Genomic DNA, 135,646 nt, shown 5'->3' with positions numbered 1-135,646 from the left:
TTTCCGTGCGCTGCTCTGGTTCGCCAGAAGCGGCTTTGTCATGCTGGCCACATGACCTGTAAGCTGTACGCCGGCTCCCTCGGCCAATAATGCGAGATGAGCGCACAACCCCAGAGTCGGTCACGACTAGACCTAATGGTCGGGGGTCCCTTTACCTTTACCTATATTCCTTCAAGATGATGTTATTTGGGGAGGAGGGAATTTTTGGGGGGGAGGAATTCCATAAATTAGCATTTTAGCTTTGGAATAGTTGTGCACCAATAACAGACTACAGCCCTATAGACACTTCGCATGACAGCAAACCCGTTTGTACTCAGTAGAACCTCTGAGTAGGCATGTGTAGGATTGCACTGTTAAATGTAGTATACTATAATAGCAAAATGAAATTTCAAAAGGAGTGCAGATGCTGCTTATTGCCTATTATTTTTAAAGGCAATCCTTTTATTAACAGTCTTACTGTATTCAGTATTTGACATGCACAGGCAATGAGTCATGCAAACCTCAGACTAGATAAAGTTCCTGCCCTGGAGAGCTTGCAACTGAAAACCAAGATTAATACATGAACAGGAGCAAATAGCACATGCAGTTTATATTTATTTTGTGCAGCACTATATAAACTAAATAGCAGCAGGTTAAGACAACAAAGGGCCTCCTAGCATTTTTAAGATTTAACCAATTTAATCTTCTGTGCACAAGAATTTACTTCAGCCAATTTGAACCTGTTTTCCTCCAGATGTTTTGAACTACAAACTCCCCTCAGCCTCAGACAGCACCTGGAACAGGGTTCATGGGAGTTGTTGTCCAAAACATCTGGAAAGTGCAAAGTTGTGGGAGGCTGCTCTACATCAGGTGCATGGTGTTATCCTCAGTTGTAAGGTGTATGCATTCAGGGGATGGGAGCTAAAAAGTGGTATTAAATAGCAATGACATGCACAAAAGTACCACCTGTAACAGTTAAATTAAAGCTTTAAAATGTATGCAAAATAACCATAGTGATCATCAGGCTGAACCAAGCAGCTTGGTTCTTTGGCAGTGTCTTGGCAAAGCAAAAACAGAAAAGAACGCTCCTCACTGTATGTGCTGTTCTTTCCTGCGTTTCCATATGTCATCGTTGGCTCTTAACATGGCTCTGGAGTGTGGTCTTAGGCTAAAAGCTCAAGAAGAACCCTTTCCCTGTCATGGTGAAGGTAACTCCACAAGTAAGAGGCGTGGGGAGCTAAATCACTGGATTATGGTCTAAATAGGTTGTGCAGGAAGAACCATTGTGGTATTCCTCCATGTGTTGTTGACCTACAACTCCCTCCATCCCTGATTGTTCACCATGCTGGCTGAGCCTGATGGGAGTTCAACAAATTATAGAGGGCACCAAATAGGCTACCCCAGGGGTTAGTGACATTATATCACATCTCGGATACAAAAGGAACTATGATGCAGGCTAAATACTTCCATGAATGTGCTTAGTCTAAAACAGAAACCCATTCTTGGAAGGGTGAACTTGCTATTGATTCCTTAATGCAGCTTTTTTTGTCTCTTCTTAAAAGATGTGTTCCTGCCCTCTGCTTGTCAGCTTATCTTACAGGGGCTGCTCTTTCAGATGCCAGTGTCTGCCTATTTTGACTGAATTGTTAACTGTGAGTCTTGTATACCAGGAGAATTTGTGGCTTTGTCATTCTTCTGATCAACAGATAATTTTTAAAAAAAACGTACTGTAATGTATCAACAGGTTTTCCTAACCTAAGGCAGCGCGCCAACTACTGCTCAAGCAACTGTAATCAATGTTAAAGTGTTAAATATTCATTCAATCCTGGACTTAGAGAATTGCCAACATTTACCTGGGCCAGAGGTGAGCAACTACCTGTGGCTCTCCAGATGATGTTGGGCATCAACCTCAGACAGCAAGTCCAGCGGTCAGGGATGATGGGGGTGTTTCTTGTTGTCCATCCTGACTGTGGCTATCCTGGCCAAACACTATTTATGGACTGCAAACCTATGTTCACAGAATGTAGAATTTCTGCATTTTCCTCGCTGCAAAGAAACTGCTTACACTGAAGCTAATGTTGTCTTCATTATTTCAGGACAAATGTAATGAACATGAGTATTCTGTTGCACAAATGCGTAATTGCCGTGTCTTGATTTTTAAGAATAGCAAATGCTGAGTTTGTTTGTTTTTTAGCTGACTGGCAGTAACTGGGATCCTGACACAAGTTAATTTCAGGAAATTCACATTGGGGCATGGGTGTTTTCTGCCTCCTCCCACCTTCAGCAGACCTTATGTTCCATGAAAACCTGTTTTCTGAAAGTGAGAAAGGCCTTCCTGAACATTTGGGATAGGGTTTGGGGGGATGGGAATCACTCAAAATTGGGCTTGGATTCTAAAGCAAGTTCAGGCAAAGAAAGTTACCCGTTCTTTTCTTTGCCCAGCAGCTCACCCTACACTCCATTATGAGAAGGGATAGCACTCTCTGAGGCAGTTCTCTGAGAGAGGCTTGGAGAGTGGCAACAAAGGAGAAGGCCTTTTTTGTTGTAGCCCCGCTGCCTAGGAATGATCTTCCCAGTGAGGCCTACCTGGCACCAACACATCCTTTTTGGTGCCAGGTTAAGATTCCCCTCTTCTCCCAGGCATTTGATGGGATATAATCCAACTGGGTTGAGGTTGCTGATAAGGTTCTCCCCACCCCTTGTGAAGATTGGTGTTTTTGCATTGATTTGTTAAGTTCTGATGACCATTTTTAACAATTTTGTATGTTTTTAAAACGATTGCACAAGTCACCTCGAGATTAGTCTGTGTTCGATGACTAACGAGTTAAATAAATAGCAAATAACCAATCTGCACTCCTCCCCCACAAGCTTTTTTCAAATGCTCCAGGCTTAAGAAGGGGAACACATCTTTTAACTTCTTGTCCTAAATGGCCTGCCACCGTTCTGTGCCTGAGTTTTGTCAATTACTCTTCAGGTAATTGAAAATGACAGGGCTCATTCACAGTGCTGAGGGAGAGGAAGGCGCCTGGGCTTATGGAGTATAGGCGGACATATACCAAATACACAAGCAGTTTATCAGATACCGATACATGAATAACCAGGCAGAGTTGTTTGTTCACAAGTTCCTCATATTGAGGAGCTGTCCAATGTCAAAAGTTTTATATGATGATAAATATAGGCCAATAGGTGGTGATGCTGAAGTACAGCAGAAACCAAGACTAGCAAGATCACTTTGACCGGGTTTTCCCCCCCTCCCCCAATCAAGGGGTATATAACTTGTATGAAATAGATGAAGTAAATAAATTCCTCCTTCTGGCAAGCCTGCACAGTAAAACTGAGAGCTGCTCCTGAGCTCTGATGCCAGGATTCCCAGTTTGAGACCCCTGCTGCTTTAAGCACAAAGCACCAGAATGAAAAATAAAGAAAATCACATTCACAAAAACCAGGCACTCTGCTGGATGTCTTACAGGAGTGTTTCCAGTATGGGCATTTGAAATTTGAATGGGAACATTTGCCTAGATAATGCAAGCATTTCTTTAAGAATTCAGTTTGAATATGCTTCCCACAACCAGGGGTGCAACAAAAATGAAATATGATTATGGACACCAGAATTCCATCACAAGATTCCTTGTGGAGCCCATTTTTACATTTCCTGTATCTTGCTAAACATTTGCACCAGAGTGCTACCATGACATCTCTGGATGTTGCTGGGAAATTCACCGTGTCTATTTAGTCAAGCTGCTCTTAGCATTGGACAATGAATCGCATAATACTTCCTTCTCTGTGTAGTCTTGCACTGAAGAAAATACAAAGAACAAAAATGTTTGGGTTGGTTTTTTTTTACACTCTTACTGCAATGCAGCAGTGAACTATTTTCTGTTTTCCTGAAAGGGTTTTTTGTTTGGAGTTGGATTCACCATTTCTTTTTTGCTTCAAAATGTACTTGGGGAAAGCAAGGAAGTAGGAAAGCTTTAAAATCGCAATTAGCAAATTGTGAAAACACAGAAGTCTCCCATCTCCAGTTTAGGTTTCTGTCACATTGACAAAACTAAACACAGGCAGTCTCTTTTCTCCTTAGAAAAGCATTGTAAGCTGTTTATTGTTTGCAATCTATGTGGTCACCATAGAAATCAGCACAAATGCCAAGGAAGTCTTCACCCATCTTATTTTGATCACCTCTGTTACACTGGATCTTTGAGAACAATGAATTGCCCAGAGCAGCTGAGAAGCATTTGTTTTCTAGGGTGTGAAAGGAGATGTTTTCACAGCAGCCAAGCTGTAATTTGGCACCAAAATCTTTCTGTAAATGAATCGTACAGCGTGTAATATATAAACAAGCTATGTGTGTGTGTGAGAGAGAGTGCTTAACATTTTTAATGCCCTCTTGAGAAATGATAGAAAGCGGTTCCTGGGAACAGTAAGAAAAGCTGTCAGGAAACAAAGATCATTGATTTCCTTCAAAGATGACTTACGATCAGAGAGATGTGCATTGAATAGGAAAGCAGCACCATGAAGGCTTTGCATTGCCTACTGTCTCTTGTGAGACTTGAGCCACACTCATTCATTGAAAGCATCTTTGTAAATTAGCGGGTCCTGCTGATCTCAAATCTACTCCTTACACATCAATCCAATTAAGAATCTGTTTCATCACAAACAGAGGCTGGTCTTCTTGTACAAGGACAGGAAGCATATGCTGCTGTGAAGGTTTGTGAAAGGGAGGGAAAGTTTATATTTTCAAAAGATGAGAAGGTCTGTGCTGGGGCAGGGGGGGTGGATAATGTGAAGCCCAAGACCAATTCATGTGGTAAGAAGTACTGGAAGACTGTGAGACCATGATCTAGCCAAAGGGAAGCATTTTGGAGTCCTCTTGATTTCAACAGCCATGTGAAAGAAAGTTAAGCTCCTACGTAACTCTCTCCCACTAAATCAATGTCCCATAGAAGGCATTTAACTTTTATCATGCCCTATGTGCAATGGGACTTAGGCTCACAGCCAGCAGCTGTCATGATAAATACAGCCTCCAGCCCTTCTTCAGGTGAGAGTTGTTAATACCCAGCACACATGTATATGGCCCAATGTACACATGGTGTTGTGCACACGGTGATAGCCACACACAAAGAATCCTGGGAATTGCAGTTGGTTCAGGGTACTAGCCTCAAATACCTACAATTCCCAGCACCCTTAACAACCAGCTACAGTTCACAGGAGTCTCCATGACTGTTAAAGTGGTGTAAGAGTGCTTTGAACATGTGTGGTGGCAGTCAACTATGTTTTATACAGAGCAGACCCAATGGAATTAATGGCCCTAACTTAGTCATGTCACTTAATTTCAATGGGTTTACTCTGAGCATAACTTAGTTGACTACCACCACATCTTCTGGGCTCAGAAACAGCTCTGATGCTGTGGCTCCAGCCTCCCCACAGGGTAATCTGTGCATGAGCATTGTTTTCAGGTTCTAGTTTCTTCTGATCCATCCAAATCACCAGTTGAATTGGAAGGTGTAGTATAACATTAAAATAATGATATTTCTACCCCCTGCAGCTTAGAAGCTCAAGCAGATTTACCTTCCCCGCAGATTTATGGTAACGGTGGAATTGTTATGTCTTGACATATCTGAGTGTTCAGAGGTATTAATACTATCCTCAGCAGAAGGTAAACCTGGTGCTTAGGTGGTCGTCCCCTTGGTCTTTTAATTTTCTCATACGTTCCTAAGGAATATTTCCTTTTCAGCCTTCAGGAGTTAACAAGCTGCTCTGCTGAACTAATCATTGTTGCATATCACTCCAATCTCCAAGCGGTATGGGGTTCCAAATACTCACCTACGGTTTGGTTTCCTTGGAATGAGGGACAGCGGAGACTGTGGTGTCTTTGTGGTATATGGTTTATTTACACAAATATGCAACCTGAGCCTAAGACAGAGGGGCTCACAGCATTAACACTAAAGAAGATCTTGCTTCTCCCATAGTCACAGCCATGGGTTCAAACAGAAATGAAGCATGACTCTCACTCTCTGGCTTCTTCCTGCAGCCTGCTTCCAGCCCTCACACACAAGTCCTTGGCTTTTGTCTTTCTCACTACTAGCCAGGTGAGGGAGGGGGCCCATCCATTTAGCTTCTGGCACAAAGCCACTTCCATTGTTATACTAACATCTATGCTTAAGCCTATTAACTCACCAAGAAGCTGGCCTGGCTACTTCAACAATTGAATTCTCCATTAGATTTTAACCCTTGCTGGATTCAGGACCCAAGAATTACAAGGGACTCAAGCAAATCACATCAATATACTTAAGAAGAGTACGAAAACATCAACACACAAACACACATGAGAGCAATTGTTTTTCATTATTATTCCCATGAATCTTTTTGCTTAAACAGCTGCATCACTTTTCGGATGGGTAAAAATGGTAAATCAAACACAGTCCTTCTATATAATATAGAGAGAGCCCTGTTGGGTAAGGTTTGTTGTTAACAGGGCCCTCTCTAAGGGGCAGAACCCTTGAATATTTAAATTATTTAAAGTATTTAAATTAACTGTAACTTTGTCTCAACTAAACACCATTACAAACGTGTTGAATAGAGCTGAGCTGAAGAAAAAGAAAAATCCCAGAAACTTTCTCTCACACACCCCTCCAGAAAAAGGCGGCCATTTTGCAGCTTTTTCTCTGAATACTAGCCAACTTTTAATTTTTTTGGCAGCAAACAGAATTTCTCCCCTTCCCCACAACAATGCCCTGGAATGATATTAGGTCAGGCTGCAAAATGGCTGCCAGGCTGGCCAATGGAGATTTCTTCCAGGTCACCTATTTATTGAGCCTTTGTTCTGATTAGTTTGTGGGGAAGTTGAACAGCTGGCACCGCATCAAGCATTAGCCCAGTTTCCAACACATTTTCCTTATCGCAAAAAGTCTGATCTTTGGGGTCTGATCTTCTGGTCCCACTCACAGTGGCAGCAAATACGAAACCCTGCAAAAGAGAGACACTGTACAATTGCTAATAGCAAGCCCTACGCTCTGAGAAATTGTTAGAGAATTTTTCTCCACCATCCCAGAGGAAGGCAGTGAAATGATCCCCTCAAATTCTCTGCCCATAAGTAGGATGGAGAATTTCAAGGTCATTCTGTACACAGCTCTGATTGTGAAACACTGCCAAAGACTTGCCCCAACATCTAGAAACCTGCCAGCAGTTTCTTCCACACATCAGGCAACCAGCTGTGCCTTGAGCTGCTGAAATATGCTGAAGGGCTTCCAATTATCACTGCCTCTAGGGGCAAGTGCTTCTGGCACCTGGAGAAATCCCCAAGCCTCCTCACCTCTTTCACAACATCCTGGCTTCAGTTCAATCCACAACAATGAATAATTACCCCAAGGTGGCACAAAAAGCCCTCTGCTGCAGCAGAATGTGTGCATAATAATTACAGGGATCAGCAAGGTTTGTTCCGGCAGTAAAGTCACTATCACATAGGTGAGTTTGCAATGGTATCTAGCCTCTTCCACAGCCCATGGAGGACTCAACAGAGTCAACAAGGGCAACAGAGCTGGAGAAGGCTAACTGGGGTCTGCAGCTTCATTTCTACAACTTTGTATGGGGAGAATAGTATACAGTGGTACCTTGGTTTATGAACTTAATCCATTCCAGAAGTCCGTTCTTAAACCAAAGCGTTCTTAAACCAAGGCACACTTTCCCATAGCAGCGGGGGACTCAATTTACAAATGGAACACGCTCAACAGGAAGTGAAACATGTTCTTATTCCAAGGCAAAGTTCACAAACCAAAACACCTACTTCTGGGTTTGCAGCGTTCTTAATCCAAGTTGTTCATAAACTAAGCTGTTCTTAAACCAAGGTGCCACTGTACATTGTTTTAAACCACCCCCAGATTAATGATGACCATATAAGAGGTGGAGGTCTTATCCCTTTGGTTTGTTAAAACTATATATATTAAACAAGCAATCTGTACTCAGTACTAAACTACTGAAATTAGTGTGCATGCAGCCTAACACCACTGTAAAATTAATTTCTTATACAGTGGAACCTCGGTTTATGAACACCTCGGTTTATGAATTTTCGGTTTATGAACACCGCGGACCCATCTGGAACGGATTAATTCATTTTCCATTACTTTCAGTGGGAAAGTTCGCTTCAGTTTATGAACGCTTCAGTTTATGAACAGACTTCCAGAACCAATTACACCCATGCTTCAGTTTATGAACGCTTCAGTTTAAGTACTATTTATTGTTTAGCAAATATGCTGCCTGCCGTTCTCTTGGTCGGGAACTAAACTGAGATAAATACGGGTCTATAAGATATTGCCTTAAATCATTATAAAAGGGACAACTCAGTAGAATGTGTTCTGTGGATTCTACCTCACCCAAGGCACAATGGCACATTCTCTGACCGTATGGGACTCCTCCAAATCTTCCCCTCAAAACCGCCGAATCAAGGACATTCAGTCTAGCCGCCGTAATTAGTCTGTGGTATTCCACATAGTGGATATCCGCCAGGTAACGGGCTGGTGCATGTAATAATAAAAAGGGTTGCAAACCGGGATACGCACTTCTGGGTTTGAAGTGTTTGTAATCCAAAACGTATGCAAACCAAGACATATGCAAACCAAGGTACCACTGTACTGGACATGGGATGAATAAGCAAACAAACACTGATAGTTTCCACTGGAATTCTTCAACAGCCCAACTCACCCCTACCTACCATAGACTGTGGTGTTGCATGTGTCACATATGGTTGCAAGACTGCAAACTAGCCCGTAAGTACTATACTTTAAAAACCCAGCTTCTCATCTCCACAGAAGTGTGTTCTGCCCCTTTCCTTTGGCACCACCAATCAGTAATCAAGGAGAAACTGAAGAAACGTCAGTCTGGTTCCTCCTCTTTGAATCCCAGGCCTCTACGGCAGGATCCAGGATTCTGCATAGGTGTAGAAAGCTATTAGTGTCCATGCACACCATTCGATCCCCACTGAATCGACTGAGAGTTTTTTCAGAACAAGCACACATCATAGTTTCAGGCTACTGGATGCAGAATGAAAGGAAAGACAGGTGTACATTTATTTTTCACCCAACCTGATGCTTGGTTAAAGGAAGCCAAAAGGATTACCATAGTACATTATGGTAGCCCCCTCCAACGCTTTATGATTTTTGTCTGTTGTTGATTAATGGTACCATTTGGCCAATTGAAAATTGTAGACACAGTTTAGATACACGTGTGTGGTTTTCTTGCTCAGCATTAAACTCTCCAAAACCTGCGACAGCTCCCTGGAAATTTAATGCTGTTGATTGTAATGAATGCAAACGATTTTCTTTGGGCTTCTGAATCTTGCCTGAACATGACCTCTCCTGTGTCTAATTATATACTCAAAGCCATCTGGTGAAGATTGGATGAACATGCATTTCCTTTATCCGGACATAATATCTTTTGACACCTGGGGTGCTTTCCATGTGATGACCTGGCCATGTGTCTGTCTCTTTCTTGCACCAGTGCTTCCTAAGCACAAAAAACAACACAAGCCTCCTGAATATATTCACAATGCCTGGATGTGGTAAAGGTGAGGGTGAAGGCCAATAAACTAACGCTCAATGTAAACAAGATGAAGGTACTGTTAGGGTTGCCATATTCCCAAAAGTGAAAATCTGGACAAAGTTGAGGCTCCCCCTTGAAGTTGTTGAGCTTTTTGGGGGGACATCTCCCACCAAAATCTAAGTTTTGGGCCATTATAGAATTTTTTAAAAAGATTGCCATACGCCCAGGTTTTTCCGGACATTTTTTCTGATTGGCCAAAAATCTACCTGGACGCCAGTTTCCTGACCAATTCCTAGACATGTCCAGGAAAACCCTGACATATGGCAGTGGGTGGTTCATCTGCCCAGGTGAGTGGTGTTCAACCTGTTCTAGAGGGGACTGTATTCTCAGCCTGGTGTCCTCCAGTTATTTTGGATGAGGCTCCCAGCAGAACCAGCTAGCATGGCGAATGGTCAGGTATTATGGAGTGTACCAGGTAGGGAAAGCTGCCCTAAAGGATCAGGTCATAGTGTAGCCCATTGACCCTTCACGTGCTCCTCATTGACGCTTCTCTAGCCCTGAACAACTTTTGCCAGCTTAGGTTGGCATGACAGCTGTCACTTTTCCTAGACTAAGAAAGATAGCCTTGCTTCAGTTATCCATGCCATTTGAATTAGCGTAATACCATCTCCGAAAATAAGCCATACCCCGAAAATAAGCCACACTCCGAAAATACGCCATACCCCAAAAATAAGCCATACCCCGAAAATAAGCCATAGTGATAGGCAGGTTAACGGTGTAGGTTAAACTGTACCATACTTAATTAAAAAATAAGACATCCCCTGAAAATAAGCCACTGTGTTTTTGTTTTTGTTTTGAGGAAAAATAAATATAAGACGGTGTCTTATTTTTGGAAAAACACGGTACATTGTACATGCTGTCACCTTTGAAAATGGTCAGGAAAATCTAGCTAATTGAGAACATGGCTGGGAAACCGCTCACGCAAACTGTGCAAGCCGTGCTTTGCCAGGCTCCAAGTCCATTTCCAGGCCCTATTCAAGCTGCTTGTTTTACCTTAAAGCCGTTCACAGGTTCAGACCAGATTATCTGAAGGACCACCCGTCTCCACAGAGAGCCTCTTCCACAACATTCATCCTCAGGGAAGCTTGCCTGACAACTACAGTGGTACCTCGGGTTAAGAACTTAATTCGTTCTGCAGGTCCATTCTTAACCTGAAACTGTTCTTAACCTGAGGTACCACTTTAGCTAATGGGGCCTCACGCTGCCACCGTGCAGCGATTTCTGTTCTCATCCTGAAGCAAAGTTCTTAACCCAAGGTACTATTTCTGGGTTAGCGGAGACTGTAACCTGAAGCATCTGTAACCTGAAGCGTCTGTCACCCGAGGTACCACTGTACTTTATTGTCATTTTGGCACTGTTTCTCTAGTCTAGACCTTTCCACCTGCCTTACCTTTCAGCTGTATTCAAGTCTCTGCGACTTGTGTTTCTTATGCTGCCATTTGCTTCTATTGTTTTATTGCTATTGGATTTTGAATTGTTTTATTTCTTGTTGCAAGCTGCCAACTCCCTATCCCACCCCCCTTTTCTGGTGCCACTATGTTGAGCTTTCATAACTCTGCTGTGGCAGCAACATGACCCGTGCTGCAATTGGATACTGCAGCATTAGATGAATAACTTCCGTACAACTCTTCCAAGTGCCATGTCTCCTCAAAGCAATCATGTACTCAATCAGTAAACCAGGAGTCGGCAAGGCTTACCGGGCATGGGCTGGATCACTCCTGCAGAGATCCTCCGTGGGCCGAGACAGCGCAGCACGACGCTGGAAATTGCGTCTTTGCATGCCTGCGGTGCCAGAAATTGCTTCTGCGCATGCCCAGACGCCAAAAATAGCACCTGCGCAGAAGTGATTTCTGGCATCTGGGCATGCACAGAAGCGATTTCCGGAGCCACAGAAGAGAGTCCCCGTGCCACGCCGCTTTAGCGTCATGTGCGGGGACTCGGCGAGCAGGCAGCTCGGTTCAGGGGCGGCTAATGGGCCGGCTAAGCGACGCTCATGGGCCACTTCTGGCCCATAGGCCTTAGGTTGCTGACCTCTGCAGTAAACGATAATAAAATGGCACTACACAATCATAGTCTGGTGCTAGTGCAAATGTCAAGTGAGAAGGATCTGTGGGGTATTAAGGCACTGAGACCAATAATAGCACCCACAATCCAAACTGGCCAGATTTTGGATTGACACTAAAAAGTATCAGTATCCCTGCAGAAATCCAAAGAAAGAGGACTGGTCTTACCTCATTGTGCTTTTGGCTTAACTAGATCTATGCCTAGCCATCATAGTCACTGGCAACCTACTAAGGAACCTCCCCGCACTTAGGTGGGGACCGTCAGCAAGAGGTGACTCATTTGTCATGCAAGACTGTTCATTCTACCAGGAAAGAGGATAAAACCTTTGTGAGCCAGATGAGCTGGGAAAGCCGTTACAAAAAAGATAGACAAGCAAGAGAATGCAGCAATAATTAGGGAATCAAAACAGGCAACGATGATTCATGCCAGGAAAGGGAATGAGGTAGTGTGTGTTCGGTTCTGCTCATCTCTGCACTGTGCAATGTCTATGGATTTGGAAGCAGCCTACCAAACATAACTAGGATGTCCTCATTAACTAAAACCCTGAGTGCTTGAAGATTCAGCTCTCAGGGACAGCCTACCTTTGTTCGAAGGTGATGCCAAACATGTGGACATGTGGTGTGGGTGTGTCTAGAGTGGGGCTGTCCTGCCGCCTATGATTTTATTATCAGGTGCTTTTAATGCTTAAGCAAAGTGGAGCTGAAGTGGATTTTATTTGGGGTCAGGGCCATGGGGATCGGCGTAGTGGGAGCAGAATAAGGATAGATTATTGATATTGAAGGAAGGATGGCAACGGTTGGTAATTTTGGTGTTTCTTTTTTACCATCTTACTCTGGGAACTGTACAGTGGTACCTCGGTTTATGAACACAATTGGTTCCGGAAGTCTGTTCATAAACTGAAGCGTTTATAAACTGAAGCGAACTTTCCCATTGAAAGTAATGGAAAGTGGATTAATCTGTTCCAGACGGTCCGCGGGGTACTTAAACTGAAGCGTTCATAAACTGAAGCGAACTTTCCCATTGAAAATAATGGAAAGTGAATTAATCCGTTCCAGATGGGTCCGCGGTGTTCGTAAACCGAAAATTTGTAAACCGAGGTGTTCATAAACCGAGGTTCCAGTGTAGGTCAAAGGTAGATTTGGATTGCCATGAGACTATACTGTAGGGCTAAAAATAAAATTAAACACTTCTTTTTAGTGTCTTCACTTGGCTGAAATTTGCTCTGATACCCATACAAGTGGTCTCAATGCAATCTCTACGTGGATGTTTTCCAAAAACTAAAACCACATTGCTATTTGGCAGGAATAGCTTTTTCCTAGAGATGTACTTCAGTTAGTGTGTGTGTGTGTGTAATGTCTTAAAATAAGAACGAGGAACCTGTGTTTCTCCAGATGGTGCTGAACTACAACTCCATACTGGTTGGGAATGATTTGGAATCCAACAAAATGGGGGGGGGCACTTATTTCTCAACCCTCTCTTCAAAGTTAGGGATAAAATGTTCCTCATGGATGCAAACTCCACACGATTCAAATATAGAGAAACAGTATTTAAGACATCTCCAGAGCCATTTTAGAATTGCAACATATGGTGGACTTTATATAGGCAACATGTCAAAAAGGTTAATTTGTAAGCAGACAGCTGCAGAACACTCCAGTGTCCTCTAGCAAAACCTTGCCCTCCTTAACTATACACTCCAAAGAATTTTTGTTCTTGCTCACCTGAATACCCAGAATGCATTTCTATCCTTCCTCGACAGGAAAATGTGCCTTCTTCTCAGAGGCAAAATAAGAGCATGTGTACAATTTAAACAATATTCATTTTACTGTATTCATTTTACTGTGTTTCCTCTGTACAAGGGAGGGAGGCCAATATGAGTTTAAGTAAGCAAGCAGGCACCAACAACAAACCCCAAGGAATGTAGTCACCCTGCCTGCAAAAGTTGTGACATCTCAAGTCACATATAATTGATCAGCCATGAACAGTAACCCAATGATGGCTCAATAAGCCTCCTGTTTCTGCTGCCTTTTCGATGCAGGAAAAGTGGGGATTATATGGTATTTACCACTCTTTACCATTCTCGGGATGAAGAAACAAACGACTTCTAAAGCCATCCCCTCCCCCAAGGTGGTTATATATAGCTGGTAAAATTATTTAAGTGGCACTATATCACTCGCTTCTCTCTTTTACCCCCCCCCCTTTACCCCCACAAAGGCTGCATATGTCATGTACTTACATAGCTGCCAAGTTATCCCTTTTTTACAGGGATTTTCCCTTATGCTGAATAGGCTTCCTCGCGAGAAAAGGGAAAACTTGGCAGCTATGCATGTACTTAATAGCTACACTCTCTAAGTGCCACAGAAGACCATAGCTGCCAAGTTTTCCCTTTTCTCGCGAGGAAGCCTATTCAGCATAAGGGAAAATCCCTTTAAAAAAGGGATAACTTGGCAGCTATGCAGAAGACTCTTGCTCTAATTGGAAGCAATGTTAAAAAGGAGACATGTAGGCAGCCGAGGTGATGCCAGGAAAGCATTGTTGTAAGATAAGTATTTTTATTTAAGTATATTTATACCGTTTTTTTGACTCCTCGAAATGGCAGGAAACCATTGCAGATAGGGACCTGCTCACAAGGAGAATCTCAAAAGGAGAACCTGCTCAAAAGTAGCACCACTTTCTGCCTAATACAAAGCTGCTGCTGATAGGCTTGGCAACAACAATGTTGTTGCTGCTGCCATCATTGTGGCAGCAGCGGCAGGAGGAAAGCACAGCACTTGGGCAGGCAGGCAGCCACTCCTGATGGGAACCAAGCTTGGTTCTTGTCCAAAAGTGGCACCGCTGTCTGCCCAATGCTAAAATGCTACTCAGGGGCCTGGCAAGGAAGGTGGGAATGTGGCATTGGCAGGGAGAAAGTGTGGTCTGATTGGCTGTGTGAATGGTGACACCCATTGGTGGCCCTGTGCCCAGGGCCTCCTGAAGTCTGGTGCCAGCCCTGGTGAGGCTAGTTTCACCTCTTTGGTACCAGAGAAAACACCCTATCTCCTAGTCCCACCATCTAACACTGCAGATGACAGACTAAAACAGGGATGCTAAGCGATTTCCCTCCAGAGGAGAGATTCTCCTGTCAAAACTTGGAGGGATGTACACAATGAGTTTTCCATAGAAGATATTTAAAGCAAATTGAAATGCTCTGCACCAAAATAGAGAAAGGTAACTAATGTAATTTTTTTACCAATATTTTTAAAGCCTCTAGAAATTGGTTCTACAACTTGGTGGTTCTTACAGTAATGCCTAAGAACAGCAGGCCAAATGCCAAGATGTTGCCAATAATATTGAATCTCTCATAGGAAGTTCTGCACGTCAAATATTCATGACCTCGTGCATTTTGTACGTCATTTACGGGAGAAAGAATAACATTTAAAAGACCTTGCATTTCTCGGATGAATCTGATCCTTTTCAGATTATCTTCCTGCAGTGTGAGTCAACTGAAAGCGTTATGGCTAAGAACAGAACACTCTAAATACATGGAAAAACATGATGCATTAAAGATGAGTCAACGTGGATTTTCAGGCTTCACAAAACCACTTAGATTTTGAGGGATATGATTGAACATATAACACAGGTTGGTGATCATTGGCCTTTGTGGTTGGGGCCTGTGCTTGGGGTTGGGTTGGATCAGTGTCAGTTGCTACCCAAGAAAACCTGACACTAGGAAGGTAGGATTCAGAACATGTTTTCTTATTGGTGGGTTACTGTGTGGGGCGCAATTTCTTTCCCAGTGCTCAAGGTCTTCTTCCTGGTCTGTTAAAGATGGTGCAATTTCTAATCTTCCTGGAATGGGCTTTCCAATACCTTCGCTGCATTCCATTTATTGGAGGGGTCCCAGGCAGTGATTTCTTCCATATATATATATATATATATATATATATATATATATATATATATATATCTGCTGATGCTCTCTGTGAAGTCAAATGGTAGCACTGTTAGGGCAGTGTGGCTCTCTCCTGGACTTGGGACACAGCAAATACCCAGCTTTGTCATCCTTTGGAGCCAACCAGTATTTATAGCTCAGTCTTTGCTAATTGTCAGCCTAGAGGTCTTGCTCAGCTCTCTAAATGTTCTTAAACTGGAAGGGGGGGGATCATACAAAATGATGAATTATAATTAATCTGAATTAACTAATCCCAAATTGCCAACGTTCAAAACTTACTCATAAGGGCTTTAAACGAGTTCTGTGGCTAATGTAAGAAGAGAATTGGCATGAATAATAAAGAGCCTGAATCTATCAATGTCCTTTGAATGGGATGCGAATAGATCAATAGGTGTCACAGACACTACGCATTATTAAGTGGAAATAGAGACTCTAATTTATTCCAAACAGGCCTCCGGTTTCAAACAGATGGTCCTGGCTTCTTTCCTTTCTGTTGTTATGAAGCTGCACTGCGAACTTCATAATGCAAAAGGTGGTACAATGCCCAGCTCAGCACTGTCTACTTTGTCTGGCACAGTCTCCCAGGGTTTGGGGCAAGAACTTCCTCCAACCCTGTCTGGAGACACCACTGAGCTGCAGTCCTTCCCCAAAACATTCTGGACTTCGATGTGAGGATGGGCTGCCCATGACACCGAAAGACTGACAGTTCTTTCACTTACTCTGACTTGTTTGTTCACCTAAGAACAACATAGGAGTATATTAAGTGGATGACACATAGGAGAAGGTGGGAATTATTAGCAGCAGCCAAATACCCTGAGGAAGAGCCATAGCACAGTGGCACAGCATCTCCCTTGCATGCAGAAGGTCCCAGGTTCAATCCCTGGCATCTCCAGGTAGGGCTGGGAATGTCCACTGTCTGAAACCCTGGAGAGTCACACAAACTGAGCTAGACTGGCCAATGGTCAGATTCTGTAGAAGGCAGTTTCCTGTCTCATATTGTGGTGGGGAGACTGTAAGACCATTAGGTTCAGAACCCCACAAGCTGCCCTGGCAACTCTACAGGTTAAGAGAATGTCCAGGTTGTCAGTCTAGCCTCCCAGCTTGTAAAACCTGTCTGATCACAGTGGTATGGAAGAAATAGGTGTGCACACAATGGGAAGCATTGCCTCTCTCAAGCCACTTTCAGTTCTCTTAGAAATGCCTTATTAAATTTATACACTGTCCTTCTTCAGAAGATCACTGGGCAGTTTACAACATAAAAACACAAAATGCATAACAATATAGAACAATAACCCCATCCCAAGTCAGAACTCCCTGCTGATAAGCAAGATGGAAAGGGAAAGGTTAATGCACTCCCATTCACCAAACAACAGACTTGGACTGCTGCCACTCTCAGCTGTGCTTACGCAACCATCAGACAACTAAATATACCATACCACATGTGCTATTGAGTTAGGACATCAAATCAGATCTGGCCCATCCCTTTAATGTGCATTGTTGATTCTCTTATTCTGGACAAGGTTATTGACTGGATGGATTTAGAGAGCAAAAGTGCACCCTAGATCTGTATAGTTAAGTGTTTTTATAAGGATTTGCTTTTATGACCTTTAGATCTTTTCAAGACCACTGATTATTTATAGCCCATCTGTCAATGGTTCAGACTTGCAAATTGCCAGCCACCTATAATGCCTTGCTAAAAGGATTCAGAGTGAAATCATATAGCCAGTTACCCGGGAGTAAGCCCCATTAAACTCAACAGGACTTATCTCTCAGAAGATAAAATGCTGTAACCCTATGCGTACTTGCTTTGGATTAAGATAAAAGCCTGTAATCCTATGCATACTTGCTTTGGATTAAGCTCCACTGAAGAGAGTGAGGTTTACTTCTGAGTAAATATGCATCGGCTTGTACCCAGAAGATTTAGTCATGGTTCTTTTGTACTATGTGTCAATGCCTTCTGTTACTGCTTATGCTGTTTTCCAGAATTTCTCCAAGGGATTAATTGTGGCTCTGAAAAATGAATAATTTAATTGCAAAGCAGCAGTTTCTTTTTAGAACAGGGTTTTTATAGCTTTGGTCCTCCAGATATTGTTGGACCCATCAATCAGAGCCAGCATGGCGAAAGGTCAGAGATAGTAGTTGTTGTAGTCCAACAATGCCTGGAGAACCACAGGTTAGTTATGCCTGCTCTAGAAGATAAAGTTCAAATTCATATAGAAAAATCAAGATTTAAAGAAACAGTGAGCTCTGTTACTGTAAATAAGGTAAAGGAACCCCTGACCATTAGGTCCAGTCGCAGACGACTCTGGGGTTGTGGTGCTCATCTCGCTTTTCTGGCTGAGGGAGCTGGCGTACAGCTTCCAGGTCATGTGGCCAGCATGACTAATCCGCTTCTGGCGAATCAGAGCAGCGCACAGAAACGTCGTTTACCTTCCCGCCGGAGCGGTACCTATTTATCTACTTGCATTTTGAGGTGCTTTGAAACTGCTAGGTTGGCAGGAGCTGGGACCGAGCACCGGAAGCTCACCCCATCGCAAGGAGTCAAACCGCCGACCTTCTGATTGGCAAGCCCTAGGCTCTGTGGTTTAACCCACAGCGCCACCCACATCCCTACTGAGCCTAATTCTTCACTGTGGGTGGTCAAACCTTATGCACTTAAACCATGCACGAGACCTATGTTCTGTTCCAGATCTTGTGCATCATGAACAATAAGCCGTCTTTTTATTTCTTTACATTTATAATTTAACCAAAGCCTTCAGTAGGTAGCGGAACATTAGAAATCTGTTGAAATGAAATAGTAATTTTAATAATGTACTCTGCCAGTTTGGTACTAAACCTTCAAAGGCAGGCCAAGCTGGATTGCTATGTGAAAGCAAAGGGCTTCTCCAAAAGGAGTGGCCTCAGTTAAGTGGGGATGCTGTACGCCTGGTAGATGCAGCTGTGTCCACTGAACAGGTGTTGATTACATCTGCTAGAATAACACCAGGGATAATGCACACAAAATGTTAGTACAGTACTGGTGTTATGGTTGCCAAATCCTGCACTGCACACAGGACAGTTGTGGATTAAATAGCTGTGAAAAACATTTTAAGCAAGTGCCGTTTCTCCTGCTATATTGAGGCAATGGTCAGACAATCTTCTGTGCACTATAGTGCATAGGAAAAATCCAAGCGGATACAGACTTCATTACCTTCTCTCACAATACTTGCTATAATTCATTGCCATACCAACTATTTCAATACAATTGAGATCCTATTCTTGAACCCCAGGTCCTTAATGAGTGGAAGGCTCATTAAAGTGCCACCGGCTCGTTAACAAAAAATGATTCCAGCAACATGTTAATGTACTGTAAGAAATTCTTAATTTCAAAGTCTGATATCCTCCTGTTATTTTATTTTGCAAAACGTGTATGCCACTGAATATATATATTTTTAAAAAAACTAGTTAAGTGGTTTGCGTGAATTAGTATAAAGTATTTATCAAAGTTGTGATGATGATGATGATGATGATGATGATGATAATAATAATAATAATAATAATAATAATAATATATTATTTATACCCCGCCCATCTGGCCGGGTTCCCCCAGCCACTCTGGGCGGCTTCCAACAAAATACTAAAATACAGAAATCCATCAAACATTAAAAGCTTCCCTAAACAGGGCTGCCTTGAGATGCCTTCTAAAGGTCTGGTAATTGTTGTTCTCTTTGACCTCTAGTGGGAGGGCATTCCACAGGGTGGGTGCCACTACCGAGAAGGCCCTCTGCCTGGTTCCCTGTAACTTGGCTTCTCATAGCGAGGGAACCGCCAGAAGGCCCTCGGCGCTGGACCTCAGTGTCCGGGCAGAACGATGGGGGAGGAGACGCTCCTTCAGGTATACTGGACCGAGGCCATTTAGGGCTTTAAAGGTCAGCACCAACACTTTGAATTGTGCTCGGAAACGTACTGGGAGCCAATGTAGGTCTTTCAGGACCAGTGTTATGTGGTCTCGGAGGCCGCTCCCAGTCACCAGTCTAGCTGCCGCATTCTGGGTTAGTTGTAGTTTCCGGGTCACCTTCAAAGGTAGCCCCACGTAGAGCGTAGAGTGATCAAGAAAGAAAACTGTTAGGCATCGATTCCTGCAACAGCAACAATCAGCACAACAACAATCAGCACCCCAGGCACTGCAAAACAGAACTGCAGTCTAATGTTTTGCAGAAATCAGCCTAATGTATTATCTGAACTTCTCAAAGAGAAAATAGGAAAAGGCTATTCAGCACATAGTTAAAATGTTATAAACTACACTGGCTGTTGTACTCTGTTAAGCTTCTATGAAACTTTGTCAGCCCCTTTTCTGTTTGCATGAAATAGCCAAAATATAGGTGAGATTTAATGGCTTTTAGACCAAGTTCAAATTCCCATTCAGCCATAAAGCTTACTGGGTGATCATCCTAGCTTTCAGTCTAACCTAGCACCCAAGGCTATTGTGGGGATAAAACAGGGTGGGCTAGGTAACCCCCTGATTACTTTGGAAAGATGGGATAAATATTTAAATTAAAAAGCATAGCAAACTACAGAACAAATGTGAATAAAATTACTAGCCTGTGTGGACCAGTTTTGTCTCGATGGTGTTTTAAAACAAATGGCAGAGGTGCTGAACAAAATAATAAAAAGTCTGCATGGAAGTCCAGTGGCAGATGCATGGACGGCAAAACAAAGCGTGGTTCCACCCCTTGCCTTTGAATGAAACAGCACTGGGAAAAGTTGCCTTATTTACCAATATGCAAGCAGAGCATAGTGAAGGCGACCTGATGCAGAAATGGCGAAACTGACTGGAAAAAGGAGAAAGAGACAGATATCCCCATTCCTATCAGAAATACAATAAAGCATCCAAAATAAGCATACATATGCAAATTTGTATAAGTGATAGTGCTCACTAGATTAAAACTTCTTGGAGAAGACTTTGGGTTAGCTTCACACATTTTTTGTTAACAAAAATAAAGCACATAGTGTACACTGTCCATATTGCAACTGCCTCTGTTGATGGGAGCTTCACTTTGCTTGCTCTGCTTGGTTCCTCTAAAATTCCATACTGTTAAATAAACAATGTCTGTTCCCTCATTATATAAGGGATGAAGGCAGCAGTTTTTTTCACTTTCCAATAAATCTAAAATCCTATTCATGTGTAGGATGGCAGATTTCTGATGCAGGATTAACGAAACATTTAGGTCTAATGGAATGGTGGGATTAGTGGAAGAATGGCAAGCCTTTTGTGTGATGGTCTCTGCAGGCTCATATTAAGGATCAAGTCGCTGCTGGCGGAAATATTAATGTGAAACCTGGCTTTAAACTAAATCACTACAGAAATATAAATTTTCCTATCAACTTCCCAAACCTGATGCTTTCTTTTCAGACAACTCTTTTCCGAGTAGCATGCCTATTTCAAGAGCAACAGGTAAAGCAATTGTATGATTTGTAACAACCAAGACTGGGTAGAGCATTACAGTTTATTTACTTCTTTTATTAAAACTTGATGGGAGAGATTGAGGTCAACAAACCATAGGCTAATATTAATGCTGCAAAGTGTAGTTGGATCTTAGTATATTAATGCTCTCCTGTGGTATATAATAGCTTTCATTACTTGTTAAAAATGCCTCTTTAGCATTTGTATCAACCTCCAGCACTAAGACTGAAAACATTATTATTGCCACTCAAAATCTAGATTTTATCAGAATTGTATTCATTGCAAAATAAAAGAACTCCTGACGCTAGACTGCCAATTGAAATAGATGCAAACAGAACAAATCCAAACATTGTGGCTAGCACAATATCACTGTCAACTGATGGCTGTTTGATTCAAATAGGAAAGTGAGATAAGCAGCTGAAATCTGATCCTACCCTAAAACCTACTGTTGTAAGCAAAATCCAAATTACTTCTCAGTTTGGGGATCCCACTGCTAACTCATTTCCTTTCTATGCCCACATTCCATTGCCATTGTGGCAAAGCCCACAATTGTGGATTGGTAAAATCATGATGATGTGTTTGTTGAAAACAACTTTCCCCATATAGAGTTCAACATATTAAGCACTGTGTACAAACCAAGTGCAGGAATCAACATGTGCAACAATATTCATTTCTGCATTTATATTCTGCCGTTCCTCCAAGTAGTTCAGGGTAGGGACAAAGAGAAAGAGAGGAGGCAAGGTAATCTGGCTAACTTCATTGCTGAGGGGGGGGGGGTGTCTCCTCTCAGTTTCTTATTTTTCCAATACTGGATTACCTTCAATTCTACACACTGTATATCCACAACAGTTTGCATTTTTTTTTTATGAAGCCCACATGAGAATTTGTTAGCATATGTGCATGTTCTCTTAATGTACACATTTTTGTAAGCAATTTTGCCTACTGCACACATCATTGCAAGCAATTCCCCGTAATATTACATTTCTGCATACTATTTAAAATAGTATAATTTATGCATAGCAAAATTAAGAGAAATTGGCATTTTGAAGGATAGCTTTTTTGGTTGCTGTATTCTTTCAGAAAGTGCAAATTACGTAAGCATCTCTGCTAGATGGAATAGCTAATGTCATTGGGTGAGAATTTGTGAGAGCCATAGGCAACCGATCTCTTGGCAAATGAGGATATTTTCAATTCAATTGAGGATCTTAGTGGGAGGAAGCTCTCTTCATATATATGAGCTATTTTACGTCTGAAGTTCCTGATGTAATCATGACAACATTCTAACCCCTAAAGCAAAGTCTGGGTTCGAGAAGGGACAGAGGACATGCTGTTAATAAGATTGCTATTCAGAAGAAAGCTTTCATGATATTTTCTTTTTGGCCTCTTAACAAGGCTTCGGGAAAATCGGCAGTTTCTACAACCCAATGACCCACCGTCTAATGCCAACTGCTTCAGCAGGGAAGAGGGAAGACATTTTCGTCTCATCATAATTTTACCCCAGGGAAGATGTCCTCGAATCAAATCATTCTGCATCACAAAGGAATCCAAGTAGTCCTTATCCTAAAAGTGCCTTTGAGTCATCAGAATGTGTTATTGCTCACACTGGGTGCCAGTTATCTGAGGTTTCCATGACAACTTTTTCAAGGCAGGATTGACTTTAAATCCATCCATCCAAAGTACAGTTCCTTTAAGTGATGGGTGCACACTGCAGCCCAACTTTAAAACTGGTAATAGTATTATTTGCTAATGCTACTAGATCATTACACCATCTGTTGGAACTGTTCCTGTAGTTCAGAGGGCAACCTGCAACCTCTCCCTAATTTCATGTAGTAACAAGGTGGGGGGGAAGGGGGGGAGAGAGACTCAGGACCTGCTGGCATCCGGTCCATGGCAGATTATCTGAGGGAATATGGCCTTTGACATAATATGTTCCTCACCCCTGCTGTAGTTTGAAGGGTCTGAGAGCAGGGCCGTCTTAAGCCCACCCAGCGCCCTGGCGCTAGGTCCCTCCAGCGCCCCCCTCCAGTGCCTTTCCAAGGGCCCGGGAGTACCAAGCGGACTGCGGCAGCAGCGGGAGGCCACCTCCGAGGACTCCGCGCTGCGCCTCCTTCTCGTTTCCCCAGCGCTGGGCTCCGCTCAGTCGAGCTTCGCCACCAGCGCGCGCACCGCGGGACCAGCAAGAGCTGCTTGGGCGCTGTGCGCACGCTGGTGGCGAAGCTCGACTGAGCAGAACCCAGTGCTGGGGAAACGAGGAGGTGCAGTGCGGAGTTCTCAGAGAAGGAGCGCAGACCTGGCCAGATCGCCGGAACCCTGCGCTCACTTGGCACCCTTCCAGCGCCCTCCAGCACCCGGCGCCGTGGTTCTCCGCGCCACTAGCCTCTATGGCTAGGACGGGCCTGTCTGAGAGTCTCCACCCACCCATCTCCACAACACATAGGTTTAGTTCTGGCATAACAGGATGCAACAGTTTCTTGCTATGTGAGTAAGGCTTAACAAAGCATACTTAAGGTCACACATTCCTCCCTCCCCTCTATTTGACAAACCAGAAACTAAAGGTGTTCACTTTTGCTTTCAAACTAATCAGTTTCCCTGTTTGACCTATGGCTATTGAGAACAAGCCAGGATAAAACCTTGGTTTCAGAACCTGGTTTGCTCTCAGACGAGTGGCATGCTCCCTCTATGTCACGTGCTCCTGCACATCACAGCAACATACTGCACACAACAATCACTGAAGCACATCACATGCAATTATGTGTGGGAGCGCACCACGAATATGCACAGGAGCATGTGCCGCTGGATATCTGTACACATTTGAACACATTGTTATCACTCACTGCTTATCTGCATGCAGCATGATGCTGTGTGTGCCCACACACACGCCTGAGAGAAGAGCTGCCACAACTTCTCGTGATTTGCAGTCTCTGGTTTGGCTCACTTCCTCTAATGACTAGCTCCACATCTCTTTCGATATTTCTGCCATGTTCATTGATTGGTCTGCGATACCAACACTGGGCTGCATTCTAGTCCCTCTACCACAGCTTTATTTACTATTATTCATTTCGTTCATGAATCAGCTCCTATTATGCTTCTCAGATAGATTTCACAGTAGGGATTAAGGACAATAAAAAACATCCACTGTAAAACATGCAAAAGTATTTCATATGGAAAAACAAGCTTTAGCCGCTCTCTCCAGCCTAAACAACAGTTGTTTGCTTAGTTGTTTGCCCTTTCTGAGCTATAGGACAAACAACAATAACAACAAACTAGAAATAATATGAAAAGTGTGGCTGCACGGGAGCCGAGTTGTGAGTCCAGTGTGCAAGACTATAGAACATGTTTGCTGCTTACATGACACAGCTGTTGAGTGCCTTGGCTCACATTTTCCATGTTGTTTTTCTGTATGCATGAAGGTTTAAGCCCCTAAACCATTGGTTTTCAGCCAGTGTACCGTGGCACCCTGGGGTGCCTTGATTGGTAGTCAGGGGTGCCACGGGCAATACTGGCCTCTGACCCTCTTTCCTTGCCTCCCTCCTCTGATGCCCTCTCACATTTCTGCCTCCCAAAGGCTTCCACAGTTGTTTGTTGCAGCAGCCCCAGCCACAAGCTCCTCAGGCGAATGGTGCCTCTGGGGCTGGCCAAGGGGTGCTTCACAGACCCCCATGGGGCAGTGTGAGGAGGCACCTCTCTTTGGGGCAGGGGGGCATCTCAGAGATCAGGGGCAGTAGCTGTGGCTGCCCAGAGGACTCCCAGGGAGAGGGGAGAGGAGGGTGTTCCAAAACAGGTGAGAGGCTGCCAGCACTGTAGGCAAGGGGTGACATAACTGGGCTACTGAGCCGTCAGAGGTGCCACAGAAAGAAGATAGTTGGTCAAGGGATCCGTGGACTCAAAAAGGTTGAAAACCTCTGTCTTAAACTTAAGGTCTTTTGATCCCTGAACCAGTGTAACGCGCGAATAGTTTTCTGACCGACCTATGAACTTTAAGACTTAAGAATCCTGTTGGCAGTTCATTGTTCTGTCAAGGGAGTAGTAGCTGCACATTAGCTTAGGAGGGTTAATGCTCAAATGCAAGACTGTCACATGGGAGACTTTCCAACAGGGGCAAAACTAGGCTTTATTTCACCTGGGTTAAAGAGTCAATTTGGCACGCAGACCCCACATGCATTTGCAGACACAGGTTGGGAGCCTCAACAGCACCCCTCTGGAGGCTTCACCTGGGGCAAAGAAACCCAGGTAGTCCCCCCACATAGCTATGGCTCTGCTTTCCAGGTATGCCGGAAGTAATATGAGAAATATTTGCCAGTCGATAACATTCCACACAACTGCTGCAGCAAACAACCTGTCTGCTTTATAGCCTAAGACCATATTACACACTAGGAGTTAATGCCTTGGAGGGTATTTAGTCCACAATGTTTAAGCTACTTAACTCCTATTATCATTAATAGGAGTCATGTGGCTGATAATGTGCCTCCAGCTAATTAAAAGCCTTATTCCTACACCCTGTCTCATCTGAGTTATTTGGTTTCACATGGATGGTTCTTTATACAATTAACTATTTCTTAATGCTTCTCTCCAGAGCGAAGAAAAAAAGGAGTCGATTCTTGAGGTCCACACCTTGGCATAGAGTTTCTGTTAATACCACAAGTCTGTGGTATTTTAGTGAATTTTAGTGTTGAATATGTACGAACCTTAATGAGGAAACTCAAACAACATCCAGACTGACTCAGAAGACTTTAGATTTGACAGGAGGGGCTTTGGCTTAATTCAACAGGTCTTGGATTCCCCTACCCACATGCCTTAGGATTGCTGCGTAAAGAACCTAAAACACAGAAGAATGTGAACCTTTCTCCAACCTCCCCCTCTCCATTAACAGCTCCCCCCCAATAAATAATGATGTAAAGAATTTCCACTTTTCAAAAGGCATAGCTGTCAAGTTTTCCCTTTTCTCGCGAGGAAGCCTATTCAGCAAAAGGGAATTTCCCTTTTTAAAAGGGAGAACTTGACAGCTATGAAAAGGAAAAGTACAGCAAACATTTCCCTCTCAGGACAGTATAAGAACATAGCTTCATATCCCTCACCTATATTTCTTCTTCCTACATCGAACCCTTACACACTATCTACCTTGCAGAACCGCAGAGAAAAGTTCTGGGCAGAATGCCAAAATGACCTGGCAGCATAAAGAAGTAGCGGTGTGGTGACTCAGCAAATGTACAGTATGCCTTTGCAGGTCTGTTGCAGCACTCTTCATTTATCAGCTTCCTGGAAACAGTTATTTTCCATAACAATAGCCTTTCTTGCTTTCATCTCATTCTGCTGGAATACAAGTAAACTAAAGCAATGCTGTGAAAATATATTGATGATTTTCTCTGTGTGTTTTATATTAGGTATATATAAAAAATCTGCTCTGCAAGATAGCAGTGGTAGCCACATGGAATGTAAATGTAAAAAATAAATGGCATTTGCGTGTTCTATAGATGCCCAGTGGCCAGATATTCATTAAAAAACAAAAGATGTGAGAATTACAACAGAGCACTTTTCAGGCCCTTAAACAATGAACCAATGACTATATAAATGCATGGAATTCCCACCCACCCACCCACCTCAGTTTAGATTTGCAGTGTAATCCCACACGTCAACTCAGAAATCCTATTGAGTTCACTGGGCTGACTTACAGGAAAGCAGATGCAGGATTACAAATAAAACTGAATAGACAGAAATGAGCTGGATTTAATGCTTACATCTAACAACACATCTTTAAGGTCATCACTATCTCAAACAATGGTGCAGTACTGTATCATCAATACGTACCGTAGTTCAGTCAGCATGTCGACATCAAGTATTTTCCCTACAATAATTACAATGCCTCCCTCTTGTGGCAAAGAGAAGTACTAGTACTATTTTAAATATAGATATTTATGAACACACTAGGCATTGCTGTCTAGGGCCTAAGGTGGGCAACAGCAATTATACATAATCTTATCTACAGGGGGTAAAATGTGGACACCACCCGCTCCAAAATTCAGGGGAGTTAAATTGTCAATATAGTCCATGGCTATACTCCTAACATATTTACTATGGAAATAGCCTCCACTGAACACAATACTCAGTTCTGCGTAAACCTGCAGTAGCTTATGCTGCACGTCGGAACCCTGACAGCGCAAAACTCTGCATGTCTATCCAGAAGCAAGTCCCCCTGAATTCAATGGGTCCTACTTAAGTGGGTATAGGATTCCAGCCTAGAGGCAGAATGTTTTGTCAAGGCGCATCTGACTGCTTTCATTACTCTTTTCTAAGCACGTTTGTACAGCTATGGTGGGCTTCTCCATCCGAATTACAACTTTTTTGGGGAAACAGCAATCAATCCCAACTGCATATTGTTACTGCAAGCCCGCCCAGCTGCCAACAGCACGTCCTCTGCTCCTGGTTCTTTGTAGTGATTAAGGGCTTATGTGTAGGACTCAGGGCCAGATTTAGGTTTGATGAGGCCCTAAGGTACCGTAATGAAGGTAATGGGGCCCTTTATATGTCCAGGTGTCCTTTGTCAACAAAAAATTGCCAGTTTTTTGTGTTGAATATACGGTATATGGTAATTTATGGACCTAATAGGTATCTAAAGCCATTTGCCACTGTTGCTGTATGTACTGTAGGTTTTATTTTGTTTCTTATATTTTGGAAAGGTATATCCAGCTTTTTTTACCTTTAACTTTGGGGGGGGGGGGGCAAGAGAGTGGGGCCCTAAGCTATAGCTTGTTTAGCTTATAGGTAAATCCGGCACTGGTAGGACTAAACGGTTAGCAGTTCAAGGGTTGTTGCTGTTGTTAAAATCTGTATGCCGCCCTTGACCGCGGATCTCAGGGCGGTTCACAACATATACCAGGGTGATTTGCTTTCCTAGCCTAGCTAACTCGTGCTCTGAGATCCTGCATTTCCTCTGAAGCAAGTCCCTTTCAGTTCAGGGCTGCTTACTCCCGAGTAAAAAGCAAACGCCGAACTGCAGCCCTCCGTTCCTCATTGCCGTATCCGAGAGTTGACGGGGCTCGCGCGTCTCTTGCAAAACAACAACAACACACAACCCAAGCTCGCCTTGCAGCTGCTTATGCTGCAATGGACGTGGGTGCATACCAAAAAAAGAAAAAAAGGTAGGAGCCGCGGGGGGACAGACCCAAACCCCTCCCAAATGCAGGTGGATTTACAGTCAGTCCCGCGCAGCAAAAATAAATAAATAAATAAATAAATAGCCGCGGTGCTTAAATTCTCCCCCGCCTCCCGCGCGCCCTTTGGCTGACCCAGAGGCCTTTGCGCGATGACGTCACGGGGCCGGGGCCTCGGGAAGCCTCGCGGCGGCGGCGGCAAACGGCAGGATGTTGCGGCGTCGGCGTCGGGCGGCGAAATGACTAGAGGCGGGAAGAGGAGACCCGGAGCGCCGGCTGTGCATGGGCAGGTCAGTCGACAGGCTCGATAGACGCGCACATAACGCCGGAAAACCGGGTGGCGGGGACCAGATGGCGCCTCATCCAACCTCCTTTGTGCCGCCCGGCTCCTCTTCCAGGCGAGGAGCGCGTCTCTCTCCCTGAGGCGCCGGGCGCCCCTCTCAACGCCTTCCGCTGGGCCTGGCAAGGATGGGGACCCCCGCCCAGGGATGCCTCCTCCCAGCTCAGTGGGCTAGAGCGTGGCGGCGCTGATCACACCCAAGGTTTCAGGTTCGGTCCCTGGATGCGGCAGCTGCTTATTCCTGCACTGCAGGGGGTTAGACTAGATGATCCTCCTGAAGGTCCCTTCCAACTCCACAATTCTATGACAGGTCAAAGCACCAAGCTCCGGATTCAAATCCCCTTCCTCTTAGGCCCCTTCCTTCCCAGTCCTCCAGCGGGCTCCTAATAATAATAATAATAATATGTATGCCCTACCCATTTGGTTGGGTTTCCCCAGCCACTCTGGGCAGTTCCCAACAAAATAATTACGGTAAAACACGATAAAACATCAAATATAAAAATCTTCCTAAAGCATGAGAGTGTGAGCTTGCTTCTTCCCAAGCCTTGGGATTAAAATTGATCTGCTGTCCACTGGTACTAGTGTGAAAAGGGGAAAGAGGTCAAGAAGAGGCGGTGCTCAGGCGAAGCAGACTTCCCCGGCCATGTACGCCAAGAGGTGGAAAGCTGCTACCGGCTCCAGATGCCCGAAGACTTCTATTGTTTCTGGAGGTTTTGTGAGGAGCTGGATCCTGACAAGCCATGTGGTGGGTTCCGAAAACCAGGTTTTTCCATGTTTGTTTGTTTTTTGAAAGTATCATCTTTGGTGATAAGACGTTTTGGCAACAAAGGCAAGGAGAGAAGTTCTCACATTTCCTCTTTGCTTGGATCTAAAGGTCAAATCCAGTGCCCCAACTGCAGTGAACTTTTTTTTTTTTTAAAAAAAACCATAGTCTACAGACTGTTTTTCCAGATATACACCTATGTAAAATGCCACACTTTCCCATGAATCTTCCAGTGTTGATGGTTTCTACTGTGCAGTTCATGGACATTGTTATTTTCCCCACTTTAGTGTTCTGCTCCTAAAAGCATAAGATGGAACTGCTCATTTTAGTGGGACATATTTCTCTTATGTGTTTAGGATTGGACTGTGGTGAGAAGATATTATAGAAACCAACAGTTGTACATATAGGCCAAGCATTAAAAGTTTTTGTCTCCGCCTAGAGTTTGAGCTAGAAAGTCTTTATTCCTCTCCCTTCCCCTTCATTTTTAATATTTTTTTATTTTGGAAGCATTATTTAGGATTAGAAATGTGTACTGTGCATGCAGCTCTTCTGTAGGTAGATGGAACATCAATTTATTGGCCAGAGAAGGGAGAAATGCACCTAAATTAGAGTTGCATTAATATGGGGCAAAGAAGAGCTTCTTTAAATAAAGTCATTTTATGAAAGTTAAATAGGGCTTTTCTGGCTTAGATCTTTCTCCAGAATAAAACAACATATTTTATGCCTTTGTGCTATTTTTTGAATGAATTTGTAAATACATTTCACAGATGCACTTAAATCAAGCATTGGACTTCAGCTAGTTGGGCCATATGACATTCTTGCTGGAAAACATAAAAAGACAAATAGATCAGCTGATGTGAACTTCAATCTTCACTGGAGGTTTTTTTATGATCCTCCTGAATTCCAGACTGTCCTTATTGGAGACAGCAAAATGCAGTATCATATGGGATATTTTAGGTAAGTAATGTATCTTACCTTGGAAAAAGATTTTACTTATTCTAGCACTTCTATTCCAGTCATTGCCTTAAAACATACATTAGGGCGATTAGGCACTGCTGATTATTACTTTCAAGTAGCCCTACCCAGAATAGGATATGAGGCCAAGGACTAATTCCAGCACAACGTTTGGCCATTTTAATGATAATCTTTCACCCGTATGTGTCTACAGGTGGAAAAGTGATATCAGAATGTGTTGTCCATATAATTGGGCAGGGGAGGCAGTTTCCAATAAATATTGCATCTAGCAATCTTGTTTACATAGGCTGTTTCCATATACATTTTCCATGCGAAGTTTCACTGAATGTTCATGCCAAATTTTGCAATCAGCCTGTAGTCTCATGTTGGCATACAAAGGCATTCCATAGGACTAGGAAGGGAGGTTTTTTAATGTTTGATGTTTCGTTGTGTTTTTAATATTCTGTTGGGAGCCGCCCAGAGTGGCTGGGGAGGCCCAGACAGATGGGCGGGGTATGTATGTATGTATGAATAATCTGAGAACTATTTATATGGAACTTTGGGAACTTATTCATACTAAAGAAATAAATTTATACCGTATATCCAGCAGGTGGCTCCATACATTAATTTAGGCAAATGAAAACCACCTGAGAAATCTTGTTTACTTGCCAATTAATTTTTATGGAAGCATAGGCAGGAAGGCCATTTTCGAACTGAAAGTTTGAATTCTTGATTTTACTGTTTAAATTGGATAAGTGTGTTTAATCCAGTAAGTGTGTTTAGTACACTTTTAATGCCTTTTCTAATATGTTTCTGTCTTGACTGGGTTACAGCAGTCTAAAATCTTAAGTATAAGTTATGAAGAAATTAAATTTCCTACTCAGAGTGAAAATTTGCGAGGCTATTCCACAATCCTCAGAGAAACATAAGAACTCATGCTATCACTTTTTTAAATACTATTTTTGGTTGGGAACAATCTGGATTCTCTTTGTTAACACCACAGAGAATACTGATGTAATATGTTTAACTTCAGGACTTTGTATGTGAATTTTTAGGGATATGCCGGATGAACTGCCTGTGTGGGTTGGTGAAAATGAAGCCAAGAAGGGCTGCACAATTTCTCAAGTTGGTGACAATGTATTTGCTGCTGTAAAGTAAGATTTAATACTTTCAACTCCTGGAATAAAAGCAAACATGAAGCTGGACCAAATTAGATGAGACAGGAGACCAATTTCTATGTTTATGCTGGTTGTTTTTAAAAGCTGAAATGTAGTTGCAGGGCAAGTGCAAATTTGATTAGAGCACTGTGTGTATATGTTCAGATATATGTTCACCGTCTCATTGTATAAGGGTCTGGTGACTTCTGTTTCAGTGTATCTGAAGAAGTGTGCATGCACACGAAAGCTCATACCAATGACAAACTTAGTTGGTCTCTAAGGTGCTACTGGAAGGATTTTTTTAAATTTTATTTAGACTACGGCAGACCAACACGGCTACCTACCCGTAACTAGAACTCTGTTCAGATATTTACCCACAAGCCATTTCCCAATAAAAAGGCACCACAGCTATGTCTCTTTATGGAACGGAAAAGGTACCTACAGGTGAAACTGAGAAAATTAGAATATCGTCGAAAAGTGCATTTATTTCAGTAATGCAACTTATTATTTTTTATTTTTTAACAAATGCTTTCTTTTGGAAATTCCACAGTAATAAAACAAATAGTTTCAATCATACAAAAATAAACATCGCTATTACATTTCATTAATTACATTCCATTTATAATTGACCCGCCTAACGAGAAATAATTACAGTTACAACAAATAAAGGCTTGACATATCTTGCTTTGCATGTCATGCATCTATCTCATATATTGGTTTCACCTTTTAAGTTGCGTTACTGAAATAAATGCACTTTTCGACGATATTCTAATTTTCCGAGTTTCACCTGTATTTACTTTGATCCGTCTAAAGTGCCTCTTGCCCTCCTGAACAAATTCTCCTGCATTTGCCACAAGACTAGTGTGGGGTGCAATATATCGTAGCTGCTGTATCATAAGCTTTGGTATGCCTACTTGTCCGCCAGAAGCTTCATTTCAGTTTTGGTAAAAAATGGTGGGAGACCAATCACATGGCTTACCTAGTTTGGTTCATAGAATTTCTAATTTGGGCACTCCAGTGACATTTAGTGTGCAATCCTACACATTCTTACCTAGGGAATGAGTCACAATGATACAGTGAGGCTTACTTATGACTAGATACAGTATCTTGTATCTGTTAGTTACTTGCCAGTTGCTCTTGTATAGCTATGTTCAGCTTTTGTGAACATTACACTTCTTTAAAAAGCAATAGGGTAATCACTTTCCTATCAAAGTTTTCTATATACCCTGTATTATTGTTCATATTATGATTCTTAGCAGTCTAGGACGGGGGGTGGGGGGAAATAGCATAGCTGTCATTTATAGCCAAGTTTCTGCTCAACAGCAATATTTGAGGCTGCCTTTGAGTTATCATCTTCAAGTCATTACTCTTTGTAAAAACTGCATTTTCCAGTTAGCTCAGAAATAGTTTCAGCCATCAGTTCAGTAGTTTTATTTAAAATTAATGCATAATAAAGGGGTTGATTAATGTACTGTGACCTGTTCAGTTTGCACATATTGAATGTGTTTTTCTTCTTGACTAAAATAAAACTGAAGCAAAAATTGTAAACTTAGTTTAAAAAGCCAGTAGCTAAACAATACTGAAATCAAGATTCCCCATGCAGCTGTTGTTTTTGTCTGTTTCTCCTGATTGAGACAACTTGCTTGTTGAAACTTTTACCTTGTGTGACAGTACAAAACACCACCTAGTCTATTGAATAATCCATATTCTGGCACATCAACTGAAAGGGCTGATTGTGGGACTATTTTGATGTGATCTTTGAATATTGATGCTTCTTTTAAAAGTGATCATGTGAGCATTTCCACATGAAGTAATTCCATGGTGGCTAGTAATCCATAAATACAGCTGTTTTAATCAGTGAGCAAGACTTAATAAAATCCTTTGGGAAGAGGTTATAGTCCCCACTTAATTGCTGCTTCCCCATGGAGGCACTTGTGATCATTTCAAAAGCCTGTCTCTCAGCACCAAGCCTGACTCCAAAGTAGTCCTTTGGAATATTTACAGCTAAAGTTAGTTAAAAGTCATAGTTAAACCATTCATTCATTCATTCATTCATTCATTCATTATTATGTTTTGCTTTGCTGATTAAATCCATGCTAGATTCTTTGGGAGACTTGAGAAAACTTTACATGCTTTTATCATTCTAGAGCAGGGCTGGGGAACCTGAGGCCCTCCAGAAGTTGTTGGACTCCAACTCCCTTCATCCCTCATTATCAACCTAAGCTAATGGAGTCCCAACAGCATCTATTCTAGAGTATCCCAGGTTCCCCATTCCTGTTACAAAGAAAAGTGGATGATACATGTAACACGAATTTTTCTTTTTGTTTGAGATTACTTTTGTCCAAAAGGCTTAAGGAATTGACGGACAAAAAGAAAATCAGCATTCTGAAAGATATAGATGAAAAACTAACCAAAACAGCAAAAGAACTTGGTTACTTGCTTGAGCAAAAAACAATGAAGATGAAACAGAGAGACAAGAAAGTATGGCTTGATTTCTTTCTAGATTAATAAAGAACTCTAATGTATAGGCCCGCTCCTTTTTTTTTTCCTGCTCAAAGCCAGCTTGTGTTAATTTTCTATAAGTTTACAAGGTAATCACCTTTTTACTATGAGAAAATGTCGAGTTGCTTTACGTATGCTTAAAGTTTGATCGTTGTTGAAAGGTATAAAATACGAAGCATTGCTTGGCTGTAGGTATTTTTAAAGTTTTAGGAGCCATAATAAATTATGTTCAGAGCACAGAAACATATTCTTGATGGCATCTGATAGCAATGCCTTTTATATAAATTATAGCATCAACACTCTCTTCATGGCAAAACATGATACCACTAATGTATACTTTAAAGATCCAAAGAACTTAAATAACAGAACAAGCAGAAACAATATGGAGGACATAGAAGGAAGTGTCTCAAGCTCAACCCAGAAACCAAACATCAGGAATGACATAGATTAAAACTTAATTCTAAAACTTGGATTTAGAATAATATCAGACATGTTTGTTCAAATATGTTAACTATAACTAAACTATGTTCACCAGCTATAGGCTATGGATGGAAAAGTGTTACCTTAAGCAACCAGGATACCAGTTACTTGTGCAACAGTCTATGTTTTGGAATGACAGGTGCAAATTCTGTTCATATTGAACTATGAATTTTCAGAACATTTCTATCTTTAAAAATCTTAAATTTAATTTGGGAAAGACAGAAGCAAGTTATAAATTCCCCTTCCCCCCAGTTGATCAGGAAACAGCTGAACAGCCTAAAAAAGGGGATTCTTTGAGAAACAGCCAATTCAAAACATTGTAGGTGCCTTGTGGTGGTAACCTCCAATGGAACTGGCTTCTCTGTCTTTTCCCAATGGAATCACCACTTCAAGAGGAAGGAGATGGAGCACTGTTTTCAATGGATTGTCTTAGTGCTCCAGAAGATTACATGGATGAGCAGCAAGGAACACTGAGCAATGCTCTATAATCATTGCTGTCGCACAAAAAGGTAGGGAGCTGTCTACTTGGTACAAAAGGTTTTAAAGGCTGGTTAATAATTCAGTTAAATGTAAATACTTCTAGAAAAATAACAAGTCTTTTGAATAGATGCAGAATTAATATTTTAATTCAGATGTGGTTCCGTGCAGTTTGACAGGCCTAGGCTTAATTGTATTTGTCTCTTTCTCTTTTCAATACAGGTAGTAACCAAGACATTTCATGGAGCTGGTCTGGTTGTCCCCATAGATAAGAATGATGTTGGGTACAGAGAGCTTCCTGAAACAAATGGTAAATTAATTCTAGTGTTTCTGTTCTTAGAAAAAGAAATTTGAATTTTGCTATTAGTAGTAGAGTGCATTTAGATACTTCACTGAAGTCTTGAAAGAAAAGAATAATTTTTTTTATAACTTATACTACAGATAGGCTTCATCTTACATGAGGACTGCGTTCCTGGTTATCGTATGTATAAGCAAAATTGCCTCAAGCCAGAACAGTCTCGCACAACCTTACCCTTCCCCCTGACCCCGCAAGATATAGTGCTTTTTAAGCACCCTGCCTTGCTTACTGGACTCTGGGACAGTTGCATGAGGGCTCCTGCAAGATCTCAAAACTGCCCTTCCAGTGTTTTCCAGCTGTCCTCCTACTCCATTTAATTTATTGTTTGGTGATCCATATAAATCTGCGATCACGCAAGTGAAATCAGCTTAAGATGCGATCTGTCTGTATCCGTTGTTGAACTAGATGGTTAGATATCTGGTAAAAACAAGAGAGTACTGTGGCACACATTTAAGACAAATGATTTTATTGTGACTTGATTTTCATGCCATATAAAATAGGTCAATATGTCACAGGACTCTTGTTCTAAAGCAAAAAATATGTTTGCCCTTTTGGGATTCATTCTCTCTTGGAAAAGGAGTAAGTCATGTTTCAGTTTTCTTGAGGACAGCTCATTAAATACATAAACATCTTATGTGTAACTATCTGATGTGTTCTTCCTTAACTTGAAAATAGTCTGCTGTTTTCTGTAATGCAGTTTTAAAAAGGAAAAACAACTTTGTGTTATGTTATGAAAAATATTTATATGTTAGGTTGAATCCAGACTTTTGCTCCTAGTAGCAGGAGTATTCCCTGACTGTTAATTCCACCCATGAGATGCTCCCACTGGAAGTAGGGAAAGGTCAATTTTGCTGGTTCTCCTCTCCTTGGGTGACTTTATAGAACAATGTGAGAGGTCATGGCAAGGGCTGCAGGGAGGAGGGGGAACTGGCAAAAATTTAACCCAGTGGGAGCATCAGAGTCGAATTCCATAGCTGTAGTGATCACTAATGAGCAACCTGTCTGTCATTACTGATACTCTTATTGAGAAATCTCTGTTAAGTGCTGAGGAATCCTAGGCAACATACAGTAACACAGACAAAATTGAATGATAAAGGAAACTTGTTCCAATTTAGTTCTCATGTGAACTTTCCTCTGCAGCTAGTCTCAAAAGAATCTGTAAAGCCGTTGTAGATGCTCCCAATGATGACCAGAGACTGAAAGCCTTTGCCCCTATTCAGGAAATGCTAACTTTTGTTCAGTTTGCTAATGATGAATGTGACTATGGAATGGGATATGAACTGGGAATAGACCTCTTCTGCTATGGGTCACATGTAAGTAAAATAATTTTCTCTGCAGAAACTCATTCATTTTGTGAATGAACAGAAAGAACAAATGAGCTCAACCAAGCAGCTCTCGAAATTATAAAGGAAACTGAGGAAATGTTTGACATGAAAAACAGTATGTGTAATACAATTTCAGTGAGATAATGCATTCTTTTAATCTTTTCTAGTATTTTCACAAGATTGTTGGCCAATTGCTGCCTCTTGCTTACAACTTGCTGAAGAGGAATCTGTTTGCAGAAATCATTGAAGCTCATTTAGCTGATAGGAAAGAAGATAATGTAGACCAGCTTGCAGCATGAAATAGTGTCATTAAGTGAAGTATTGAGTTGCCTTGTTTCAGGGTATTTTCTTGTTTTTTGGTACTAAACTGGTGTAGTTTCTATGTGAGATAAATAAACTTGTTTTGCTAACGAGTAGCAGCTTATTGACCGAGGTGGGGGTCCAAATTATATTTACACTTTCAATTTGCATTCTGTGTTGCCATACACTGTAATATTACAGTGGTACCTCTACTTACGAATTTAATGTGTTCCGAACACACATTTGTAAGTCGAAAAAATGTGTAAGTCGAATCCCATAGGAATGCATTGGGAGAAAAAATTGTAAGTCGAAGCAACCCTATCTAAAAATTCGTAAGTAGAAAAAATCCTATCTAAACCGCAACCAAGATGGCGGACGGAGCTCCATTTGTAAGTAGAAAAATTCGTAAGTAGAGTTATTTGTAAGTAGAGGTACCACTGTATAATATAATGGGTTGCAAACCATGAGGTGGCCTTTTAATGGCAGAAAAGCTGTTTTAAAAAATACAGTGGACTATGAGGAAAGTTCTGGGGTGGTGGGAGGTGAAAAACCTACCTTCCGTGTTACCTGAGCAGTAGAGTTTCTACCCAAGTGAAAGTAGGCATAGACCTGCCTTCTGAATAACTTGGTCAGAAGCTATATATGCAATACTAGGCTACTACAGAGGTGACAGCAAATATGCCGTAAAGGCTAGGGATCAATCAAGCCAGTCTTTCGGGAGGAAGAAAACTTAATCAAACCAGGAGTTAGAAATATGTTAAACTTGCTTGCTACAGACAAGAGAACAAAACCAATTTTATAAACAAATGTTTGTTCCAAAACAGCAAACATAATCCCTGCATTTTCACATTTGATGAAGTCTTTACTTAATATGGTTATCCTACTTTTTTAGACAATTACTATCTCGAAGCAGCTCATGTCAATTAAAAAAGAAACTCACTGCCATCAGACTTTGAAACACACACACACACACAGGAAGCAAAAAAAAGGTAGAAAGAAAAATTGTTCTTTAATGCCAGAACAAAGTTGGCGGTTCTTTTTCCTTTGGTACCTTTATTTATGTTTTACACTCTGCTCTGTTATCCCAAGTGGTTCAGAAAAAGATAAATTTAAAATCAAGTCTCTGTTGAGGCCCAAATGAAGGAGGTGAGAAGCTTACACCTACAAAATTTGGGGAAGCAGGTGGAGGGACGGATCCAGCCAACAAAACCTCTTCAACAACAAATGGCAAATGCTACTAAAAGCCATTTTTGGCAGAGTAGCAAGTAAAGAATTTTTTAGCATACCTTTCCAACAAACAAAAGTTACTGATGGCAGATTGTGTTAACATGGGAATAATCTACTGAATTTCTGTGACATTGTGCTGACTTTGCTTTTGGTCACATTCAGGGTTTTGCCTCATGGTTTTTGTTTTCACCTAAAGCTTGTTTATGTGGAAGAAAATGGACAGGAATCTAATATAAAAGGGTAGTTTGCAATTGATTATTATAGAGCTAGATCAATCTGCAGTATTGTTCTTCCACTTCCAAAAAGGTGTTTGTGCCCTTTCTGCTCATTCACGAAGCAAATGCAAGAATGAATGGAAAAGGCTGTGTTTTAAACATTCTTCCATTCTGGTAGGTTTGACAGAACCTCCCAAATCTTCACATAAAATAAATGCATATGTACTTTGTATAGCCAATGATTAAGTAATGGAAAAAATCAAAACCAAAATGGTCATACAGAAAAATTTAATACATTTTTATAATGAAATCATCACAGTAATAGGTTTTTTATTTTACTGTAATGATATGCAACTATACCACACTAGTATAAATAAAAACATCAGGATTAATGTTTAATACAGGTCTAGGAATTATCACAGATTAACAAACTATGCATTCATGAACCAACTGAACTGCTATAAACAAAACAAAGATGATGATACCCTCAAACACATCCTGTTCAACTTGAATAAGGCCCTGCAAATTTTTACATTAGTATATACCCTCTGCTTTTTTGCGCAATGCACAGGCACACTTAGTTCAGTTCCAGAGTCTCTTAATGACAAACTCATGTCATGTGCTAGTGAGGAAAACTGAGCAGGTAAGAACAGCAAACAGTGCATTAGATCGGCACAGAATAGATGTGAAGTATTCAAGGTGAAGGTCTAACATTTAAGTGAGTGATCTGGGGCATGAATTAGTATATTTTCACTTCATGCTGCAACAAGTAGTCTGAGGGCACTGAATTTATACCAAAAAAAAACCTGCCGTGTTAAAGCAAGTAGCTATATGAAAGTTTCATACTGAACAGGACAGGAGGATTTCAAATTAAAGCATGTTACTTAGAGAAAGTAAGTTTATTTTAGATATACATGATAAGAACCAGGGCAGAAGAGTTTTTTCAATTGCTTTTACTTCTAAAGAGTTAGAAGCATCATAAGTAGTCTCCTGAATTATGTCTATACATTAGCCAAATTCTGTTCAGTTAACACTGATTTACACAATAAAAGGCTCCAAAGGAACAAGTGTTCCAGTTTAATACCCAGGCAAGTAAACAAAGAAGGTCTCATTACTACCAATTTTAAAAATAGCATGGAGCCAAAGTTTCTCTTTCTCTGACGGGGCTCCCATCAAAGGCTGGGAATCTTTGGATTCGGCCCAATGTACTGTGCCAAAAAGTATAGCTTTGGCAAAGGTCCAGTTTCTAAATCACATTGACCAATTAGGCACTGCAAAGAAATAATAATCTATCGATTTTAAAAGCTATGCCTAAACAATTAATAGTATTTGGACCACTTAGCAAAGCACTTGTTTACAGTTCTTAGTTGCATTCCTACCGACTTCACCAAATTTACTCTGGTATTCCTTTGGAACATGTTTTCCTCAGACAGATACTCTGGTAGCGAATGATTTGAAAATAAAAAAGCTTACTGAGGCAACAGGCCTGAGATACACAAACACACCTGGTGTTACACAAACACATATGCAATATGTAGGGCACCTGGTTCTTTTTTATTAAGAGATGCTTCCTTGGCTACCTTCACACCTTGTGAAATTTAAGTGTTTCCAAATGGGCTTATCAAGTGAGGTAGGGGATTACTGGGCAGAGTCAGGCGCTAAACAGTTTACCACACAGCCCTCAATCATTTTGACAGTTTCATGCTCACCCATAATGCTTGAAAAGCCAATGTACTAAATGCCCTCGTTATCAGGAGACGTGAAGCTCTGGAATTCACCTGCCAGTCACATCTCTAAACTTTCCCATTTATGTTTCAGTTTTTTTATGGTCAAAACCCTCAAAGTAACACCTCCAAGTCTTTGGGCCTGGTTCACACATGATAAACCAAAGTTTGGCTTAACTAGACACTGTGAGCTCCAGAGCAGCTCCTTGCTCCTCCCCAGTCCTTTTTGCTGCTGCAAGCTAAGCCAAACTTTGTCTAAGTATCTCGTGCAACTGGGCCTCATGGTTAAGCTCTCTTCTCACTGACCATGAGCTACTCCCAAGGCCAACACACTAAGCCAAACGTTGACTTGGCTCACTGAAGCAGCAAAAAGGACCAGGGAGAAAGATACTGTTGTGCCAACCAGGCTACTGTGGTAGTGATGTTTTGTGTAGAATACAGTGTAGACATTCCAAATACAAAGGATTGTATACTGGTGTCCCACTGCTGAAAGAAGGCTCTTTGATCCAGCAGGTGCTTCCATCAGTAGAACAGAGATTGGGGCAAACTTCAGTGATTTCCCTTTCCTCCTACAATGGACAGAAGACCATTAGACTAATGTGGAAAGTGGTGCACTGAGGCAAGGCTCTGCTGCATCCAAGAGCTTTTTCTCAATTGAGAGACACCAAGTGGATACAACCCATAAATTTCTAATTGAGACAAAAAATGTTCCAGTAAATTATATCTGTTGTGGATAGGATTTAAACCCGACATAGTTGCAGTAGGAATCAATTGTTACTTGAAAAACTGAGTTATCACTTCAGCAGTTATGTTCCAAAGCTACTGAAAATCAAAATCAAAACGATAACAGGTTTATAATTAAAATAAGTGTTTTTAAATCCTGCAATATTTACAAATAATGGGTCCATTATTTCTGCTTTGTTTAAAAACAAACAGTAATTTAAGATTATAGCCATCAATCAAGTGGCAGGCTGCATTATAAAGAAATATTAAACACTTCCCCCATTGATAAGCTTTTGCCTAACCCATCTTTGCTCATGGAGGTTTCTGAATTACTGTATAAAAAATACATTATAAAGGTTAAATTAACTGTGTCACTGTTAACTAATTTTATTTAGTATATTTTAATTCATAAAAATATAAATAAAATAATGCTCAAATATCAGTGTATATCTAGTGCAAAATATGATTACATTTTTGTAGGAACAGGGAACAAAAAGTGATGGGTCGTAATTCTGAGGCGGGGAGGAAATCTCCAGTGTTTGAGCATGCAGTTGTTACCAGACACGTTTATATAGAATTGTTCTTAATAGAGTAGCAGTATTTTCCTTACACCGCACAACATTGGTATATACCTTAGTGTTTTTAATAATACAAAAAAATTGCATAAGCCCAGGTCATGTTATCATCTTGCAACAACATTCTTTTTGAGACAGGTTTTGGCTGTTTAAGCTGCAGCTCAAAAGCTACAGGATTTCAAACATGCTTCATACAAGTTATTTTACCTGCTCAATCTGCTTCTGTTGCAGTAGATCAGAACTGCCATAATAATTTCATGATATACAATCTCTTAAGTTTAAATGGCACAAGAAATACTTCCTTCTTGTGAACAAACTCAGCAGGTCACAGTACATCTCAATATGAGAAACTACCATTTCAGAAGGGCACATCAATTGTAAAGAGGCTCTGTTAGGGCTCAGGAGAGAGAAATAAAAGCTCTTTTGGAATGTAAAGAGGCGATATAAATAACTATGCACTTAATGAGTTAACACAACAATTGTCTGTGGTAAAAAGGGCAAAATCTTCCAGTATTCAAAAGATGGCTCAATTCAAAATGATCCCTCCAGAAACAGGGACTAGTAATCAGTTTCTTCAATGCTAAAGCAGCAGGGTACAGAATGGAGCCTTCCATCTTCTGACACAACTTTGTTACTGCACTATCATGGCAGATCTAGCAACTTAGAACGCATCCAGTGCAAGATTGCAGAACTTTGCTCCTACCCTCTTTGTTACTGTGAGGACCATCCTTTTTCCAACTCTGCGCTTTATCCTAAATCAACTCCTGAATTCCAGCGGCATGCTTCCCCAAAAATCAGCTTTCTTCTTGCATTGCAAAACAATGCCTCATGCTAAAGTGTTGTGCTATTCAACAAATGAACCTCCTCTTCACTTTCCTCTCTCTCCTCTGTTACTGAATTCAGTTGAACATTATTGATGCGGGGTCTTGGTTTGCCGTCTGGGCCATATGACGGAGGATATCTTTTTTTGTTATGATGCCAAGGAGGCGCCTGGAAAGAGACACATAGAAGATGGCTAATTAAATACACGAGCCAGAAGAAATAGCCAAGCTAATTTTATAGCCAAATCCTTTTTGTTGACAGGAACAGAGTGCAGTAAAGCCTGATTTTCTTATTCCAAGAAACACATTTTGTTGCCATCAAGCAACCATCATTTTGTTTAAAACAACAGCAGTATTAAGATACTAAAGAGGGTGGTCACTAAACTGTAACCCGTTTTCAACTTCCAAGTAAAGAAAAGCCAAGCCTGTGCCCACTAATAGTTATTTTTTTGTTGCTGATTATTATATGCCAACAAAAAAGTAACAAAGGAGGGCAAAGAAAAAACAAAACGTGTGAATAAGTGATACTGATCCCATTACCAAAAGAAATTATGGCTGAATATAGCTGGACTCAAAATTGCTTGACAGTTCAATTTTGAGGCTCTGTCCAGCATAACCTATTGGGTTGGGTGTCTTCATAAGAGCACTTGCACATACGTTTGAAGAAGTGATGATCACAGATTAATTTATTTCAGGTTCAAATTGAAGAAAAAACCCAAAAACATTTAGATCCCCTTTTTTCTTATTAGAAACAGTGCTCTTATGATCCAGGTTTTACTACTAATATACCAAGGAGTGAAGCTGTCCTAAAAAGGTTTATCACCGGAGAAGCAGGGGAAAAAAAGAATGAGCTTCTGACCTTGTCATTCTGGTTAGTAGTTTTTTGCTGTAACTTTTTTTAATAGGATGCATGAAACACTTGTGAAGTATTAGAATAAAATGCAAGTTCAATTCGCATGTAAGCAGCCAAACTTGGAATACAGGTTTTAATAGCAACTACTGCAGAGCAGCAACTAGAATCTAAATAGCACACAATACAGCAAGAAGGACAAATGACAAATTCTATCACTGTTGATGTTAATCAGGAAATAAAGTGCCTTCTAGTAGTCGCTCCACAAAGTGACTGCAAATGGGCAGGAAATAGTTCTAGTGCTGGAATATGTCCTAGTTCAGATGTCAAAGACTACAATGAAGTTTGCAGGCTGATTGGCAGCTCTTGTTAAAAATGAAACCCCCAAACCTACAGAGTTTTGGCACATGCTTATTCACAGGTCAACAAAACTTGTCAGAAAACAGATGTACCCTGGAACCTTTGGGAATAGCAGAATTTCTCTCATTGAAATCGCTAATCCACTTTCTTGCATAACGTTCACTTTTAATTAACAGTGAATGTTCAGCTCCTGTCTTCATTTAGCATATTTTCCCACATTTCAAATTCATAAGGCCTATATACTTGTTTATGGAGGTTTGTTGTTGTTCAGCTGTTATAAGAGAACACTGAACAATTCACAAGTTTCATGCTTCCTGATGTCTAAAGTGTCTAATGAGGAGATCTGATATATCTAATCACCAAGGGTTCGACGTGCTGCTTTAGTTGCTCGAGATGCTCTAATATGTTCTTCTTTGTGATGATCCCCAAGACAATCCTGAAACAGATCATGTTATGCTAATAACTGTGTGTGAAATCAAACAAAAGAGCTCCAATCATAACGAAAGAAGTTTGGGGGGGGGGGAAGTAAAACGAAAACATGGACTGCAGAAATGCTAATAATGGGAAGGTTAACTGAAAAGGGATTTGAAGGCCAATGCATCTTCTCTCAATGCATATTAAACTTTAGATATAGACACATGTTGAGCACTGACATCTAGATGTTTTACCATTATTACAACCAATCTTTCCACATTTCGTGCCATTATAAATATGAAATGCAAGAACAAGCTTAACTTTTACTCCTACGGAGGTACATTTTACCTTCTTAAAAACATCTGATGGTCAAAATATTAAGTCTGCCTCTGTCTCTATTTTAATCACATTAACAGTCCTTAAGGCAGGCAGCTAAATGCTACTCCATACTCCCTCTCCCTGAATTCTGCATCTAGAATAAATTAGATAAATATGTTCACATCCCTTAGTTTGGGTTTGTTTGTTTTAAGCATGAATGGTAGAATGAAAATGGGCAAGAATGGGGAAGACGGGATAAATGTCTTATAAGAATAAAACCAGGGAGTGGCTGAAAACAGCAGATGGACAAGATGTTAAACAGGATGCCAAAACCCCACATTCTGACTCCTGGTAGTGCTACTTAGCTTCTTTCCATTACTTTAGATTTCACCAACACCTGTTTCATCTTTCCATTTTTCTTACATGCCATCAGAACTGGAAGCTTTTTAAAAATAATATCAATAATAATAGTAAGATTCTAAGCATGCCACACACTGGACCAATACTAAATCCTGCACATGTACAACAATTCCCTGGAATATACACAGCCACGATAAAAAGCAACGGAACAATTAAGATACAAGTAGTATCACCAAAATGCAAAACAAAAAAACCAGAGCTTTCCTTTTCCAAACTGCAAATAATTTTAGAGAAACATCCTAGCAAGCTGCTTTTCAAGGTCATGAAAATTAACAAATCTTTTGTAAACCAGCTTCTTAAAAATAAAAGGGTGATATCATAGTAGACCAACTGAAATCAATGGACTTGCTTAATGGGCCCAATCTGAATATGACTAACACTGGCTATTATCCAAAATGCTTAGAATTGTGTTGGGGGTATTAAAACTGTTTTACTGTTCCAGCTGGTGTGACCTCCTTCCTAGGAAAAGAGATTGAAATTTCCAGCCTGCATACACGTTTCCTTGGCTGATGCAGTCACATGCAGCAAATATACAAGTCTACTTAGTGATCTTGATAATTTGGGGGTCTGTCCCAAACTGACAAGTGGAATGGGATCTGGCCACAGTTAAAATTATCAAACGCAAAGTAACATTAACAAGCTGAAGCAAGAAAACAAATACAGACATTACACAGCTGCAGATTAAGAGCAAGTAACTTTTTGCTATAATGTTCACTTAATAATTTAAGAAATATAATACTTTCTACATAGTTAATAATCGCATTGGAAAATGAGGGACTTCCAATTGTAGCAGCGTATTTTGCTACACTTCAGATCCCCTTCTACAGAGGAGGCTTCAGGCCTCATCAATGGTTTTAAGTGTTATAAAAACATTTTCTAGGAATGCTATAGTGTACTCAACCCCATACAAACATAGCAGTTTAGCTTTCAGGATGCAATCCTACTTACCTGGGTGTAAGTTTCACTTAGCCTAAGGAGACTTACTTTTGAACATAGTATTGTTATTTTAATTTGGGCTGAAGGCAAGTATAAATACTTTTTCCTTAAACTATTTAAGGCAGCAAATTTAAGTAGTTTATTGCAAGATCACATAGTGATGTCCAGTCTCTAGAGTCTAATATACATTAATAATCTAAAAATATTAGACGGTATCCAGCATTGGTCATATTCTGGGTAAACTCATTGCCACTGATTTAAAGGAGCTTCTCCAGAATATGGATATCGCTCATGATGTATATAGTTTTAAAGTGGAAATAGTTGTAGTTATTGGTGTCATTTACAGCTTATTAGCATGTGCTTTGCATGCAAAAAGATCAAATTCTATACTCAGCATCTCGATATAGAACTGGGAGAGGACAATGTCTGAAATCCTGGAGAGCCACGATATTGCCTATATTGCAAATAAACCACACTGAGTTATATCATTAGTCTGATTCAGTATAAGGCCGCTTCCTGGTCATGCACTTGGCATGAGTAATGTCATATCAGAGGGAAGACATGCAAACGCAACAGAATGGCACCTGTGTTGTAAGCAAGGTTTTTCTGTTTCAGAGTGTTGAGAGGTTGATGGAAGCTGATGTGCAAAGTTTCATAAACCTCCAACACTGCTGTCATGCTGCTCACTTGAGTAGGCCACTCCCATAAGCAGTTCCATGTGTAAAGTTACATCTGAACCAGCTCTGGGACCCAGTAGTTTCATGGATCATTCCAAGAAGGCAAGTATGATTAGGCTATGAGATCTAGTCTTATGATATAAAGCAGAAAGGGGGGAATGGGCTCATCATGGGGCTTCAGCTGTTGGGGGCAGACTCATGTTGCTTGCAATATGCAGCCCCTTGCTCATTTGTTTGAAGGGTATACAATCAGTTGAAAAGGAGGGAAATCACAACAAGAAGAGCTGCAGAACTAGTGGCAAAGTTGTTTTCATTATCATAACTTAACTGCACAGAGGCAATGCAAACTATGATAAAGCTGCTGGGGCCATTTTGTGACATGAGGGTTCTTGCAAAATGCAAGAGGGGAGGAGGCACCACCTCCAAGAAAAACACAAATATGCTGAAGAACTGGGAGTAGTGTTCAGTGGTGTCGATATCTTAACTGGAGGCAGAAGTATATAAATCCATTCCATATTATGGTTTTAGACACAAGCAATATGGAAGCACTCCCATATCTTAAGAACAAAATATAACCCCCCACCCCCAAAAAACATTCTGTATGTCCCTCTTCTCATGGTAAACCAGTGAGAACAAGAAACCTTCTAGTGTTATGAATTATCCTCAGATGATTCTCAGGAATTATTTGGAACTGCTAGGAGAAGATAATGGGAAATCTGCAAAGGGCTATGTCTGCTTTGAAAAAATAAAATAAAAGTAGGAGAAAATAACTTCTAAGTCAACACCCTGCTATACAGTTGTCTCATGTTTAATACTTGAACAAGTGTTAGGGTGTTAAGACTTCTGAAGGAGCAACAGGACAAAGATAGAAAAATAAGCAATCCCAAACCTTTGTGATACAAATAGCAGTACCCATCATTGGACTCACCCATTGTGTGTTACAAGGCACTGCCTCAGGCCCAGTTTGCGGAAAATATCGACCACTATCTCCATTGGTGTGTGATCCGTCACAGTAAAAGGGCTCATATCAAGAATGCTTCTAAGCTTCAACGGTCGAGGGCTTTCTGCTGGAAGTGATGGGGTATGCTGGGCAAAACAGACTCTGGAACTGCCAACAATGCCTTCCTGCTTCTTCCTGGCACTTTCTTTAATCGGGACAATAGAAGGAGAATATGTGAAGGAGAATGAATTATTCCCTTATGTCTAAAACAGTGAAAACTATGTTTAAAAAAGAAAAAGAAAGGACTATACATGGTGGTGTTCCTCACGACCCCCCCCCAACCTAACTACAAAAGATTATTTTCTCTTTTAGTAATCCATGTCATGTTAATTTAATTCAATAATCCTAAATAAGAATAAAGATATTTAATCCTACAAATTGTTCAATTCAGGAAACACACTAGCATTTCAAAACCCTAAAAATGGTAGAAGGGGGGGGTGCAATATTTTGTTATTAAAATATTTTTAACCTGCCTTTTGACTAAAAGTATCCAAAGCAGCTACCGCTAGAAACACTTAAGCACAGTTTGAAGTTGTACCAAATTTTAAAGTTAGGACAGTAATCCTTAATGCAGAAAAAAGAAAGGAAGCTAATTGGGGCAACCACAAAAGCCTTCCAGAAGAGGGTTGTCTTAGTCCAGAATCTAGAAAGAGAACAGACAACTCGCAATTTGTGCAAGGGTGAGATGCCAAGGATTGTGGGTAAAGCTGAAATCGCATATAGCCAGAACAACCCCTGTGCAACCATCCCCACCTTTCTGAAAGCAGTGTGCAAAGTGGCGCTTGTGCCCCAGGCAAGGTGGAGAGCTTAAAAGCTCTTTCCATGGTGGGAAAACTTGGAAAACTGTCTACAAGTTGCAGGTCAACAGGTGTGAGTTCCACAGCTTTAGTGCCACAGCACAGCACATTACTCTTTGATCAGTGGGGGGAAATCAAGGAAAATCTTAGCACACAAGTAGGTTCAAAAGAGAATAGCCAGTCCATGAAGTATCTTGGGCCCAGACATTTCAGAATTTAAAAGGTCAAAACTTTAAATTGGGCTTGGGAATCAAGAGGAAGCAAAGTTATATGTATCCTGCACCCTGCACCACTCAACACATCTGCATTTTGAACCAGCTTGTTTCCTAGGTAGGTGTGTGTTTTCTTGATTTATTCTCCAAACGAACAAGGAAAAAATCCAGCACACATAGTAATGTTAGAGATAAGAAACTGTGCACAGGTCAAAGTCAAGTGACAAGAGAAATGTGGTGGATCATGTGACCATAAATCCGCCCAAAATGATATTTATAACCTTAAAGGTTTAAAATCAGAGTGTAGCTTATCTACATATATTGAGTGTATTAAAGAGGTCCAATATAGATGTAAACAAGGCATGAATCATCATGGTTAGGTCATTCCTCCAGCAATCCAGCCTATGTAAACTCCTGGGTACTGCCTCACCTGAATATCCAGGGGTAACATCAGATGCAGGAGTTCCTCCAAGCTGCAAGCCTGAGTGTTCAAGTTATCCTATCCTTACACTGGATATACTCCTATTCAACAGTGCTTTCATCTGGCCTGGATCAAGTTTCAACTTGTTTGCTCACATTCACTGAAGCATTTCAATGTTTAAATCCACAAAAGTAATGCAAGCAATGCTTCTTCTCTACACTACTATACTGCAAAATTATATTCTAGGTCTTCAAAACTGCCCCAGACCCATATCTGTGTGACAATCTCTTTGATGGTGGAGGGGGGACACAAAGATTCATGTAGCACACCCCTACTGCAAGAATTAAGTTGTGCCTGCCACAAACTTCTAGATATCTGGACTTAAAAGTGGCAGTCAAACGTAGTAACAAGGCACACAATAAAATTCACTTGAATATTGCTAAGTAATTATGCTGTGGTATAATTTTGTATCAATCAGTTCTGGAATTTTATGCCTTTCAAATCTCAGTATGGCTAAAGCTGCAGTAGGTATTTCATTTGGTCTGATTCCCAGTCTCACTGCTCCCAAAGCTACTCTGCAGTGACAGAGCTTCCATATTTGGCTACATGGGACTGTTAAGAAGAAACAGTTTACTGTAGGGTTCTCTTCGTGTGAAAATGGAGAGCCTGATGCTGCTCTTCAAGGATCATGCCCCCATTTCCACCTCCAAATTCATGTAACCCTCCGATTTCTCCTATGACTGCTCTTGAGCCAATGCTTTTTAGGGGGTATAGGGGAGGACAACACACTCAGAATACAAAAACACAATTACCTATTGCAATAGTCAAATCTCTCCTTAGAGCAAATCCCACTAGCCTCTGGGACTCTTTGGACATTATAACAGGAAAACCGTTATAGCTGGTTTCATTGATCATATTTTCTATATCATCCACTGTCATATTATCTTGTGTCAACACTGCCAAGGGTGCATCATTTCTTCGAGGTCTCATGACATCAGCTGCCAATGTTGTGTGGGTAAATTCTTCCTTGGCATCCAAGAAGGGATATCCATTCAGACGAATGTGTGCTTCATAGATACCTTCCCTGCCAAAAGCGTCTCCTACCCACTTGCTTGTCATTACTGCAGCCATGAGGGGCACAATGTATTCTAGCCCACCTGTCAACTCAAATACAATAACCACTAGAGATACTGTCATCCTTGTCACACCACCTGAAAGGGGAAAAAAAGGTTAATGATCAGTATGACCTTGTGGAATAATGTATCAATGTGGTGTTCCCTGGCCCCCTAGATAACATCAGGTGCCAGCCAGGTATTAAGTCAATCACCACAAAACTTCAACATGGAATTAGCAGCACATAACTTTGAATGTATATTAATGCTACACAAAATAATATAATAATAAGTCACTGGGACACCCCACAAAAAATCCAAAGGTGTAGTTATCTTAAAGGAAGGGAAATGACAGACTGGTTTTATGATAAAAAAATAATTTAATCCCCAAACTGCAAACTAACATTTGCAAAGTAAGGCCCACTGAGCTCAGCAACTCTTACTTCTGAGAAGACATGCCCAGAATTTCACTATATTTAAGTTTCGAGATTTAATAATGTGCTTATGTGGTACTGATAATTTAAATAAATAAATAAATAAATAATAATATGCAATCAGATGGTTTGCAAAATCAAATTGGAATACAAAAAATGCTGACTTTGCACACTGGGAAGGAAAATTGAAACGGACTGATCCTCCTTGTCCACAGCTTCCTCCACCAGAAGGAAGACTTCTGTTACTAGTTTAACATTTTTCCAAAGATGAAAATGTTCCTGTCTGATCATTTACTCAAAATTTAATCTGCCAAAACCAGAAGTGGCAGCACCAGTTGCCAGGAGTCATCTGGTAGTATAGCCAATTTGCAAACTCTAAGTTTGTATTCTTCCACATCATGATTCCCAATGCATAAATGGTTAAATCTGTTCATATATCGAAGTCAGGGCTGGGAAACAGCCTGAGGATGTTTATGAATAAGTATTTCAAGGATTACCATACTTTTAATCAATACTAATTCCAATTCACATTCAAACTTTTAGAGATGAGGGCTGATTTTTTAAAAGTTGTGATTAAATACAGCATTGCATGCCCATAAGATGGGCTTATGGAAACACACTCCTTGTTGTTTTAATTACTATATCTTTTCAGTACTGTACATGTTTCCAGTTCAAAGCAACATGCTCTTCAAACATTGGGCATGTCCATTTGTTCTGCTTTATCCCTTTATAACTTGCCTATTTAAGCAGTTGAAAAAGGAACTAATCCCTTTCATTTACTGTGTTCTGATTTAGTTACCTAAGCATGCAGCAGCACCAACCATAGCATAGAGGCCAGGGGTTATACAGTCTGCTCCAACTTCACACCACTCCTTGAAGATAAACCAGTCATGGTGATAATATGCAAGTTGCTCCACAGAGATTCCCACGATTCTCCCAGCTATTGCTCCAATGGCCATACTAGGTATGAACAAGCCTGATGGCACCTAAGAGAAAGAGAAAGCCAAGGAAGACTGTGACATTGTAAAGGAAATGTTTCTTCCTTTTAAGCACAGGAATAGGGAACCTATTGCTTATTAGATCTGGACAGCAACAGGTTCCCCATCACTATTGCAGTACATAGACTACTGGGTTGTGTGAAAGATTCCAGAGACACAAGCCCCCACAAAGTTTGGATTCGGCTGCCCCTGTCCTCCTCTATTATGATGGGATGGGAAGTTTACTGAAGAAGTTTGAAAGCCTCTATCTTCCCCACCCTGAATTCTAAGCTAACTGAGGCTCTACTAATGTCTGGGAATAATCACTAAACTGTTGAGGCTTCATGGTGGGGTAGATACATGAGGTGCAGCTGAACCAAGGGCAGTACATTTGGAATGCCATTTTCAGTGAGCACAACCCAATAGATACAATACAGCTCACTGTAGCCATGCAGACACCTTTAGCAGACTGTAGCATCGTCCTTAGCTCTTGGTGGGAAAAGCTGGCAAAATCCACTTCCTTAATTACACAGATTCTCTTCCCATCCCCGACAGCCGACAATCCAAAATAGTACATGATCCCTATAGAATACTGTAATTTGACTTTAGCGCAATGCTCGTCCCTCCATCTAACTAGGCCTTCAGAAACCTGGAATATACAGTTTTTATTTTTAGTCTTATTAGCCACTGAACAAACTAATGTAAGCATGGAAGATATGTGCAATGTCTTCTGAACATCAACAACCATTCTTGCTGGAGTTCAAAATTTATAAGCAATAAAGAACTTCACTTCTGAAAATAGGCCTTCCCATCCCACACAATTGTCCAAGAGAACACACCCGTGTTTGTCCTCCTTATTTGGAATCTCCAATTTCAAATTTCAATGTTTGTATTCTTCACTGAACAAGATATCATTTGTCCTTCGTACGAAATTAAACCTTGCGGCCTATCTTACTAAAAGGAACATGCAATAGATTAAGATAGGCTTTCTCAATAATGTACCAGCTAAGATGGGGGGGAAAGGAATAGAAATCCAATCTTTAATGAAACTTTATTTATGTAGTGCTCTTTCCTTCTAAATTGTATCTACTGTACTTATATATATTAACAGCACAATCCTATGCTTCTCTTCTCAGAAGTAAATCCTATTGATTTCAGTGGGACTTACTGTCAGGTGTGTATAGGATTGGAGTGTAAGAAAGAGAGAGCTCAAGATTTGAACATGAAAACAAAAAGGGCAATGGCCAGAGAAATATTGCTTGTTATATCTTACCTTGATACCGAAGGTGAAGACTGTCATTATAATCTTAAATATAAGGGCTAAACACAGCTGCCATATAGCTGAATACACTCCTGTGCCTGCTGGACGATCAGGAATATCATCTACTATTTTACTGACATTCATGTCGTTTCTGTAATCACAAAGGGAGGAAGATTCCAAGGGGCCACAGTCTGTGAAGAGTTCTTTAATAAGCTCACTGGTGTTGACTCTGGTGTATGGATTTGGAAAAGCAATGACAGCGGTTATTGCTGCTACAATAATGACCTCCAGAACTGGATATTTTCCAAATTTTGTTGATTTGCGTCGCCGGCACCAAGCGATGTTTGCACGGATGAAAAATGCTCCCCATAGCCCACCAAACACCCCCAGAAGAATGAATGGCAACAGTTCAAACAGGTACCATGGAGTATGGTATTCAACATAGAAAAGAACTAGGCGACTGTTACCAAAAGGATTGATTGATCTCAACACAAATGCAGCCACCAAAGCAGCAAAAAAAGATCTCCACAAAGTTTTCAGTGGAAAATAATAACTGACCTACAAGAGACAAAAAGAGAATAATACAAATGGATCTATTGTGCAAATCTGCTCATTTCACTAAGCTTATAACAGGTAAGTGAAACTGTGTATTATCAACATCAGCAGCTAATGCTGAATGCTACTTTATGCTTTGTAATAACAGACATCAGTTCAAGCATTGAGATAAATGACTGACATTAGAATATTTTAAACTAGAGCACTATTTTAGCAGTCAGAATAATGGGTTAGACTTGCACAGATTCTGCACCAATTTCTACAGACAAATATGGCAGATACAGGATAAGCCTGACCTGAAGCAGTTTCACTATTGCTTAACTGTATGGCAAGCCAAAGCAGCCCACAAAGCAACCCACATTACCAAAGTTACCGAAAACAGCTTAGTGGTGTCACAGTAAAGATAAGACTGAATTGCAAGCTAAGGTGCATGAAAAACCACATAGCTGCTACATCATGAGCTGGATTCTGTCAGCCCATGCATGTCTGCACCACTTTGGCGTATCTGGAATGCGCTATCAAGTTCACACCAAGTTCTGCCAGCAATGAGTAGAGCTTCACTGAAGACGGGAAGAATGGAAACATCACATGCAGAGAATTTCTGAGGAGCTTCTAGCTATTTAGGAATAATAGCAATGAACAGCACCTTGCCTAGTACCCTATGACAAGTAGAATTTGGCTCAGGTGACTAGGCAAAGGAAATTTTATAAATCAGAAAGGTTATTCTTTCTTTTTGTGGACATGCCATAAATGGCTAACATCAGGTTTAGGCAGTGAATCTAGTAGTTATCGTTTGTTGGCTAGTAGTAACTTCTGGTCACCTTATTTGCAAGGGTTGTACTACAAAGTTAAATTTATCTCTCATTTACCACCAAATAGCCCTGTAATGAGTACACATTGAGGGAAACTGTGCTAAGCTTAGACCTGCATGGTTATGTACATAGAAAGACTGAGTTTAAGTGGTTTAAGTGGGTCATGTAAAATTACAGTAATAATGGAAAACATATTTTTTCAGAGATTTTTATACATACTTCTTCTAGGCTGAAAAGGACTCCACCAATGGGGGCACCAAAGGCTACTGATACGCCAGCTGCTGAAGCAGCTGATAATACCTGCAAAAAGGATTACATAGCTTTAGATTGTTTGAAATAAAATCTCAAATGTAAACAGTTCACTGTTATGACTTATCCACAAACACTGGGCATATATAAATACCATAGCAGCAAAAACCATCTTTCATAACTGATTGGAATCATGTGACTTCTTCTTAAGATTGGGAGATGTTGCTTTCTCTAAGCTAGTCACAACTGGCTATGGTCATGTGTTCGAAAGCCACTTTTCCCAAGACCAATTCTAGAACTCAGAGAATATAATTTAGGAAGAGCTCTATTATCTGACCAAATGTGTTTTTAAGAATGTGCTCCCGAGGAAGGGAAGACTGTGGGACGGGAATCCAAGAGCCTGATTTTATGCACTCACATAATTACGATATATATGTGCCAAAAAATGTGGCATAGCTGTCAAATTGTGTTCCAGTTTGGGGGGGGGGATCTATTTAAGGCCCCTTGCTACAAATTTATACCAGCAGCACTGAAGTCACAGGGTCATATACACACTCCATAGGTTGCTGAACCCTCTTCGCATCAATGAAAGCTCCTTGTGCCACATGCAGGCCTTTCCTTAGAACCAGATTACACCATTGGGATGAGGCAGCCTGAGGCCCAATTCTATGCTCTTGCCACTTCAGAACAGCGGACAGCACTGGGCCCTGGGGTTCATACTGCCAATTTATTACAAATATGAGAGCAGTGCAAAGTTCTACATGAGGTAAGACCCTGAACAATTTCAAAACACCAGTATTTCTAGAATTAACCTCTTCATTTATTCTCTGTAGCTTACTACTTTATTCAATTAAGAAAAACAGCAGTTATTTTAGCCACAATTATTTAACTGCATTTGGATTAATAAACATGTCTATTCACTACTTTTCATAAGAATGAATTATTATAAATGTATATTTTTTAAAGAAAGACACACCTCCCTTTTTTTTGCTTCATTTGTGCTATACTTCGGAAAGAGGTAGGAAAAGATATTTCCACAGCAACAGGCAACATGTACTAGAGGACCCTCTTTTCCTAAACTCAAACCTGAGGCTACAGCCAAGACTAAAGTGATTGTTTTTATCATCAAGGTCCACTTGCCCAGGTATCCTCTAATGATGAAGCCACTCAATATAGTTTTGATCTAGAAAAGAAAAGAAATAGACATTAAAATAATAATTTAGGCTTTTCATGAAACTTTTGAACACGTCTCTCAGAAAACATAACTTGTTCAAAACTTAAATTACACAGCTGCTGGAACAAAAATAACTCTAAATTTTCAAATCCATTTTTTAAAAAAAGTCTTTTAAAAGACTGGAATATATTGGTCTGTGATCCTGCACAACTACCACACTGATAATTATTCAAATGGTTATATTATATTATATTAAACTTTCTACATGCAATTTATTCACTCAAAATATAATTAAGTGTGCAAGTTTGACCAAATAAAATTAATTTTCACAACTCTTTTAACTTCTTTTCTATATCTAGTCCTAGATTTATTTCCCTGTTTTGGCTATTTCACTTTGTGCTATGATGTTTAAGATTTCAATCGCCTGTATCGGCTATATAACCTAATATAAATGTTATAGGTGGCATAGGCAAAATATAAGCTGTCATAAGTGGTCGTCGTATTTCTTCCATTCCGTTTCAGATCTCCAATATCTGAAAAGGAACTCCAATGTGTCTTATGGCCCTTGACACCCCTTCCCAGGGGTCACAGAACTGCAGCCTTAAATAAACAAATTAAGTCCTGAACCACAATCAGAGTCCCAATACTTTATTTTGTACATTATTATTTATAAACATGTAGTAAGTTCTATGTGACAGCATTCCTCTCTTTACCAACTTTCCTTAAACACTTTTAAGGATAATTGTAATGGAAAGCCTACCTCTGGAATCCCAGAGCCACATGCATAAGGTGCAAACACCTTCACCAAAGAAACGGCTAGGAAAGCAAAGCTCAAGGCCCAGAAAATATACATGATGTAGTTCATGATGTAAGAGCCTGGGCCCTGAAAGAAAGCAAACAGAAGAAACTGTTAACAAATTTGAGTTAGCTACCACATAGTAATTTAATTTGCAGTGAGTTTTGACACAAAATGTATTTTCTTTTGAAGCGAAGCAATTGCAGCAAACGGGATAGGGTGAGGTGGTCATTGGCTATAGTACAAGCCTACATGTCAGCACTCTTCTCCCATAATGCCAACAGGTTATTCCTGGATACGAAAGGGACTGCCAGAAGAAGGGAAACACTGGTACAACAAACACACAGACACACACCAGTGATAAAAGCAGAGGTGGAGAACCTGTGCCCCCCCCTCCCGAACTTGCTGGACTGCAGCTCTCATCATCCGTGGTCCTGGTATAAGTTGTCACAGGTTCCCTTCCCCCTGCATTATGGGCTCACTCTGAAGTTTAAGGTCTTTTTCAAACACATATAACAGATTGTGCAAAAACAAAACAAAACAGCAACAACAGCAGTAACTGGCAGCCAGACATTTAGGATATTTTCATACTGTCAGGAGTTTCTGCACCTACAGCTTTCATTAAGTCAATTTTGTAATTTCATTGAAATATTCTCATGCATACATGTTTCGGGCTGCTGAATTTCAGAAAAATGCCAAAAATCTCCCACTCCCACTCTCTATACCCATCAGCATGTGCACAAGGCACTGAAATGTTCTCTGAACATAGGATGCTCCTTAATCTTTCGTTATATGTTAAATCATTACCATTTCTGTTTTTGGATAAAATACCATCTGCACAGACAGGTTAAGTCAGTGAAGAAAGGACAGTGAAGAAAAGTTGAAGAGCTATACTTGCCTCTGCTTGACCAATTATTAGTTCTGCCCATGTTTTCCATAAAGGACATTTGTCTCGCTCTTCAAATGTTGTTTCGTTTGAGGCCCAGCAACACTGTTCATGGTTGAACCACAGGGCACTAAGACAAATGCCTTCCTTTAAATCAGTCATCCAGTCTGCAGCAATATCTATCAACCCAGCCAATGCACCTATTTCAGTAAGAGAGATGGCTTAGCATTTTCAGAGCCCATAAGTAGACAAAAATCACCATCAATTCACACAGAATGTAATAAAAACTCAATGTGTTCAAAAACAGGCCTAGCTGAGATTACTCTTCTTCAAAATGTAGAAGATTAATGTTAACAAAATCAATCACTTCACCCGGAATGCCAAGATAACATAAATGGTGTCATTAATTTTGAAATGTTACCCAAGGGTAACGTAAGCCAAGGTGCTACTGTATTTTGTTGGATTGGGAGTGTTGCATTAGGACCAAGCCATAATCTAAAGAGGATGATTCTCAAAACCTTTAATAAAACATTCTTTACTCATTCTTTTAGTTCTAAAAAATAAAACAAAACTTTATAACCAGCTTGACTTGTTTTGTACAAGGAAGGAAAATTTCATTGTTTCCTGAATGTATGCTAGTATTTAACTTGGCAGGGCAACCAAAGAACACAAAGATCTTCAAACGTTTCATACTCTGGGATATTCCAATATTTGATGTTGCACTCAGGAAGTCAATGAACATTCAGCAGAAATAACAAAAAGAATACAGTATGCAGGTCAAAATCATTCATCTACCGGGTAGGTGAAGTGAGAAGATACAGAAAATGGTCTGGAGTCATGAGGTGAAAGAGTGACATATCCATATGTATGATTTACTGCATGACTTACTGCACTGATCATAACTTTCACCTTTTTTGTTGCCCCACATACTGTAGATTGCCAATATTATAGTGATGAGAGGTGAGGGTTGCACTCCTGTACCCATCTGTCTGCAAGCAAGCCCCGCTAAACTCAATGCAGACTTATGTCTGAGTATACTTATATATTAAAGGTAAAGGTAAAGGGACCCCTGACCATTAGGTCCAGTCGTGACCGACTCTGGGGTTGCGCGCTCATCTCGCATTATTGGCCGAGGGAGCCGGCGTATAGCTTCCAGGTCATGTGGCCAGCATGACAAAGCCGCTTCTGGCAAACCAGAGCAGCACATGGAAACGCCGTTTACCTTCCCGCTGTAGCGGTTCCTATTTATCTACTTGCATTTTTGACGTGCTTTCGAACTGCTAGGTTGGCAGGAGCTGGGACCGAGCAACGGGAGCTCACCCCGTCTCAGGGATTCGAACCGCCGACCTTCTGATCAGCAAGCCCTAGGCTCAGTGGTTTAACCACAGCGCCACCTGGGTCCACTTATATATTATTGCACTGTAAATATCACAAATTTCACCAGGAGTTCTGTAAAAACTAGACAGCTTCTTCAAGTTGTCCCTACCTGATGCTAATCCAGTTAGTGTTACAACTAGCCATCCTGACCATGCATCATACAAACTCTTTGTCATCTCCCAGGCTGATTCTTTCTTCTTGCTATTGATCTGTAGAAACAAAATATTACCTGGTATATTACAAATCGTTATTTGATTAACAAATTATATGACAAGTTTGTGTTCTGCTGCTAAGCTATGGCCCCTTTCTGAATTGTGTAGGACAGGATCCTGAACCTTGTCATGTTCTAATGCCAATTAAAATGCTTTTTCAAGTTGTCAGTCTGTGGCCAGCTGTCAGATGTTGGAGAAGTCAAACTCTTTTGCTACCAATGATGTCCTCTTAGACCTTTTGCTCCAAGGCTGAGGCCATTCACCCCCTAAGCAGAATTCCACATTTCCTGTTCATCCCCCCCCACTGCTCCTACTGTGTTGTCCCCCACCCCCAGCAACAGCTTGATATAGAGGGAGGCAAGGGTTCCTACTTCTTATGCTCAGAAGAATACTCAAGAGAATAGAAATTTTTTAAAAAATGATCCAGCAATGAATCATTCCAGTATCAGCTATTACTGTGAGTCAAAATTCAATTTGCACCAACACACTACAGATGTCACCTCTCCTGTACATTTATTTAAATAACCATTAACCTGATCAAACAGTATGTAAAAGCAAAGTTGTTGTTTTTTAAAAAGCAGTGCCCTAGAGTTTTTACCCGTCTGTGTCTTTCTCTGTCCTTGCACTTCTCTCGCACCCAATCAATGGTGTGGAAGTCATCGTATGTTCCAACCCCAGGAATGGGCTCATCCAAAAGGTCCAGTAAATGTGTAGTACTGTTAATGCTTCCTCCATTTGTCATTGTATAATGAGTTCCTGCTGTGGAAAGAGAATTATTTATTTATTTTAGTTTCTCTACAAGAAGATAACTATCTATTTAACTTATGGCTGCCGACATTCTAAACTTAAATCAAATAAAATCCTTATCATAGTCTGGATTTGAGATGATACAGCACACTGCTCATCAGGAAAAATCCTGTGGGCTCATCCATGATTCAATTGCTATATCAAGAGCATCTCAAACTTGTGTATCTACAACGTACTTTCAACTGTCTATATAAGGCTTACTCTACTACTACTACTACTACTACTACTACTACTTCTTAAATTTCTATACCGCCCTTCATCCAAAGATCACAGGGCAGCTGACAATATAAAAACACCAAAAGGCCTAGGCCCTCCAGCTGTTAAATATGATATCCATGAACTGCCTTTTTCACTGCTACAGAAAATGGTTTTCTACAACAGCTTCATCTGTGCATATCTCCACTCCATATGCCTCCCCAACATCCCTATATTTGGCAGCAATGCTGGTAAGAAAGCATTTACCATGTCACTTGTGATGAATGTATGATTCTAGGAGCCCATACACACACCCAATTCCCAGTTAAGCTTCTTTTTGGTAGAAGAAAGCATGCAAGGCACAAACCCCTGCTGTGTTCACACACCTGGGGAAATACCTCAAAGCTAACTTCATGCACTTATTCTTTCTCCCTCCTACACTTAGAACAAGAACTACTAGTGTTGGGTCACTATACAAGCTTTACCAAATACTGCCCATACTCTGTCTTCTGGAAGCATGGGGCAGGGATGAAGAAGAGCCCTGATAGTCAGAGGAGGGAGGAATCAGGAAAACACATGTCTCTATTACTTATTTCTACTGTAGTAAGATTTGCCATGCCAAATTAACCCACAGCATGAATCTAACATGAGACAAGCTCTGCCTCAGCTGCATCACCATAGTTCCAATGTTCAGCAACTAGATAACATCTAGATCAGGCACCCCAAAACTTCGGCCCTCCAGATGTTTTGGACTACAATTCCCATCTTCCCCGACTAGGGATCATGGGAGTTGTAGTCCAAAACATCTGGAGGGCCGCAGTTTGGGGATGCCTGATCTAGATCAAATGGGTTTATTTTCTGGATGGTTGTCTGGAAAAACCTGAACTCCAGATTCATTCTCAAGCAGACTGTGATTTCAAGTCCCCACTCACTTAACAGAACACCCACACAACTTAATGAGGAGACAGCAAGGAGAACTTCCAGGAATACTGCAACAAGGATCAAGCTTCAAACTCTTAAAGTGCATGTTTGCTAGCCCTCTTAGTATCCTGGAAATAATGGGAAATATAGTTCCCATCTCCCTGGCCACTGCCACACATGCTTGACCCATAGCCTAATATAAAGTATGTGTTGTTGGGGGGGGGGGGTTGGTGTGAACACTGTGGCAGGAACTGGAGGCAAATTACTTAATCATTTCACAGCAGCAATAACTCTGGAGAGTCAGGTGTCTGATCCCAAATACTGCAGATTTGTGGTGCCTAAAATTTGGTCTCTGAAGCCCCGTTTCAGAGTTCACCTCAACCCTGACTGACAGCTGTAACCAATCTGTAAATGATATCACAAGGTCAAAAGAATGGCTTTAAACACCTCAAGGATATGTTTTAAATAAACAGAATGGGTGTACAAATTTTCAGGAAAACATATTCATGTAGACTAAAAACCCTAATCATTATGATCAGGCTGCAAACAGCAGAATTGTAACCCTGTAACAAGCAGTGTTTTCTTTGAACAAATGATATCTATAAACAGATTTAAACATCTGTTGCAGTTTCTCAACAGTACTGCATTAAAAATGGCCCAGCTATGGCACAGGCACCAATTCTTTCCTGCCACACATCTCAGTTACTCTGATCTAATGTTCTTACTCTGAGACAAGTCTCTTCTTCGGTGGAATATTGAGTAACTTATTCAAATATCATATGGAGGAAGTATTTCTATTTAACAGGTAAATCCTGATTGTTGCTTTCCAGCCAAATGGGATGACTAAGAGCTGCAACAATACCAAATTGCAGCTACTAAAAAGCACAAGTCTGGATTCAAAATAATAAATTTCTGAAATACAATTTCTCTTTCCCCCTTACGTTTCAGAATTTTAGCACAAGTGACATCCACATTTGCAGCACAACTGTAAGTCCAAGAAATACAAATAATTAGGGAAATATTTAAAAATATTGCTCACATTTGCAGTTGTTTTAAAACCCGAAGGCAAATGGGTTAGAATGTGGTCAAACAGATTCCACAAACCCCCTCAATTCTATGTACAAACTTATAAGCAGATTATTTTTACTATACTCAAAAAAGATATCGGGGGAATGAAAAAAGGATGTCTTATCTCACAATTTGTTTTAATTTGTTTTTGTGTTCTCTAATATCACTTATGTAAATATTTCCTCCTATTTCCCTGCATATTCTCCAGGTCCACCCCTCCCCCCAAAAAACCATCCCACACAAATAATTGCCTTCCATTCACCACTATGCAATTAGCAATTCAGTATAGCTTGAGGAATGTTGTGAAAATGTCCTTGGGTCATGACTACACTATGAAAGTAGGTCACGCTGCAAGTATATTAACTAACAAGTTTCAAGTAACACTTTTTAAAACAGGAGTGAAGAGATGCAGTTCAACACCTTCAGAACACTGGGGGGTTTTCTGTTTTTGACCCACCACAGCTTGTCGTTATTGTTTTGTCCAAACTGGGCAATATTGTGGGCAATATTAATATGGTTGTTTCAAACAAGCCAACTTAAGACAATGGTTTACAAACCGACCTTGTTTCAACAGGCCATTGTTAAGAACAGGCAACCTAAAGCCCGTGAGCCAGATGCGGCCCAATCGCCTTCTCAATCCGGCCCACAGACGGTCCAGGAATCAGCATGTTTTTACATGAGTAGAATGTGTGCATTTATTTTAAATGCATCTCTGGGTTATTTGTGGGGCCTGCCTGGTGTTTTTACATGAATAAAATGTGTGCTTTTATTTAAAATGCATCTTTGGGTTATTTGTGGGGCCTGCCTGGTGTTTTTACATGAGTAGAATGTGTGCATTTATTTAAAATGCATCTCTGGGTTATTTGTGGGGCAAAGGAATTCGTTCATTTTTTCCCCTTCAAAATATAGTCCGGCCCACCACATGGTCTGAGGGACGGTGGACCAGCCCACGGCTGAAAAAGGTTGCTGACCTCTGGTTAAGAATAAACACAGCTTATAGTTTGTGTGAAATCAACAATGGAAGCGGAAGCTTCCAACCTCATCCTCACAGCAAGGAGAAAGAGGAGTGAAATGGCCAGGAGGCTCGCCTTCCTAAGCAATGGCAAAGCACATGCAAGGTTTCATACTTCAAGTGGTGCCCTAAAAGATAAATAAACTCCCAAGTAATTGCCAGTGTTATATAGTAGTCTTTCTAGTATGGGCAGGTAGAAGCCCAGCTGCTGATGGGCAGTGACAGTAAGTCTGTTGGAATTAGCTATGCTACAAAAGTCCCCATCAGGATCTCTCTAGTGTGCCTACCCCTGCCAAAAGCAGGGCTTGAAGTCAGCACCAATCAGCAGACTGGGTTAGTTAAATAAAAAGCTGTGTTGCTGCAGCACATGGATAAATTTTTTGGTAGGGTCCCAAAAGAGTAGACCAGCCTAGTGGGGAAGACTGAACAATGTCAAAATGTGACGTGCACCCAGTTGTAAGGAAAACTCATCCATGCCTTCTCAAAGGCCAATTAATAGTGGAATTATAAGTGTTGTCTACATTAGATAAATGGAGTATCACTAGAGTATCACTCTACGCTAGATACTGGAGCAGCAAAAAATAAAAATAAATAAAAATAAAAATCCACTATTGTAAGCCTCAAAATGTTATAGATTATTTAAAAAATGCTTGTTGAGCTATTAACAATATTTTTTACCTACCTGATGAGGTCTATGAATGGTGAAAACTCTGGTTTTAATACAGGAATATCATACATTTTTTTCGATTTTGGTGAAAACTACGATGCATCCTCTCAGACAAGCCTGAATTAAAGTATGCTTTCATTGCTTTGTTGAGTTCTGAGTGTCAGGGCAAAAGTTATTAAGATGATTATGCCCCGCCAAAGCATATAGTAGCAAGTACTGGCAAAATAATGTAGTGCATGGGCAGTTTAAATTTTGAAGCCAAATTTCACCAGCACTATAATGTCATAGCTGCCAAGTTATCCCTTATTTTAAGGGATTTTCCCTTATGCTGAATAGGCTTCCTCGCGAGAAAAGGGAAAACTTGGCAGCTATGTATAATGTTAGCAGAGGGCGACATGTAGTGGGTGCTATGATGCCTATTCATTTTGTTATGGAATATGGTAGTGACTAGACAAGGATTTGCCATCCTTTGAGGGATAATTCACACATTTGGAAATGTGAAAAAAATGTGGACACCACCCACCTCATCTCACAATGACACAGCATGCAACTGTCAAACCATAAAATTTATTTCTTTCAATGTTCAAAAATATGATGCTATGCAGTTACAGCAGTACCTCGACTTACGAATTACTCGACAACTGAATTTTTCGACTTACGAGTGGGGCAAATGGCCGCACGCTTACAAATTTCTCGACATCCGAACGGAAACCGTGGCAGTTTTAGATAGGGTTTTTCCAACTTAGAAATTTTCAGATGGGGTTGCTTCGACTTACGAATTTTTCCGTTTCCAATGTATTCCTATGGGAAATCCCGTTTCCAATGGCGCTTTTCGACTTACGAATTTTTCAACCTATGAAGGTGCCTTTGGAACGTATTAAATTCGTATGTCGCGGCATCACTGTACTGTTTTGTAAACTACTCAGAGAATTTTTTTAAAGTAATAAAGCACTATATAAATTTAGTTAAATAAAAATAAAACATAGGATCTAGCCCAAATGTTGTGCACATTTTTGCTGTAATACTGTGAAATGCAACTGAATATGATGTATGCAGCTATTTGAACAGGTTGAAGTGCAGTGTACACCTTGGGTATGAATGGAAGCACATGTATAATAGAGAACTTCCCATTATATTCTAATATTACCTTAAGGTTAACAGAACTTAATATTTTAATACAGGGTAATTCACTGATTTATTTTTAAGAAACTCTGCTGGTTAAGGCACTTCCTAGCTGTAGCTTATGTTTATTTTCATTTTGGTTATAGCCTGCCCTAAACCTTTTGATTTGCAGGTTGATATTATTTACACATTCAAAACTATTAGTGTGGCAAATAATATTTAAAAAATAATAAAAAGAAAGCCATCTAGATCAGTTTTAAAGCAACTAGGTCACAACCACATTTGTAACAGCTTTTCTAGAACATGTGTTGCATACATAATCTCAGGCTCTAGCATAAGATGACACTACCAAAACATTTATAAATCCCAATAATTGAGAATGCAGAAGATATAGTTCCTTTTACCCTATGAACAACCCAATGCTTCTATGCAATCAAACTGCATAAGCAGTTTTCATTAAGAATTTCCCCCCTGATTTTGTTTTGTTCTTGGGCTGTAGAAGCAATGGGGATGTAATTTGATTTTAAAGTAACTGTAGAATGTCAATCGAATAGGACAGAATGGATTCTGACATATAGTACTGTGGCAAGAGAAAAACAGTACAAAGGCAAACTAAAGGAACATGAGATCATGCATTCAATGCATCATTTATATTTAATAACTGAAGATTGCCATTCATGTCTACCAACTGTTAAGAGGAAACTTGTCCAAGTCATGCTTGCTAACTGGATCTGCTATTACTAAACCCACCACAGTACTTTATCACAGTACTGTTGCAATATTCAAGAAACCTGGAGGGTTGGATTTTCAGTTTTTCTAAAAGTTTGTTCCAGATTAAAGCAATGTAATGTGTCATGTGAAATTTAAAGAAGGAGAAATGGATTCAGTAGATCAACTTGTAGCAGAACAGTAAAGAAAACTATGGATGGATCTATTCTGGGAGCTTGAGATCCCATGTATCATTGTTACTGAAATGGTGAGCAGTCCATCCCTAAGTGGACCCAGGAAGCAGGTACTAGGAAACCACTAAAATGGATGTGGAGGAAACAGTGGTAAGTGAAGAGGAAAAGGCTCAGCATGTCAGGCGTAGCACAGTAGATGGGGCCACAACTGCCTGTTGTGGAATAGGGACATAAGGACACCCATGTTCAGATGAACCCTGGCACTGCTAGTGTCCCCAAAAAGCAAAGGACAGGCTTCCCTATGCATACCAGTACAAGAGAGACCAAAGAACAGTATCAGAAGAGTATATAGCTCCTTACAAACCATAATTATTCTTTCCCATATTCTTTGGGAAGTCAGAAAGGCATTTCACTGAATTTGGCTTTTAAACGCTTTTCATTATACAGTTTAATGAAGAAACAGATTCAGGTATCCCTTTTAGTCTATTCCTGCAAATACTAAGAGTCTTGTGTGGAAAGCCCTTGAAGTACCACAATGTTCTTTGTTCATTTTAATTAGAAAAATCCTTTAATATCAACTAAATACACTTTCGCATCAGATAAGTCAATAACCACTACAGGGAGACAGTTAGCTTCAACCATTAGCATTTGCTCCTTAGTATGGACATTGGTATAATGGTATAACAGCTCATTGGTATAATGTTTGGAATATACTGAGGAATGTACCGTAGCAACTAATGCAAGGCAAGAACTGGTAGCTCCATTAGCTTTCTAAAGGCTAATTATGCCAGCTGAAAGATATCACAAAACCAACATAATCTAGCCTTGACTTATAAGAATCTTTGGGATCAACAAAAGTAGCAATTTAAATTAAAGAGCACAAAAGAATTTTGTGTAACATAGATGTTGATCTCCAGATATAAGTGCAATACTGGGTATACAGTAACAGATTCAGGTGCATCTAAAGAAAAGGCCTTCCCACCCTTCCACTTGAGGAACCGGATTTCTCTCCACCCATAAGCACTTTATACAGACATGAGTTTTATGACACGGCTTTTAATTTCTTATGACACATGCAAAAGCTGAAATACAAGAAATTTCCTGGTTCTTTTCCAAAGACACTTATTTGAATAGATATATATATGTTATAACTTGCTCAGGGTGGATAAAAATCAATGATTTTTTTTAAAAAATCAAAAAAATCGGATTTTTTTTATTTAAATCGGATTTTTTTGATTTAAATCTATTTTTTTGATTTAAATTGGATTTTTTTAAATAAAATGCTTTTTGAGGAAAATATATTACCACCCAAAGGTTATTCCATCATGAAATAAAGATTAGTTTTTTTAATTATGTAGAATAAGGTTGTATATGTTTAATTTTTGGGGTAAATAAATTCCATTAATCCATTCACAATGTCATGCTCTTTCAGAGGTTTTTGTAAGATTATTGGGCAGTTTCTCTGCCTACAAGATATTATCACAGGTGCTTGGTTTACTTTTGCAGTTCTCAAAACTGAATTTGACTCAACAGAGATCACATGCCTCTTCTTCCCAGCAAAAATGTTATAACATGAACAGAGTTGAGAAAAAGACCTTAATCCTATTGTTCTACAAACCTATGAATACAGAAACAACCCCTTCAGTGCTAAGTTTCAAGAAGTTCAGTGAATAGAATAGAAACAATATGTTTCTGATTGTTTGGAGTGGACAGTATTTAAGTTTTTCATGTGTAGGCTGGGCTGACAGTCTAAATTTCTTAAAATATATATATATTGTTTTTGTTTAGCCAAATTAGTTAACAAACATGGATGTTTGTTTAAGCAAATAACATATGCTGTAATGTTATTGTTTCAGTTGAATAAATCTATTTAAATTGTTATTATTAAGGTAATGATTATTTTTCTCCTTCCTAGGTACAACAGTAAAGTTGTCCAAATATGAATGATTAACCTATTAAACTGGGGATAAAAAACTAATATGAAAAGTTGTTATTCTAAAAATCTTCATCTACTTGCATATTAAAGTTATACCAGCAAGAATTAGTCTTTATGTAGAAAACTATGATTTAAATCAAGCCTTACTGACTAGTGATTTAAATCATGATTTAAATCGTGATTTAAATCAGTTTGATTTAAATCAAATCCACCCTGAACTTGCTTTGGAGGGCCATTTTTATAACTTCCCATTTCTTATTTTAATATCCATGTGACATTCACATGAACAAACTATTTAAGAAGTGGCTCAGTAAAAATATAATTTTGCCAGTTGTGTTAGGCTTAAATTTGCAGGAAAGCTAATGAAGTGACTTATTTTTAATAGACATGGAATGACCAGTGGGAGAATAAACTTTAGTTGCTGCTAAAAATATTCTTATTTTGAAAAGCCTACCCAGATGTTTAGAAAGCTGATGAAAGTTTTAATCCATTTTCAGTCTATTATTATTTTAACTTTTCCAAAGTCTTAAATTATTGTTGTCAATGTTATTGTTTTGTCTTTTCTTGTAAACCGCTTTCAGGTTTTTTACAATCAGTGTATAAATTTTAAGAAATAATGAATAAACAAAGCTTTGTTTAATATTTCACTCCCAATTTTTGACAAAATTGCTGAATGTAGTTAGATTACTACAATAAATTGAGCAACAACTGGAGCTTCCTGAATGCCTTCCTTTCTTGTTAATACTCCCTAAAACACCACCTGCCACATCCACACTTCCTAAGAAGATGTTTCCTTAAAGCCTGTGTAAAGTTGCATACATGTTGTGCCAATCAGAGCTTTCTAGAAGAAAAATGTGCTCAGTAGAGAAACACAGAGCACCTGACTGTGAATGAATCATAAGATGGAATTTCTGACTTCAGATTTATGTTCTACTCACTTAAGGCAGGCTGCTTCTGTGCCTCACTGCAAAATTAATATAACTCAACAATCTGAAAGCTGTTCTCTTTATACATGTTGAATGCACCAGATCAGCATTTTGGACTCTTCAAAACCCCTTTGCCAAAAAAACAATCACGAAGCCCCATTCTACCCATATTACTCAGAAGTAAGTTTCACTGGGGGAAGGGCCATAGGCAAGTGGTACAGCATCTGCTACGCATGTAGAAGGTCCCAGGTTCAATCCCTGGCATCTCCAGGTAGGGTTGGGATAGAATCCTGTCTGAAATCTTGGACAGCTACTACCAGCCAGTATAAATATGTAATAATGAGCTAGATTGACAAATTATCTTCCTGTGCTCTCATTATGTTCAATGGCACTTATTCCCAAGGAAGTGAGCAAAGACTGTAAGCTTAGTTTGAAAGAACATTTTTTTGAAAATGGCCGTGTCAATGTATATATATTAAATTGTACAAGGGTACTCATTGAAATAATTATTTAAAAACCTCATCAATTCAACATTTGGCAACCTATCACAAGCCCAAACAAGCTTCTATTGCACACTGATTAATTTATCACAGAAGTAACATAGTTGAAGACTACCGTAGCTCCAAGACTTATTGTACAAAGCAACAGACATCTTAGCTTCTGATACTTCAAGAAACAACCTTAGAGAGAATTATGTACAAAGTGTACAATGCTGACTGGACAAACCCTTGCCTTGCTAACTTTTATTCAGTAATGAAATCTAGTGCACAAAGACAAACCTGCCACAAATGCATTAAAAATGTACTTTATGGAGATAAAGCTATTTTTTAAAATGTATTTTTTATTAAAGATTTCTTGGTTTACAAAAGTATGTGCAATGTCTCTTTTTTCAAGTTACATTTTCTACAGATCAGTTTCATTTGTTGAGACAATAGTGTTACATTAGGAAGATAAGGGGGAAGAGGTGAAGGGGGCCATGGTGAGTGGGGATGGAGTCGGGTGGCAATGTTTCTATTTTACTTAATGTATGTGTGGGGTTTTGTGTCAGCGTCACTTGTGAGGGTTCTCTTTAATATTTGCCTGTGTTCCTTTGGTGGTGAGAGGTTGGGGTTGGGCTAGGGTGTGGTTGTTTGTTTGTGATTGGCTGTGGTGAAGTTTGTTTTCATGTGTGAGTGGGGTGGGTCGGTGTTTTTGAATCAGGTTAGCTATATCGATTGGTGTTGGTGGATTCTTGTCATTGTCTTGTTGGGCTGTGATATGATAAAGGGGAGCCATACTGGGGTGAAGGCATCTTCTTCCATTTGTCCCCGTGTCAGTTTCAGTTTATTGGTTATTTTTTTCCTAAGGCTTTTTCCCATCCTATTTGGTACCATTGGTCCATGCTTACTCCTGACAGGTCTGATAAAGCTGCTATTTGTGAGTAGCCTAACCTCAAGCTCCCAAAACACAATATCTGAAACAAAAAACACACTGACAACATTCTATTTTTAGTTCTGTGACATACTTAGAGTGGCTCGAATGAAAATTATCTAGCTCGCTATATATAAATACAACTTCAGGACAAACTAAACTTTCAAGTAATAAACAATATTTAAAAATTAATAATAGATTCCTAGCTGTAACTGTATTTACACAGTATGCTTTAATACACTTAGTGTCTTTGGTACAAAACAAAATTCTGATTTAAACTACATTCAGACAGCAGCCCCCTGCATACATCCAGTTCTAGGATTCACTGATGAATGGGAGAGGAAGCAGAATGACCAAACAGAAACACAGACTTGTCTTCCGTTTTGCACAATACTTCCTTATCAATGTCTCGTTTAGTTTGTGTCACCCATACCGATTCTACAAAATGCACATCTGCCACTTGGACTAGTGGTGGTGAAAAGCATAGTTCCTGGATAATTTTCATTATGTTGGGTGTACTGATTCAGCACAGTCAATACCCCAAAACATCATGAAAACAGGCTATACCCCTAAAACGCCTGAAAGCACCTGCAATTTCTCTGAACATGTACAGATTTGCATGAAACAAAAATTAATGGACAGCATGTAATTGTGATACTCTTCCCTTAAAGGTATCTAATTTCCTGTGAGATGAAATGTAACAAATACAGCTATTATATTTTTAGATTAAAATGGCTGTTTTGAGTCATGCAGTAAATTCATTGCACCAAGCTTGCAGAATGCCATGAAGGAGTTAACTATAGGAGCACGCACAGAAACTTCAAAGCCTAGTACAAACAGCATTCTCTTTTAAGTTCTCTCAACAGAAGAAGCAGCTTCCTTAATTAATTCTTGTCAGTCAAGCTATGAGCAGCCATTACTACAGAGCTTATTTCACGACTTACATAAAAGAGAAAGGTTGGGTTTTGCGCTCTTTAAGAAGAATGCCCGATAGCGAAGATGGAGTCACTAGCCAATGTGATCTGAAGCAGAACTAATCTGTCAATTTTTTTAAAAAAAAATGCTGCCAAAGGGCCAGTACTGCCTGTTTCCCCCCAGTATGAAACATATTGGAGGGGCTTGACAAATCAGTGCAGCATTTAATAAGCAATTAATAACTCATCTCTAGATCTGAAAGCAACCTGCCACACACACACACACACACACACACGAGAAGGCATACAAGAAACTGAATCACAACATGAATCTGATATACCTCTTTTATGCAACTCTCGCAGTGGAATGCCGTCTCCTCCCCCATCGTACGGTAAATAAGGATCAGAAGATACTTCCATGAGTGTAATAGACAAACAGAGGGCTTCTAAGATCAGAACGACCGAGTCATTTCTTATAGAACAGCAGCAGGCTGGGAAGCTGCCATATTCGATCAGGATTTGGACTGTGTGCTGGCTTGTTGCAGCAACACTGTTCTTCCACAATCGATGATGTCATCAAAGGGAAATTATTGCAGCCTGGTTGCTACTGGCTACAATCTAGGAGTGCTTAAAGGTGGAACGGCAGACTTAATCTAAAAAGCCTGCTATTTCTGAAGGTGACTACACTTGAAGTAAAACAGAATGAACTGGAGAATATAAACTAAACCCAGCTGCCCAAGCTAACACTAATGTAAAAATAGCAGCACTGAAAAGGCAGCCATGTTTGCCCTTGTGCTTTTTTATAGTCAAACCAAATACTTAAATTTAATTCCTCAAAAAAGAACGAAGTGGGGTGGGGGAGAGAAGACTTATCTTACTCAATTCACAGTCTTTTATTTTAAATACACAGATCCATAACTAATATGACCAGTAATAAGAGCACAAATCATACGAGTAGCTTAGAAACAGGAACATTTTATCATACCCAAAAAGGAGGGAGGGGAGAGTCTCTCAAATTACAGAGAGATTTAATGCAGTTTAGCCATTCTCGCGTCATTACATTCACTTCAACAGAAATGTTATTAAAAGCCAATATCGTTGGCACACTTATAAATCCAATTGAAGCCTGTGAGATTTACTTCAAAGTAAGTACTGTATATGCAGAACCAGGCTACCTATTATCTTCCCATTTGTATCTCATTCAACATGGGTTCCCATTTGGTTCATGGATGTCCCAATACACTGAGTTAGCAAACTGCCACTGTTCTACAATAAAACAATCATATTGAAACACATAATGTAAGGATTCCTGGAGATATAAGAATGAATTTGAATGCTGTTTAAAGTCTACTCTTCATCAGAAAGGCTTTATATAATACACGGTAACTGATTTTAGTGAACATTTTGATTCTCTGGATATGGAGGTTTGACGCCAATTTTTTGTCCAAAAATAAATACCAACACATTCTGTCTTGTGAACATCAAAACAAGCATTAATTTGCTCTGGGCAAATACTAATACTTGTCCTGTTCTAGCTTCTGAAGTACAATCTTGCCCCGACAATAGCACTGGGGAGGAATCAGTGGTCATGATAATAATAATAATTTATTATTTATACCCCGCCCATCTGGCCGGGTTCCCCCAGCCACTCTGGGCGGCTTCCAAAAAAACAGAAATTCTAAAATAAAGAAATCCATCAAACATTAAAAGCTTCCCTAAACAGGGCTGCCTTAAGATGCCTTCTAAAGGTCTGGTAATTGTTCTCTTTGACCTCTAGTGGGAGGGCATTCCACAGGGTGGGTGCCACTACCGAGAAGGCCCTCTGCCTGGTTCCCTGTAACTTGGCTTCTCGTAATGAGGGAACCGCCAGAAGGCCCTCGGAGCTGGACCTCAGTGTCCGGGCAGAACGATGGGGGTGGAGACGCTCCTTCAGGTATACCGGACCGAGGCCGTTTAGGGCTTTAAAGGTCAACACCAACACTTTGAATTGTGCTCGGAAACGTACTGGGAGCCAATGTAGGTCTTTTAGGACCGGTGTTATGTGATCTCGGCGGCCGCTCCCAGTCACCAGTCTAGCTGCCGCATTCTGGATTAGTTGTAGTTTCCGGGTCACCTTCAAAGGTAGCCCCACGTAGAGCGCATTGCAGTAGTCCAAGCGGGAGATAACTAGAGCATGCACCACTTTGGCAAGACAGTCTGCAGGCAGGTAGGGTCTCAGCCTGCATATAAGATGGAGCTGGTAGACAGCTGCCCTGGACACGGAGTTGACCTGTGCCTCCATGGACAGCTGTGAGTCTAAAATGACTCCCAGGCTGCGCACCTGGTCTTTCAGGGGCACAGTTACCCCATTCAGGACCAGAGAGTCCTCCATACCCGCCCGCCTCCTGTCCCCCACAAACAGTACTTCTGTCTTGTCAGGATTCAATCTCAATCTGTTAGCCGCCATCCATCCTCCAACCGCCTCCAAGCACTCACACAGGACCTTCACCGCCTTCACTGGTTCTGATTTAAAAGAGAGGTAGAGCTGGGTATCATCAGCATACTGATGGACACCCAGCCCAAACCCCCTGATGATCTCTCCCAGTGGCTGCATATAGATGTTAAAAAGCATGAGGGAGAGGACAGAACCCTGAGGCACCCCACAAGTGAGAGCCCAGGGGTCTGAACACTCATCCCCCATCACCAATTTCTGAACACGGCCCAGGAGGAAGGAGCGGAACCACTGCATGACAGTGCCCCCAGCTCCCAAGCCCTCTAGACGGTCCAGAAGGATGTTATGGTTGATGGTGTCAAAAGCCGCTGAGAGATCCAGCAGAACAAGGAAACAGCTCTTACCTTTGTCCCTAGCCCGCCGGAGATCATCGACCAGTGCGACCAAGGCAGTTTCAGTCCCATGATGAGGCCTGAATCCTGACTGGAAGGGATCCAAATGGTCCGCTTCTTCCAGGCGTGCCTGGAGTTGTTCCGCAACCACTCGCTCAATCACCTTGCCCAAGAATGGAAGATTTGAGACTGGGCGATAGTTGGCCATATTGGCCGGATCTAAAGATGGTTTTTTAAGAAGCGGTTTAATAACCGCCTCTTTCAGCGGGTCTGGGAAGGCTCCCTCATGGAGAGAAGCATTTACCAACCCGCGAAGCCCATCGCCCAGCCCTTCCTGGCTAGCTTTTATAAGCCAGGATGGGCAAGGATCAAGGAGACAGGTGGTTGGTTTCATTCGTCTAAGCAGCCTGTCCACATCCTCGGAGGTAACAGATTGAAATTGATCCCACAAAACTTGACTAGACAGGACTCTAGCACTCCCCCGCCCTGGCCCTGCTCCTACGGTGGAGTCTACCTCTTCCCGAATCTGAGCGACTTTATCTGCAAAAAACTTTGCAAAATCATTGCAGGAGATCATGTGGCCCGTACTGGGCCCGGATGGAGCAGGTGGTTCCGCTAAATTGCGAACCACCTGGAAGAGTCTCCTGCTGCTGTTTTCTGCAGATGCGATGGAGACGGTGAAGAAGGTCCTCTTCGCCGTCGCCATTGCCACTTGGTAGGCTCGAAGTTGAGCTCTAGCCCGTGTCCGGTCTGATTCAAAATGAGTTTTCCGCCAACGGCGCTCTAGCCGTCTCAACGACTGTTTCATTGCCCTCAGCGCCGGGGAAAACCACGGGGCTGTCCGGGCTCCATGCAATCTGAGAGGGCGCTTCGGAGCCAGACAGTCAATAGCGCTGGTTAACTCCGCATTCCAGCGGGCCACCAGGGAATCAGCTGAAAGGCCATCGACATGGGATAAAACATCCCCTACCACTTTTTGGAAGCCAATTGGATCCATTAAGTAGCGGGGGCGGACCATCCGAATCGGTCCCACCTCCCTGCAGAGGGGAAGGGTTGCGGAGAAGTCCAGTTGCACCAGAAAGTGATCTGACCATGGCACTTCTTTTGTTTCGCTTTTACTTAATGTCAGATCACCAACATCCATAGAGGTAAACACCAAGTCCAAGGCATGTCCGCGGCTATGAGTTGGGCCAGACTTATTCAGGGACAGCCCCATGGTGGCCATGCTTTCCACGAAGTCCCGAGCGGCTCCTTGTAAGGTCGTGTCGGCATGGATGTTAAAATCCCCTAAGACAACCAAGCTAGGTGTCTCCAGGAGCACATCCGACACGACCTGAAGCAGCTCGGGCAGGGAATCCTTGGTGCAGCGGGGAGGTCGGTACACCAAAAGGAATCCTGTACTGCCTCTATTGCCCAACTTCCAGAACATGCACTCAGAGAACTGGGTCTTCCCAATAGGACGCCTGGTGCAAACTAATGACTTCCTAAAAATCACTGCAACCCCCCCTCCCCGCCCAGATGCCCTGGGTTTCTGTGCATAAGAGAAACCTGGTGGGCAAGCAGTGCCAAGAACGGGCCCATCGGCTTCCTCCAACCAGGTCTCTGTCACACATGCCAGGTCAAATCCTCCATCCACAATCAGGTCGTGAATGGCGGTGGTCTTATTCATCATCGACCTGGCATTACACAGCAGCACCTTCAGGTCATGTGGGTATCCCTTGCCTATTCCAATATCCGTCCGGTCAGGACCAGACCTGGAGGCAGGGATAGTCCTCAGACAACGACTAAGTCTGCCTCCTCGGTAATGACATGGTCTGGTCTTAGCGTAACTCCTCCTCCTACCCGTGACCACTGAGATCGGTTGTTCCAGTGCACACACCCCTGTGGAATCTGCCCCAGCCATTTTGCTTGCTGGGACCCCCTCCCGGGCAACCCTGACCCCTCCCCTTAAAAACAAAATAAAACCTCTGTAAAAAACAGCAAAGAGATCAACAAAAGAAGAACACAAAAAAGACAATAAAACAATAAAACCAAAAACAATAAAAATTACAAATACACTAAAATTTAACAGATTCCCACACCCAACTAACAATCCCTCCCACCTACCACCCCAAACACAATAAAACAATAAAACCAAAAACAATAAAAATTACAAATATACTAAAATTTAACAGATTCCCACACCCAACTAAAAATCCCTCCCACCTACCACCCCAAAGAAGATAAAAACATAAAAAATTCTTTTAAAAGCATTTTAAAAAGAACTCTGTGCTGTTTTAAGTTCCCCTGGGCAGCACCAGCAGCAGAGCAGCGGCAGCAGTCCTTTATGAGGCCTTCCAGGCCCCGCCCTAGACCAGGTGGAGAGAGGTAGGGACAGGGCCTGTGGGCACTCACAGCAGGAGAGAGTCCTGGGCAGCACCAGCAGCAGAGCAGCGGCAGCAGTCCTTTATGAGGCCTTCCAGGCCCCGCCCTAGACCAGGTGGAGAGAGGTAGGGACAGGGCCTGTGGGCACTCACAGCAGGAGAGAGTCCTGGGCAGCACCAGCAGCAGAGCAGCGGCAGCAGTCCTTTATGAGGTCTTCCAGGCCCCGCCCTAGACCAGGTGGAGAGAGGTAGGGACAGGGCCTGTGGGCACTCACAGCAGGAGAGAGTCCTGGGCAGCACCAGCAGCAGAGCAGCGGCAGCAGTCCTTTATGAGGCCTTCCAGGCCCCGCCCTAGACCAGGTGGAGAGAGGTAGGGACAGGGCCTGTGGGCACTCACAGCAGGAGAGAGTCCTGGGCAGCACCAGCAGCAGAGCAGCGGCAGCAGTCCTTTATGAGGCCTTCCAGGCCCTAGACCAGGTGGAAAGAGGTAGGGACAGGGCCTGTGGGCACTCACAGCAGGAGAGTGATATATGTTGACACCAATCACATGGGGAAGTATATACTGTGTTTCTCCTAAAATAAGACACGTCTTATATTTATTTTTTCCTCAAAAAACACACCATGGCTTATTTTCAAGGGATGTCTTATTCGGGGGCTGGATCATAACAGGGAAATGATTTTTGATATGAATCTTACAGATGCTGTACAATTGGCTGTGTTTATTTCTCTATTTAGAAATCACGTTTCTGTCTCTCAGGACTGATTAGCCAGATGCTGCCTGAGATCACAATTGGCTTTACCAAAAAGCTGTTAAGTACTTTCCTTTGATGCCCAGATCTCATGGCTACTGTGAGGGACAAGGGATACAGGGAAGTCCCTCCCATCTTAAGTTCCAGCCCATCCCCAAGCGCTGGGGAGAGCAGGGAGAGCTCTGCCTCCAGCGGAGAGTCAGGAAGTGGTGTCCGAGGCTCAGGCAAGGTTGCGGAGCCCATGCACCAGGTGGGACAGGAAGGTGAGCACGGGGGGGAAGGCCAATTCCCCCAACTCCGGAATTGCGACGCAAACGTAGGGGGAAGAGGTTGGGTCTCCCAAAGCTTCTTTGCTGGAAGAAAACGCGCCAATCTCCATTCGGAGGTTCTGACACCTCACCGTAAGCATGTATATAGATCGTTCTGACCACTGTAAATAATCAGCACTTAATAAAAGTCTAAAAAGACTATGCTGCGAGGAGTCGTTACTCTAGAGTAGCCACATCAGCGCCTCTGACAGCAACCTCCGAATCTTTTTTGGCTACTTTGGAGTGCCGCGATGAGCGCGCAAGAGGCTGAGCGTTGGAGGCTGGAGGCCGAAGCGGCGAAGCAGGAGATACGGAACCTGACAGCGCAGGCCCAGCAGCAATTACCGTGTTTCTCATATTATAAGACACGTCTTATATTTATTTTTTCCTCAAAAAAACACACTATGGCTTATTTTCAAGGGATGTCTTATTTTTCTTCCTCCTCCTCTTGCCATGGCCGGCATTGCTGCTGCGCCTATCACTATGTCTTATTTTCGGGGTATGGCTTATATTCCTTGAATGCTTTAAAATCCTGCTATGGCTTACTTTATGGGTATGTCTTAAAATATGAGAAACAGGATACATGCCGCTCAGGAGGAAGCGCGCGGGACGCGGGAGGAGCTGAACAAGCTGGTGGAGCAGGTGAGGACGAAAGAGGAGACTGAGAAGCAGCTAAGGGTGATGGTATTGGACCTGCAGAAAAAGTTGGATGAGGAAAGAGCCGCGAGAGGTGGGGGGGCGCCCCAGCCACAGCTAGTCCAAATGAGAAGGGGACAGACCCTAGTCACCAAGTTTAGCGGCGACCCTAGGGAGTACCTAGGATTTGAGACGGAAATAAACTATGCGCTGGAACTGCATGCAGCAGAATTCCCAGATGACGCGCACAGAGTCTCCTTTATTATAGAGCATTTGACGGGGGCCGCCCGCGAATGGGTCAGACCGCTCATCGCGCAAAAAAATGATTGCATGAAGAACGTAAAACTATTTTTAGAAGCTTTAAAAATAATGTACGCTAGTGACAGTGAAATGGAAGCCACAAAAGAAGAGCTTCATAACTTAACACAAGGAAAATTAACAGTTAGAGAGTACTGGGCGAGATTCACCATGCTGGTGCACAAACTGGGGTGGGATCTGCACAGTGATCCAGTGAAATCAGCTTTCTATCTGGGCTTGCACCCAGACGTTAAGGATGAGCTGGCGAGAGGTCCAAAACCGCGGACTATGGATGAGTTGAGCAAAGCTGCACTAGCGGTGGGGGTGAGACAGGAATCCAGATGGAATGACAAACAAACGACGCACGCAGCAAAACCTTGGTTCCCACGCTCCCAGGACAGACCTCATCACCAAACCCCACCCCAGGGCCCACCCCAAGCCCCGCCCAGACCTAGCCCAGAGCCGGAACCGATGGAGATCGGAGGAGCGCGCGCGGGGGCTTTTCAAACCCCGGCACCACAGAAACGCAAAGAGGGGAGGGGAGGAAACTGCTTTTTGTGCCACTCCCCCAGTCACCTCGTCAGGAATTGTCCGCATCGCCGGGAATGGCAGGGAAGGGCGGGAACTGTTATGCCCGCCCCCACAGATTCAACGCAACAGCAGGGAAACGAGACAGCCTGGCTGCAGGAGACAAGGGGCAGCAGCCAGGCGCAATCGACGGAAACCAGCCCCCTCCCTCCCTCCCTTCCACAGAGGGGCAGCGCCAGCCCACACCCCCCAGAGCAGGGGTGGTTCTAGAAGTGACTCTGACACTCCCTAATGGGTACCCACTGACGGTTTTAGCGTTAATCGACTCGGGGGCGTCTGCCAATTTTTTTTCAAGAAATTTTGTGGAAGCACACCAGATCCAACTGCTGCAGCTGGACTTTCCCCTGCACGTCTCCACCATTGACGGCAGGGAGTTACTGGGAGGGGCCATCACCCACCAGACCCCCCCCCCCATGAGAATGACAGTAGGAAGGCACTCAGAGACACTGGCTTTCAACGTCACCACCATCTCAGACCCCCCCCATAGTGCTAGGAATGAGCTGGCTAGCACGCCACGACCCATCCATAAGCTGGCACCAGAGATGCATTACATTTGGGTCTGACTTTTGTCTGGAACATTGCATGCAGCGCCAACCAAGGGAGGGGCCGCCGATAGCCACGGTGGCCACCATGCACGTTAAGGGGGGAGAGGCGATTCCCAAACAGTACTGGGACCTACAGGAGGTCTTCAGCGAAGCGGAATCCGACCACCTGCCACCGCACAGGTCCTTTGATTGTCAGATAAACCTGATACCGGGGGCAACGCTACCCCCAGCCAAGCTGTACTCCATGTCAGACCAGGAACTGGAGGATCTGAGGGAGTTCATCGACAAGAACCTCAAGCGGGGGTTCATCAGAGAAAGCAAGGCAGCAGGGGGCAGCCCGGTCTTCTGGGTGGACAAGAAAGACACGCAACAGCGCCGTCTGGTGGTGGATTTTAGACGCCTGAACAGCATGACAGAACCAGTGTCGTTTCCAATGCCCAGAGTGGACAATCTGTTGACAGCAGCGCGCAGGGGCAAGATATTCACCAAGCTCGATCTAAGGGGAGCGTACAACTTAATCAGGATCAGGGAAGGCGATGAGTGGAAGACCATGATGTTCACGCCTCTGGGATCGTTTGAATACCTGGTGATGCCCTTCGGTTTGCAAGGGGGCTCCGCATGCTTCCAGGCCTTCATGCACCACGTCCTGGGGTCCCTCCTCTTCAAGAACTGCTTGGTCTTCCTAGATGACATCCTTATATACGCCCAGGACCCAGTGCAGCATGTGAAGGATGTCAGGGAGGTGTTGCAGCGCCTGAAGGAGCACCACCTGTATGTGAAGCTGGAGAAGTGCAAGTTTCACACCAAGGAGGTGGACTTCCTGGGCTACAAGCTGTCAGACAAGGGGCTAGCGATGTATAAGGACAAGGTGCAGGCCATCCTGGACTGGCACAGCCCCAGGATGCGCAAAGATGCCCAACGCCTACTAGGCTTCGCCAACTTTTACAGGAAGTTCATCAAGAACTTCTCTCGAGTTACGGCTCCCATCACTGACTGCCTGAGAGGCAAGCAGAAGTTCAGGTGGACACAGGAGGCGCAGGCAGCGTTCGAAAGCCTCAAGAGGGTGTTCGCCTCAGACCAGAACCTGTTCCATGTGGTACAGCACGCGCCACTGCGCATCGAAACTGACGCTTCAGACCGCGCGGTGGGAGCCATTTTACTGCAACTGGATGCCAACAGAGAGTGGAGACCCTGTGCCTTTTTCTCCAGAAAGCTGACCCAGCCAGAGCGCAACTACACGGTGTTTGATAAGGAGCTTCTCGCGATCCATTCTGCGTTTAAACACTGGAGACACTTCCTGGTGGGCACCAAGCACCCCATTCAGGTGTGCACGGACCACAAGAACCTGGAGTTCTGGAGAACAGCCAGGGTGCTCAACCAGCGGCAGATACGGTGGGCAGAGTTCTTCTCGCACTTCAACTTCTCCATCCACTACATACCGGGGGAGCAGAATGTCAGGGCGGATGCCCTCTCCCGCAAACCAGAGTACATGGAGGAGGAGTTGCCACCAGCACCCCGACACGTGTTTCCCCCATCGGCATGGTCCTGCGGAGCAGCAGTGGTGAGCGAGGCAGAACTCACAGCACTGACGGCAGCAGATGAGTTCGCCACCCGCATCTTCAGAGATCTGCGAGGGGGGAGGGAGCAGGCAAAAGACTTTGAGGAAAGGAGGGGGTTGCTTTTTTACAGGGGAGCCCTGTACCTGCCCACCACACAGCTCAGAGGTAAGGTCCTCAAGCAGATGCACGACAACCCAACAGCAGGTCATTTTGGAAGGGACAAAACCACTCACTTAGTCATGAGACACTTCTGGTGGCCAGGGGTGCGGGAGAATGTTCGGGACTATGTAAGGGGCTGTGACACCTGCCAGCGAGCAAAGGTAGTCAGAGCAGCACCAGCAGGGTTGCTGGAGCCATTAGCCACACCGCACAGGCCGTGGGAAGTAGTGTCCATGGACTTCGTCACAGACCTGCCTTCTTCCAGGGGCAAGACAGCAGTGTTGGTGGTGGTGGACCTCATGTCCAAAATGTGCCACTTTATACCGTGTGCCAGGGCGGTCTCTGCAGAAGAGACGGCCAAACTGTTCGTTGACCACGTATTCAGACTGCATGGGTTACCCTTAAGGGTTATTTCGGACCGAGGCCGCCAATTTGTTTCCAGGTTCTGGCGGCGGCTCATGAACCTCCTGCAGGTGGAGGTCAGCTTGTCGACGGCTCGGCACCCGCAGACCAATGGACAGGCGGAGAGGGTCAACGCCATTCTGCAGCAGTACCTGAGATGCTACGTCAGCCAGAGGCAAACGGACTGGGTGGATCGCCTGCCACTAGCAGAATTTGCCTACAACAATGCGGTGCACGTCTCCACAAGGTGTCGCCCTTTAAGGCCAACTACGGGCGCGACCTCAGATCTTTCCCAGAGAGGCAGGGGGAGGAGGAAGAGGAGGGCCCGCAGGCAGAAGATTGGGCGGAGGAACTGGAGACGGTGCACCAACAACTCCGGGAGCACTTGGAGAGGGCCAAGGAAGCGTACAAGAAGGGGGCAGATCGCCACAGACGACCGGGGGAGGTCATCAGGGTGGGGGACAGGGTTTGGTTGTCCTCTGAAGGCCTTCTCAACAGAGGGCGATGCAAGAAGTTGGCGCCCAGGAGGCTGGGCCCCTTCACGGTCACGCAACAGGTCAATCCGGTAGCCTTCAGGCTGGCACTGCCAGAGGACATGAGGGTGCACCCAGTGTTTCATAGATCGCTGCTGTCGCCGTACAGAGAAAGCACCAGGTTCAGGGACAGCGATCAGCCTCCCGAGGGAGGGGGGGAAAGGGGAGACACCCAACAACTCAATGTGGCCACTGAGATTTTGGATTCAAGGAGAGGGGTGAGAGGGCTGGAGTACCTCATGGCATGGGAGGACACTCCGCCGTCCCACAATGAGTGGATACCTGCCACAGAAGTACAAGAGGAATTTTAGTGGAAGAGTTCCATGCCCTTTTCCCCCACAGGCCCAAGCCCTGGCACATGGAAAGGGAGGGAGAGGGGGAGGGGCGGGAGGAAGGGATCGCAGGAAGCAGCTCTCCATGGAGATGGGAAGCGGAATTTGAGGATACGGAAGAAGAGGTGTGGGTTTCACCGAGGTCGACTACGTCAGAGGCAGGAGAGGACTGGCAGCACATTTTTACTCCCACCAGCTCTGACGCCACAGACTTTTTGGGATTCCCGTCTTCTCAGGGGGAGGGGGAAAGATCGCCGGATTGGGGGGAAATTTTTACACCCACAGACTCTGACACCACGGACTTTTTGGGGTTTCACTCGTCCCCAGCAAGCGGAGAGCCCCTAGGGAGGGGGGAAGGGGAGCCTGGGAGGGGGGTGGATGTGAGGGACAAGGGATACAGGGAAGTCCCTCCCATCTTAAGTTCCAGCCCATCCCCAAGCGCTGGGGAGAGCAGGGAGAGCTCTGCCTCCAGCGGAGAGTCAGGAAGTGGTGTCCGAGGCTCAGGCAAGGTTGCGGAGCCCATGCCCCAGGTGGGACAGGAAGGTGTGAGCACGGGGGGAAGGCCAATTCCCCCAACTCCGGAATTGCGACGCAAACGTAGGGGGAAGAGGTTGGGTCTCCCAAAGCTTCTTTGCTGGAAGAAAACGCGCCAATCTCCATTCGGAGGTTCTGACACCTCACCGTAAGCATGTATATAGATCGTTCTGACCACTGTAAATAATCAGCACTTAATAAAAGTCTAAAAAGACTATGCTGCGAGGAGTCGTTACTCTAGAGTAGCCACATCAGCGCCTCTGACAGCTACCATAAGGTTTCTACCTTTCAGGACAAAGGCAAGGTGATAATAGGAAGTTGTCTTTTGCCGGCTCTTGCTGTTGCCTCTTGCCGGCTCTTCCGAAGGCGCTTAAATGCCTTCCTTTCCTTGCCAGACCTGCTCCCCCCCGGCTTATTTTCGGGGTATGTCTTATATTTATTCTACTCATGAAAAGCCTGCCATGGCTTATTTTTGAGGCCCGTCTTATTTTAGGAGAAACACGGTATGTGCAGTCCTAAAGCAAATTTTAGGTTGCAACATACAAGGTTGAAAGCTTAAAAATTTCAAGGTAGCTTTCTCTGAAATCTGCCTGTCTCACACACAGGGTCAGTGACACAAGTGCAGCTGAATAGTCTCAGTGAATGGATGAAACAAGGACATTGGGAGATGGGATTTTGATTTGTTAGGCCAGAGCTTTCCAAACTGTGTGTGGTGACACATTAGTGTGCAGGTGTGTCGCACAAATGCTTCCCGTGCTCCTCTAGGGGCTGGAAAGGGGTTGGTTTAACCTCCAGTTTGCTAGTAAAACTGAATTACTGTGTCAGAAAATGATGCGTGTCTAAAAAGTGTGTCATCAACGTGAAAAATTTGAAAAGCTATTCATGAAGAATATAACATGGTTACAGGGGTGTGGAGCATAACATAACATGGCTGCTGTGGGGGCATGGATTAACACAAAATTACCCAAGAATGTACAGTAAATGTGTTAACTGTTATTGGCAACTTCAAAAACATAGCACTGAAATCTTCAGCCACACTTTAACCTCTAGTCATTGCCTCCTGGATTAACCTGAATATAAGTAAATATTTACATACTGCTCTTCATTTTTAAAAAAATCTCAAAGTGGTTTTTACACAATGGAACACTGTGGTTTTTACACAATGGAACATTAAAACACAATGAGAAAATACAATTATTACCGACCAATCTAACAAGCACAACTATGAGCTACCTATAAGCATAGAGAAAACCAAACAGCAGAAGAGGAAACAAATCACACGACCATAATACTTTTTTTAAAAAAAACACACACACACTTGGCTGAAGATTTTACAGAGTACCAAAAGCCAGGAAAAACAGGCCACCTGTTGCATCTCTATGGAATTGCATAGATGAGGTGCTATAATGGAGGCGACCCTATTAATTATCTCATGTAAAAGACATTGTTCTTCATTGTAGCACTGGCACTGAGAAAAGGGCATTCCCTGCCACGTTTGTTTTCTTAATTCAATATATGGTACTCCTACACATTGAGACAAGTTTTTAATTTGAGTTCAAAACACCACCACCACATATCTATGCATAATTGCAACAGTTTATGGTTGAACATTATAAAACTAGAATGCTGAAAAACAAAGAGACTATTGGGGAACCAGAAGTCTCCTTAGCAGCAAGTACCTCTTGCCGCAGGTAAGCACCCATGCCCAGCATAATGATTCCCTTTCCAAACATGGCAGGGAACTCAAAGGAGATGTTTGTACTAAATGAGGGGGAGGGACTCTGCACCCCTTCCCATTTTTCTGGCATGCCCCCAAAATAGGATGAAAGAGTTGACATATCTCACTTTGCACAGGAGATACCCCAGAAGAAAGAGCAAGACAAACAGCAGACACGTACACACAGGCCCAGCATCAAATTTCCACCACAAAAGCAAGGAATCTGAGAGCCGAAATACAATGGTAACTAGTTTTTTTGAACAGCTTAGTTTCTGAACAACTCGGAACCCGAATGCTGCAAACCCGGAAGTAGGTGTTCCGGTTTTCGAACTTTGCCTCGGAAGCCAAATGTGCTCCTGAGCTTCCGTTTTCACTGTTGCACAGCTCATTTGAGTCCAGCTCATTTGAGTCCCCCATAGTAATTAAGCCTTTTTTATCCCGTGTTACCCTTGCGCAGCAAATTTAAGTCACCCCCCATCGTAATAAAGGCTTTTTTTCATCCCGTTTTACCCTCGCGCGGCAAATTTAAGCCCCCCCCCCCCATCATAATAAAGGCTTTTTTCATCCCGTTTGTTTCCTTGAGCAGCTAATTTAAGACCCCCCATCATAATTAAAGCCTTCCATTTCTGATTGCAGTGTTCTGAGGTGATATTTGGTGCTTTTGTGTTTGCTATTTTTTCATTTTTATTTGTGTGGCTTTTTCATTTTTGTGACCGTGGCTTGTTTTTTGTTTTATGATTGAGTGAGTGAGTGAGTGAGTGACTGCAGAAATGGATAAAAGCCCCCCATCCAAACAATGACTATCATCAGTGCAAATAAGGGGGGGGGTTAATTTTAATTTTTATCATCTACAATACTGTCTTATTTATTTTATAGTACAGAACATTGATTATTGCTTTTATTTTATGGATCAATGGTATTGTTGGATAGTAAAATCCATGTTAAATTGCTGTTTTAGGGGTTGTTTTTAAAAGTCTGGAACAGATTAATCTGTTTTTCATTACTTTCTATGGGAAAGTGTGCCTTGGTTTTGGAACGCCTTGGTTTTGGAACAGACTTCCGGAACCGATTAAGTTTGTGAACCAAGGTACTACTGTACTGCTTCTCTTCCTAGTTAGTACATAAGAGGAAGCTGGCTCTATTCCTATCGATACTGAGAACAGAGATTGGCAGAAGGACAGTAAGGATATGACAAGGATAGATGAAGCCCTGATGGGTTAGGGAAAGCATTTATGAAGAGTGATTTTGATGGACAGGTAAGCCAATGAGCTTGAACAGTGTGAAAAATAATAAGTATCAGGAAAACTAGTACATCAAAATAGTGGCCTTTTTGACTGTCCATTCTAGGAGTGGGGAGGAAAGAGGCCTGATGCTTACTGGAAATTTTCTTAATCTACTGCAGTGCAACCTAATATATACTTAACACAGGAAAGATCCCCTTTCAAGTGTCTATTACTTAAATCAGGGATTGCCAATGCAGTGCCCGCTGGCACACATTTGCCCAGAGAAGTTTTCCCTGGTGCTTGCAGGGTCTCCTCCTACTGAAACTAAGACTTGGAAGAAGCATGTCATTGTAGTCAACAGAATAGGTTGTGATGCAGTGTGTGCAGTGCCCAAAACAAGCCCAAGTAGGTTATTGACCCCTGACTTAAATTACAACTAAAATTGCCAGTGTGTGCAGCTGTTAAGCAGCTGTTAAGAGTATCAAACTTTGTTATTAATAGTTACAATTCTATTCCAGAGATTCAAGTCAACTATAACATTTTAAAAATGTGGCACATATGATGATCATAATCTTCAGGGACATTATACTCCTTCACAAGTTTGGAAAGGTATTTACTAAGGGCTAAGATTTCTGCAACTAGTTCCTTCACTATATGAATGTTTGTGCCTTATTTGCTTAAGCTAATTCATCTCAAGCTATTGTTCTTTGACAAGCTCTGACCAATGTCCCATTATGTTCCTTGTTGATATTTCTAGGAATAAAAACAATTTAGCACAAACACAATGTCCTTCAACAAATTAACACATTGTATCTTTCCCTTTAAAGCTTTTCTTACCAAAGCTTAAAAAGAACAGATTTGCACATTTTCTTCCTGCAATTTATGGACAGCCAATTTAGTCACAGCAAGTCTCAGTATTCATCCGTTATTGTTCCCGTCTGATTTTGTTCCCAAATAGCCTCAAGAAGCATCTGTGCTTCTTGAATCATGGAGTAATGTTAGTCATTAAGTTATGTCAACCACATTTAATGAAACTGTAAAAAAATTAAAATGTGTCAGCTTTGAAAAGCTAATAATACAGGCAGCCCCATTTACACGTGTTCAATATGTACATGACCATGCATCGCACCAAACTCAGAAACATCATAAAGTCATCACTAAAACATCACTAAAAGGGTGAAATGATGTGTTTGCAGGCTTTTTCAATGGGTTTCAATTATATGTGATTTCACCGACACATGTGGTGCCTCAAAATGTAACCCACGCATAAAAGGGGGGCTGTCTGTACTGTTCATAATGCCAGCATTTCTTCAAACAAAGAAATATATCAGAAAGGCATAAAATAGTATGTGGAGTGCTAAAACTAATCTAATGAGAAAGTCCTTTTACAGTTCACAACACACTGCAAGAACATACTATACTATATTAAAGTCTAGTTCAGGTACAGTGGTACCTCGACATCCGAATGACTCGACTTCCGAAGGTTTCGACTTCCGAAGTTGGCAAACTCAGAAGTCTTTTCGCCGCGCGCACATTGTGCGCCTGCGCAGAAGTGGCGTGCGCGGTTGGTGCATGCGCAGAAGCGCAAAATCGCGCTTCGCGCATGCGCAAAACAGTCACTTCGACAACCGAATACTTCAACTTACGAAGAGCGCCGCGGAACGGATTGCCTTCGTAAGTCGAGGTACCACTGTATTGCAAAACCATTCTATTGTTATCAGGGTTGTGCCTTTGGCTCATGTGCACTATTCATCCCTGCACCATTCGTCCTCCACCACCTCCTTGCTACTTACAGTTAAATTTTATCCTGCTCTTCCTATTGTTGCTGTGTCCGAACTGGGCAAACTATAGTTACCATACCATACAAATCCAGTTGAAACCCTGGGGCAAGATTCAGCACAGCACAAGCAGGCATCAGTTTGGGCAATGGGGCCTCTCCTCCTCACTGGAGCCCCCACCCCTAAAGATGCCCTGGATGGTTGGGAGACCCTCCTGAGCAGATCTGAGGGGGGAAAGAGGAATGGAGGGGAAGAAGAGAAACCAGAAGTCTCATTGCATAAAGAATTCTACAGTCCGAGCAGGCAGACATCAATGAATGTTGTCCATGGCTTCCAATTGGAGTTTGAAGACAAGCTATAGTTTGCAGTACAACAGGAAGCAACTGAAGTGAATGAGCCCAAAGTAAGGCCTCAAATGCCAAACTATAGTTTCGTTATGACAACTGAACTGAGGCATGAATTTTTGTTTTTATGCTCAGAACACTAAAAACATGTTGCAATGCCACACCACAATGACTTACCAATACATGCATCACCATCTAACAAATTGTCATCTTCAGAGGTCTGGAAGTCCATGATCACACCGGCTCCATCTAGAAGTTCTTCATCACTGCTTGCACTAGTTATGCTGTTGTAGCTATTTCGGTAGTAACCTCTATGGAACAACTGCTCAGACTCCATTTAGCTGCTTTAATTACCTGAAGAAGAAGAAGAAGAAATTCAAAGTTACAAAGCATTGCCCAAGTACACAATTCACATTAACATGAAGAATACGAAGATTTTTCTTGAAATATTAGGAAAATTCATTATGGTTCAAGGAAGGTGCAACTACCATAAATATAACTCAAAAGCAGCAGCAACTACCCATGTAAAAACACTCATGGTTTGTGTTTAATTCTGAAAACATGGATGCTTTTGAAGCCAACCTACAATCTCTATCATAGTACTATCATATTTATTTTTCATTATGAAAACATTATGCTTATGCTACCTCCTTTTTGAGATATGAACTTACAGACGTTACAGTTAGATAGGATGATGTGACTTCAAAACTGAAGCATTTATTGATAGACAAAGGGAATAAGAAAGGACAACTACCCATGCAGTCAGTAGCTCAAAAAGCAACCGTACAGCTTCTTATAAAGGCTGTGGGTAGCATATGACCATGTCACACTCATAACAGACCCAGCAAAATCATAACAGACCCAGCAAAATCAATGAAAATCAATGATCTTAAGTTTGTCAAGCCCTTTGATTTCAATGAGTCTGCTCCACGTATAACTTAGTTGGCTACAATCTGTAGTTCCTTTTGTGGAATGGGGGGGGGGGAAGCATAGAAGAAATTACGTGTGAGAAGAGCATGTTGGAGCAGAGGTAAAAGCGTGAATGAAAGGCAGTCTTTCTAATAACCCTGGAACATCCATTCTGCAACTCAGGCGATTATACCAATTCAACTTTTCTCAGCACTGCATCTGTATACCTAAGACAGGCTGCTTATCTTAATGATACACAGTACTATCTACTTCAATTAGACATAATGGCTGGGACACCAAACTTGTACTAGCAGAAAACACTTCTTACAGGTCTTGGGGTGCTGTTCCAGAGGGCCCTTCAATCTGGAGGAAGAAGTTGAAAGTTTGATGTGTGTGTGGAAAATACTGCACATGAAGCTGTGGATCACTTCTAGTTTACAGTATACAGTAATTGTCTATATGCAAAACTTTTTTTTAAAAAAAGCCAGTTTATAAAAAGCAGACTGTTAATGTTAAGCCTACTATAAACATGTAGGTTTCCTCATGCTGATCCAAAATTTATTCATTCAGAACTATTATTTATTAATCATCTGATTTATATCTCACCCTTCCTCCCATAAGAGTCCAGGATGGCAGAGAGAACAATGCTAAAACTTCTTTTTTAATCTAAAAACAGTTCAAAAACTTCATTTTGACCAGTGATCAAGGCTTCTATGAACAGTATCTTTCAGTCATCAAATGTCCGAGTAAATAGGAATGTTCTTAAATTTCTCTTGAAGGTAAATGATGAGGGAAACAGATGTACCTCACTCACAAAGGAGAGCATTTCCCAGAAAAGGCTCTGTCATGAATCAATACCAACCAGGCAGTCCCACATGGTGGCAAGACCAACAAGGCTTCATCAAGATGCTCGATACTAAAGAAGGTGCTCTTTTCAGTACTTGGGTCACAATACTGAGTCATTTATTGGCCAGTAACTTAGGTTACACAAGCACAGAATTTCAATTTTAGTAAAGGGTACGTACAAGCCATGTTTAATCAAATTCATATAATAAAAATGAATAAGACTGCCTAACTAATGTACAGGAGAACACAAACCAGAAAAAGCACAAATGCAATGATTTGATATCTCAGTGACAATTTTATATGTGCTGATATAAGAGTTAAGTTCTACTTAAGCCAAAGATCCACTTCTAAATAAAGTGCAAGACCAAGGCAGGATAGTAAGTGTTTTAACTTCTACAGCCATTTAGTTAACAATTTAGGTAATACTTCAGATTGCTTTATGAAATCAAGAAAACTTTAGGTATTATATACCACAGAAATGGTTGTTTTACCTGTAAAACCAGTTGGTTTTTTTTGCTGAAAATATATCAAATTCAATGCCCGTATTTTATGGTGCCTTCAGTCACTATTCTTTGGTCTTGAAATTAAACTTTCAGTCTTCTTATATACGTAGAATCACAACTCGTGCTCTGAAGTGATATGCCTTTTAAGAACTATGGAACCATTATGAAAATTTGTTGTATCTTTGGCACGCCTAAGAGCGGAACTACGGGAATGTACCATTGATGCAGGATAGCTGGGAGGATTCACGCAGGCAGACACGAGGGAATCCTCTCTTTGTGGCCATTTCTCTACCTGTCTATTTTATTTTATTTTTGCGGGTATTCTCTTGAACAACAAAGCAATAATTTTTACCCCAGCTAAAATTAAATGAGGGCCCCACTGGGGGGCAGTGGAAGGAAGGAAGAAGAGAATGGCATGTGGAAGACAAAACAGGTTCAAGACTATCTAAATGCCTTTATTCCTCCCTCATTCCCTCCTTACAGTTGATCCACTTATAGGAACTGTCCTCCAGAGATACGGAAGGTCTTATACATGGGATATGGAAAATATTTCAAAAACTATTTAAAATCTACTGCATGCTTTTTCCTAAGATTTATGGGTTGGAGCACTGCTTCCCAAACTTTTTTGTGCCACTGCCTGCTTGGTTCCATAAATTCATCCCCAGTGCTCCCTACCCTACACTATAAAAGCATTATTCAGAATAGTGGCTTGCACGACCTGCAAAGGAACACAACAATGGAACTCCCATCCAGAACATTCACCTTGCCTAGCTCCCAGACCTAGGGACCAACTACCCACAAGTCTTGTCAAGATTCAGTTTCAACTAATTAGCTGTAATCCAGCCCACCATCGTGTTCAAGCACCAGGTTAGGACCTGTTCAGCCACACCCAACTCAGATGTCATAGAAAAATAAAGTTGGGTGTCATTCACATATTGGTGGCACCTTGCTCCAAACCCCTAATAATGACTCCAAATTAGTATTAATGACCTTCAGATTAGACTACTGTACAGTACTGTAATATGTTTTAAGTTTGAAACAGAAACTGCTACTACAAGCAAAATACTGCTGCCAGAATACTGAATGGAACATGGCAATCAGACCATATTTCACCCATTTTGTTTGATCTACATTGGTTGCCAGTTATTTCTGGGGCCACTTCAAAGGGTTGAAGCCTTAAGCGGTTAGGGACCTAGGCACTTAGAAGACTGCCTTCTTCTGTATGTTCCTCCCACCATGCTCCATTGTATCATCTGAGGTATCACTCTGGATCCATTGGTGATACGAGGCCTGCAGGCAGCAACAGTCAATAAATCCAGAGTGGTGTTCAGTTTCCAAATCGGTAGAACTGGAAGAGTGGAGATCAACAGAATATAATGAGGAAAAACATCTGAAATATAGGGTGGGTGGGACAAGGTGATGGATAGATTTAAAAGTAAGGACAAAATGTTTGTGGTGGTCACAGAAAGGGAAGCTTGTGAAAGGCTCTTGATATCAAATAGTGCAACAAATAAAGAGGTGCCCCATCTATCCTCTGCAGAGAGGGAGACATTCTTGTATCACACAGAGCTTTTGTACAGGCAGAAACTTCATTTATTCCAAAACTCAGCAAGGACATTAAGTTTTCTGCAGAGAAGAATTGAGAAGAGAATGTCCATTTGTTCTTTGGCAACTTGTGTTGCAAATTAATTTGGGATACATGAAGCTTAGTGCCAGAGGGTCGCCGTAGCTACTCTAGAGTAACTCCGCTTGAGTCCAGTTTGTCTTTAAAGGCTTTTATTGTGCATGGTATTTACAGTGCAGAGATAGCTTAAAACATGACCTCTCAGTCCGAACCAGAATCCAGCAATGGCGTACGTCTGTTCCTACGCCAGCAAAGTAGTCGGGGCACCCCAAAAATGCCTCCTCCTTGACCTGCGTTGCGGTGCTCTCCTTAACTCTTGCGCCGGAAGGAGCGATGCCCCCTCAGCCTCCTCCAGGCCAAAGCGCTGCAATGGCTCTCCAGCATCCCAGAGCCCTTGCCTACATCTCTCCTCCCCTGGGCTTTTCCATCTTTCCACACGCTGGCTGCTCTCTCCCTCAGAGTCTGTCCCTTCCCCCCTGGCTGCCTCAGACCCACTGCTGCTCCCTGTGCTTGGCGAGGTGGACGTTAGGATGATGGGGGCTAGCTCCCTGTAGGGAGTCAGCCTTACACTTAGCTTCCAATAAAAATATTTTTAGGTAAGCATATAGCTCATTAATTAAGAAAGTGAGTGAAACTTCTTAGAGCGGCCTTTCCCCAACCTGGTGTTGACTAGATGTTATAGATAGACTACAACAGTCATCTGCCCTGACAAGAGTTATAGTCCAAAACATTTAAATGGCAGCAGGTTGCGGGGGGGGGGAGGGCGGGAAATACAGCTGCCTTTGTGAGACTTAGGATGGGACTTGTGAGAACTATGCAAGTGTATTTTCTACCCGCCAACAAGTTAATTACAGTCATTGCTGAGGAGTACAAATCAACGCATACTGGTAATTGCCACATATTAATGTTGCAACACAAGCTGTCAAACATCAAGGCCACAGATTTGCTTGGGAGTAAATAACACTACTTCCGAGTAGGCATGTATACAAACCCTACAAACCCATCGGAGAACCAACTTCGCTTACAGTTGCCTATGCAACTTTGGTGATTCCAGAAGGGCACTGGACTTATTTGCTCAGAAGGAAACCCCGCTAGGGGGCCATGCAGCTGGAGGGCAGCACCATTGGGGGGGGGAGCCTTCCCTTTGGCAAGAGGCAGATTCCATCAATGGAAACGGGGGTCGCGAGCGCAGGAAGGTGGCCTGGCCATCCTCCCCGCCCCATGGATATCCTCGGGCCGATGTCAACGGCAGGGTACGGCATGACGCTTCCTTTTCCCGGCCAGCGGAGAGGAGCCTTCCAGAGGCGAGGGGTATGCAAGGGCTCACCCCCTTAGCGCAGACGCCTCACCCTCTCGCCCCGGGATCACCTGGCACGTTCCAGCAGGCTCCCCTCCGCCTCCCCTCACGCCACAACCACCTTCCTGAGGCGAGAACCGCGTCCCGCCTCGCCCTCCCCGCTCCCCAGGCCACTCAGGCGCCGCCTCGGCTCCCTCGCTTCAGCCGCATCCCGCCCTACCTGGCCGTGTGGCGCCGCCTGGTGATCCCGGCAGAAGGGCTCACACATCCTCCCTTCGTCGGGCCGGACGGAGAGACTCGGCCGCCTCCCGCCCAACTAACGCGGGGTGGCGGGGGCGGGTCTTCACGCGCAGCCCACGCCTCGAGGTCACGCCTCAGCCAATCAGCGTCAAGAAATCGGCGCTCGGCTCAGCGGAACCCCGCCCTTCCCCTTCGAAAAAGAGGGGGTGATAAGTGTTTCCGCGGCCGCGCAGGCGCAGCCGCAGACAGTGCCGGGGACGCGAGCGCTTTAACTGGGCGGTGTTAAAGGTAGGTGGGCCCGGGCTCCGCGCGTGCGCGCTCTGTACGAGGATGTTAGCGCTGCCCGCTGGTCTTCGCAATGTCCGCAAGAACAGAGCGCTGGGTTTAGGTAGCGCTCGGCTGCACGGGAATTTCAGCCGCCTTAAGTCCGCCTGAAGTTTTGCCAAGTGACAGGACTGAGCCTTGCTATTAGCAAAGCTGGTGTTCCCCGCGGCATTTTGAGGTTTCAATCTTAACAGCGCCGTCGCATGAGATGTGGTGCTTGTAAGGGTTTGGTACTGTTTATGTGTGGTACAAACGGTAATCATATAAGTTTTTATTTATTTTATATACATATATATATATATATATATATATATATATATATATATATATATATATATATATATATACACACTATGCATCTAAAATAGGGAAAATATAGAATACTCCTTGCCCGCAGTTAAGATTACCCACTAATGCAACACTGCTGCTCTTGTCTGCTCAGAAGTTGTTGTTTAGTCGTTTAGTCATGTCCGACTCTTCGTGACACGACTAAACGAATAAACAACAACTTCTGAGTTGAATTCACAATGAGCCTTACTGCCAGGGGGCTGTGTATATATTATGTAGGATTGCAGCCTTACTGCACGGTTCCTGAAAAATAAATTTGAACAAGAGTTATGTGGACATTTCTCGCAATAGGACATTTTGGCAACACACGTTGGTTGTAGATTATTATCCCCATCATAACGGGGAGATACTTCAGGCCTACCAAGCAATGACTTCAGCAATGCCATGTGAAAGGGGATGGGGCGGATTGGATAAGAGATAATCTTCAAAATACTGTAAGCATTTATTAAAAAACTGTACTAGAATACATGTTTTTATTGCAGTTATCCAAACATAAATAAACGAGGTGGCAATGCGGGAGACGAGGAGACGATGAAGGAAGATTTGGTCACATACCTGCATAGATAGTTAAATGGAAAATGTTTGTGCAGGTTGTAGGCCGACCATATTCCACCATCCTCCCTCTCTCTCTACGGATGTTCAGACATTAAGCGGGCTGGGGAAACATTAACTACACGCAATAATATCTGAAGAAGTGTGCATGCACACGAAAGCTCATACCAATGACAAACTTAGTTGGTCTCTAAGGTGCTACTGGAATGAATTTTTATTTTATTTTGTATAGACGCAATAATAGGCAGGAGTAGCCGCATGCATTGACGGGCCTCCCGGTGCTCACCCTCAACCCCCCCCCCGCGCCTCCTTCCCAATCCGCTGCTTTCACTTGGTACTTGGGTCACGTGACCTTCTCTCTCTCCCGCGTTACCAGGGTGAAGCTGTAAGCAGGCGCTGACGGCGCTCCCTCTGTGGTGCATCCGAACCTTCAGGGCCACGGCTTCGCCCAATGGCAGGGCGGAGGTTTGATGTCGCCGTCCTATAGCAACGCGAAAGGGGTGGGAGCGGAGCTCGGGTTCGGTTGGTGCTTCTGGAAAAAGGGTGAGGTGGGCTCAGGGTTCGGCAAAGAGGTGGCGGGGCCGGAGAGGCTGAGGGTCGGGAGGGAAGAAGCCTGAGGAGGGGGGGGGCCTGGCGCTTTCCCAGCTCGCTTTGCAGCAGCAGCAGCAGCGGTGCCTGGCTGCTTCTCCTCCCTGCTTCCCGTGCTTGGGGCTCCTGCTTAGTAAGTTGCCTCGCTTCGTGCCTTGCTGTGCCCTGTTTGTTGTCGTCGCCGACGCTGTTGCTGCAGCGATGGGTGTGTCGGGGGCCGCATTGGCGCTTTTGAGGAGGGAAGGCTCGCTCCTCGAAGGGCACATGGGTGGAGGAAGGTGAGCCTCTTTCCTCCTGGGACGCTGCCGCGCAGAGGTTCATGAAGTGGGCTCCAGTATTTAAATGCGATGTAGTTACCGCGGAGCATAGCTGCCAAGTTATCCCTTTTTTTAAGGGATTTTCCCTAATGCTGAATAGGCTTCCTCGCGAGAAAAGGGAAAACTTGGCAGCTATGCCGCGGAGTAACTCCCATGGCCTGAAAGTCAGTCACTCCACTTCGTCAACGGGGAGTATGAGGAGCCCCTCCCTTCCCACCCGTTAGCATCCTTATCGAGAACGGTTGAGTTGCTGGGTATTGTCAGGTCTTAAACTAATAGGGTTTTACACACGAACCGCTTTTTACAGGCGTTTCAGAGAAGTGAATAAAAATTGGTTGAAAACAAGGCACCTTACATTGTACCAAGTAAGTTCTAATTCATTACAGCTTAGGCGAGTTGTAGTTAACCAATTTTAATAACTTTGAAAGGCCCGAACTCCATGTTTTCTAAATTTTGGCAAAACTGGGTTTACAAAGTGGTAGAGCAAAATATTACCGTACTAAAACAGCAAAAGTGGTGTATGTGCTATACTAATCATATTAATGATTGTAGCATTGGGCTGCAATTCTGTGCACCTTATCTGGGGAATACAGAAGGACATAGGAAGCTGCCTTACATCAAGTCAGATCATTGGTCCATCTCTTGCTCAACGTTGTCGTGCGGATTGATAGCTGCTCTCCACTTGTTCAGATTGCACCTCTCCCAGCCCTATCTGGAGACGATGGGGATTGAACCCCGGGAGTTGGAGTCGAAAAGCATCTTCTGCATTATATCAAGTTGGACTGTTGTGCCATCTAGATCCGTTTTGTCAACACTGACTAGCAGAGGCTTTCCAGGGTTTAAGGCAGCAGTCTTTACCATCCCTACTTGGAGACACCAGTAATTGAACGTGAGACATGTTACTGCAAAGCATGTGCTCTACCACTGCAGATCATGGGTTCTTCATCCCAGATGAGTGGAATTGACTGCCAAACTCTGTAGGGTCAAAAACACAATTTTGCATTGTACCTTGCCCTAACAACCTCAAAACTAGTAAGCAGTGCTGGTCTTTTAAACTTGAAAAAATATGCCCCCTATGGCCATAGTAGCCAGTGACTGGGCAGCCATGTTGTGGGCCAGTGGTATTTTCCTAGCAGTCTTCAAGGGTAAGGTGGGCCCCATGTATAATGTACCACAACAGTCTAATGCAGGCATCTCCAAACTGGGGCCCTCCAGATGTTTTGGCCTACAACTCCCATGATCCCTAGCTAACAGGACCAGTGGTCAGGGATGATGGGAATTGTAGTCCAAAACATCTGGAGGGCCGAAGTTTGGGGATGTCTGGTCTAATGTATTACATTAGACTAAATGCCACCACATGACTTTGGGGATGAGGTCAGTGTGATTAATATAAAGTCGGTATGTCATACTGAGTGCTAAAAGTAATGGCTTGATGGCATCTAAAAAGACAAGTGATTTGGAAACTGGCTTATGATGCATAAATTGATCTGGCAGATACAAAAAGAGCAACTTGGTTATTCCGTTAAAAAGTTCACTTTTTCTCCCTAGCCCATACATAAGGATGCCTTAGCAAAGTACCATGGACAAATATATTAAGGTGCAAAAGATTGGTGAAGGATCTTTTGGAAAAGCAATTCTGGTTAAAGCAAAGGAAAATGGCAAACAATATGTTATTAAGGAGATCAATATATCCAAGGTGAGTCTCTTGAGTTTCATTTCCTTTCATTACATCTTTCCTTATATTTATATTTTCACAAACAATGCTTTTCTTTTAAAGATGTCAAATAAAGAGAGAGAAGAATCAAGGAGAGAAGTTGCAGTACTGGCAAACATGAAACATCCAAATATTGTGCTATACAGAGAATCATTTGAAGGTTAGGATTAAAAATAACTCTGCATCTAAAATAAAAAAGCTGAACTGGATTGAAGTGCCTGATTTGGGGTTTGTGTGTTGCCTTTCAACGTCCAGTTTTCTGTTTAGTATTTCTTGTTGCATGCTGCAGTTCTGTGTGTGCTTACTTAAAAGAAGGGATGGAGAAGATTTTCATTAGGCCCACATTACTAAGCAAACTGACCTAATTTCCATCTCCCAGTCTAATATGCAGATCAGAACGCAGTTATCTTTTAGATATCACGCTTCTCTGAACCTTCCCATACTGTTCTCAGCTCAGAAAAAATTAACCAAAATATGTGTGCTTTTTTTAAAAAAAAAACAACCTCATTTTATAGTGAAGTATGTTTAGAAATGCGTTTCAGATAAGATACATATATTAATACAAAATTTTGCTTGAATTTTCTTTTTAAAAAATCAGACTAATGTGGAAGTGTAGTAGTAGTAGTAATAATAATAATAAAATAATTTGTACCCTGCCCATCTGATTGGGTTGCCCCAGCTCCTCTGGGCAGCTTACAGCATATATAAAAACCATAGTAAAACATTTAACCTTAAAAAGCTTCCCTATATATGGCTGCCTTCAGATGTCTTCTAAAGGTTACTCATATCCTTGATATCTGAGGGGAGGGCATTCCACAGGATGGCCGCTACTACTGAGAAGGCCCTCTGCCTGGTTCTCTGTAGCTTCATTTCTCACAGTGTGGAAAATGCCAGAAGGCCCTCAGTGCTGAATCTCAGTGTCTGGGATGAACGATGGATGGAATGGACCAGGAGTCAGCAAACGTTTTCAGCAGTGGGGCAGTCCATTCTCCCTCAGACCTTGTGGGGAGGCCGAACTATATTTTTTTTGGGGGGGTGTACAGATTCCTATGCCCCAGAAATAACCCAGAGATGCATTTTAAATAAAAGGACACATTCTATTCATGTAAAAACCGTCCTTTGGCCCGATTGAGAAGGCGATTGGACCAGATCTGGCCCCTGCATCTTAGTTTGCCTATCCACGGAATGGACTTATATAAATGAACACATGTAAAATTGGCATGGGCCAGAAATAGCCTGATCTGGATCTGGATTGGGCAGCAAGTCTACAATTTTTCATGTCTCCTGTATGAGTTAGAAAATACACAGTAATGGAAGCTAAACAAATTACTGGCCAGTGTGGTGCAATGTGAAGTGTAAATTAACACTTGTGTGAATGTATGTATGTATGTATGTATTTTACAGAAGGTGGCTGTCTTTACATAGTGATGGACTATTGTGAAGGAGGAGACCTGTTTAAAAAAATTAATACACAGAAAGGTGTCTTGTTTTCAGAAGACCAGGTAAGAGGATTTAAGATTTATATTGCTTGATAACTGTAGATGTTCTAGCTCTGATAGACACCCACTACGTCCACAATAATGGCTGGCATTGGTGCCAACCAGAAAAAATGTGGTTGCAATTCTGACTTTTGCTTTGCCTCTGAAATGCAATGTCAATTCTAACTTCTTTTAGATCATGGACTGGTTTGTGCAGATCTGCTTAGCACTGAAACATGTGCATGACAGAAAAATATTGCATCGAGACATAAAGTCACAAGTAAGTTCATTGAAACTTTTTTTTATTGAATGTCAATATTCTAATAGCTAGGCTTTAGCCTACTTTCTCCGAAACACTGATGAGAGAACAAACCTATGTCAGGACTTTCCAGAAAGAACAAGGGTTTGTGCACTTACAGGCTAAGGCTTACTTCACATGTAATGCTAAAAGTATGGTTCAACGTTATATGAGCACCAAGAAGGCAGCTCCTTCCTCTCCTCCACTTTGCGTACAAGAGAAGAACAAAGTTTTCACTTTTAGTTTTTAATCAACCTTGAGTTTCCTGTTAGGTCTGAACCTGAGATACGTTTATTCTAAATATGGTTAGTTTAGACAAACCAAGATGGAATGCACACCTTCCCATATTTCCAGTATAAGCTTATATCTTGGTTTAGAGTGCATGGGATTAGCTTTCAGGTTACATATTACAATTATGTTCATGAGCTTTAAGCAAACAGATTTGTCAAAAATTGTTTGGAAATACTCTTAGTTACCAATCAGTTGTTAATAACAGCTGACTAAGAAATGTTAATATGCATTCAGCTAAAAATAGTTTCTTGTAATGATTGCCAAATTCGGTATAAGTTACTTTCTTCTCTACTGAATTTAACTTTGTGTTAGTGTACTGCATTTTTCTTGTTTCTACTCCAGAATATATTTTTAACCAAAGATGGAACAATACAGTTGGGGGACTTTGGAATAGCTCGAGTTCTTAATAGGTAATACTGAAATACGTTTTGCGCAATTCACACAGTACTACAATACTACTATAATTCACAGTACTACTATAATTCATTATATTTTTATTTTTAGTACAGTGGAACTTGCTCGAACTTGCATAGGAACGCCGTATTACTTGTCGCCAGAAATCTGTGAGAATAAGCCTTACAACAATAAAAGGTAGTATTTAGCTGTAGGCTTAACTTATCTTCAGTTGTATGTAGATGCCATAGTCTTTTACTGCAATGCAATTTATCCAACTGACTTCATCATACTGTTGTGTGAAAACACAGAAGCCAACCCACTTTTATCCAGCCTCAGCATTGGTTATCATTTTGGGGCACTTGAATAACAGAGAGCAGTGCAGAGTATCTATTCCATGTAGAGAATGTGCTGGTGAAGCAGATTGCTGCGGCCAGCAGTATTGCACTCTCCACTAGCTGGTGAGCAGAGGGTTCAGTCCTGCTGGGTGCTGATTTGCCAACACATTCCTTGCAGGGAACACTGGCAAAGCAGACTCCCATCCCTACTGATCAACACTGACAGGTGGGCAGGGTCACCCACCTCTGATGACATCAGGTTACTGAGAGGTTACTGATAGGTGGGTGGCCCCACCCCCCTGTCAGAATTGACTCATGGGGTTAGGGAGAGATAAAATATCCCTTACCCTTTATCGCTTCCTTCTGGCTGTTAAGAATAATAACTATCTTAGGCCAGACTGATATGCTTTGACCCCAAGGCCAGTCCAAGATGTGAACCAGAAGTGGGAAATCTAAATTTCCCTGTGGAACGCCCTCCCAACAGATGTCAAAGAGGAAAACAACTACCAGACTTTTAGAAGACATCTGAAGGCAGCCCTGTTCAGGGAGGCTTTTAATGTTTAATAGATTATTGTGTTTTATTTTTCTGTTGGAAGCCGCCCAGAGTGGCTGGGGAAACCCAGCCAGATGGGCGGGGTATAACTAATATATTATTATTATTATTATTATTATTATTATTATTATAAATGTCTTCCATATAACAAAATAATACAGTAATTTGACAATTTGATCATAAATGACAGTTCGCTCATTTATGGAAGTGGATACCCAATTACACTTCCATAAACGACCTACCTTAACTTTGCACCTGGCCCAGAGAAAAGGGCAAATGATGGATGAGAAAGTCATCTTATCTAAGCAACCAGTAGAACAAAAAGCTATAAGCAGGCTGATAAGGTCCCCATTGTTGCTTAGATGGTGCATGTTGCACAAGTGAACAGAATTTCAGCCATTGCAATTTGCACAACCGTAGAAGCTTGGATAACCATTTGGATGGCAGAATTTGCCCCAGCTGAAATGTACATATATAGGCATAGCTGAATTTAAGAAGGTGACCGGAAGTAATACAAGCCAACCCAAGTTTCAAGCACAAGCTAGACTATTGATCACCTAGGGGGTCTGTGGAAACTAATGTTCTGTGTCTTGTTTCATTAGTGACATATGGGCTCTTGGTTGTGTTCTCTATGAAATGTGCACACTGAAACATGCAGTAAGTTGACATTTCTAAATACTTCATAAACGAAACTTTTTTTTCCAATGCCCAGAAAATGCAATATTTTTTGTTTAGGTATTTTGACATCAAAATCACTTGTGTTCTGCTGATTGTATACTTTATGTAGTTATGTGGAGGGGGTGGTAGGAGAGAATTGAACTACAGTAATAGATAATTGCATACCCATGATAAGATTTAAAGTATCAGCATGTGACACAAGTCAAGGCCCCAAATACAGCTGTTAGCTGGCTTCGATAATGTACCACATTGTTGATGGGATTTTTAAAAGGGAGGGAATTTCACTTCCCCAAAAGATTCTACCCCCATTCTGCAGCCTTAGAGCAATTACAGTAAGCCTGCAACTTGCACACATTTAACTTTTATGCATTCAGCTTTACATGTGTGGCAATTTTTTTAAAAAAATAATAAATGGAAAGAATTGAACCCAATGAGTTTTGACCAGTGCTTTTTTTCTGGGGGGACGCAGTAATTTTGATTTTTGTAGCATTAAGAAATTCAGTTGTCTTCTTTTGCTGTTTTGCTGTGGCATTACTACTGTCTAATACATACAAATTGCACTTATCTCTGCAGTTTGAAGCTGGAAATATGAAAAATCTGGTACTCAAGATAATTTCCGGATCATTTCCTCCTGTTTCTGTGCATTATTCCCATGACCTCCGGGGTCTGATTTCACAGTTATTTAAAAGAAATCCTAGGGATAGGCCATCAGTCAACTCCATATTGGAGAAAATTTTTATAGCTAAGCGTATTGAAAAATTTCTAACACCCCAGGTATGTACTTCGACCTATTGTCATAAATGGTCTACTATGCAATAAGTTTAAGAAGCCCATCATAAATGTGCTGCTTCTGTTAATTAAGAAGTCTTTCAGTTCTGTGCAATATATCTATGTATGTTAGCAAATTAGTTACTACTGTGTTTTTGATTATTCTTCTATAGAATAAGAACACTGAAATGCCACTGTAAAGCAGTATATATATATTTTAATTAACACACCGTTTCAAATTCAAACTTTAATTATTTAAGATACTTATACATAAACAAAGTAGTTTACATATACAGGGGTGTGGAACCTCAGACCTTGGGGTCAAATTCACACCTCTCTATCACGCCCTTGGGACTTTGCCCAGGCCATCTTCCCACTGCAGTCACACCCCTCATGGGTCCTGCTCTGTGTTTAGTGATTTTTTACCTGGCTGGAATGTATTCATTAACAGTGATAATATCCCTTGCTTGCCTGAAGAGTTGTGTGTGCCTGGTCACACCCTTTTGCCACATCCACCTCTGGAAGGTTGCCCATGAGAGAATGTTCCCCAGCCCTGACATAAAAGAGGGCATCAACATTTTAGATAAGACTTTGAGATTAGAATCATAGTCATATGTGTAAGTAACTTGAATAGAGCCTGCTAAAGCATCCTTGAACAATATTTTTCGATAATACTTAAATACCTCTCTAATTAGGTACATTGTTAAAAGCATAAAATATCTTGTCAAAGTATAACGGGGTCCCCTCCTCAAGCACATAGAGAGCTTCCATGGAAAGTTCAGACATGCACCTTGTGACAGTGTGACCTTTATTGGCTCATTGAAATGTTGCATGCTGGTTGTGTGTTCAAGGCCATTTATGTGATGAAATGTTAAAAAGATTGCAATCTGTATCCAACATGTAATTACTGAACACTGTACGCAGTTTGTCTCTGGGACAAGGTGAATGAGCTTTATACATTTCTTCTTCAGAACTTCCCATGAGTTTGAGTTCAGGTTCATAACTAGTAAACAGCTTTTTTAAAAGGTATGAACATCCACGTTAGGGTACAGCTATCTCTATATATACTCTTCTGGTTTTGTAACAAATGTTTGTGGAAACATTTATTCAATTCATTCATCATCCAGTAACTGTTAGACTCTGTGTTACTCTCTAACGTAAAATTATTCTTTCAGCTTATCGCAGAAGAATTTAGCCATAAAGTATTTCAGAAGTTTGGACCTCATGCTGGACCAGGTAATATATGAAAAAAATCCTCTTAGGTGCATATTAGCATATTCAAATACATCATTGACCTGATCTCTCAACAGAGTATCGGGTGACAGTAGCAAATGCAGAACATTCATGACGTTTAGAGCCCCTAGTTTAGAATTCATTTTTATTCATCCAAGATAGCCTATGCATAAGGAAAGGAATCTTCATCTAGAAACTTGGTTTTGAAATGCATTTTCACAGATCAGCTTTTGTGCATGATAGCAGTACAGTATTAACGGGAAATTTCTCAAGTTATAAAACTTGCTTATTGTTAACTTATATTACAAGTAATTTGTTTGAAACAATGCAATGTTGCTTCAGAATCAGTTCCAAATATGTAGCTTGTAGCCAGAGCATTTTGATTTAAGATAATAAACTATTCCTTTTGCCAGGTATGTAGGTGAAGATTGCTTTGGCACATGGCCAGGTGGGGAACATGTAGACTTGAAAGAAATAATATAAAAGGTTACCAATATTTGTCATAAGTAAGTAAGGAATAACAGTTGTGTCTTCTCTTCCTCTTTTCAAATAAGCATTCAACCAGTTCAGTCTTATATGGAGTGTGTTGTACCTAAGCCAAATAATATCAGCATGCCTAACTCTGGATAAGAAGAGAATTATTTTTGAATCTTCCTTAGTCTTAGGACAGGTTCCTAAAGAAACCCAGTGTTGTGTAAAGGAGTTCTTTTTGTGTGTGTGTTCTCTCTTGCATAGCAAAGAGACCGGCTCAAGGACAAAACTTGGCTTCTGCTGCACCAGCTCAAAAAATCACAAAACCTGCTGCTAAATATGGAGTGCCTTTAATGCTTAAGAAGTCTGGGGATGCAGCAAAAAAGCCCTATGAGAAGCCTTCGATTAAATGCCGACAGGTGAGAAAAAATATTCAGCAATGAAACAAAAGTATATCTTTTTGATGGGGGTGGTAGAGAAAGTGTATGTTATATGTTGGGACTTTGGTGTTTGTGTCTTTTAAACCTTAACTGCATTTTGTTTGTGTCAACTTGTCATGGGCATAGTTTCAGCGACTGATAGATTCCCTTGCGGGAGTGGAAACACGGTATGTAACTAGTGCAATTGCATTGTGATGCGCATTCAGGTGCAAAGCATCCAATGTGGCATCTGTTGCCTTTCCACTCACATTCCAGTATAGATTGGCTGTGAATAGTTTTGGACTTGCTCACATATCGCTGCATGCAATTATATCTGCATTAAGGCCCATAACACAGCTGGAAGGTGTTATAGCGTGTTTTGGTTCCACCCAGTGTAAAAAGTGTACAAAGACCATATAATAAAATAACAGCAAAGAAACTCTGCCAGTAAACATTCCTGAAAAGAAAACCTAAAATGCTATAATAACAACAAGCAAGCTTCAAAAACTCAGTGGAATCAAAGTGTTGATTTGGTATTTCAAAGTATAAAGTGGCACAGCCTAGTGGGTCTTCATGAGTAAGTTATGATGTTATACTGACCCTGTTGGTACGTGCACCATCTTAAATATTTAGCATCTCATTTGCTTTTTATTTGAGCAGATTTGTTTTATTTGACTATTTAAATTTGTGTCATCTACCGTTGACTTCGTCTTTTTCTTTATTATTTACAATATGAGATGCAGCAGGATTGTCTAGGGATCCAATGGATCCTAGGCTGCTCAAGCCCAGCCTTCCCAAAAAGCCCTGTTTTAGGGCTTCCTGCCAATTTCCATCACCAGGAATCCACTCCGTTGACTGCATCAAGTAATCTATAAGCATACCAAAAAATATAATTTTTTTAGTGTCACTCTAGTTGGGAATTCTGTCAAATATTTTCCTTATATGTCCTCATTTCTCTATGCTAAAACAGTGATAACTTTGGCAACTTTGAAATGTTCCACCATAGACGCATGATGTGAGACCAACTGGCTTTTACCTGGCATTAAAATTTGCATGCAGTCTCCCATGTGTAAGTTAGTTGGTATGATGTGGCAGGGGAGGAGGGATAGAGATGCACTTTATTTATGTTTTGTTTTCTATTAACAAAATAACTCTAAAAACAGCAAAATACTTGTGTCAGTATTGCTGTCTTCGTCACACTGTTGGGCAATCAGATAAATGAATGGATGAAAAATGGTGTTCACTTTTGTCTGTACTGCTGAGAATACATTAAGGCTTCAGTACTTGATGCATTTACTAGGGAGTCAATGGTATTGAAATCAAATCAAGTCCTATGTGTAGTTTCCCGACAATAAGATCCACTGACCAAAGTGTGGTTTTTATTTCTCAGTGCACATGGAGAGGCCGAAACTGTAAGATTAATACTGTAGCAAGTTTGCAAAGTTAACTTAGTTTATTCCTGCGTTATTGATTCTCCATGCTCAGTTACGTTCTGCAGCACATGGTACATGCATTCCTTCTAATTTGTAGTTTCACTCTTTATTTAGGCCCCTCCACCTCCAGTGAAGAAAGGGAAACCTGTAGAAGAAAGGAGGAAAATGTTTGAGGTATAAAGACATGGAAACAAAGGAAACTAAGCAAAATACTTTTAAATACAAAACAAAACCTTCAAACCTTTCCTCCTTATTTCCTTCCACTAGATATCCTCTAACCTTATTTTTATATATCTCTTTCTGTGTGTGTGTGTGTGTGTGTGTGTGTGTGTGTGTGTGTGTGTGTATAAAAACCTCTAGAATATGCCTCTTACTATGAAGTCCTAACCATCCTGACCTAATTCTCAGGGAATAATGGCTCAGGGTTTGAATCTGTATTTATTTTCCAGGAAGCTGCTAAAAAAAAAAGACATGACATTTTTGAGAAGGACAAAAGACAGCGTGAACAGGTAAATTAAAGAGAGTCACTATTTTTGTTCAGTTTTTAACGATGGAATGGAGGAATAGGTCTCATATGTTACCATAGCAGATGGTTGGTATAATATGTTAATCATTTCAAAACATCTTACAGATCAGTTTCCTCAAGGCTGAGCAGATGAGAAGACTTGAGAAGGAAAGGGTAAAATGCTTTTGACTTTTCACTTCTAACTCTAAAAGTTTCATGTTCAAAATATTCATCAGTTTTTGGAGTCCCGTTTTCTCACACACACACACAAACGTCCTCTTTTCCAGATGGAAAGAATAAACAGAGCCAGGGAGCAAGGATGGAGGAATGTGCTCAGTGCCGGTGGAAGTGGTGAAATCAAGGTTGGTAGCTGCTGTTAAATGTACCGTATATGCCGGCGTATAAGGCAACTGGGCATATAAGACGACCCCCCTACTTTTCCAGTCAAAATATAGAGTTTGGGATATACTTGCCGTAACGAGTATATCCCAAACTTCCAACGCACACCAAATAAAAAAATTCTTTATTTCTTCCAGGCACCGAGGCGAGTGGGGGGAGAGAGAGAGTAAGTGGCTTCCGCTTTCTTTCCATGCAAGGAGGAGGGAGGAAAGCCCCGCGCATCCCCCCCTTCCTGCACAAAAAGAAAGTGGCAGCCGCTTGCACAGTCGCCACATACGGAAGGGATGCGGCCGTGGCCGTTTTTTAGCTCCACCCCACCGTATGCGGCCACCGCAGATCTTATACCCAGCGTATAAGATGACCCCCAACTTTTGAAAAGATTTTCCTGGTTTCAAAAGTCGTCTTATACACCAGAATAAACGGTGTATGTGCACACACCTGTTCTTCCTTATTTCTAATCTTATAAATAATCTGTAGGTGCTTGTCAAGCTCTTACCAGCACCCTTTAGTCCAGAAGTGGGGGATGTTTTTCAGACTGAGGCAGCGTTCCTCTGTGAGCAATCTTCCAGGGGCTGCATGCCAGTGGTCGGCAGGACCAGAGGCAAAAATGGCAGAGCAACAGGTGGTGTTGGCATCCGTCTGTCTTGAGAGACAATGGAGTGCACCTCTGGGGGCAAAGTCTAACTGCTGCGTTAGCAACACCAAAGTGATCTCCCCGGTGCACAAGCCTGGGCAGTGTTTATGGAGGTTCTGGGCTGCCCAGATGACGAGGCTCTCCTCTCGGCCTCACTGAGAAAAGCAGAGCAATATGTTTAGTGCCAGCTTGGAGTTGCCAGAAGGAGGCGTACAAGGCACCATCTAACAATCTTGGGGACTCTGCTCCGGATTTGTGTAGGGTTTACTCCTTAGCCTTTTCTTCTCCCAAAGATATCCCGCAAGGCAGCGGAGGTTTAGGGTCAGAGTTTTCCTCCTCCTAGATGAGCTACTTTGCCAGGTTGACAAGTCCCCTTTGCCCCTCGATTCCCTCTACACTGCAGTGCTCCCCAACCTTTTTATCGCCGCGGACCAGTCAACGTTTGATAATTTTACCGCGGCCCGCTGAGGGGGGAGGGGGGACGTTGATTGTTTATATTTTATTTAGATTGTTTTGATTTAATAATTTTAATTTAATTGTATTTAAATGTTCCTTGGGCGGCCCGGTACCAATTGATCCACAGACCGGGATCGGTCCGTGGCCCGGGGGTTGAAGACCACTGCTCTACAGCATGTACAGAAACTGACTTCTTGAACAATGGACCCAGTATTGTTACCTTTGTACAGTCGGTTCCATTCTAGCCATGTGAAAGTCATATATACACACACCTCCCTGGCATCTAAGCAGGCAAGAAGCATTTTCACAGTCCAAGAATACCCTGCAGCCACAAATGCTTCAAAAGCTCTCAAGGCAAACGTTCTTGAGGGCATAGTACAAAGCTTGGGGGGGGGGCTAGGGGACCTGAAGAGAGTCCTGAGGGCTGGATAGGGCATTCTGGAGGGCCACGTTTTGTGTTGGATGCAAAATAGCATAAGATACAATGGACACGCCCCCCCCCCAAATCCCACCTTTGCAGGTGTTTGTTTTTTAGCCTTAATTAAGTTGTAGTTTTCAACTAGTAGGTCCAATCCAAATCTATGCAAGGATGAAGACTGTACATTTTTTCATGTTACAGACAATTTATTTGTGTGGGTTTCTATAACCATTGCAGAAGATGCAATCCTATGAATGCACAGTGTTGATCAGAACATGCTGTGAGATGAATGCATGTGTAGATCCTATACTCTAGTCAAAAGAGAGACACTTAACAGTGCTGTAGATGGCACTCTTCATCAAATAATATGTAACATTTCTATTTTTTAAAGGAAGCCACAAGGTGGATAGGAATAAATACACGAGTGTATATGGGTCTCTGTTGCTGATAGTAATCAGATAATTGTCAGAAATTAGTGAAAGCCACTTTGTATCGTCAACTAGCCGGATATTGTAATACAGAAGTCACTTAATTACAGTATCTAAATCTGACTTTTATTACTGGTACCTTAAGGAGAGCAGGTGCTGCCAGTTCTCATTGGAATCATAACATGAGAGCTTGTTCTTAAATTCCTAGGCTCCGTTTTTTGGAGGCGGAGGAGCTGTTGTGCCTTTACCTGTGCCTGGTCGGGGACGATATGAACACTATCATGCTATTTTTGATCAGATGCAGCAACAAAAGGAAAATATTAAAGTAACAGAGGGAAGGGATGCTGAATTGAGAGAGAAACATGGTCCAGAGCCTATTGAAAGGTATGTCTGCCTTTGTTAAAAAGGAAATAACATGTCATTCTAGATGAAAGTAATGAAAATTGCTATGCATATTTATCTACAGAGGACCACCTGGAATTAATGCAGGAGTTCCTAATGGGCCTGCAGTTCATCATCATTCACCTGATGCTGATGCAATCAGAAAAAGAATGAAAAGATTGGAGGAGGTGTCTAGACAAGCCAATGCAAACAGGTTGGACTGATGATGTGTGGATCTGTCCTGTATGTGTAGGTTTCTGTCACTGTCTGTTTAGTTTAATAACCAACACTAGAGTGTGAATGACAGTCATAGATACACCATAATCATCTGCCCGCCTCTCTAGATCAGAGTTGTTATACGATATTACTAATTTCTTTAGGAACCAAAATGCTTACCTATTTAATATAATAAGTTAACAAGCTTGTAGAAGTATATTGTGCAAGCAATATAACAATTGCAGGGGAGGGTCCAAGTTTAAAAAGTGCTTAATTATCCTCATTTTATATTTGCTAGATTATATAATCCAGAGCAGTAAACTTTTTCAGATTACACAGCTTTAACCCAAACATTAGGGGATTCATTTCATAATGTTTTACCCATATATTTGTGTGGTGGTACAGTATCTGGCTATTGTCCAAGAGGATACATTTGTATTTACTTCACACATCATGGGTTGCCCCTTTTTAAGGCCTCTAGAGTTGCTTGCCTGTAAGACAGGCAACAGAAACTGGCAGGATGAGGCTTGAAGAACATGGATTTAAGATTTTATTGTACACTTCTGCTGCAATACCGCTGTTGTCTTTTATAATTGTAATTTCTCTTCCAGCGCTAATGATGCAAATAGTATATTACGAAGAATACATTCCAGCCTTAAACAAAAATAGACCTTATTTTAAGCCCTCAGGATTGCTTCTTGTTTAAATTTGTCTTCCAAAGCAATTCCTAGAGGGTAGAAAAACCTTCCCAACCTCGTTCTCACCAGACGTTTTTGACTGCAACTCCCCTCATCCATGGCTATCAACCATGCCAGCTGAGACTTGTGGGAGTTGGAATCTAAAACCTTCGGAGGGCACCAAGTTGGGGAAGGCTGAGGTAGGCATTTGTGTGCTTTCATTGCAATCTAAAAACTCTCAGACAAATGAAAATTGCAGGAAGGGTGTTTTTACCTTGAGGACCAGGGTTGGAAAACCTGATGTCCTCTAGAGGTTGGACTCCCATTGCCCCCAGCCAGCATGGCCCAATGGTCAGGGGTGATAGAAGGCTGAAAGCCTGGCTAAAGAGCGTCCATGACCATCAACTCTAGGACCTTGCCCAAGAAAGAAAACTTACACTTGACCCATGCTGGACAGTGGTTAGCAGAATATATTTCTGAATGTACTTGACTGTCCCTTGCTTGCCACCTGTTGTATTACGTGCTTATCTTGGATCAATAAAGTGCTGAATGATGTTGCTGCATTTATTTGAAGTCTGCTGAAATCTTAATTCAGTATATTTTTCCTGCTAGTTTCCAGCTCCTCTTCATATATATATATATATATCCAGTAAATCAAACTTGTAAAATGTTTTACTCAGGCAAAAAGGATGGGTAGCCGCAGACAGAGCTAAACAAGTAGAGGAATTCTGGCAACGGAAGAGAGAAGCCATGCAAAACAAAGCTCGTGCTGAAGGACATATGGTACGAACTTTTACTTTCAAATGTATCAACATTTGAATTCTATTTTTTTAACAGTTAACTTTCACATGAACTTGTAAAATATATTAATCTCTGCAGCAGGTCAGTAGTAATTCTTAAACTTTAGGATTGTGTTAGAAGTAATCCACAAAGTATTAAAGTATTCTGCATCTTCCCAGTAGTTGACTTGCTTCCTATTTCTACAGTATATTGAATCTTATTTTTTATTCGGGCTGGTGGTATGAGACAGTAGCTTGCAAATCATGCAATCCAAAGGAAGTATATTTAAGTTAACAGAAGAATTTGCACAATGAAATTTCTCACTCATCCTGATTCAGGCTTCAATCCTAACCATGTCTACTCAGAAGCAAGTGTCCCATTGAGTTCAGTAGAACTTGCAGTCAGGAAAATGAGGCTTGGATTGTATCTGAAAAGTTTTTTCCTGGTGTTGCACCAGTATTTAAGGGTTGGCTTGCCAGGTAGTGTGGAGAGCTGCTCTCAGGAGGAGAAACCCTTGCAGCATATATAGACTTTGGTATGCAGCTCTTTGGGGTGACCAAGGTACTATCTTAGACCTCAGTTCAAAGTTCAGCTACGCAGCACATGCTCTTTTAGCCACTTTTAACCTATTGTGCAACTAAAGCTTTGTATGTCAAAAATTCATTGACCTGTTTCAGGTTTAATGGGAAATCATGGCTATGAGTAAGCCATGCTGAACCTCAAGCTCATGTGCTTTCCTTCTCTTCCTTTTTCATGTGGAAGAAGAGAGCAGGCGCAAACAAGCCACCTTTATCAAAGTATAGGCATTACAGGAAGCCCTGGTTTGTTCAAAATTGTGACCAGAAATCTTCCAGTTAGCTTCTAACACGCAATGGAGAGCAGGATGGGGGAGTTGACAAGACCAGAACCTACTGTGACTTGTTTAAGCACTGAGAAAGCATAGTTTCCTACCATATATATATATATATATATACATACTGAGCCAGGACATGGGTATCTCTGTGGTCTAAACCACTGAGCCTCTTGGGCTTGCTGATCGGAAGGTCGGCAGTTTGAATACCTTACCATAACTGAACCATTGTTGTATTTTCCTTCCGGTTCATGCCATGCATAACCACTGTGTTCAAGTATTCGTGTTACTTTGAGCATGGGGAAAACAACAACAAAACCTGAATTAAAAATGCTTTCAGTTTCTCACTGCAGATCTGTTGCCAACCTTTTGGGGGTTCGGCACTCAGATACGAAAATCAAGTTGAAATCATTATTATAAAAAGTATTTGACTTTTCTCCCCAAGGCATCAGGAATCCAAAGGTAGCCTAAGATCTGTTTTGGTTGATATTATGGTGGTGGCTTCTGTGGTCCACACCCATTCTGTGTCACAGACACATGTCTTCATGCTTTAGAGCATTTCCTGGCAGATCCTACTCATGACAAAATGAGTCTACACCATAAAATGAGAACATTCCTGATAATCTCTGCAGGTCAAAGAGTGAGGTGTGGCTAGACAGAGGAATATTAGTGTAGAAAGAAGAATTTAATGATCCTTTTTTTAGTTTGCATACACTTAAAGAGTTTCCCGTTGCTTTTTTAATATAAAAAAAACTACCGTTAGCATATGAGTTACACTGTCTAGGAGGTGGCCGTGATCTGTACATGCACAAAACCCCATTTTCATACGAAGGAAAATAGAGCAATGTTTTATTTTCCCAAATAGGAGGAGCAACTGCTGTGGCATGGCAAATTGTCACCTGAATTTCCATTACCTTTCCTGTTCACCTTCCTTCAATCTCTGTTAGTGAAATCTGTGTCATGTTTTGCAGGCTGGAATGAACCACCCATCTATTTTTTGAAAGGGTAGTTCCATCTAAAAAGCCTACAACTTACATTAGAACAAGTTCACACCCTTTTCTTCTTTGTCCTCTAGAGTAATATATAATTTTAGTGAGGTTTTAAGGTGCTGCTATCAGTAAATTAATATGAGAGACATGTGAGCACTCTGATAGCTTGGAAACTTTTATGCAGTACAGCCAATATCATCTATGCGTGCAACACAGGTTTTTGTACCAGTCTTAATACAGTATCTGCCTGCATGCAATTATGAGCCAGTTTGAAAGCAGCGTCCCATTCGAATGGGGAACAGCTGTGCAGAAACAGATATGAAAAGCCCACACTTTAGAAACAGTGAGAGTTTGTTATATTTTACACTTTAATTAGGTGTAAGGGGGGAAATGTTGCTGCTTAGTCTTCCCACCATATGGATGAACTACTTGACTTCCTGTCTTAGTACTCAGGGAGTGTGGCTCAGAGCTTGTTCTGGAATCGAGCAGACTTTACTTATTCCAGATCAAACTCTCCTATCAAAGGACCTAAATCTTTGCTGCCTTCTGCAGAAACGAAGCATTGAAGAGATCACCTCTGTGATCATTACCCCTATGTGCTATTGGTAAGAATTTGACTGACTAAACAAACTATTGCCTTTCCAAAATTACCCAAGTGCACAATATTAAACCAATAGCAACAAATTTCAGTACTTTTATTACCTATAATAAGCCACTCTGGCAGCAATATGCATTTATGTCACCACAATCGCTTGAAGATTTTCGCAAGGTTTCTGATGGGGATTTAACCAAAAGCATGTATAATAAAACCTTGTTTTCATTTAAACAAAGTGTTGACGCTTTACTAATTATACAGTAATAATCCATTGTGAGTCAATGGCAGTGAAGTTCCAACAGTGCACGCCAAGTATCTAAACTGAGCAGATGTTAAAGTCTTAAAAGGCACAGTCCAAAATATGAGATACAAAGGAACAAGGAAAGTGAAGCTTGGGTAATTAAATAACACAGAGTGCATTTTTACTTTATCTTAGCCATTCATTGAGGAAAAAATATTAGATGTTGATAAATATAAGGTTAGATAATGTGGTGGCCCCAACCATTCTTGAATTTAATACATTAAATGGTGAACAGGGCACCCTGCAAAACCTGACAGCTATCTATGGAGGCAGGCCCATTTCTTCAAGAGGAAGGAAAGCCAGAAACAAGGAGGAAGAGGTATGCTTCCTGCATGTTTTCTGCCTTCATTGCACATATAGAACCCTTTCTTGCCTCATTTTTTCTGCATGGGTTGTCATGTATAATCAGAGGAAAGGGCCCCTCCTTGGCATTCTAATTAGTTTCAACTTGCAACTCCTAGAGATGTTCCATATATGAATTAACATACCTGTCACATAAGTTAGTCACCAGAAGTGAATCATTCATATTCGCTTAAAACAGAATTTGCCCTCATTGTCTTTTAATAGCTCTCCTCCACAACTCCTAGTCCACCAGTGATGGGTCCACTGAAATCACTTAGAAATATAGCGTTGCTACTCTTCCATAAGAGAGTTGTTCCATTAATTCCCCACTTTGTGAAATTGACATACATTGTTTAAGTTATGTATTACTGCAACTTTCCTCTGACACTTTTTTTAAATTTTATGTTCCTTCAGGAATACTTGGCAAGACTAAGGCAAATAAGACTTCAAAACTTCAACGAACGCCAGCAAATTAAAGCTAAACTTCGTGGAGAAAAGGCAAGGATTCTAACCATGAAGGCATTTTATTATAGCTCCGTTCGCCTTGTTTTCTGCTTTGCTAAATGAAACTGAATTGTTTATTCTTAGTTTGTCAAGTGGAGCTCCACTGATTCTGATGTCAAGGTGGCAATCTTCTTGATGTCCAGGTCTTCAAGGAAAGGCTTTAGGCCGCCATGGCTGCATGCAAAGCATTTGCTTTACTGAGCTATGGCCCTTATCATTGAGCCAAGTGTTCAAATACTCATGTGACTGCTTGGAAATTTAAGGCGGAGTTCTAAGAGTTGATGCAACATGTGGCCAGGCTACTAAAGATTGGTTCTTTTTGATCCTGCAACACTCAGTACATATGGCTCCCCACTGGTTATAGTTGTCTCGTGGCAAGTTTTTAAACGAATACCATATTGCAGGGCATATTGTAATTCCACTCTAAGATTCTTGCTTTTCATTCCGTTTCAGTTATGAAAATGGAAAAAGACACACACACACCCCAAAAAAGGAAAAAGACTCTATATGTACTTGCAAATGCATAGAAAATGGGTAGGCAAACTAAGGCCCAGGTGCTGAATCTGGCCCAATCGCCTTTTAAATCCGGCCCGCGAATGGTCCGGGAATCAGCGTGTTTTTACATGAGTAGAATGTGTCCTTTTATTTAAAATGCATCTCTGGGTTATTTGTGGGGCATGGGAATTTAGGTTTTTTTTCTCTCCAAAATATAGTCCGGCACCCCACAAGGTCTGAGTGACAGTGGACCGGCTCCCTGCTGAAAAGTTTGCTGACCCCTGGCATAGAACATAAATTATTATATTAGACTTCAGAACTGGGAGTTGTAGAGACTCTGATATGACTAATTTTAATATACTGGAATATTTGCAAGCATTTTTGGAAAGTGTCCCAAAGTTCCTGTTATATCACATTTCCTTGGGGTTAAGTTATTAGGAATTTCCAAAGGAAATCCTCTCAAAATTCTATGCTTCCAAATCCTGCCAAGACTATGAAACTATAATATATAGCCTCAAGAGCTCTGTGCATGAAATTTAATGAAACATGAGATTTAAAAAGCTATTAGTATAGCTTGCAGTGTTCTCTTCTGTTATTAGTCTGCTAAGTATATAAATTTGAGAATAACTGTTTTACAGAATGAAGCTTGTGGTTCTCCTGTACATGAAATAGATGAAGAAGCAGAGCTAAGGCGTAAGAAAATTGAAGCGCTGAAGGTAATGGAGTGGTAGAGGAGAGCTTGCTGCGTTGATTTTAAAAAAACAAACAGTGGGTGAAAACAGAACAGCCAATAGAGCTGTTTTGTGCACTGTTCTGCACATACTAGCATTAAGAGTTTGCTGAGTGCCACAATGGATGGCAAGTTCCATCACATTTTTAGAAACATTTTCATGGAAGATCAACACAGGAATAATTATGGTGTAGGGCCAGGAAGTGAAGTGAGATGGGAAACAGTACAGGGACCACTGGTGCTGACCACATTGGTGCACATGGCCCTTGCCATGCCTGCTGCACCTCATCAGTTGCGATTGAGGACCTTCAGGAGAATGTGCAATATTCCTTGCCTGGTTCTGCTGTAGCTCCTCGTCTTTCTGTGCCTCTCCAGTTACTGTCTTGTAGCGCTATACAAAGCTGCAACAGTGATGAAGGTATCACATTGATCCTGAAATGTGTTTTCTGTAAAGTCTGGAAATTATTGAGCAAAAGTGTGTATGAGGCTTTCTAATGTAGATTTCAAGAAAAGCCACATAAGTAATTGCTGGTGCAACATATTGTACATGCACTGGCCTTTAGAAGGCAGAGTGCCCTTTGCTGAAAAGTTGCTCTCTTTTTTGGTAACATTACAAGGCACAAGCAAATGCCCGGGCTGCAGTCCTGAAAGAACAGCTGGAACGGAAGAGAAAAGAAGCATACGAAAGGGAGAGGAGAGCTTGGGAAGAACATGTAAGAAAGATGAATTTTTGTCTGCTGATGCAATTTCTGCTTAGAAGCTTAGATTAGTATTGTTTAATTTCTTCTTGTATCTCCAGAGGTCTTGAAGTACGTGTTCACAGCCTGATGTCTTCTGCATACTAATTTCATTTTTTAGCATTAGTGTGCTCTTAACCTTTATTGGTGGGATCTAGGGCCTAGAACAGGCATAGGCAAACTGAGCCCTCCAGATGTTTGGGGACTACAATTCCCATCATCCCTAGCTAACAGGACCAGTGGTCAGGGATGATGTACTGTAGTCCCAAAACATCTGGAGGGCTGAGTTTGCCTATGCCTGGCCTAGAACATATCTACCCAATCTTGTTTGGGTAGAGAAAGTAGTAGAGTCTGCTGGATTATCACACATACTTCAGACCAGGAGCACTTTAATGATGCTACAATGTGCATGGATTTCTTCTTGTAGTAGACTGGTATTTTTATCTTCCCATGTAGTGCTGAGGAAAGCACAAGAATGTGGATAAGAAATAGAGGATCATCACCATTGCCCATATAAACATTTTAAAGATCCCCCCCCCCAAACTGCTTTCGCCTCCCCAGTTGCACAACACCAAAAATATACAAATAGCACTACATCACTTCTCAAGCGATTGGGGATGTTTTAGGAACTCTAAAAAAATTACGTATTTCATAAATGTGTTTAATGACTCTGTGCTATGCTGCATGTGGAGATACAGCGTTGCCAGAGAGCAAAGAACACTCACCACTAGCAACCCAAACTACTGCTCTAATCTAATAATAGTAGATTTAGGGAGTTCATATCTGACTGTCATGTCCATGGAATAGGGCCAATTTAAAGAAATATAAATAGTTGAATGATCATGTCTTAATTAAAGAAGAAAACAAGTGATAGAATTTTTGTTTTTTTATAATATTTTTTGTTGATTTTACAAAAAAACAGCACAATATAAAAATAACAATAATCACAATAACAATAAACACAACAATATAAAAATAACAATAAACACAATAAAACAACATTAGAAAAAACAAATACAGAAATCCAAATGCAAAATCCTTATTCTTTTAACATTGTACCCTATGAGGGGGGACTTCCTCGAGTTCCCTCCATCTGTGATAGAATTTGGTCAGTTAATCAGTCTGAAGCTGCTCATTTTTTTATTTTTAAAAGAAAAGGTCTTGCAGCTTTATATTTTTCTGTGATAGCTGGCTGGGAAGGAATGAAACTGTTCTACCCTTTTCTATTTGGTTGTTACAAAATGGTAGCTTTTGATTTTAGAGGCTGTCTTGCATAGGAGAGTCAAAATCTCAGAGGAAAGTTAAAACTACAAGGGGTTGTTTTCCATCAAGTTGTGCCCTGGAAGCTCAAAAGTTCAGCCCAGGAGCCTGATTCATTAAGATGAAATAGAAACTTAATCAGGGGTCTACTCTATGATTAGCCAAAAGGCTGGGAAGGGGAGTGAATATATTGTACAGAAGTGAAGCAAGAAAATAGAGTGGTTGGTTATGAAGTCAGGAACTTGAAAAGTTGCAAGACAGAAAACAGTCTAGAATATTTTGAGTGCTGAGTGGCTGAGCACGTAGCTGGACACTGCAGCCGAAAAAAGCCAAGAGAAGACCATTAACTAAATAGAGGGAGGCAAATTAATAAGCATTGGTGTGGTTAGGGAAACAGTCTACAGGGGAAACTCAGAAAATTAGAATATCGTCGAAAAATGCATTTTTTTCAGTAATGCAACTTTTTATTTTTTTATTTTAATTTTTACAAATGCTTTCTTTTGGAAATTCCACAGTAATAAAACAAATAGTTACAATAATACAAAAATGAACATCTCTATTACATTTCATTAATTACATTCCATTTATAATTGACCCGCCTAACGACAAATAATTACAATTACAACAAATAAAGGCTTGACATATCTTGCTTTGCATGTCATGCATCTATCTCATATATTGATTTCACTTTACTGAAATAAATGCACTTTTTGATGATATTCTAATTTTCCAAGTTTCACCTGTAGACTACGTATAGGTGGATGCATTTATCTCCGTTTATATCCACTTGGTGGCAGTGGTGAAGAAGGAAGAGCTGGTTGGTTTGGCTGGTTTGCTTGCCTCCCATTCCTCTCACAATGCAGCCTACAGGCTGTGCCGTTACATTAACATTTCTCATTGCCATGTGAAATGTAGCACATTTTACCTTCTACCCACAGCTGGTAGCCAAAGGGATAAAGAATCCCATGGGAGCTGCAGAATTAAGTCCCACACATGGCAAGCAAGAAGGTGGAGGTTCCCCTACCAGGCTGTTGAAGCCCATTTCACCACAGATCATCTCAATGACATCTGCTTTGAAGGAAGTGGGTGCGGTAAGTCGTATATTTCAAAGTAGTAACCACAGTATGTCCATTCAGTGTGTAAGTGTCAGGAAGAGAATATGATTCTCAGTGCTCATCTCAAGAATGAAAATTGTGTGTGCAAGCACAAAACCACTGTTGTGTTCTACATGCTTTTTAAACACACAAATTGATTTGTGTGAAAAATTAGCATGAAAATTGGCCTTCTGTTTCATAGATTAACATTGCCATTGTAGAAATTCTGCCTGTAAGGAATACATCAACAATAGTATGCTGAAACATTCACTGCACAGCTGTTAATGGCAAGCATTGTTTCCACGGCTGCTCTTTCTTGTACTAATTACTGTATTTGACACAGTCTTTCATGTTATTTCATGTTGCATGTTTTGGATTTTAAAGGATGAAAATGCGTCGGTCATCCAGGAAGCCTCAGTAGAAGCAAAACCTGATGTTGCTTTTCAAGTAAGTTAAATTACTTCAGCTTTGTTTTGTACTTTGTTTTTTTAGAGGTTTTGCTTTTTATGTAATGGGTTGTTTTGTTTTTTTCTTTCCTGCTTCAGAACAAGCGAAACATACTCCGAAGACTGAATGAAAACCTTAAAGCACAGGTAGATATAAAAGAGGAAAATGAGCCTAAAGACATCTGTGAGCTAGCTCCTCCTGATGAGAAGAACCAGCATCAAGAAGAAAATCATCCGGTTCCACCTGATCGTAAGAAATGGGAGGCTGGAGCTCAGCTTGTGGTTCCTCTAGCACAATTAACAATGGAAGCATCTTTCACTGGTACAGAGGGTAAGTTGACTTTAAGTTTGTTAACCAAATCAAGTGAATTGCAAAGATTGCACTTACTAGGTAATACAATCCTAGTTAAGTTAATCTTGAACTTGTTTCCCCAAAGATTTGTAAGTTGCAAACAGTTCAGGCACGTAGCTTGAATAGACTCAATCTTTCTCCTTTTCTCCTAAGTCTATTCTCCATTCACAAGTCCTTTTCTCTCCCTCCCTCCCTTCCTCACCCTAATTATGTCACAAATTGTTAGCAGCTGTGTTCCTCAACTGACAGTGAACAAGGTGCAGACCTATCGCAGTGTTTCACGTCCAGCGGTTAGCAACTTGAAACTTAATTATATATTACCACCCATTTTGTGGCCTACATGGCTTTTGGTGATATTTCTGTGCACTAGAATTCCCAGCTCACTTATAAACCTTGGGTTGTATCCAACACTGCTGTTCTACCAACGCAGCAGACTTCCTCATTCACCAGGGAACTTTCCTTTCCTCTTCTCTCCTCCTGCGCATCCCCAAAATTGGTTTTGAGGGTGTGGGAGGAGTGGCAGGGGAGCAATCGATAACAACCCTTTGTATTCCTGTGGTAAGCTTTGACATTCCATTCAGAATGTTCCTTCTTCTCCAGTTATATTGCTGCTTCTATCTTTATTTTGGAAGTTGTATCCAAAGAGCCTTCTAGCGGTTCGCTCACTGCAGGAAGTGAAGTTGCAGCGAACCAGGCAGAGGGCCTTCTCGGTAGTGGTGCCTGCCCTGTGGAACGCCCTCCCATCAGATGTCAACAAAATAAACTATCTGACTTTTAGAAGACATCTGAAGGCAACCCTGTTTAGGGAAGTTTTTAATGTTTGATGTTTTATTGTCTTTTTAATATTCTGTTGGGAGCCGCCCAGAGTGGCTGGGGAAACTCAGCCAGATGGGTGGGGTATAAATGATAAATTATTATTATTATTATTATTATTATAAATAATGATCTGGATTTTGGAGGAGTGACAAACGGCCCTACAACCCCTCTCCTAAAGAGAGCTTTTTCACTTGGAGAGAGAGAGAGAGAGTTGCTACCTTAAAAAAATTCTGTTCTCCGATTCATTGGTTTTGCTGTTGAAAATATATAAAAGAAAGGAAATACTAATTCTCAGATTTCTGTAGCCAGAAATTTCATTGTATATAATCTAATTGCACTGAATCAGAATGTTTTGCTTTAATAAACATTTTTATTGGCTTGCATCTGCGTATCGTAGAAGCATTTGCAGCCCATTTTGCTCTCTTTATACCCTTCAAGAATAAATTAAATTGAGATGGTATGCTTGTTATTGAAAGATCATTACTCTTTTGTCTTTCATTGAAAATAAGAGGGGAGGAAGCCCTTCCTAAAGCTTTTCATGTCAACGTTTTAAATATTTCCCTACAGCACAGACATTAGGAGAGGTTATTAAGCTAGACGCTGCTGAACCCCAACGAAAAGTCTGGGGCAAAAGCCCCACTGATTCAGTGTTGAAGATACTTGGAGAGGCTGAGTTACAACTTCAGACTGATCTGCTAGATGACCTAAGTATTACCAATGGTAAGAAGCTGAAGCTATGTTAAGTTTTAAAAACTTGAGTCAGGCCTATATTTTGCACTGAATCTTTCATGAGTGGTGGTTTAGGATAGACCTTTGGACTATTAATTTTCATTTATCCTTGATTTAATAACAGAGTGGAGCTTCCATTCCAAATAAAACCTGTTCTTGTTCTCTTTAACCCCAAGCAGTAGCAATTCAAATCCAGGCACCTCTTGCACTGTGGATCATTGTCTAGAATCTGTTTTCTCTCTTCTACTTACAGTGACACATTAAATTGGACTTTAATACATGGAGTGAAATTACAGGGGACCAAAACAGGCATAGTAAAAAGGAAATCATTTTATTATGATGAAAAATCAAATTACCATTTGATAGGTTAATAAAGGCACACTTTCATTTGTTGAAGTATTTTTTAATACAGACTTGATGCCATTTTAAAACATGTATTTTCTTAAAAACTGTTCCCTTTAATATTCCTGAGTGTAAAAGACTGGAACTTAACAGTCTCATACAATTTTTTAAAAAGGCATACAATTTGCAGCTGTTTAAAAAACAAGTCACTTTCAGACCCATTTGAATGTTGCAATAAACCACAGTTTGTCTTAAATTGGGGTGGCTGACCCCTTGTTTGGTGGCCTTCAAGCAACTTTTCTTCTCATCCAAGACCCTGCTGAATTCAGCAGTAGCAAAAAATAAATAAAGCATTTTTAAAAAGTAGGCATAGTGCTAGAGGTGGAAGGAGAAGTTTATGCAATAACTCAATAGACAATGATCACCTAGATCAGGCATCCCCAAACTTCGGCCCTCCAGATGTTTTGGACTACAGTTCCCATCTTCCCCGACCACTGGTCCTGTTAGCTAGGGATCATGGGAGGCCAAAACATCTGGAGGGCCGCAGTTTGGGGGTGCCTGACCTAGATCATTTGATGAATAGGGAGGGGGCAATAACTCTTCTCAACTGATCTGCATGTGTGTTTTATGTGTGTTCACACTTTGAGGTGGCCACCTATTGCTTGCATGCAGCCCCAGGAGGGCTGGCAACAGGTGAATGCAAAAGCTTAACCACACCAATCATGATTAAGCCATGCTTTAAGAACATGTGTTCCCCCGTCACAGGGAGCAGCTTAAACAAGCCAATGTAGAACATGGTTTCCTTTGTTTCAAACAAACCACAAGCCAGAAATAAACCAAAGTTTGGTCTTGGTCTGTTTCTGGCTTACCACGCAAGATTTGTTTGATTCAAAACCATGGGGTCATGGTCAGATGGCACAGCAATCTGTCTGAACTATGGTTTGTGTGATCCATGAGCAACAGAGGAGAAGCCGCCCAAGTCACGCAGCAAGGACGAAACATGTTCATTATTGAACTGTCACTTAAGACAAACTGTGACGTAAGACATGTTAATGAGGCTACTGTAAGGATGCAAGTCTGTTTTCTTCCTTTTAGTAAAGAAACCTGCATTTATTAAATCTGGACAGCTTACCTTTCCCCACACACATCTGTGCTGCAACATATTCAATGAGGTGTACAGTATATTTAAGTGGTGATTTATTACTTTGCTATAGAAGTTTCAAAGGAAGCATTAACAGTGAGAGACAACAGTGAAATGAAAGGAGAAACTAATGCCAGAGAGGAGTCATCGACTGAAGTTGAAAATACTGAAAAGACAATACAAGAAAGCTCTCAAGCATCTGAACCTACCCAGTTGACAGCCAGGCCCGATCTGATAAGCGGTATAACTTCCCTGTTCATACACTCCTATTTTTAGTGAGGAGCAGGAAAATATTGTTAATGGAAGTTTAATAATTAGTAAATTAGGGCAATACAATGTCAAAAATAATTTATGCAAAGGTAACATGCTGAAGAGTTCTAATAAAATTCCAAAGTTCTCTTTAAATTTGGCCTCTGCTTGTAGTTGCTTGTCAACTGTGCATCTTAGCACGGACAGCTTATGAGAGTTAAATAATTGTTTCAGTGCCTTCCCATAGGACCTATGTGTTTATGCATAACAATTATAAATAGCTTTTGCTCCTCCTGCTAAATTTTAATATCCCTTAGGAATTGTGATGCAAGTAAATGCCTTTAGCACAAGTACAGCTTCTTTCATTCGTGAACTTGTTTCCACAGAGCCTGAAGACTTGGAATCAGAATTGTTAGAAGAAACCAAAGAAGATAAATGCAAAGCAAATGTATTCCCTGTCATTGCTGATGTGTGGGTTAAAGAAAGAGCAGAAGCAAAGGAAATTGTGTAAGTCTTTATGCTTTATGCTTCCACTGGTATGGAGTTTCATTTTTGAGGGTTTAATGCAGAAATATGTTGTGTGTGTGTGTTTATTTTCTGGCTTTGATCATCTTTCACAGGTCAGAAGATCCTACTGATAGTAGCCAGTACGACAACGAAGATCCTCCAGAAGATGGGCTTCTAAAAAAAATGCCACTCCATGATGAAGCATCCGTAGGTCAGCAGTCATATTATTGATTCTTATTATAATCTAAACTGGAATTAGAGATTTTGGGGTATTCTGTATGTCTTCTTTTGCCAATGTGAAATGGAATACTTAGGTTGCAATTCTGTGTCCCACAAAGCCCTGCTGCTTCTGAGCAGACATGTAGGATTGAAGTGTAAACCAGAGAGTTAAACTTAACTTGTCTTGTTCTTCTGGTCTGTAGGGAGAATAGTAGACAGCAGAGGGTTAACTTCCCTTCAAGAGGAAAGCCCAGGCCAAATAGCAACAGCAACAACAAAATGTATGTCTTTCGTGGATAGGAGGAATCTTCCAGTTACAGGACAACTTTTCAGTATAGAAATTTTTTATGGGGGAAAAAGCCATAAGCAGATAATCACATTTATCAACAAAAGAACAGTAGTGAAGAAGAAGAAAGATGGAGGGAGCAGAAGGAGGAGTCCAGTGGTGTCCCTAACTGAGAACTGGTAAGGGAAATGGGGCATCCTAGATTTGCAAACGACCCTTTGTGATTTATACTCTCTCTATGGTTCGTTTGTTGCTATTTAGTGTGGGCAGACCTGTCTACTACTCCACTCTCCACTGACCAGAAGAACACTTTATAGTAAGTACAATGTTCCACTCTCGGAACAGCGGGGGAGCAGACACCAAAAGGATATCATCCTATCAGGGTGGGAGGAACAACTCTTTATAGCTCCTGGTATTGTACCTTCCTATGGAAGAATATTTGAGGAGAAGCTTGTTGCATGAAGGTGGACAGTTGACCTATTGATCCTCCTGTTGAAAGGTTTCTGGTAGTGTGCTGTGACCAAGCCATCCAAGGTAGATGTTCCATGCACAGAAAAGGTTGTTATACCCTTGCAGGCATGTGGCATTCGTGAGCATACTAAGTTAGGCAACATGTATTCTGACTCCTCTGTTCATTATGTTTCTTCCCTGTGTGCCAGTATGGAAGCAGTTCTGGCATAGACTGGGAGTCTGGGCCCCTGAGTACAACTTGAGGAGACTTCTGGGTGCCAGACAGACATTGGGCTTGTGTCATTCCATATCCTGGGGAAATGGGGTTAAGGTGGTTCTGTAGGATTTATATTTCTGCATACCAGGAGATGGAACGACTGCAGCCTGTGGGCTATGGCTGGCTTGGAGTTATCTGCCCTACAGGATTCTTTACAAGGAACCATCCAGACCCAGTTAACAATGGATGTAACCATGCTGGACTGAGGAACACTTGATATGATGTAATCCATACATTTAGCCCTGACCTCATTGGCTGCCAAGGTGTAGGCAGAAAAAGGTGTGGTTCTAAGCATGCACCTACCACCATGAGCAGAAATATTACCCAACTTGGATAAACCTTACAGAAAATGACATTTTGATGAGGTTTGCATTTCAGCAGTTCTTTATGCTTCGAATCCCGGGAGACGAGGTTTCAGTCGTAAGGCGACATTGGTAACCTCGATAAGAGATTTGCATAGAACAACTTCATAAATGTGGTTCCAAAAGTTGTGGAAAGAACTACAATTCTAGGGAAAAGTTCAGCTAGAGGACCATCCACTCATAGATTCATGAGAATTATTATTTATTTAAACTGTAGCTATCTATAGAAGCGCTTTGCTCTTGCCCTTGGAAACAGTTCCTTGACCCTTGAGGACTTGGGGAAAGAGTCAGTTCACTAAATGGAAGCAATCTGCTGCTCTTCAAAAAAGAACCCTGTTGCTTTTGCCCAGATAGCTTGCTAAAAGTTCTTGTCAGACCTATATTTGCTCTAGAACAGGCATCCCCAAACTGTGGCCCTCCAGATGCTTTGGCCTACAACTCCCATGATCCCTAGCTAACAGGGCCAGTGGTCGGGGAAGTTGGGAATTGTAGACCAAAACATATGGAGGGCCGAAGTTTGGGGATGCCTGCGAAGAACCCTGGGCTCCTGAGTTACGAACTGTTCATTCAGTCTCTCTCGCACTCATTTTCTCAAGCATGCAGACACTATAATGAGTATATTCAAAAACCTGGTGTGGATTGGTGACTCTTAACACTGAAAGGAAACCCTTTTACTTGGAAGGAACTGGCAGAGGGGAAGGGAAGGAGGAAGCCTGGAAATTGCCATCCGTCCCCATTTTGTCTTTACATAAAGGCTAGGCCTCAGCAGTGTCATCTGTTACTTGTCACAATCCAACCCTCTGCCTCTCACACACTAGACACACTAACAGATAACAAATTGGAGAGGCCGTTTATGGGTAGGGGAAAGCTATAGCACCCTTACCCATGTAGTCATTTTGCTCTTAAAAGCTTGAACTCTTCCATCCACCACCCACTTTGAGGGATTTTGGGGCAGTCCCCAATTAATTAGTAATTTTCAAGGTAAGATAACGCAAGGTGCATCATCGGCCTACAGCATATCTGATTTCTGCAATAAATTATTGAACTGCACCTAACACTTTATTTAAACGAAGCTTGCTGGAATGTTAACCTGTACTTGTATTTGTAAAATGGCATGTTCTCATTCTCTCTCGCTCCAGATACCCATGATTCCATGCAACCTGAACCCTTTTTTCAGAAAGTGGTACATCATCAAGCAAGATTAACAGCTTTTCCTGTTCTGTCTGCACAGTCTTCCCTTGATGATTCCCTTCCAACAAGGTCACGCTCTGTATCGCCAGAAAAAACAAAAGGCAAAAATTCATTGTTGATAGGGCTTTCTACTGGTCTCTTTGATGCAAACAACCCAAAGGTAAGCATAAACAAACAAACAAAAACCTTAACCGTTGCACGTGGGTGTATTTGCTGCATGGGTATATAATGCTTACGAAATTGTTACATTTTACAGTCTACAAAAGGATTATACACTTGCACCCATGCAACTGTTCTTTGTAATACTAGAAATACACAAAAATAAATAGAAGTGCTACTTGGGAGATAATTTTTTTATTATAATTGGGGGCAGCCTCCTGAAGACATACAGTACCTGATACTAGTATACTATTGTATAAAATATATATATTGCAACATTTTAAATTATTTTTTGGAAAGTAATAAAGGAGAATTCATAATCTTAGCATGAAAACTGTTCTTGCTTCATTCTCCCATTTCCCCCCACCCTGGAAGAAAACAAACAGGAGCTGCTTGTTACTATCATAACTATGCTAATATAAATTTACAAGTTATTTTTGTTATTATGGTCACATGTTCACATTCTTGCTGGTTGTTCTGGTCTGGTCGTTTAATGCAGTATTCCTTTTTAGCTGCTGAGAACCTGTTCGCTCCCGGATCTTTCCAAGCTATATAGAACACTAGTTGATGTTCCCAGTGTTGCTGATGTGCAAAATCAACAGAGTCTTGAAATAGATGACATGGAGGATGAGCCCATCAAAGGAGAACAATCTGATTCTGAAGACATGTGAGCACAAAAAAAACCTCTCAAAAACTGAAAAAGTATCTCCATAAAGCATTAACTTAAAAGTTTTTTGTAAAAAAAAATATATTTTTAAAAAATCTAGTACAGCTACACTAAAATAACTGGCTATGTGGTAATATCTTGGTGGCTTTCCTCAAGGGAATAAAATTAAACCGATGCTATGCAGTGAAAAGCAATGAAAAATAAGACTTGAAAATGTGATGCAGAGTTCTATCTTCTGTTTACAATAGGCTAAGTGCTGAGTGTGCCTATTACCAAATCACTACTTCTTTTGCTGTTGCTGTCCTTTACAGAAAGCTTAAAATGTTCAAGCTGTTGAGTGTGGAACAGTTTTGATCATGTTTTCTGTCAGGCCCAACGTTAGGCCAAGAAGCAGCCAGCTTGTCTCCTTTTCATTCGTTCATACTGATACTGATACCGTGTCAACATATTGCTGATGAGAATGATCATTATCTGCAGATAACGTTCAGTCAAAATAATAAGGTCACCATAACACAAGACAGACAAAACTTCATCCTTCCTTCTATTCTTCTGATATACCGTAGGGTTTGAATACCCAGACCTTGTGCAGAAAACAAAAATGGGGAAGAGATTTTGGTATCCAACATGCATGTTCTCTGACATTTGCTGCTTAGAGGATACATAAAGTGTGTGCCTGCTACTCTTCTTGAACCAGGCACAACCAGCCATTGCTGTAAATGGGAAAAACCACACTCGGTCTCCTATGTACAGCTACAGTTGAATGAATACCCTAAGTTCCAAATGTGCTCAAATAAACATCAGATCCAACAGTAACTATACCACTATAAAAGCTAGATGTGGAAAGGCCGCAATTTTATCAATACAGTGGTACCTCGGGTTACGGATGCGATCCGTTCCGGATCGCAGTTCGTAACCCGAATAGTTTGTAACCCGAAAACGCCATTTTGTGCATGCGCAAAGCGCTATTTTCGCGCTTTGCACATGCGCAAATGCGCGTGGCGAAAATACTTCCGGGTTTGCGCAGTTCGTAACCCGGGTTGTTCGCAACCCGAGGTGTTCGCAACCCGAGGTACGACTGTATGTGCTTTTTTAAAAACCCTACTGAAAGATTCCCTGTCTTCTCTCAGCAGTCTTTTCAGTTGCCCAACTGCTCATATAGTCCTTGGTTTTTAACGTGGTTCCTATATATTCAAAGCATACATCTTGCTATATCTTTAAGTTTCAAGGCCTGGGGAGCAGTTGTGTTTTTCTACTGTAGCTAATGGTTTCATAAACTTGAGTGATTTTATTTGGGAGGATAGAATTTTTCTGCATACTGAATTGGTTAGCTAAACAAACTTATAGTAAGCATTCTTGCAAATGGTAGGTGCAGTTAAAATTTTCATGCTTTGGCCACTCAGCATCCTAACCACAGATCCACTCTAAAAGCAGGCAGTGGTCCACAAACCCTTTACCTTAAGGGCTAATTCATATGTTACCTTCAGCAGTGTAACTGCTGTTTACTCTAGACCAGGTCTTATGCTATGGTGGCAGTTTATAAATATTTTCTTTGCTTTGGTACTTTCCATTGTACTTTCCATATGGATGTCACCCATACAGCACAGCAGCAATCTATAGAGGAGTGTTTTTGCTGCTGCAGCCACAAAAGTAAGAGGTAGTTCATGACTCAGCCCCTCACAAGAAAAACCAAACCCTAACCCTGTTTAAGACCTACTTCTCCTGGAATGAAGTAATGGTATACAGACATTTTGCATTGCAGTATGTTTGGGGAGGCAGATCCAGATTTGCAGGAGCTTCAGGCTTCAATGGAGCAATTACTTAGAGAGGAGCCAAGCGATGAATTCAGTGAAGAGGAAGAAGCAACGTTAAAAGCTGAATGCCTAGCAAATGGTACAGAAGGGGATGAGGTTGACAACAATATCAGCAGCGAAAGTGTGCTTAATGAAGAATGGCATTCAGGTATAACTTCATTCCAGTTGAATGGTTTGTTCTTACAGAATCATAACTCTAAATGGTTTTGGTCCGTGTGTGTCTCAAACTTGGAGATAAACTAACTGATGACCCTGACTTGCTGCAAATAAGCCCTACAACCTGAAAAGGCAAACTCCTAAAATAAGTTATAGAAATGCTACACATATTGTTGGTGGTGTATCTGTTAAGTTAGTCCTCCTGTTGTATCAGTCTAATAAGTTAGATACAAGGTCTGCTCAGCATTAACTGAACAGATACCTAATTTGAGACAGCACTACCGTTAGCATAGTTAACTTCAAAATGTACATTAAAAAGAGCAAAAAATATTGTACTGCCATGCAGATTGCAGTACATGAAGCACATTACTATGCTAGATCAAGCCAAAGATTTGTCTAGTTCAGCCCTACATCTGCAGGGCTTGCTGACTCCTCAGTGTCCCTCAAAATTGTGTTTCCCAAGTTTGGACACATGCAGTGCATTGATCTACAGACAGGGGGTGCCTTTGTACAATTCCCTCCTGAATACCACAAGAAGACAGGATCGCTGATTTTGTGCAAAGTATATGAGGATGCACAGCTTTTATAGGCTCTTCCCTAAATACTCTATGTATGTGGTGAATGTGATAAGTCTTTCTGAAGTTTTATTCATTCTATAATTTTGCCTCATTCAGCCTTCCAGAGAAAGTATGTTCATAATAAGTACTGAAACTTCTCTGGATGGGGTGAAGGAAGCGTCCAACCTCTAATGGAATGTTCCCTAGCTTGGTTCATATGGTATACATTAGTCTGATTAAGAAATCAAAGTTGTTGACTTTTTTTTAAAGGCAGCTGGCCACCAGTTTCAGGGATGGGAAGTGGCTCTGCCCCCCTGCAGCACACACCCACCAAGCACTGTGATCCCTCAAGCTGCCCTGCCACCCAGAATCCCAACCCCCTACACACAGCAGCCACTGTGCTGCAATACAGACCCCCATGCCGCCCTACAGACCCCTCACCGGTGCCCTGTGGCCCTCCCATACACACTCGGTGCGGACCACCCCCACCCCCACCCCTGACGAGCTACACTACTGTGTTGATGCAAAGAATTACTACAAAACAGATGGAACATTAAAATGCTTCCCTGTGTTTCTATTGTGTAGACAACAGTGACGGTGATAATGCCAGCGAATGTGAAGAGTATGACAGCGTGTTCAGTCACTTGGAAGAGCTGAGATATAACCTGGAGCAAGAAATAGGCTTTGAAAAATTCATAGAGGTTTATGACAAAATAAAGGTTTGTGGGATATTTTACACAAAGGAATATGAAAGAATTGTCGTTATTAATTGCAGTCCATTGTTGCAAGGTGTGAATCTAAATTAATTTGGTTGTGTCAGTTAGTTGTAGGGCGTATGGGGCGTATGAGGAGGCTGTATGAGGTAGTTTGTTCACCTTCGTTCCCCACTTTGCACTGAGCTCATCTCTGACTCCTAGAAGATGTCTGCATGAGACAGTGGCCACACTCCAGGAACGGCTTCAGCAGGCTGGCTAAACTAGGGGAAAGTAGCCAATAGGTCTCAAAGCCTTGGTGCGTTAGGGACTTCCCCTGCATGCGAAGACGAGCTCTAGCAGATTGAAAAGACAAGACCTATATTGGATCCAGTGGTCAAGAAGGCAGTTTCTGCACTTGCTATAGAGGGAAGTGAGGGACAAATGGGGCTTGTCAACCTGGGAAGGTAGGCCATCTAGAAGAAAACTCTGATCTTAAACCTCTGTTGCCTTGTGGAATATCTTCAGGACAAGAAAAGCCTAAGGAATAAGCCCTACACAAATCCAGAGTCCCAAAAACAGTTGGATGGCACCTTGTACATCTCCTTCTGGCAGCTCCTGCAGCCAAGCTAATGCCAAACGTATTGCTCTGCTTTCCTTTGGACCACATCAGTGAGGCTGAGAGGGGGGTCTTGTCTGGGCAGCCCAAGACCTCCATAAAGACTGCCCAAGCTTGCACCCAGAGAGGTCATTTTGGTGCTTCTAACGCAGCAGTTTGACTTCATCCCCGGAGGCACACTCCATTGTCTCTTGAGACAGTGGGTGCCAACAATTAGTTGTGATATTTTGGCTTCCAGAGATGATTACACCAAGTACAAAAGAAGCAGAAGTTGCATTTCTTTCTGGATTATTTTGAAATTTTTCAGCATTTCAGAAAGTACATTTATGTTCCTTTTCTCTTAGGCTATACATGAAGATGAAGATGAGAACATTGATATTTGCTCAACGATCGTTCATAATATTTTAGGAAATGAACACAAATACCTATATGCCAAAATTCTTCATTTAGTAATGGCAGATGGTGCTTATCAGGAAGGTAAATCATCTGTTTACTGTATTCATGCAGTGCAATGCATTCTATGCCACCTGTTCCATAGATTCCTGTTTTGTTTGTTGCTGTTGAAATTGCTAATTCTAATATACACTGGGTGAAGTGACACAAGGCTCCCCACTTACAAATGTTGTTTTCAAGTATAATTATTGATGTGCATACACACTTTCCCTCAGTTTTTAACATCTACTGCCAGTTGTATAGCAAAACAAATAGAATATATACATTTACAGTTTGTGTACATTACCAGCTTCAAGAACAGAACAAATTCGTGGGAGACATTGCCAACAAATTCACAGTTGTCATAAGAATGGCCATACTTCTGTAAACTACCTTTTTTGGCTGAAATCTGACTATTTCGTGTAATAAAAATCGTAAAATGAATGGCTGCTTATAAATGTAGCTGTACATTTAACTATTGAGTGAAAGGTCGGAAAGGAATTTGCAGGAGGGAAGGAAGTGTCTGAGCCTGCCACTTACTCACAAGTGTCCTAGCTATGATCACATTTATTTGCTTAATTTATTGCATTTACACACCTTTCTGCCAAGGCACTCAACAATTTTAAAACACTAAAATAATATAAAATGTAAAGAAGGCCTTCAGGGGAGTTGGGAACACAGTCCAACTAGAGCAGATCCTGATGTTTTCTGTGCCTGTCTCCCTCATACTTTCCGTTTCCACGCAGGGCAGGTGGTTTCATGGGGCATTGCGGGGAGCAGTCTGACCGGGGTAGACCCTGATGTTGTCTTTGCATCCTTCACTCTCCTCTTCCTTCTCACAGGGTAGATGATATCTGTTCATCCTGGGGTGGTGGAGGGTGCTATATCTGTTCTACATCATTATCACTAATATTTACTTTCTTTTCCCATATGCAGAGTTTGAAATCTTTGCAGCTTTAACTTTAGAAAAACACATCAGTCACAGTAGCTTATAAGGTTAAACTGAGCAGCCTTCAAGTAAAATGCACAAATGGGAGGTGGAGTTTGTTGAATATGCAGTATTCAAACATCACTGTCAGTCATCTTTACATTTGGTGAATTTTCTGGCCTGCGTTTTTTCTTTCTTAGCTTGAATATGAGGTCTTTTAAAAGTAGATGCATGTGGTAAACTGTTTTCCTCACTATACTAAACATTTTAAATTTTTCTTTCTTTGCAGACAATGATGAGTAAAACGCCCTGGTGACATTCTCAGCTGCATGTAGGTGTGTGGATTTTGTTGAGTAGAATAATGAGACACAATGAAAAAATAATAGTTTATTAGGGCAGGCTTATAATCTTGTTGATTGCACGGAGACGGAAAAAACATGACACTTCACTGAAAGGCTGTTTATAGAATTCTTTTGACATATAGCTTCATTCCTTCAACAGATAACTGAAAAGGCTACATTTCATTTAAAATGAGTAGCAAAGAATAGAAAGGCTGACTCAGAAACAATTTAGCGTTTGAGAGATTATCATGTATGAATAAGCCTATGTTGTATTAGGCGATACTGTTTGTTTAAATCTAAGCTGTTAAAAAGTACAGTTCAAACCACGACCTTTCAAAGCTCATGCCCACCATTTGGGGGGTGGGGGGGGGAGCCTGTTTGGTACTGATGAAATTTACAGAAACTTCACTTTCTGTTCAAGAGTTTATAATTTCTCTGTAATGGCCCCTTGGGTCTTAAACACACATAATATGAAAGTGAGCCTCATTGAAAACAATGGCACATTTCTATATGAAGTGGTTTAAGATCAGGGTATTGAGTATTTCACCTAATGTGTTTGTGGATGTGTGTGTGTGTGTGTGTGTGTGTGTGTGTGTGCGTGTGTGTGTAGAGAGAGAGGGGGGGATGAATACTCTTTGGAAATATCAGTATTTTTATCAGGGTCAGTTTATTATTTCCCCCCCAATCAAAGCAAATAGTGTATCATTTTTAAGACTTCATTTTATTTCTGTCAAGTGGCTTAAGGAACGAGTTTGGAGCTGGAGGGAAATTCTGCAATTTTCTCCTATAAATAAAAACAGCTCCAATATGATGGAGGGTTTTCTCTGTAGTACTATGTACTGGACTATGCCTACTACTCATTTTTGGTCTGTAATTAGGACCATCCTAGCAGTGGCTGAGATGAAAGTTGCTACAAATGTTTTGCTGGTGGTGTTTTGCAAACAAGCTATGTATCTTGCATCCGGATCTTCCAGAGGAAACAAGTTAAATTTTACTTGATGTGTTTGTTCTCTCTCCCTTCTTTCCTCCCTCTCTCTCTCCCATGGAGGAAGGGGCGCTTTATGGGGGAGAAAACAAATTCCTGTGAGATGATGACTTAAAATATTTTTAGTGTGCAACAGGTAATATCAGCGAGTGAGCTGAATCTGCTGTAATGCTTAACAGCTAGTTTTTCTTTTGAAAAAGTAGCTCTATGTCCCCTGTGTACAATGCCAGGTGGAATGTATGTATGTAAACTCGCCGTGATTCTAACACTACATTTAAAAGTTGTTTTATTTCTAACCACATTAAATAAATGCTTGACCTTTTTGTATGATTATGTGGATTTCTCTTTTGATTTCTTTCTTGAGTAAAAACGGAACAAAATAAAAATATTACTTATATTTTGTTATACTCCTAGACTGCGTTTGAAAATTAGGCCCTATATTTGTGACTGCATTTAGATGTACCCTTTTAAAATCCTATTCTCTATCCTTCTAGTGGTCAGTGATAGCCATAGACTATCTATTATTTATAGTCTACCTTTTTATCTCAAAGACACAGGGGAAGCAGTGGTATTATAAAGAAATACAATACTCCATTGGCTCTTCCTTTGCATGTAAAATAAAGACCGCAGACTAAGAAAGGGATACAACATGGTGCTAACAGATATCCATTTATGCAACAGGGCTTCTCTTTCCTCTCCCTCATCATGCAGCTCATTGTGTTCCTCCCAAAATCTGCTTCAGAAGCTCTAGACTTTTGGAGACACAGAGAGAAAAGGAGAAACCAGAAGCTCATTTTCACAAGTAGCAAAAGACAAGTAGCAAAAGCCCTAACGAAAGACACAGACAGCCCGAACATGGATGCAAGAGGAATACCACTATCTTGTTGTAAAGAAAATAATTTAACATTCAAAATGCCCAGGAGAGAAGTCTCTTTGTGTGACGCCAACAAGATGGCAGTGCCGTCACCAGTCAAGCATCCCTGGGGATTACATTTCCCTTTCTACTTCTGCACGAATGGCTGGTACCTCATTTGTCCCAAGTCTCAGAAAGGGAAAGAGTTACTAGCCAGCACAGAAGGTGCTATTCTGATGTCAAATGATGCTAATGAAGAAAAGGTTGGAAACACTGGGACAATGTTTGTCCTACTGGTTAAGAAGATGCAAAAGAGGGCTAGGTGGTGAAACTTGGGACTGTATCCAACCCTGCAGTTCTGCTGGTATAAGGGTCTTCCATGCACACAATGGAACATCATCTCCTGTTCCCTCTACCCTGCTATGTTCCCCTCAAAATCCTTTACTTTACTTCCTATATTGCTCACTTTATTAAGTCTTTAAGGTGCCACGAGACTGTTGCTTTTAGGTTTCTCATCGCTCCCAAATTAATTTCTGCTTCCCTGTATACTTGTTGGCATTGTAAGTCGTCACCCTTTCAATCTGTTGCCAAAATCTGGATATTATAGTTCCAAAATTTGGGAACAAAGGGTAAGTCTAGATTCTATATCATAAAACACTTCAGAATCAGAATTTAAGCAAACAGGTAGACATCCACCAGCAATATTGGCTATAAAAAATATTCTTTAGTATATTTATTAATTCCTGAGACAATGACAATGCTAAACTTGTAAAACTGATAACATATATTCAGAAAGAATCATAACAATTCTATTGTATTTTAAGCAACTAAAAATTACTTCAAATTTTAAATGTTTCCAAGGCTTAAGTTTTTTTATTGTGCTTTGAAGACCTAGCAATACTGGGAATAAACTGCAAAGAACGAGATTAACATTACTTCTGCCAGTCTCACTCTATATAGCAGAAAGCAAAATGAAATTGACTTGATGCTATCAATTGTCGTTTCATGGTCCGTTCCACATGCTAGCAGAGCAGCAAACTGAAGCCAATAGGTTGTGTCCATTTTAATTTACTCTGTCCAGGAGTGTGTTCTACAACATATTGTAGAGAAATACATTAAGCAGTTAGCAGATTTCTGCTTTTGGTAGGGATTTTTGTGTGTGCAAGTCCCCTGGTAGCACTATGCCAGGATTAACATTTTGTATTCTAAAGATGATGAAGGGGTCCTGAGGCTTTCATTCAGGATATTCTGTGATTATTCTGTTACATTCAGCATTCTCTGCGAAACAACCAAAGTTTCCCTAATGTAAATAATAATACACCTGAAATCGTTGTGCCTTTATGTTTGTGGAGCCACCCAGCTAAGAGGAACTTTGTTTATGAAAATGGCACTGGCCACAAGTATTTGTGACAAGGTGGGTGCTGGAATCCAACTATGTCTCATAATATGCATGTAGCAGGGGACCTGTTACTGCCCTATGAAAAGGAATAGACTGATTTTGAATAAGAAATCTCTCAACCCATTACAGAGGCAGATATCACTTAAAGGAAGAGAAGCTACAGGTTCTTTCAGGTCCCTAGAGCAGGGGTCAGCAACCTAAGGCCCATGGGCCAGAAGCGGCCTGCAGAGGTTGTTTGACCGGCCCATGAGCTGTCCCTGAACCAAGCTGTGCTAAAGCGACGCAGGGACTCACTTCTGCAGTGCCGAAAATCGCGTCTGAACATGCGCAGGTGCCGAAAATCACATTGACGCAGATGCTGAAAATTGTGGGCGTGCGCATTCACACATGTACAATCCGGCCCACAGAGGGATCTCCGCAGGACTGATCCGGCCCAGGCAAGATAAACCTTGCTGACCCTTGCCCTAGAGGAAGGAACGTAATATAGTCTTACCTTGGTTGCCAAATGCAATCCATCCCGGAAGTCTGTTCGCCTTGCGAAAATGTTCAACAACCAAGGCACGGCTTCCAGTTGGCTGCAGGAGCTTTCTGCACTCAATTGGAAGCTGCAGAAGCCGTGTCGGACGTTTGGGTTCAAAAGAACATTCGCACACCGAACACTCACTTCCAGGTTTGCGGCGTTAGGGAGCCGAAATGTTCGACTTGCAAGGCATTCGGGATCCAAGGTACGACTACATAATGGGTGGTTCCAGGTGGGGATTGGATGTGGAATCAATGCTCTTCATGTATGTATAATTATTCACAGCTTCCATGTGATATAGGCTGTTCTAAAAAAGCTCGATCATACTTTGGTTTGCACTTCTTTTGGATTTCCCCTTACTGCAGAAAATCCACTGCAGTCACTGCTGGCGTGGTAGGTTGGTTATCATTTTCCCCCCTGTTTTTTTCCTGCTGGGTGGTCTATTATTTCTGTGCTGTCATTTCAGTGGGTGGTCTGTTGCCACGCCCCTCACCCTGCTTGCTCGTCATCTAAGCACAACCTAGCCATTTTGTTTCTGGCAGCCCCCAATATGAAAAGAAATACACCTGTTTCCATTGATTGCCACATGCCAAAGGCATGTCCAGATCTGATAAGATATTCTCTCAAGGGCTCCATGCAG

At 41.6% G+C, this 135,646-nt stretch overlaps 3 protein-coding genes across 15 annotated transcripts; 2 read left to right on the top strand and 1 right to left on the bottom strand.

The window, feature by feature from the left end:
* The first annotated feature begins 28,279 nt into the window (after positions 1-28,279).
* LOC118083351 (histone PARylation factor 1) lies at positions 28,280-36,919 on the top strand. Of its 2 annotated transcripts, XM_035111630.2 has the most exons (8): positions 28,284-28,443; positions 29,076-29,238; positions 30,024-30,213; positions 31,266-31,364; positions 33,698-33,848; positions 35,049-35,136; positions 36,325-36,497; positions 36,677-36,919. In XM_035111630.2, exons 1-8 carry the CDS (start codon positions 28,306-28,308, stop codon positions 36,806-36,808), a joined length of 1,134 nt encoding a protein of 377 aa, XP_034967521.2. In that variant the 5' UTR covers positions 28,284-28,305; the 3' UTR covers positions 36,809-36,919. The 2 variants fall into 2 exon arrangements, with proteins under 2 accessions (XP_060134681.1, XP_034967521.2); XM_060278698.1 differs by lacking the exon at positions 36,325-36,497 and having other exon boundaries at positions 28,280-28,443.
* A 1,603-nt stretch (positions 36,920-38,522) lies between these two features.
* On the bottom strand, positions 38,523-92,626 carry CLCN3 (chloride voltage-gated channel 3). Of its 7 annotated transcripts, none has more exons than XM_035111621.2 (14): positions 92,514-92,626; positions 87,292-87,468; positions 58,943-59,103; positions 58,242-58,341; positions 56,768-56,955; positions 55,834-55,956; positions 54,876-55,082; positions 53,870-53,950; positions 52,296-52,841; positions 50,845-51,031; positions 49,312-49,710; positions 46,998-47,214; positions 43,665-43,740; positions 38,523-42,263 (listed from the first exon to the last, which is right to left on the bottom strand). In XM_035111621.2, exons 2-14 carry the CDS (start codon positions 87,449-87,451, stop codon positions 42,105-42,107), a joined length of 2,604 nt encoding a protein of 867 aa, XP_034967512.1. In that variant the 5' UTR covers positions 87,452-87,468; positions 92,514-92,626; the 3' UTR covers positions 38,523-42,104. The 7 variants fall into 7 exon arrangements, with proteins under 7 accessions (XP_034967512.1, XP_034967513.1, XP_034967517.1 ...); XM_035111622.2 differs by having other exon boundaries at positions 58,943-59,100; XM_035111626.2 differs by lacking the exon at positions 43,665-43,740.
* A 1,540-nt stretch (positions 92,627-94,166) lies between these two features.
* NEK1 (NIMA related kinase 1) lies at positions 94,167-132,564 on the top strand. 6 transcript variants are annotated; one of them, XM_035112224.2, is made up of 35 exons: positions 94,167-94,300; positions 96,211-96,358; positions 96,440-96,536; positions 97,781-97,878; positions 98,051-98,134; positions 98,786-98,853; positions 98,948-99,034; positions 100,330-100,384; positions 100,979-101,179; positions 102,349-102,409; positions 103,142-103,296; positions 104,844-104,903; positions 105,179-105,238; positions 105,361-105,408; positions 105,522-105,596; positions 107,778-107,953; positions 108,036-108,164; positions 109,524-109,626; positions 112,594-112,677; positions 113,115-113,198; positions 114,338-114,415; positions 115,047-115,142; positions 117,365-117,517; positions 117,905-117,967; positions 118,066-118,297; positions 119,702-119,854; positions 121,420-121,587; positions 121,982-122,102; positions 122,216-122,313; positions 124,836-125,047; positions 125,559-125,713; positions 127,473-127,672; positions 128,823-128,956; positions 129,893-130,025; positions 131,198-132,564. In XM_035112224.2, exons 2-35 carry the CDS (start codon positions 96,242-96,244, stop codon positions 131,209-131,211), a joined length of 3,852 nt encoding a protein of 1,283 aa, XP_034968115.2. In that variant the 5' UTR covers positions 94,167-94,300; positions 96,211-96,241; the 3' UTR covers positions 131,212-132,564. The 6 variants fall into 6 exon arrangements, with proteins under 6 accessions (XP_034968115.2, XP_034968116.2, XP_060134679.1 ...); XM_035112225.2 differs by lacking the exon at positions 94,167-94,300 and adding an exon at positions 94,309-94,478; XM_035112227.2 differs by lacking the exon at positions 94,167-94,300 and adding an exon at positions 94,487-94,623.
* Positions 132,565-135,646: the final 3,082 nt, after the last annotated feature.

Source organism: Zootoca vivipara, chromosome 9 (genome assembly GCF_963506605.1).
Source record: "Zootoca vivipara chromosome 9, rZooViv1.1, whole genome shotgun sequence".
NCBI classification, from domain to species: domain Eukaryota; kingdom Metazoa; phylum Chordata; class Lepidosauria; order Squamata; family Lacertidae; genus Zootoca; species Zootoca vivipara.
Note: the sequence above shows the minus strand (reverse complement) of the source record. Positions and strands in the feature narration are given on the sequence as shown.

Bases quoted from the DNA above. Each gene is read 5' to 3' on its own strand.
- LOC118083351 (XM_035111630.2), top strand. From the start codon at position 28,306: ATGACGTCACGGGGCCGGGGCCTCGGGAAGCCTCGCGGCGGCGGCGGC. The intron at 29,239-30,023 runs GTGGGTTCCGAA...TACATTTCACAG, and splicing joins GGATCCTGACAAGCCATGTG to ATGCACTTAAATCAAGCATT. The intron at 36,498-36,676 runs GTAAGTAAAATA...AATCTTTTCTAG, and splicing joins TCTTCTGCTATGGGTCACAT to TATTTTCACAAGATTGTTGG.
- CLCN3 (XM_035111621.2), bottom strand. From the start codon at position 87,451: ATGGAGTCTGAGCAGTTGTTCCATAGAGGTTACTACCGAAATAGCTAC. The intron at 58,342-58,942 runs GTAAAAACTCTA...TTGTTTCTACAG, and splicing joins ACAGAGAAAGACACAGACGG to ATCAATAGCAAGAAGAAAGA. The intron at 53,951-54,875 runs GTGTGTCTTTCT...TCCTTTTTGCAG, and splicing joins ATGAAGCAAAAAAAAGGGAG to GTATTATCAGCTGCTTCAGC.
- NEK1 (XM_035112224.2), top strand. From the start codon at position 96,242: ATGGACAAATATATTAAGGTGCAAAAGATTGGTGAAGGATCTTTTGGA. The intron at 98,854-98,947 runs GTAATACTGAAA...TTTTATTTTTAG, and splicing joins ATAGCTCGAGTTCTTAATAG to TACAGTGGAACTTGCTCGAA. The intron at 119,855-121,419 runs GTAAGAAGCTGA...ACTTTGCTATAG, and splicing joins TGACCTAAGTATTACCAATG to AAGTTTCAAAGGAAGCATTA.